Source organism: Ahaetulla prasina, chromosome 3, assembly GCF_028640845.1.
Source record: "Ahaetulla prasina isolate Xishuangbanna chromosome 3, ASM2864084v1, whole genome shotgun sequence".
Lineage (NCBI taxonomy): Eukaryota > Metazoa > Chordata > Lepidosauria > Squamata > Colubridae > Ahaetulla > Ahaetulla prasina.
Genome location: NC_080541.1, coordinates 227,915,083 through 228,057,394, shown reverse-complemented (window position 1 = coordinate 228,057,394; position 142,312 = coordinate 227,915,083). Strand labels below are relative to the sequence as shown.

The 142,312-nt window shown below is 47.2% G+C and overlaps 4 protein-coding genes across 9 annotated transcripts in view; 3 read left to right on the top strand and 1 right to left on the bottom strand.

Moving 5' to 3' along the window:
- Positions 1-22,520, top strand: part of RBCK1 (RANBP2-type and C3HC4-type zinc finger containing 1) — a 49,380-nt gene extending 26,860 nt beyond the window's left edge. For 4 of the 6 annotated variants that reach the window (XM_058174632.1, XM_058174631.1, XM_058174628.1 and 1 more), the window contains 7 exons: positions 5,729-5,902; positions 7,535-7,695; positions 10,907-11,018; positions 13,425-13,604; positions 15,390-15,488; positions 17,043-17,186; positions 19,733-19,983. In XM_058174632.1, coding sequence (XP_058030615.1) covers positions 5,729-5,902; positions 7,535-7,695; positions 10,907-11,018; positions 13,425-13,604; positions 15,390-15,488; positions 17,043-17,186; positions 19,733-19,813 — 951 coding nt within the window. In that variant the 3' untranslated portion in view covers positions 19,814-19,983. Of the gene's footprint in view, positions 1-5,728; positions 5,903-7,534; positions 7,696-10,906; positions 11,019-13,424; positions 13,605-15,389; positions 15,489-17,042; positions 17,187-19,732; positions 19,984-21,434 lie in introns of those variants that run through there. The other 2 variants (XM_058174630.1, XM_058174633.1) reach the window with 2 other exon arrangements.
- Positions 22,521-23,764: 1,244 nt separating this feature from the next.
- On the bottom strand, positions 23,765-54,859 carry TBC1D20 (TBC1 domain family member 20). Its single transcript, XM_058174637.1, has 8 exons — positions 54,678-54,859; positions 43,016-43,201; positions 39,000-39,080; positions 35,121-35,307; positions 32,418-32,519; positions 30,640-30,781; positions 29,129-29,313; positions 23,765-26,990 (listed from the first exon to the last, which is right to left on the bottom strand). Exons 1-8 carry the CDS (start codon positions 54,721-54,723, stop codon positions 26,732-26,734), a joined length of 1,188 nt encoding a protein of 395 aa, XP_058030620.1. The 5' UTR covers positions 54,724-54,859; the 3' UTR covers positions 23,765-26,731.
- A 6,416-nt stretch (positions 54,860-61,275) lies between these two features.
- On the top strand, positions 61,276-90,862 carry NSFL1C (NSFL1 cofactor). The gene is made up of 9 exons (XM_058174640.1): positions 61,276-61,412; positions 73,084-73,181; positions 75,160-75,234; positions 76,664-76,829; positions 78,188-78,280; positions 79,544-79,653; positions 79,850-79,987; positions 88,463-88,627; positions 89,925-90,862. Exons 1-9 carry the CDS (start codon positions 61,311-61,313, stop codon positions 90,085-90,087), a joined length of 1,110 nt encoding a protein of 369 aa, XP_058030623.1. The 5' UTR covers positions 61,276-61,310; the 3' UTR covers positions 90,088-90,862.
- A 13,508-nt stretch (positions 90,863-104,370) lies between these two features.
- Positions 104,371-129,462, top strand: FKBP1A (FKBP prolyl isomerase 1A). Its single transcript, XM_058174659.1, has 4 exons — positions 104,371-104,407; positions 125,642-125,754; positions 128,144-128,313; positions 129,323-129,462. Exons 2-3 carry the CDS (start codon positions 125,644-125,646, stop codon positions 128,270-128,272), a joined length of 240 nt encoding a protein of 79 aa, XP_058030642.1. The 5' UTR covers positions 104,371-104,407; positions 125,642-125,643; the 3' UTR covers positions 128,273-128,313; positions 129,323-129,462.
- Positions 129,463-142,312: the final 12,850 nt, after the last annotated feature.

The window sequence follows — 142,312 nt, the reverse complement described above, 5'->3', positions numbered from 1 at the left end:
AGCCTCCCCAACAACCTGTCCATGTCCTCGGGGGCGACAGGGTCAAACTAATCCCATAAAATGTCACCAAGACCACCCTCAGCCGTCTCACCCGTATCACGCAATCTTGGTCCAAACCATCCCGAAGCTGAGCGATTTTATCGTATAGATAACCGTTAAACTCCTCAGCACGTCCCTGCAGCGGGTCATCCGCTCCCCTGGTGTAGGAGGGAGCGGGTCACCCAAACAGGGCGGCTGGGCGGTTATCTGCCGATGCAATGAGGAGGCGTAGCTCGCCTCGCTTCCCTCAATGCCACTAGGTAAGCCCTAGTATAGGACTTCACTAGTGTCCGATCAGCTTCTGAGCGGCTGACCTCCAGGAACTCTCTAGGCGTCTTCTCCGGCGCTTCATCCTCTCAGCTCCTCGGAGAACCAAGGGCCGGTTGGGACCTGCGCGGGTCAGAGGCCGCAAAGGCACGACCGGTCTAAGGCCCCGCGGCCCGTTCCCAGGCCGCAACAAGTTCCTCAACCGAGCCGTGAGCCAGACTCTCAGGAAATGGCCCAAGCTCTGTCCGGAACCCCTCCGGGTCCATCAGGCACCTGGGACGGAACCAACGTGTCGGCTCCGTCTCCCTGCAGTGGTGAATGGCGGTCAGAAAGTCCAGGTGAAGAAGAGAGTGATCTGACCATGACAAAGGTTCAGTGACTATTTCCTTTAAGTCCAGATCTCTCAACCACTGACCAGAGACAAAAATCAGGTCCAGAGTGCCACCCCCAATGTGAGTAGGGCCATCAACTACTTGGGTCAGGTCCAAGGCCGTCATGGAAGCCATGAACTCCCGAGCTGCCGTCGATGACGAGCCGGACGATGGCAAGTTAAAGTCCCCCATGACTAAAAGTCTGGGGGTCTCAACTGCCACCCCGGCCAGCACCTCCAGGAGCTCGGGCAGGGCAGCTGTCACGCAGCAAGGAGCCAGGTACGTGATCAGCAAACCCATCTGGCACCTATGACCCATCTCACAAAGAGGGATTCGCACCCGGCAATCTGAGGTACAGTGGTCTCCCTCGGCTCTAGGCTCTCTCTAATCACAACCGCCACCCCCCCACCCCTACCCTGAATAGTTATCTTCTATTCTATTACATATTCTCTTTACATATGACCCCATCTCACAAAGAGGGATTCGCACCCGGCAATCTGAGGTACAGTGGTCTCCCTCGGCTCTAGGCTCTCTCTAATCACAACCGCCACCCCCCCACCCCTACCCTGAATAGTTATCTTCTATTCTATTACATATTCTCTTTTCTTATTTCTATTTCTCTTCTATTTCTCTTCTTTCTGTTTCTATTTCTCTTCTACTTCTCTTCTATTACATATTCTTTTTCTTCTTTCTATTTCTCTTCTTCTCTTCTCTTCTCTTCTCTTCTCTTCTCTTCTCTTCTCTTCTCTTCTCTTCTCTTCTCTTCTCTTCTCTTCTCTTCAGAATTTTAAACAATTATTTTCCCAGCCAAACCCCTAACGTCTCACGTAGTCCATGTAAACAAGTTCACTTTGTTATGGGAACCGATGTCCTTGAAAAGTTTTCAGGCTATCCCGTCTTCAGCGGAATCGTGGAGGCTTTGTTTCTCCATCTAACCCATTTTAAAGCAAAACCTCCCACCCCTTAGTCTAATGGCAAGTTGAAAGGAAGTGGCACGTGGCTCCCAAAGTTTCATGCTCCACGTGGCCTCTTTGACAACCTCTTTCGAACCAGTGGTCCTTTATGTCCAAGAAGTCTTCATGCCCATTTGCACTATTTAGGTGAGCCTGAGGGCACAGATAAATTTGGGGTTCTGAAAGTTGAAATTTGAATTTTGAAGCTTGATTTAAAGCTAACACTACCACCACCCCCGCAATCCAGATTTTAGGGTATTTCTGTAAGGGTCTGCTGGTTTTTTTTTAAATTTATTTACATTTATATCCCGCCCTTCTCCGAAGACTCAGGGCGACTTACAGTGTGTAAGGCAATAGTCTCATTCTATTTGTATATTTACAAAGTCAACTTATTGCCCCCCCAACAATCTGGGTCCTCATTTTACCTACCTTATAAAGGATGGAAGGCTGAGTCAACCTCGGGCCTGGTGGGACTAGAACCTGCAGTAATTGCAAGCAGCTGTGTTTTAATAACAGGCTATCTTACAGCCTGAGCCACACACCGTGGTTGAGCAGGGGGTTGGAGTAGATGGCCCCCATGGTCCCTTCCGACGCTGTTATTCTGTGATAAACCTCCAAGTGGCCTCAAGGGCTCTCAGAGAGAGCGCTAACAACCAGATGCAAGGAACATAAATCCTTCCATCCTCCACCGTTCAGTTAGAACTGAAGAAGCTCCTTGGATGAGAAGTAAAACGTCTTCAACCAAAACCTTGACCAAAACCTTAGTAGACCAGAGGAATGCTGTCGATATAATTTACTTGGACTTCAGTAAAGCATTTGATAAAGTAGACCATAACCTACTACTAGATAAAGTAGAAAAATGTGGGTTAGACAGCACCACCACCAGATGGATTCGTAACTGGCTGACCAACCGCACTCAACGTGTAGTCCTCAACGGAACTACATCCACATGGAGGGAAGTATGCAGTGGAGTACCCCAAGGCTCTGTTTTAGGCCCAATACTCTTCAACATCTTCATCAATGACTTGGACGAGGGGATAGATGGGGAACTCATCAAATTTGCAGATGACACCAAGCTGGCAGGAATAGCCAACACTCCAGAAGATAGGCTCAAGTTACAGAAAGATCTTGACAGACTTGAACATTGGGCACTATCTAACAAAATGAAATTCAACAGTGAAAAAGTAAGGTTCTACATTTAGGCCAAAAACAAAATGCACCAGTACCGTATATGTGGTACCTTGCTCAATAGTAGTACCTGTGAAAGGGATCTTGGAGTCCTAGTGGATAACCATTTAGATATGAGCCAGCAGTGTGCAGCAGCTGCTAAAAACGCCAACACAGTCCTGGGCTGCATAAACAGAGGATAGAATCAAGATCAAGTGAAGTGTTAGTGCCACTTTATAATGCCTTGGTAAGGCCACACTTGGAATATTGCATCCAGTTTTGGTCGCCACGATGTAAAAAAGATGTTGAGACTCTAGAAAGAGTGCAGAGAAGAGCAACAAAGATGATTAGGGGACTGGAGGCTAAAACATATGAAGAACGGTTGCAGGAACTGGGTATGTCTAGTTTAACGAAAAGAAGGACTAGGGGAGACATGATAGCAGTGTTCCAATATCTCAGGGGCTGCCACAAAGAAGAGGGAGTCGGGCTGTTCTCCAAAGCACCTGAGGGTAGAACAAGAAGCAATGGGTGGAAACTGATCAAAGAAAGAAGCAACTTAGAACTAAGGAGAAATTTCCTGACAGTTAGAACAATTAATCAGTGGAACGACTTGCCTGCAGAAGTTGTGAATGCTCCAACACTGGAAATTTTTAAGAAAATGTTGGATAACCATCTGACTGAGATGGTGTAGGGTTTCCTGCCTGGGCAGGGGTCCCTTCCAACTCTGTTGTTATGTTATGTTATGTTAATCAGTGGAACAACTTGCCTCTAGAAGTTGTGCATGTTCCATCACTGGAAGTTTTTAAGAAAAGACTGGGCAACCGTTTGTCTAAAATGACATACGTTTTCCTTTTTGAGCAGCAGGAGGTTCGACTAGACCAGGGGTGTCAAACTTGATTTCATTGAGGGACGCATCAGGGTTGTGTTTGACCTTGAGGGCCTGGGGTGGGCATGGCTAGGGTGGTTATGGCCAGCTTGATGTCACTCGTGTCGGGGGGTGCCTGTGGTGGCCTGAGTGCTCTGCCAGTGAAAATGGGCTCCCGAGTTCCGTTTTCGGCTGCCACGGTCTCCTGCAACTCTCTGCCGGCGAAAATGGAAAACTCCATTTTTGTTGGTGAGGCATCGCAAGCCGGTCCTTCGCTGTTTTCAGGGTGGCTCCATGGGCCAGATCTAAGCACCCCATGGCCGGATCTGGCCCGGTGGGCCTTGATACCCCTGGACTAGAGTGTTCTGTCTCCTTCCCCACTTCAGACCCACGAGCTGGCCTTCAGCCAGTGGATTCACGGCTCTTATCAGTCCTGGCAGAGAAATCGCAGCTGCCTGCCAAAGTTCAAACAAATGACTCACAGAGTAAGACTTTCAGCTCTTTTTGAAATGGTTCAGCTAAACTTTGCTTCCCGTGGAGTGCGAGCAGTCCCAAAGCTCCTTATATATCCTGTGGCGCCTTTTGATGGCGCCGTCTTTCTAATCTTCTGAAGCGCGGGTCAAGCCAGCTGGGTCTGAAGGCGTAGCCTGGGGAAGGGAGGAATCAGGGGATGACGGCCTCATTACGTCTTCCGACTGGTCTGGTTCTGGCTCCTGGAGCCGGGCCAAAGGAATCGGCGCTTCTGAGGTAAGCCTTACCGGCCCTTCCCCCTCACTCTCAGAGTCACTGTCGGGCATGGGGCCAGGTTTGGGGGCTGGAGTCACAACATAGAGCTTTTCCAAAGTCTCTTCCAACTGTTATTGAGGGGCCTCCCTCCACAATTTTTGGGTGCTCCAATGATGGAGGTTTTTAAGAAGAGACTGGACAGCCATTTTGTCAGGAATGCCATAGGAGAGTGATAGCTAACCTTTTTGCCATCGCGTGCCAAAAGCGGGGGAAGTGCAGGGGGGGTTGTGCGCATTTGCATGTCCACACCCATAATTCAATGCCCCCCCATGCCCCCCCTGCACATGAGCACGTGCCCCCCCCCGCACTCCCCCTGCTTTTTCACGCAATGTCAAAAAGTTTACCGGTTGGCCCAGAAGGCCCGTTTTTCGCCTTCCTCAGGCTCCAGAGCCTTTCTCGGAGCCTGGGGAGGGTGAAAATGGCCTCCCCCATCCCCCCCCTCCTGTAGCCCTCCGGAGGCCAGAAACGGCCTGTTTCCTAACTTCTAGTGGGCCTGGAAGGCCCGAAAATCAGCTGGCTGGTTGCACATGTGCGTGCTGGAGCTGAGCTAGGGCAACGCTTGCGTTGTGCCCACCTGTGGCCCATATGCCATAGGTTCACCATCATGTGCATAGGATCTCCTGCTCAAGCAGGGGGTTGGAGTAGAACAGGGGTCCCCAACCTGTGGGGCGTGACCTACTACCAGGCCGCAGCCTATTCGCAGTCAGGGCCTTTTGCATGGCAGGCTGGTGCCCGGGGGAGTCGTCAGCCCTACTCGCGCGAGGAACGGGTGTGTGCATAAGTATCCTCTCTTTCCCCACTCCCTCCCCCTGCTCTGGGCCCCCAACTCAGAAAGGGACTCTACTAGAAGACCTCCAAGGTCCCTTCCAACTCTTCCATTTTTGTTGGTGAGGCATCGCGAGCCGGTCCTTCGCTGTTTTCAGGGTGGCTCCATGGGCCAGATCTAAGCACCCCACAGGCCGGATCTGGCCCGGTGGGCCTTGATACCCCTGGACTAGAGTGTTCTGTTTCCTTCCCCACTTCAGACCCACGAGCTGGCCTTCAGCCAGTGGATTCACGGCTCTTATCAGTCCTGGCAGAGAAATCGCAGCTGCCTGCCAAAATTCAAACAAATGACTCACGTAGCAAGACTTTCAGCTCTTTTTGAAACGGATCAGCTAAACTTTGCTTCCCGTGGAGTGCGAGCAGTCCCAAAGCTCCTTATATATCCTGGGTTGCCATGTTGTCTCCTGCATGCCCCTCACTCCTTTGCTTCCCCACCTTCCCGGGTGGCTTCCTAGGTTGGTTGGGAGTGCCCGACTTGTACATTTATCAACAAGCCGTCTCGCCCCGGATGCGAAATGTGCTGCGCCGAGCGGCCCTTGAACTACGTCGTCCCGAAGGACTATAAGCTGGATGCGGAAGAGCAGGAATGGTTTCAGAGGGATTTGGAGGCCACCCGCCAGTACCAGCAGGTGAGGAGGGGTGGACCTGGCCAGTCACATCAGGGTGAAGGGAGCGGTTTGATCTGAAGACCCCCTAGTGGCACATAGTGGTCAGAAGGCAGCATGGCAGGCTGACTCTGCCCGCTGCCAGGGAGTTCGATCCTGGTTGCCTCGAGGTTGACTCAGCATTCCGTCCTTCCGAGGTCGGTAAAATGAGGACCCAGATTGTGGGGGGCAAGAGGCTGACTCTGTAAACTGCGAAGCAGTATATAAGTCTAAGTGCTATTGCTATTATCTATGTCTCACCTCTCTCTTTGTGTATCTCTGTGTCTCTCATGTTTCTCTCTCTCTCTCTTTCTCTCTTTCTCTCTCCCTCCCTCCCTCCCTTTCTCTCTCTTGGTCATTATCTATATACATCCATCCATCCATCCATCTACAGTATCTATCTATCTATCTATCTATCTATCTATCTATCTATCTATCTATCTATCTATCTATCTATCTATCTATCATTTCTCTCTCTCTCATATTTCTCTCTATCCCTCTCTCCCTCCCTCTCTCTCTCTCATCTAACTCTCTCTCTCCCTCTCATCTCTCTCTTCATCTCTCTCTCTCTCTCTCTCTCATCTGTCTATCTCTCATTCTGTCTCTCCATCTCTCTCTCTCTCATTTCTCTCTCTCTCTCTCATCTATCTAACTATCTCTCATTCTCTCTCTCTCTCATCTATCTATCTATCTATCTATCTATCTATCTATCTATCTATCTATCTATCTATCTATCTATCTATCTATCTATCTATCTATCTATCTATCGGAATGCAGTATTGCAGGCTAACTCTGCCCACTGCCAGCAGTTCAATCCTGACCGGCTTATGGTTGACTCAGCCTTCCATCCTTCCGAGGTCGGTAAAATGAGGACCTGGACGGTTGGGGGCAAGAAGCTGGCCCTATAAAGAGAACGCTATAAAGCACTATGAAGGGGTATACAGGTAGTCCTCGACTTACGACCATCATTGAGCCCAAAATTTCTGTTCTTAAGTAAGACATTTGCCCTATTTTACGACCTTTTTTGCCTCCCTTGTTAAGTGAGTCACTGCAGTTGATAAATTAATAACCCGGTTGGTAAGTGAATCTGGCTTCCCCCGTGGACTTGGCTTGTCAGACGATCCCAAAAGGGGGATCAATACGATTCCAGGATTCTGCAACCGTCATAAACGTGAGTCGGTTTCCAGGCATCTGACTTTTCATCAGGGGACCATGCTGCGATGGTCGTAAGTGTGAAAAACAGTCACAAGTCCCTTTTTTCAGTGCTGTTGTAACTTCGAACGGTCACTAAACTGAACTGTTGTAAGTGGAGGACTACCTTTACTGTGTGAACTCAGCCTGATCCTTATTGGCTGGAGGAGAGAATGGCCCAGGGCCTCTTCAGACTTCACAGGTCATCTAGGCCAAGGATCTCCAACTTTGGCAACGTGAAGCCCGGTGGATTTCAACTCCCAGAATGCCACAGCCAGCAAAGCTGGCTGTGGCATTCTGGGAGTTGAAGTCCACCGGGCTTCACGTTGCCAAGGTTAGAGACCCTGATCTAGGCCGTAAAATCCACACGTCTAAAAATCCACACAGGTAAGAAACCTTATGCTTCCCTTCTCTCTCTGGTCACAGGTGGAGGAAGAAGAGAAAGAGAGAAACTATTTGCAACTCCTGCAGTGGGACAACCAGAACTTGGTGGTTTCTGAGGAAGCCATTGAATGCCCCATCTGCTTGATGAACCTGGAACCTGGAGAAGGAGTCACCCTACGAGAATGTCTCCATTCCTTCTGCAAGTGAGCCTTGGTTCCAGAACGTGCTCAGGATTTGTTATCTGGTCATAAGGCAGAGGAAGGCACCTGGATGATCTCTCCACGATCTTAGGAGACATCTAAGATAGGTTTACATAACTGGTTATTCTAGTATGGGAACGGCTAGTTCCTACCTCTGCGATATCTCAGTGGTCTTAGGAGACATCTAAGATGGCTTTGTAGACTGGTCATCCTAGGATGGGAATTGCTACTTTGTACTTCGGTGATATCTTGGTGTGTCTTAGGAGACATCTAAGATGGTCTATATAACTGATCACTCTAGCGTGGGAATTGCTAGTTCCTATTTTGGTGATCTCTTGATGGTCTTAGGGGATATCAAAGATGGGTTTATATAGCTGGTCAACCTAGGATGGGAATTGCTAGTTCCTACTTCGGTGATAACTTGATGGTCTTAGGAGACATCTAAGATGGGTTTATATAACTGGTTTCCCTAGAATGGGAACAACTAGTTCTTACTTAGGTGATCTCTTGATGGTCTTAGGAGACATCTAAGATGAGTTTACATAACTGGTCTCCTTAGCATGAGAACTGATCTTTCCTACCTTGGTAATCTTTGATGGTCTTAGGAGTCATCTAAGATGCGTCTACATAACTGATCACTCTAGCGTGGGAATTGCTAATTCCTATTATGGTGACCTCTTGGTGGTCTTAGGAGACAGCTAAGATGGATTTATGTAACTGATTTTCCTAGTGTGGGAACTGGTAGTTCCTACCTTAGAGATTTCTTGATAGTCTTAGGAGACATCTAAAATGGGTTTACATAACTGATATCCCTAGCATGAGAACTGCTATTCCTTACCTCTGTGATATCTCAATAGTCTTAGGATACATCTAAGAATGTGTTTATATAACTGGTTATCCTGGTTTGAGAATTGCTAGTTCCTACCTTGGTGATCTTTCTAGTGGGTGACCTCTTGATGGTCTCAGGAGTCATCTAACACGAGTCAATGTAACTGGTCTCCTTAGCATGAGAACTACTAGTTCCTACCTTGGTGATCTTTCATGGTTTTAGGAGACATCTAAGATGGGTTTATGTAAATAGCATGGGAACTGCCAATTCCTATCTAAGTGATCTTTTGATAGTCTTAGGAGACATCTAAGATAGGTTTACATAACTGGTCTCCTTAGCATGAGTGATCTTGGTGATCTTTCATGGTTTTAGGAGACAGCTAAGATGGGTTTACGTAACTGATATCCCTAGCATGGGAACTGCTAGTTCCTATCTCTGTTTTTAAGTTTCTATTGAATGATACGTAAACTGGGAGATGCATTTGAAATGATCCAAGGACGCAGATCAAAAACTAAGAAAGAATCCAATGGATTGCCAAGTAAGGCAGGTCTTACGCAAGCACTGCGTGCTAGTAAAGTGGGGTATATTGTTGTGTTTTGTCCAATCTCACCTCAGCCGGGGTCTTCTTATCTGCTTCCGAACACGGAGGAATGTTCTAGTATGCCTCCCGGCCCCAGCCCTGGCTCCATGCCCAGACAGGCTGAAGAGGAAGAAATACCTCCAGCCCCCAGCTCTGGCTCCATGCCCAGGCAAACGGAGCAACTAGACCCCTCCCCCTCCTCCACAGCATGTGAGCCTGAGGAGGTCAATTTGTAACAGCTGCAGACTGGAGTGACCTCACGTCAGAAGACTTGATAGGCGGAGGCAACAGAAGGAAGGAGGGCAGGCCTGGATAAGGGCTGAGTCATGGAGCCACACCCATGGCCTATATAAAGGATCTGCTTTCTGGCATTCTCTGAGTCAGGCAAAGTCTAAACATATCTTGCTGAAGTCACTTTCTGGTCTCCTGCCTGCCCTGAGGACTTTGCTAGGACTTTGGCAGAGCTGCAGAGGCACGCCTGATTCGGATTTCCCTGACCCGGCCGTCAGCGGAGGAGTGGGACACGACATATATATTGGAAAGGCTGAAAGGTGAATTCTGGGGAGCCATAGTTCTTTTGAGGAGCACAGAATTGTGGGGGGATAAAGTTGAGACTCAAACCATAGGGACACCTCCATTCTGAAATTGAAATTAAGTTTAGAGCTCTCGGTGGCCAAGAGGTGGCCCAGTCTGGGGCCCTTGATGCTCTTTGAACTTTGGTTTTCTGGCAGATGTTGTTGTGGTCTCCCAGCAGCCTGAGGAGAACGCAGCGGAATCGGACAGTGGTGAGGCTGAGGAAGAACATGGGCCAGTCCTGGAGGCTGGGGAAGGCCCGGATGAGGGCTCTGCATCGGAGACTGAGGTGGGGCCAGGGCCATCGGGGAGTGATGTGCGGACTCCAGAGTCTCCAGAGACTGATAGTAGTGAGGCAGAGGAACAGGAGGAGCCTGTTCCTAATGCACGCATGAGAAGAGCTGCCAGAAGGCAAGAGCAGCTCAAGCAAAGAGGACGATTCGGGAGTAAGGCCAGGAGATGATTGGCTCCTCCCATAAGGCTTAAAAGATCAGCAACGGCTCTTGGGCTCTTTGCCGGAAAACAAGGTTGATAGACTTGCTCCTTGTCTTGCTGCATTCATTTCTTGTCGGCGTCGTCTGCTTTTGAACTTTTGCCAAGAAAGGCCTTTGGCAGTTTGCCTAATTAGACCAAGGTTGGTGATAGGACTGAAGACTTGTGAAGAATTTGCTTTGATTTAGTTTGGACGACGCTGAGAATGAGTTAATTCTCAGCTGTTCTAATAAAGTCTGTTTTTGAACGGATTGCGTCTAATACTACCTACTTGGGCCTGGGTCACAACAGACGTTTCATTACTGAATTAGGTAATATCAGTGCTGGAAGAGAGTGGGGTTTGCAGAGAGTGGAGGAGGAAGAGACAACTGTGGGCTCCTTGGTGCTCTCTGAGCTTGGTTGTTTTCTTGCAGACCTCTCATGACCCAGCTAGGTAACATAATTAGTAGTGGAAGGGAAGAGGAGGAGGAGGAGGGGGAGCAGACTATGGAGTCCTTGGTGCTCTCTGAATCGTCCGTTCCTTGTTTTCTTGTAGATGTCTCATTACCAACCTAGGTAACATCATCAAGGTCAGAGAGAACCAGGGACCCCACAGTTCAACGCTCGGCTTCGAATATTCTCTTCTATAAGTGTCCAAGTGTGCAGAGTTCTTTGTGGCCACATCAGAGTTCTGTGGAAGTTCTAGGAGTGGGAAAACGTGAGGATAATTGGTTCTGTGCTTCCTCCGTGCATATCTCCAGGGATTGCTTGAGGGGGACCATCCTGAACAGCCCAGAACCGGAGGTCAAGTGCCCCTACATTGATGAACACTACTCCTGTCCCTGGCCGCTGCTGGACCGCGAGATCAAAGCGGTGGGTATCAAGGTGGACCTCAAAACCGGTGTGTGATGACTCGGGGCGTGGCACAAAGGCAACAAAGCCAGAGAATAAGTATGAGTCCCTTTTTTTTTTTGTCACAACAGTATATACAATCATCAACATAAACAATAACCCATCATGAGAGAAAAAGAATATATAAGTAAAAGTATAAGTAAAAGTATGCATATAATACTATAATGAAGGGAACAATAGGACAGGAACGGTAGGCACGTTTGTGCGCTTATGCACGCCCCTTATGGTCCTCTTAGGAATGGGGTAAGGTCAATAGTAGAAAGTTTTTGGTTAAAGCTTTTGGGATTATGGGAAGAGACCACAGAGTCAGGTAAAGTATTCCAAGCACTGATGATTCTGTTGCAGAAGTCATATTTTCTGCAATCTAGATTAAAGCGGTTGACATTGAGTTTAAATCTATTAGTTGCTCTAGTATTATTGCAATTAAAGCTGAAGTAGTCTTTAACAGGAAGGATATTACAATAGAAGATTCTGTGTGTTAAACACAGATCTTGTCGGAGTCAGCGGAGTTCTGAGTTTTCTAATCCCAGGATTTCAACCCTGGTGGTATAAGGTATTGTTGTTTCCGGAGGAGCGAAGAACTCTTCTAGTAAAATATTTCTGGACGCGTTCGATAGTATTAATGTCAGAGATGTGGTATAGGTTCCAGACAGATGAGCTGTATTCAAGAATAGGTCTGGCAAATGTTTTGTATGCTCTGGTTAGTAGTGTAGAGTTTTTGGAAAAGAAGCTACGTAAAATTAGGTTTACAACTCTTAGAGCTTTTTTTGCTATGTAGTTGCAGTGGGCTTTGGCATTTAGGTCATTTGATATGAAAACTCCAAGGTCTTTGACAGGGAGGGGGTCGTCAGTAAGGTAATGTCCATCAAGCATTACCTTGATTACCTCCAGCTTTGCCCCATCCCACCCTAACTCTCTGGTCTGGAGAAAAACTCTCGCACAAACCTGTAACAGCCTTTGGCTGAAAATACTCCAGTCCAAGCGTTATAAGCAGAAAACTTCCAACTATACATCCAACAAGGCAGGATAAGGTAATTCATCCGGCAGGGCAAAAGCAAGATAAGGAGTTCCAGAAGTGAAGTAGTACGGCAGTCAATCAAAATCGGTTGGGAGGATGCCAGGAACTCAGATAAAGCAGTTAACATGAGATGAACTCAGTGTTTGTTCCCAACAACCGCCCCTCCCATTTGCCTCTCCTTTAAACTCCATCCCCAGGTGTGCCTTGTGAAGGGAATCGGGGCTCTTTCCTCCCTTGTAAGCCACGCAACCCACATTGCTCTCTTCTCCGTTCTTCCCTGCGTGCCCTAGGATGAGGAGAGCGTGGGCCTTGGTTTTCATCTGAACCCCCTCTCCCTTGTTCTACCTCTCCCCTGCGCTGCCCAGCCTGAATTTGCCCTTCCCCAGTTTCCTTCACAGCCAACAGAGCCACTCTCTCGCTCTCTGTCAGCTGTTCGTCTTCCTCCTCGAATTCAGACTCCGACGGGAGCATGACAGATTTTGAAAACAAAATTTGACCCTATCTGTCTGTCTGTCTGTCATCTGTCTGTCTGTCTGTCTGTCTGTCTGTCTATCTATCTATCTATCTATCTATCTATCTATCTATCTATCATCTCTATCTATCCTATCTCTATCGGGGTCCTCAATCCCTGATCCGTGGACTGGCACCGGGCCACGGCATGCCAGCAAGCAGTCCTGTTGTGGCCTGTTGGCCGCCGGCCCCTCCACCATCTGATTCAGATGAGGAGGCATGGGAGTTAGGGTCAGCATCAAGGCAACCTGAGAGCTCCCAGGGATAGAGACAGAGACAGAGGCGGAGCCTGGGCCATCCGTCAGCCCTCAAATGGAGAGTCAATAGCCCCCAGGACTGGAGGTGACTGATGAGGAAGAGGAGAAACAGCTGGGTCCAGTGCTTGACACGCAGAAGGCAGAGGAGAGGAGAGCAGTGGAAATCTATGGGCCGGTCCTTGGGACGGAAGAGCCACTGGTTCTAGCAAAGCCCCACCCGAGCTCTGGGGATAAAAGGCAGGGGGCGGAGATGAATAGATGTGGCAGACATCTATTCATCTCTCTGCCTGGTAGACTTGTTAGCCTGCGGTGAGAGAGAAACTTTTGGCCGGGGCTGCCGGAGCTCCTAATAAAGGAATCTTTGAGTTCGCTTCAGGGGGTTTGTCGTGTTTGGGGAGCTGCGTCAGAACAAGTCCACGTAACCGAGTGACGCCCCATCCATGGGATGCAGGCAGCATGCAAAACCATTCCCCTCCGGTCCGCGGAAAAACCTTTCTCCACAAAACCAGTCCCTGGTGCCCTAAAGGTTCGGGACCACTGCCCTAAAGACCGTCTCTAAAATCGTCTCCATTTTGTTCGTAGCTACTAACGGAGGAAGAATATCAGCACTTCCTGGACTTGGGGATGTCCATCGCTGAGAATCGCAGCCGGTCGAGTTTCCACTGCAAAACGACGGACTGCCGGGGTTGGTGTTTTTACGAAGACGATGTGAACGAGTTCTACTGCCCGGTGTGCCAGAAACCCAACTGCCTGCTGTGTCAGGTGAGAACATCTTTGGGGTGGGCACCACGCCAAACCTGCGTGGAAGGACCGTTCGAGGTAGAAAGGCTTTACACTTGGGCAAAGGAAAACCAAATGTAGAGGGACATACGAGGTAAAACCTGGCACAATAGTAGTAACATTTTTTTAAAAAATTTGCATTTATATCCCACCCTTCTCTGAAGACTCAGGGCGGCTTACACTATGTTAGCAATAGTCTTCATCCTATTTGTATATTATATACAAAGTCAACTTTTATTGCCCCCAACAATCTGGGTCCTCATTTTACCTACCTTATAAAGGATGGAAGGCTGAGTCAACCTTGGGCCTGGTGGGACTTGAACCTGCAGTAATTGCAAGCAGCTGCTGTTAATAACAGACTGTCTTACCAGTCTGAGCCACCAGAGGCTCAGTGAGTGGGATCTTGGAGTCCTAAGTGGACGATCAGTTAAATAGGAGCCAGCCGTGTGCAGCGGCAGCCAAAAAAGCCAATGCAATCCTAAACTGCATTAACAGAGGGATACAATCAAGATCAAGGGAGGTGCTAATACCACTCTATAAAGCCTTATTAAGACCACACCTAGAGTCCTGCATCCAGTTTTGGTCACCACACTCTAAAAAAGATGTTGAGACTCTATAAAAAGTGCAAAAAAGGGCAATTGCCCCTAAGATGATTAGGAGCAGTGGTGAAATTCAATTTTTTTTTTACTACCGGTTCTGTGGGCGTGGGCTTGGTGGGCGTGGCTTGGTGGCCAGGGCAGGGGAAGGCTACTACAAAATCTCCATTCCCACCCCACTCCAGGGGAAGGATACTGCAAAATCTCCATTCCCTCCCCACTCTGGGACCAGCCAGAGGTGGGATTTGCTGGTTCTCCAAACTACTCAAAATTTCTGCTACCGGTTTTCCAGAACCTGCTGGATTTTATCCCTGATTAGCTTGATTTAGCTGGAGGCTAAAACATATAAAGAACGGTTGATGGCACTGGATATGTCTAGTTTAATGAAAAGAAGGACTAGGGGAGACATGATAGCAGTCTTCCAATAATTGAGGGGCTGCCCCAAAGAAGAGGGAGTCAAACTATTCTCCAAAGCACCTGAAGACAGGACAAGAAGCAACGGATGGAAAGTAAATAAGAGAATATACAACCTAAAGAGCCGCCACTGCTAGCCCCACCCTAGCTTTGGGGATAAAAGGCAGGGGGCAGAGATGAACAAACGTAGCAGACAACTATTCATGTTGTTATTATTATTATTATTATTATTATTTATTAAATTTTTATACCGCCCTTCTCCCGAAGGACTCAGGGCGGTTTACAGCCATAATAAAAAACAATAGCAATATACACATAAAACCATAATTTAAAAAACTTATTATACAAATGGCCGAATTAAAACATTTAGAATAAAACCCCGAATTTTAAAATGTTAAAACATTACAACTAATTAAAATCCTATTAAAATCCTATGCCAGTCCTGCGCGAACAAACAAATAGGTCTTCAGCTCTCGGCAGAAAGTCCGAAGGTCCGGCAGTTGCCGAAGTCCAGGGGGAAGTTCGTTCCAAAGGGTGGGAGCCCCCACAGAGAAGGCCCTCCCCCTGGGGGCCGCCAGCCGACATTGCTTGTTAGCCTGCGTTGAGCGAGAAACTTTCTGCTGGGGCTGCTGGCGCGGCTAATAAAGGAATCTTTTGAGTTCCCTTCAGAGGGTTTGTCGTGTTTGGGGAGCTGGGTCAGAACACCGACCTTGGCTGGATGGTGGATCTTGGGTCCAAGCCATGTTTTCCTCCGCAGGCTATTCACGAAAACATGAACTGCAAGGAATACCAGGACGATCTGCAGATAAGAGCGCTGAACGACCGGGCTGCCCAACAGACTACGGAAGTGTTGCTGGTGAGAATGGCGGGGCACCGTTTGTTTACAAGAATAAGGAAGTTTATAGGGGTACCCAACTCATGGCAACCCTGGGTGGCTTAAGAAATAACACCCCCACCCCCCGGTAATAATTTTTTAAAAAAATTGAATTTATATCCCGCCCTTCTCCGAAGACTCAGGGCGGCTTACACTATGCCAAGCAATAGTCTTCATCCATTTGTATATTATATACAAAGTCAACTTATTGCCCCCAACAATCTGGGTCCTCATTTTACCTACCTTATAAAGGATGGAAGGCTGAGTCAACTTTGGGCCTGGTGGGACTTGAACCTGCAGTAATTGCAAGCAGCTGCTGTTAATAACAGACTGTCTTAGCAGTCTGAGCCACCAGAGGCCCAATGCCAAACTCCCGCTGGTGACGACAGTAAAACCAACCGCTTGATGGACATTGTATCCCCCTGGGGTTCCCGGAGCCACTGGCAAAAACCAGATCTTTGAGTGCCTTTTGAAAGAGCGTCGAGGTGGGGGGGGGGACTATTTTATTTCCGTAGGGATGATGTTTCACAGGGAGGGAGCCACCACAGAGAAGGCCATGCTTCTTGGTCCCACTAGATCAGGGCTCTCCAATCTTGGCAACTTTTAAGACCTGTGGACTTCAACTCCCAGAGTTCCTCAGCCAGGAAAGCTGGGAGTTGGTCCACAAGTCTTAAAGATGCCAAGTTTGGAGACCGCTGCACTAGATGGACCTCCTTAGAAGAGGGGGGACCTGTAACATTCCCTGCTTGCCTGCTCTGGTGGATTAGGTAGATATAAATGTGGACCCTAACCCTAAATCTAATGTAGAAAAAGGCCATTTCCTGCAGGATAAGCCTATTATCTGTCCATCATCTATCTATCTATCCATCCATCTATCTATCCATTCATCCATCATCTCTCTCTCTCTCTCTCTCTCTCTCTCTCTCTCTCTCTCTCTCTCTCTATATATATATATATATATATATATATATATATATATATATATATATATCCAACCATTATCTATCCATCCATCCATCCATCCATCTATCCACCTATCTAATCTCTATCGTCTATCTTTCCCTACATATATATTATCTCTCTCTCTCCTCTCTCACACATTTATTATATTTTATAAACAACTCAAGGCAGCAAATATACCGAATAGCCCTCCCTCCTCCTATTTTCCCCACAACAACCCTGTGGGGTGGGTTGGGCTGAGAGAGAGAGAGAGAGAGAGAGAGAGACTGGCCCAAAGTCACCCAGCTGGCTTTCATGCCTAAGGCAGGACTAGAACTCACCGTCTCCTGGTTTCTAGCCAGGTGCCTTAGCCACTAGACGAGAGGTCTTCGAACTTGGCCGCTTTAAGACTTGTGGACTTCAATTCCCAGAATTCCTGGGAGTTGAAGTCCACAAGTCTTAAAGCGGCCAAGTTTGAAGAGCTCTGCACTAGACCACACTAGCTGTCTATAAACCTTTTCCTCTCCCTCCTGGTGCCACTAGGAAGGGGCGAGCACAAGCTGTGGAGGTTGGTAACAGCTCTGCTCCCTTTTTCAGAAACTGGTGAAAAATGGGGAGGCCATGAACTGCCCCACCTGCAGGATCATCGTGCAGAAGAAGGATGGCTGCGACTGGATCCGGTGCACTGTTTGCCACACGGAGATTTGCTGGGTGACCAAAGGGCCACGCTGGGGACCAGGTGTATGTATTGCCGGAGGGTAGAAAGTGTGTGTGTGTGTAATTTTATTTATTTATTTATTTTTGTCTTTTAATGACCCCATAATCCCTTAATCTGGGCAACTGAATGGAGCTAATAAGAGTGTTTTTTAAATGGCCGGATGCCTTTCCTGTTGCCAGTGCGGAGTTTTGTTCAGCAGATATATTCTCAATGTGCCCAGAGAGAGAAATATCTGCCTCTACCTAGGATCAAACTCACAGCCGCCTGATTGTGAGGCGAGGGCGCCACCTCTAGGCCAGTGCATCACTGTGTGTGTGTGTGTGTGTGTGTGTGTGTGTGTAATTTTATGCATTCTACATATTGCAGAGGGTTGGATCATTAGATCAAGGTTTCCCAATCTCAACAATTTAAAGATGGGTGGACTTCAACTCCCAGAATCCCCCAGATAGCAAAGCTTGACAACTCTGGCAAATGGGGGGGGTGTCTTAAAATGGGGTGCGACTACTGTCTTGCTTAGCCAATAGAAATTGTGGGCTGAATTGTGGCCGTAACTTGAGGACTACCTATATAGTATTATATATATATATATATAGAGGACATGGACAGGTTGCTGGGTAGACTGAATGCCACCACATGTTTACTGGACCCGTGCCCCTCCTGGCTGGTGCTGGCCACTCAGGAGGTGACACGAGGCTGGCTCCAGGGGATTACGAGTGCTTCTTTGTTGGAGGGAGTCTTTCCGGCCGCCTTGAAAGAGGCGGTGGTGAGGCCCCTCCTCAAGAAGCCTTCCTTGGACCCGGCTGTTTTAGGTAATTATCGTCCAGTCTCCAACCTTGCCAGCGAAGGTTGTAGAAATATGGTGGCATATCAGTTTCCCCTTCACCTGGAGGAAACTGTCTATCTGGACCCGTTCAGTCCGGCTTCGGCCGGTTACAGCACTGAGGCGGCTTTGGTCGCGTTGGTGGATGATCTCTGGAGGGCCAGGGATAGGGGTTATTCCTCTGCCCTGGTCCTATTAGACCTCTCAGCGGCTTTCGATACCATCGACCATGGTATCCTGCTGCGCGGTTGGGGGATTGGGAGTGGGAGGCACCGTTTATCGGTGGTTCTCCTCCTATCTCTCCGACCGGTCGCAGACGGTGTTGACGGGGGGGCAGAGGTCGACCCCGCGGCGCCTCACTTGTGGGGTGCCGCAGGGGTCGATTCTCTCGCCCCTTTTGTTCAACATCTATATGAAGCCGCTGGGTGAGATCATCAGTGGCTTCGGTGTGAGGTACCAGCTGTACGCTGATGACACCCAGCTGTACTTTTCCACACCGGGCCACCCCAATGAAGCCATTGAAGTGCTGTCCCGGTGTCTGGAGGCCGTACGGGTCTGGATGGGGAGGAACAGGCTCAAGCTCACCTCCTCCAAGACGGAGTGGCTGTGGATGCCGGCATCCCGGTACAGTCAGCTGAGTCCGCGGCTGACTGTCGGGAGCGAGTCATTGGCCCCGATGGAGAGGGTGCGCAATTTGGGCGTTCTCCTGGATGAACGGCTGTCTTTTGAAGACCATTTGACGGCCGTCTCCAGGAGAGCTTTCCACCAGGTTCGCCTGGTGCGCCAGTGCGCCTTTCTGAACCGGGATGCCTTGTGCACAGTCACTCACGCCCTTGTGACGTCTCGTCTGGACTACTGCAATGCTCTCTACATGGGGCTCCCTTGAGGGGCATCCGGAGGCTACAGTTAGTCAGAATGCAGCTGCGCTGGTGATTGAGGGAGCCCTCGTGGCTCCCGAGTGACACCTATCCTGCGCCGGCTGCACTGGCTACCTGTGGCCTTCGGGTGCGCTTCAAGGTGTTGGTGAATGTCTTTAAAGCGCTCCATGGCATAGGGCGGGATATTTACGGGACCGCCTGCTGCTACCGAATACCTCTCACCGACCCGTGCGCTCTCACAGAGAGGGGCTCCTCAGGGTGCCGTCGGTAGCGACAGTGTCGTCTGGCGACGCCCAGGGGAAGGGCCTTCTCTGTGGGGGCTCCCGCCCTCTGGAACGAACTCCCCCCTGGACTTCGTCAACTTCCGGACCTCCGAACCTTTCGCCGCGAGCTTAAAACCTACTTATTCATCTGCGCTGGACTGGGTTAGTGTTTTAATGGGTTTTAATGGGTTTTTAGCTCCAAATTTTAATCCTGGCCAATCTTAATAAGTTTTTTAATTGTATTTTAATTTGTATTTATTGTATTGTATTTTTACCTGGCTGTGAACCGCCCTGAGTCCTTCGGGAGAAGGGCGGTATACAAATTTAAATAATAAATAAATAAATAAATAGTATTAAAAAAAATCAAGATGGAGAAAGCGGGACTCATATAATGACAGTGGCATTTGCTTAAGGACCATTGCAAAAAAGCCAAATATCGATGAAATTGGATACGGTTTTAACAGCCGCAACTTTACGATTGTAGTAACGGCCTCGGTTCCAGTCATAAGTCGAGGATTGCCTGCCTATCCATTTTTGAGGGGGGTGGGCGGCCTCGCCCTTGCCGGTTTTGCACCCCCTTTTCACGCTCTGTGCTTCTTTCCCTTCAGGGCTCGGGCGACATCAGCGGAGGCTGCCGTTGCAAAGTGAACGGGGTCTCCTGTCACCCGAATTGCCAGAACTGCCATTGATGGAGGAGATTCCTGAAAATCGGACTTTCCAGACAGACCCTTCGCCTGCAGAGGAAGGACGGAGTCCTGGACGACGGCCGGAGGGGACTTTGGGACAATTGCGCAGGTTTTCTGCTGCATGAGCAGTTCCTACCACGTCTGTCTTGGACAACTCGCCTCCGTCAACCGAGGCGATGGCAGCTCTCCTACGTCGGGGTTGGTTGAAGGGGGCATTTTTTCGTCCTCCACCCGTGTCGGTTGTGGCTAAAACTTGACCTGTTGGTTGGTTTTGCTCGAGATGTTCTGCTTCGTCTTTTTCCGTAGAAAGCGACGGCTGTTTTATTGTTCTCGCGTCCTTCTGCACACAAACACACACACATTAGTGGGTCCATCTTTCAAGCTCGGGTCTCCATTGACTTTACCGGAGGCGTTGCCACTCGTTGTGTTCGAACCAGACTTTTTGAGTTGTGGTTTTGATTTACAAAACGAGCCCACAATATTCTCCTTTTATCGGTATTACGGAGCGGGGCTGCTTGGCACGTCTTCCATTTTTACTTGCTTTTCTCAAAAGATGTTCCGACTTTTCGTGGCTTCTTTAGGTCACTTCTGTGATTTGAGGCCGAATCAGGATCAGATGGAGCTTCGTGGTTGAAGGTGGGTGGGGGTCAACTCTCCTGTATCCTCCCCCCGCCCTCCATAAATCTAGTTTCTGAAATTGATGGTAAAAATAGTACGGAATCTTTCCAGGAAATGTTGAAAAGCCTGCAGAACGGATCCTCAAGGCGATGGACGTCATGTTTTCCTGAGAAGGATTTTGTAGCATATGGAAGGCTAGGAATTAAACCGGTGAAATTGCTAAAAATCTCTCTCTCTATATATATATATATATCCAACCATTATCTATCCATCCATCTATCATCTATCATCTATCATCTATCATCTATCTATCCATCCATCCATCCATTCATCCACGCCTGCTGCTACCGAATACCTCTCACCGACCCGTGCGCTCTCACAGAGAGGGGCTCCTCAGGGTGCCGTCGGTAGCGACAGTGTCGTCTGGCGGCGCCCAGGGAAGGGCCTTCTCTGTGGGGGCTCCCGCCCTCTGGAACGAACTCCCCCCTGGACTTCGTCAACTTCCGGACCTCCGTACCTTTCGCCGCGAGCTTAAAACCTACTTATTCATCTGCGCTGGACTGGGTTAGTGTTTTAATGGGTTTTAATGGGTTTTAGCTCAAATTTTAATCCTGGCCAATTTAATAAGTTTTTAATTGTTTTTTAATTTGTATTTTTTGTATTGTATTTTTACCTGGCTGTGAACCGCCCTGAGTCCTTTGGGAGAAGGGCGGTATACAAATTTAAATAATAAATAAATAAATAAATAGTATTAAAAAAAATCAAGATGGAGAAAGCGGGACCCGTTTAATGACAGTGGCATTTGCTTAACGACCATTGCAAAAAAGCCAAATATCGATGAAATTGGATACGGTTTTAACAGCCGCAACTTTACGATTGTAGTAACAGCCTCGGTTCCAGTCATAAGTCGAGGATTGCCTGCCTATCCATTTTCGAGGGGGGTGGGCGGCCTCGTCCTTGCCGATTTTGCACCCCGTTTTCACGCTCTCTGCTTCTTTTCCTTCAGGGCTCGGGCGACATCAGTGGAGGCTGCCGTTGCAAAGTGAACGGGGTCTCCTGTCACCCGAATTGCCAGAACTGCCATTGATGGAGGAGATTCCTGAAAATCGGACTTTCCAGACAGACCCTTCGCCTGCAGAGGAAGGACGGAGTCCTGGACGACGGCCGGAGGGGACTTTGGGACAATTGCGCAGGTTTTCTGCTGCATGAGCAGTTCCTACCACGTCTGTCTTGGACAACTCGCCTCCGTCAACCGAGGCGGTGACGGGGCCAAGGAGCTCTCCTACGTCGGGGTTAGTTGAAGGGGGCATTTTTTCGTCCTCCACCCCTGTGTCGGTTGTGGCTAAAACTTGACCTGTTGGTTGGTTTTGCTCGAGATGTTCTGCTTCGTCTTTTTCCGTAGAAAGCGACGACTGTTTTATTGTTCTCGCGTCCTTCTGCACACAAACACACACACATTAGTGGGTCCATCTTTCAAGCTCGGATCTCCATTGACTTTACTGGAGGCGTTGCCACTCGTTGTGTTCGAACCAGACTTTTTGAGTTGTGGTTTTGATTTACAAAACGAGCCCACAATATTCTCCTTTTATCGGTATTACGGAGCGGGGCTGCTTGGCACGTCTTCCGTTTTTACTTGCTTTTCTCAAAAGATGTTCCGACTTTTCGTGGCTTCTTTAGGTCACTTCTGTGATTTGAGGCCGAATCAGGATCAGATGGAGCTTCATGGTTGAAGGTGGGTAGGGGTCAACTCTCCTGTATCCTCCCCCCGCCCTCCATAAATGTAGTTTCTGAAATTGATGGTAAAAATAGTACAGAATCTTTCCAGGAAATGTTGAAAAGCCTGCAGAACGGATCCTCAAGGCGATGGACGTCATGTTTTCCTGAGAAGGATTTTGTAGCATATGGAAGGCTAGGAATTAAACCGGTGAAATTGCTAAAAATCTCTCTCTCTCCATTTTTTAAAAATAATGCACCATTTTATGAATTTATTACTTGGAAATTGTATGAGGTGGTATCTGTGGAGATTCTCAGTCATCCAGATCATGGTTGTCCCAAAGGTGCTTTTTCAAGAGGCAACTGGACTTCCTTTGTTTTTCCTTGAAGACATTTCGCTTCTCATCCAAGCAGCTTCCTCAGTTCTGAAGAACTAAAGAACTGAAGAAGCTTCTTGGATGAGAAGCAAAACGCCTTCGAGGAAAAAGAAAGTTAAGAGTTGCCTCTTGAAAAAGCACCTTTGGGTATACCAGGGGGTGTCAAAATTATGGGGAGGCTGCAGTCAGACAGTTTTGAGAAGTCCGGAGAACCAGAGATAATCTACAGCAGCGTTTCCCAAACTTGACAACTTTTAAGATGTGTGGATTTCCAACTCCCAGAATTCCCCAGCCGGGCCCACAATTCTCCGTGCTGGCTAGGGAATTCTGGGAGTTGAAGTCATCCCCCCCAACTGGAAGTGGCCAAGATTGAGAAACTATGATTTAAAAGTGCTCCGTCGCAGCCTTTCCATTCTCACAACTATATAGTTGCCTTCACTTCCCTGAGATCATCCATGGCTCACTGTCTCACAACTGCACTGAAGCCCAGGCTGAGCTGCGCTGGACCAGTTTCAAGGATGCCTCGAGATGGAAGAATCTGCTTTGAAATTCGACAACTTGCCACAGCCGATTCATCGCAGCTATCTTACCATGGCCAATTTTTTGCGGGACAACTCGCCAAAGGATAGAATAGAATAACAGAGTTGGAAGGGACCTTGGAGGTCTTCTAATCTAGTCCAACCCCCTGCTCAGGCAGGAAATTCAGACAAATGGTTGTTCAATCTCTTCTTAAAAACGTAGACTGTGGAGCATTCGCAACTTCTGAAGGAAAGTTGTTCCACTGATTAATTGTTCTCACTGTCAGCAAACTCCTCCTTAATTCCAGGTTGCTTCTCTCCTTGATGAGTTTCCATCCGTCGCTTCTTGTCCTGCCTTCAGGTGCTTTGGAGAATAAGCTTGACTCCCTCTTCTTTGGGGCAGCCCCTGAGATATTGGAACACTATCATGTCTCCCCTAAATTCTTCTTTTCATTGTGCAGGATAACTGCCCGCACACCAATTCAACGATTCAATTATTAAAACTAATTTTTTTAATGATTTTAATCTTTTTGTTCACATTTCATTTTATCCCTTCCTTGGGCATCCTTCCTTTAATGATTCTATTCCACCATTTCTTCAATATTAGTGTAATCCTTCTCCTGCAGCCAGCTGGCCATGGTGAGTGTAGACCCACTCTGCTTAGCCCACGCAGAACAAGGAAAGAAAGAAAAGAAAACCAACCCCTTGATTTAAAGGGCTCTTGTATCCTCCTTGCAAATGGCATTAGTAAGTTAATACCGCATTTATTTCATGTACACAATTACAAGCCCTGTACAAATCTACAAGTTACGTACACGAGTATACAAAAGAACCACGCTGCCCAGGATGCACGACCGAAGAAGGGCTGTTGCAATCCACCTTTTTCTACGCTGAACTCAAAACCTCTGGGCTCCGTTACCTGTCTGCCCACGCAGAAGGGTGAAAGTTAAGGGTGCCAACAGGTGGGGGAAATGCTCTGGACCGGTGGGCACGTTAATTTTGTGGGCTTCCGGGGTCACCGCTGCTGCATTCGCAAGCCCGGGATTGTGCAAAAGGAGAAAGGTGGGGTCCATTGCTTCATTTATGAGAAGCAGTAAGGAAACTTCCCAGCATCAATGGGGACCCAGTAAATCTACCGGTGGAGCAGGCCCGTTTCTCAGCAATGGCTGTCCTTACTTCTCCCGACAGAAGTGCAAATAACCAGCGAAATCCCAGGCCAATTTTTCTAGACTGCAGTGCAAACTCCAAATTCTATTTATTCCCCCCAACTCCCCGCCCATTTGCTCCTTGATAATGCTCGTTTTCTATGGATAGGACTCTGGGAAAGGACTTGAGCCTGCACACAATCCTCTAAAAAGGTTGTTAGATTCTGCTGACCGACGCTGAGCCGAGGACCTCGCTTCGTGTTTATGAGGTCCCTAACGGGGCTTCCGTCAGTGCGCAGGCGTGTCCTATCGTCCCTGCCACATTCTGATTTTCTTTATCCAAATTTGTACTTTTTGCTGGACGAATAAAATAAATAAATAAGTGCTTGGGACGGTTCTTAGGAAATACGATGAAGCAGAACTTCTCTTTCGGATCGCTGCGCCTTTCCTGTGGTTAGACATCAAAAGTTTAGGGCTCAAATTTTTCTTCCGCTAAATGGGACAGATCCGAAGAAGCGGAAGAAAATAACTCTTTTAACAAAACAAGACATCAGAGAACCATCCCAAAAAATTGAGAGAGCACTTTCCTGCCTTAAGTTAATTCTCCATTAAAAGCCTGTTCTCTTTAGAAATTATTTTTGTAAAGTGCTTTTGTTTTTTTAAAAAAACAAGAATAAAACGAGGTCAGGGATTTCCCAGCCATTTTTGCGAACCTCCTTAGAGGCCACAACCTGGTTTTTCCTTTCCCATTCTGTCACTGCTGCTCGGATGGCGCCACCCCATGCCTGCTTCTTATGATATGACACTGGGCTTTCGATCCAAACGGTTGGCGGAAAGGTCTACCGATGCTCACCTCCGCCTTCGAGGGATGGGTTACAGTCCAAAATGCGTTATCAGAAAACACCCCCCCCCGGTCCGTCTGCCCTAGAAACAACTGAATGACTACTTCAACTTCAAGGCAAAACAGAGGCTGAAAGTCCAACCAGCTTCTTGGGTTAAAGTGGTCTTCGGAACCACACGCAAAGCACGATCCGAACCCCTTGGAGAAAAGGCACGGATCTTCTGGCACCAGCCCTGAGCTCGTTGGAAGAGAAGGTCCACAAGCACGTGTAGAGGACAACTCTCTGTGGGTGTCCTGCATCGCCTCTCCTCCAGAAGGACCCAGTCTCGGCACAGAGGAGAATTCAATGCAACTGTTTTTAAAGAAAAAAAACACAGAGGTGAAGTCTAGACCAGGGGTCTCCAACCTTGGCAAGTTTAAGACTTATGGACTTCAACTCCCAGAGTTCCTCAGCCAGCTTTGCTTCTGGGAGTTGAAGTCCACAAGTCTTAAACTTGCCAAGGTTGGAGACCCCTGGTCTAGATGCTTCCAGGAGGTGGCTCTTGACGTTTTCTGGAAGCTGTGGCTTCTGAAGAACATCTTGAGTTCAGCCGGAAGGATGCGGCAGGGCTCATCGGCTGTCTACCTCAATGCCCGGCTGCCCAGCCTTACTCTTGGATCGACGCAATGTTCAAAGTTGGCAAAGCGAGCAGTCCTTGGCTCGGGTTATCGAGAGGGCTGGGAAGCCTGGTTCTTGGGATCTTTCTGCTCGGTCGCTTCCAAGATAGCCAAGAACTCGTCCGCCAAAGGTAGCGAAGGTTGGGTAAGGACACTTGTGAGAGAGGCTTCTGTAGTGGGGGATTGTGGATTATTGATTAAGGGAACCTCCTTGTTGAGAATTCGTCATGCAGGGAAAGAAAAGTTTTCATTTTTCCGCGTATCGCCCTTCAAACAGGGTGATCTGGTTTGATTTATTTTTTTTTCCGGATGGCAACAGATCAAGTTTGAAAGTCCTAAAATGATCTATTCCAGGGGTCTCCAACCTTGGCAACTTTTAAGACTTGTGGACTTCAACTCCCACAGTTCTGGGAGTTGAAGTCCACAAGTCTTAAAGTTGCCAAGGTTGGAGACCCCTGATCTATTCGAAGGATGTCCGATCTCGGCAATTCTTAAGATTCGTGGAACTTTGACTCTCAGAATTCTTAAAACTTTTAAAACCAAGTCTTAAAAGTTGCCAAGTTGTTGATCTATTCTGTGAGTTTAACAAAATCTCTTTTCCTGCTGTTTTCTTCCCGGCTAACACGAAATACCGAAACGAGAACTAGCGAGAATCCAGTTCTGCCATTGGCAACCGCTGAGAAACTTATCTTCTTCCATTTTTGGTTAAAACCGGCAACCAGAATTGCTTGGAGAAGTTCTCAAGGTCTCCAAGCTGGGCAGCTCTGGAGCACCGAGGCTTCTCTGTTCATCTGGCGGCAGACGGAGGACAGAAGGGGTGTCTTCGTGGAGAAAAGTTGCCCCTTAGCTGGCCAGAAGAGCAAGCAGAAATTGAGACCACCCAGCTTGTAGAAGCCCAAGGCAACGGTTCCCTTCTCCATGGCCGAAGGTTGCTTTGCAGAAGGGAACGGATTCAGGGCTGCTGGACTCAAAACCCGTCTTGTCTTCCGCCGAGGTGGTTTTCAGCTCACGGAGCGGAAGATGAGCGAGGACATTCCTTCCGTCCTTCAGCCTTAGGGGAAGATCTGGAGTTCGAATTTGGGGGCCCATTCCAGGGCGCTCTTGACCACTGCCACGGCGGCCGCCCCCAGCGCCACCGTCAGGCCCATCACGGCCAGCTTGACGAAGCGGTTGGTCCTGGGTTTGGTCGCTAAGAGGGACTTGGCTCTCTCCTCCGCCCGGAGTTGTTCTCGGAAGCGCTGGCGGAGGATGGTGTCCGGCTGTTGTTGGGATGAAGCCAGCTCGAAGTCTTTGAAGGTGGAAACCGCCGTTCTGCAGAGGGATTGGGGGGGGGGGGTGAGAAGAAAAAAGAGGGGAGGGATGAGGGGTTGGGAAGGCTCCAAGGGGGGCATCTTTATTCTGGAAAAGCGGGGAATTCGGTCGGATTTCAGTTGTGAAATACAGCTAGTCCTCGACTTACAACCATTTGCTTAGTGAGCATTCAAAGTTACAACAGCACTGAAAAGGGTGCTCTTCCCCCCACTTTGCCTCCCCACTGCTTTCCTATTTACTTTGGTATTTTATAATATTTTATAACTCGATAAAAAATGTTAAACCTGAAAAAAGGGACTTAGTAGGACCATGTCTTTTTTTTATTTATTTTTTATTTGCATTTATATCCCGCCCTTCTCCGAAGACTCAGGGCGGCTTACACTATGTCAAGCAATAGTCTTCATCCATTTGTATATTATATACAAAGTCAACTTATTGCCCCCCCCCAACAATCTGGGTCCTCATTTTACCTACCTTATAAAGGATGGAAGGCTGAGTCAACCTTGGGCCTGGTGGGACTTGAACCTGCAGTAATTGCAAGCAGCTGTGTTAATAACAGACTGTCTTAGCAGTCTGAGCCACCAGAGGCCCTATGTCTTACGCATACGACCGTTGCAGCAGCCCTGTGATCACGGGATCAAAATTCGGATGCTTGGCCACTGATTCGTATTTATGACAGTTACAGTGACCCGGGGTGTGTGTGTGTGTGTGTGTGTCACGTGGTCCCCTTTTGTGGCCTTCCGACGAAGTCGATGGAGGAAGCCGGATTCTCTTACTAACGGGGTTGCTAACTTGACAACTGCGGTGATTCACTTAACAACGGTGGCAAGGAAGATACGTCGCAAATTGGAGCAGAACTCACTTAACAAATGTCCGACTTAGCAGCGGAAATTTTGGCTCCACTGTGATACGGGTGGACACAGATTCTTATAGTTAGTGATGAATGAAAAGAAAATTAATAAAATTGCTCCCAAGGAGAAATGGACATTGGTGATCATCTATTAATGATAAACTCTCTTTTTATATTTTTTTAATTTTTTGGAAGCCGCCTATACAGGTAGTCCTCGCCTTACAACAGTGGCCGTTTGAAGTTACCACGGCCCTGAAAAAAGTGACTGATGATCGGTTTTCACACTTACGACCGTTGTAGCATCCCCAGGGTCATGTGATTTATGCTCAGACGCTTGGCAACTGACTCGCATTTATGACCGTTGCAGTGTAAGATCCCCTTTTGCGACCTTCTGACCAGCAAAGTCAATGAGAAAAGCCGGATTCGCTTTAACAACCGTGTGGCTCATTTAACAACTGCAGTGATTCACTTAAGCATTGAGGCAAGAAAGGTTGCAGAAAGGGGCAAAACTCACTTAGCAACTGTGTTACTTAGCAATGGAAATGCTGGGCTCCACCGTGGTCGTAAGTCGAGGACTACCTGTGTTAAGGATTTTTTTTTTGCTTCTCCTCTTTTCTTCCGGCAGGAATTCTTTCTTTCTTTCCCTTTTTTTTGTTTTGTTTTTGAGCCTTACTGTTCCTGATCCTTCTAGAATGGCTCCTGTACAGAACCTTCTGGAACTGGATGGATTGCTTTGAATGTCAAGGCCCCTCCCTTTCTCTCTATGCCCTGTCCAAGGGCGAGTAATACAGGAACTGAATGCCACGAAGGTCTTGCCAGGGAAGGTGGCGTGGAGCTCAGTGGTGGGATTCAGACACTTCGGGCGAATCAGTTGTTAAGTTGCTAGCTGGCTCCGCCCCTTCCAGGAGTCCCCACGTTTTGGCTCCCAGGTAAGTGCAGGGAGGTCTGCTAGGCCCAAAACTGGTCATGGGGGGAGGGGGAGCGGAGCATTCCCTCCCATGACCCATTTTTGCTTTCAGGAGGCTGCAGGGAGGCCTACTAGGCCCAAAACGGGTCGCAAGGATGCGGGTAGGGGGTGGCGAAGCATTCCCACCACCCCGATTTTGCTCCCCGGCAGGTGGCAGGAGGCTGAGTGCAGCCTGTCACACCCCCCTGGCCACGCCCACCATGGCCACACCCACCTAGCCGGTCATTAGGGCAAGGAACGGGTTGTTAAGTTATTTGAATCCCACCACTGGTGGAGCCCGTCGGGCCAAAAACCCCCCCAGGGAAGGAGGCCCCTCCTGACCTCTCGGCTTGCTGCTGAGCGGCTTCCTGGGCGAGCTTCGAAGGCGGGAACTGAACGAAGAGGTCCCCAGCCCGACTGATGAGCATCTCGTAAGGGAGGTCCTGGGGGATCTGGGACAGCAGGTGGTGGACGGAAGCCATGTCGCAGTCACAGGCCAGAACCTCCGGGGCCCGATGGAGCACAATCTGCAAAGCGCGGGGGGGGGGGGGCGCGCAACAAAAAGAAGAACTCAGCTCGGCTGATCCCCCTTCCGGGTTTGTGATGATGAGGCGGCCAAAGGCTCACCCACCCCCGAAGCCTTTCCAAGTTAGATGGATTAGATGGAGGGTGGGGGGGGGGAATTGGACACCACCCCAACCAGTTGGAAGTGGTGTTTCTTATAAGGGAAAGGGAAAAAGAAGGGAAGGGAGGAAAGAGTAATGGAGAACAGGAGGGGAAGGAAGGAAACAGGAAAAAGGAAAAGGGTGAAAAAGGAAGGAGGGAAAGAGGGAGGGAATATGAAAAAGGAGAGGGAGAAAAGGGAATGAAGGAGGGAAACAGGAAAAAGGAGAGGGGGGAGGGAGAAAAGGGAGGGGGGAAGGAAAGAAGACGAGGGAGGGAGGAAACAAAGAAAAAGGGAGGAAAGGAAAAGAGGGAAGAAAGGGAGGAAAACCCAGGAAAAGGGGAGAAAAGGGAAGGAGGGAAAGGCGGAGGGGATTGAGTGGAAAGGGAAAGGATATCTTGAGGAAGGAGGGAAGGAAGGAGGGAGAGAAAGATAGGGAAAAGAAGAAAAAGGAGGGAGGACGGGAGGGTGGGAAGGAAGGAAAGTGGAGGAGTTGGAAAAAGAAGGGAAGGGAGTTCTTGATGAGAAGGAAGGAAGGAAAGAAAGAAAGGAGAGAAGGAAGGAGAGGAAGATATGGAAAAGGAAAAGGAGGAAGGGAGAGCGGGAAGGAAGGAAAGTGGAGGGAAAGAGAAGGGAAGGGAGATCTTGAGGGAGGAAGGCAAGAAAGAAAGGAGGGAAGGAAGGAGAGAAAGATAGGGAAAAGAAGGAAAAAGAGGGAGGGAGGGAGGGTGGGAAGAAAGGAAGGAAAGTGGAGGGGTTGGAAAGAGAAAGGAGGGGAGATCTTGATGAGGGAGGGAGGAAAGAAAGGAGAGAAGGAAGGAGAGAAAGATATGGAAAGAGAAGGGAAATCATAGATAGAATAGAATAGAATAGAATTTTTTATTGGCCAAGTGTGATTGGACACACAAGGAATTTGTCTTGGTGCATATGCTCTCAGTGTACATAAAAGAAAAGATACGTTCATCAAGGTACGACATTTACAACACAATTGATGATCAATATATCAATATCATGAATCAGATGATGATGTTGTTCTCCTTGGGGGGCTCCGAGGGGGCTCCTGCTTAGCTCCTCTGGGATCACAGGACCGGAGAGCAATATGGGTCCCCTTCAGAATGGCTCTCCTCCTCCTCCACCTTTCCCCATCCGTGCTTGGCCCACCCAGCATTCCCGGGGGGGAAACACCCACCACTGCCGCAAAGTAGATGGGCATCAGCGGGTGACAGGCGAGGAAGAAGTCGTATAACCGCACCACGTGCTTGAAGTCGGACAGGACGTGTCCAAACCAGGTGATCAGCCAGCTGAGGGCGAAGATGGTTCCCACCTCGGCTCTGTGCAAAAAAAAAAAAAAGAGGGAAAAATGTTTAATATGCAAACACATTAAATATAATATCTCTATCCACTCAGGAAACAGATCGGATTCTTTTCCTCTCTTGCAACGCAACAAATTCTTCTCTTTTAAGGGAAACATAAAGGGAGCCTAAACAGAAGGTCACCAGGTGGATCCCCAGCTTCTCCCCACCCCAATCTCCATCAGAATAGATCTGGAAGGGACCACGGAGGTCATCTAGTCCGGCCCCCTGCTCAAGTAGGACACCCTATACCATTTCAGACAAGGGACTATCCACTCTTTTCTTCAAAAAAGCGCAGACTTTCCATTGCTGAGCGAGGCAGCCCTTCAGTGAGTTATGCTCCATTTTGTGACCTTTCTGGCCACAGTTGTTAAGCAAATCACAGCAGTTAAGTGAATCACACCGTCGTTAAACGAATCTGGCTTTTCCCATTTGACTTTGCTTGTCAGAAGCCAGCTAGGAAGATTATAAATGGCGATCGTATGACAAGGAAGGGAGGGAGGGAGGTAAGGAAGGAAGGAAAGAAAGGAAGGCAGTCAGGAAAGAAAGAAATAAGGAAGAAAAGAAGAAAGAAAAAGAAAAGAAAGAGGAAAAGGAGTGAGGGAGGGAGGGAAGGAAGGAAAAGAAGGAAGGAAGAAAGAAAGAAAAAAAAGGAAGAAAAGGAAGGGAGGGGAGGAAATAAGGAAGGGAAGGGGAAGAGTGAGGGAGAAAGGAAGAAATAAGGAAGGGAAGAAAGAGGGAAGGGAGTGAGGGAAGGAGGGAAGTAAAGGAAGGAAGAAAGAAAGTAAGAAAAGAAGGAAGGAGGGAGGGAGGAAGGAAATAAGGAATGGAAGGGAAGAGGAGGAAGAAAGGGAGAAAGAAAGAAGAAAGGGAGAAAGAAAGAGGAAGGAGGAAGGAAGTAAAGGAAGGAAGGAAGAAAGAAAGAAAAGGGAGGGAGGGAGGGAGGGAAGGAAATATGGAAGGGAAGAGGAAGAGTGAGGAAGAAAGGAAGAAAGAAAGAAGGAAGGGAAGAAAGAGGGAAGGGAGTGAAGGGAGGGAAAGAAGGAAGGAAAGGAAGCAAGGAAAGGAGGAGGGAAGGAAGGAAGGTACATAGGTAGGTGGAGGGGGATGGAGACGGAAGGGAAGGGCTCCCAATGAAAATAGAATAGAATAGAATAGAATATTTTTATTTATAGACCGCCCTTCTCCCGAAGGACTCAGGGCGGTGTACAGCCAAGAATAAAATACAGAAAGAAAACAACAATACAAAACTAAAAACAACCCTTAAAAAACCTATTTGATATGGCTACTTATAGATAAAATATTACCCTCTAAAATTTACAAAAAAATTAAAACCCATAAAATCAATTTGATAATTTAAAATTTGAGCGAGTCCAGCAAGACGAAATAAGTAGGTTTTTAAATCATGTGTTACGATTCTGCAACTGTCTTAAATAACATACTAAGTTGCTGAGCACCCAAATTTTGATTTTTGTGAACATGCGGATGCTACAACAGTTGTGTGAATAAATCACTTTTTTCAGCGCTGTTCTAACTCTGACTAGTCACTAAGCAAAGGATTGCAAGATGAGGACTACCTGAACTTATAAAAAACAAACCCTAAAACTTAGAATACCTTTGCATGAAATCGTGGAGATCTGGATTCACTTGGTCTATGATGGGCATCAGATAATTTAAAATGTGTTTGGTGTTTTCCATGGTTGGGTCCATAAAATCCCTGCAACCAAGAAAGGATGAGCAAAAGTTGGAAAGGTGAAGCACGCGCACAGATAATACACCCACCACGAACATCCTGCAATATCACAGGAACAACACAATGGACGCAAATACGAGTGACGCAAACTGCCATCCGAGAAATATTCTTATTTTATTCTACCCCTCAAAGGATGTTTAGGAAAGGCGGAGGGTCGGCATTTTTGTCTCACGTCCTGGAGGGGAGGGAGGTGGAGCCATCATTTTGGGTGTGTTGTCCTGTTTTGGGTTTAAACATCAGACGTTTGTTCGTTTCGTTTGGGCAAGACGTGGGAAATAAAACACCCAAAAAGTGTAAAGCGTTTGGGTGTGTTATACGTAAAGTGCACCAGTAGGGAATGTTGTGTTACAATGAAAAAAAATATTACTCTTCTGGATTTTAAGTACAGCACAAGGAGTCCTCGCCTTACGACCACAAATGGAGCAGGGGCAGGTGTCAAAACCCGTTGCTACCGGTTCGCTTGTGGGCGCTCATGCGCGCAACACTTCTGCGCATGCACAGAAGCATCCGGGCAGGTGGGCAGAGCCACCCGCTGCCACCACTACCAGCTCGCTGGTGTCAGGGTTCCAAGGAACACCCCCAACGAAATAAGGCTCTGAGGATTGAGGTTCCTCAAAGTTCCAATTTATTAGAGATGTCATGTTGGCACAGCTGGGAAAACACGAAACGGAAAGCTTCCCAGTTTTCCACACCCAGATGACAGTTCACAGCCCTTCCCCACACCCACAAGTTCATCAAATTGTCCAATCAACACTTCACACTCAATTGGATACAATCTTTAGGCAGTCTACATCAGACGGAGGCAAAAGTCCTTGAATACGGAATGTTGTTATGACTAACTTTCTACGGCTCCAACAACAACCCCCTCCCAACTTCCCCAGCTAAAATATGTGGCAGTTAAGAAGCAAAAAAGAAAACTGTCTTCCAAAACCGAAAGCCGGATCAGGGGCGAACCGGTAGCAACCCACCACTGAAATGGAGCACACAATTTACATTGCTAAATGAGATATTCATTGAGTTTTGCCCCATTTTACGACCTTTCTTGCCGCAGAGTGAATCACGGCGGGTGATAAGTGAATCACCCGGTTGTTAAGTGAATCTGGCTTCCCCATTGACTTTAATGGTCAGAGGGTCGCAAAAGGGAATCACGTGGCCCTGGGATACTGCGACCGTCATAAATATGAAACCAGTTGCTAAACGTCTGGATTTTGATCACCTGATCTTGGGGATGCTGCAAAAGTTGGAACTGTGGAAGTCACTTTTTTCCGTGCCGTTGTAACTTCAGTCACTAAATGAATTGTTGTAAGTCGAGGACTACATGTATTCATGTTGACATCAGTGCAAGAGTTACCTCTAGACCAGAGGTCGGCAACCTTAAACACCCATAGAACTACAAAGGTCCTAATCGGAAGTCCCCTGCTCAATTCTGGAACTGACCGGAATTCCAGTTCCCCCATCATAGAGTCTCCTGCTAGTGCGTCATTCTTTTGCTTCTGCTGACCAGAAGTCCGGTTCTCCCACCATAGAGTCTCCTCTTAGCGCGGTGTCCTTTTTCCTCTACCAGTGTTAACCGAAAGCCCTATCAATTGTGGAGCCGACTGGAAAGCCCTGTTGTGACCTTGGCCCAAGTAGTTATTACCAGACACAAACAGTCCTAAACAGGCGTATTTTGTTAGAACAGCTGAGAATTACTTCATTCTCAGCTTAGTCCAAATTAAGTCCAGAACAAAGTCCTTCAGAAAAAGTCCTTTGGCCTTATCACAAACCTTTGTCTTCTTTGGCACCCTGCCAAAAGCTTCTCTTGGCAAAGCCCCACGAAGTTCAGAAACAAGAGATGCCGACTAGAAACAATTGTAGCAACATTGCTTTCCTACAAAGAGCCCAAGAGCCGTTGCTCGTCTTTTAAGCCTTATGGGAGGGGCCAATCATCTCCTGGCCTTACCCCTGAGTCGTCCCTTTTTGTTTTAGCTGGTCTTGCTTTCTGACAGCTCTTTGCATGCGTGCACTAGAAACAGACTCCTCCTGTTCCTCTGCCTCACTACTGTCCGCCTCTGGAGGCTCGAAAGTCCGCACATCGCTCCCAGACGGCCCTGGCCCCATCTCTGCCTCCGACGCAAGCCCTCGTCCGGGCCTTCCCCAGCCTCCAGGACTGACCCGTTGTCCTCCCCAGCCTCCTCACTGTCCAACTCCGCAGGCTGCTGGAAGACAACAGCAAGCCCACCCCTTGCCATAGTGTCTCTTCCTGGTGTGCTGTGCTTCCCCTCCTCCCAAAACAAAAGCTCCTGTCAACATTGTGGCACCAACCAGCAACAGGGAGCCACAGCAGAGGGAGGAAAGAGCCAAATACGTCTCCAGAGCCGCAGGTTGCCGACCCCTGCTCTAGACCCATAAACTGAACTACAGATATTTCAATAAATTAAAGCAGTATTTCTCAATATTGGCTGCTTGAAGGTGGGTGGACCTCAATCCCCAGAATTCCCCAGCCAGCCAGCCAGGAATTCTGGGAGTTGAAGTCCACCCATCTTCAAGCGGCCAAGGTTGAGAAACGCTGGGGAATTAAAATACCTGAGGTGATGGGTTGAGAGTTTTTCCACCAGGGTGGCGGCTAACCTCTCCCCCACCACGAGAAGGAAGGTGACCACAATGTCATGGTATCCCTGGTAATAATGGAGTTGTGTGTTGCGTTGCAGAACCTGCAGGATGCAGTCGATCAGCTCTTCCTGGAGACCCTCTCTCTGCTCATCGGGCATGTCTAGAAAGAAGGGAAGAGAGGAGGAGTGAACGAAGCGACGGCCGAAGAAACGATGGCTTACCTGAATCCTATTCTCACAAGGGACCGCATGTTGTGCCTCATCCTCCCCCCCTCTCCTCAGCCGGGCCCCTCCCCTCTACACCCGGGCCTGTTATCAGACTCCGAGTCTGATAATGAAGATGAACGGCCTGTCATGCCTCCAGCCCCCAGCCCTGGCCCCATGCCCAGACAGGATGTCAGGAGTGAACAGACAAACCTGATAAACCTCACTCCTACAGCATGTGAGCAGGAAGCCAGCCATGTGTTGGAATTACCGACAGCAGATCCAGCTGAAGACAATTCATAGTAGGAGGATCCTCGCTTCCGGAGATCTGAGAGGCGACGCCAGCAGAAGGAAGGGAGGGGCAGGCCTGGATAAATGCTGAGTCATGGAGCCACACCCCACAGCCTATATAAAGGACCTGCTTGTGGCATTCCAACCTTGAGTCAAGCAAAGTCTCGTCTAGTTTGCTGCTATCGGACTCTATCGCTGAAGTCACAACTTGGACTCCTGCCTGCCCTGATAAACCTCGAAGGAATTTGACAAGCTACAGAGGCTTCGTTGCCACGTTTGATACCGACTTCCTTGACCCGGTCGTCGGAGGGGGAGGGGGACACGACATCGCCAAGCTAGGATGGACAATCTCTAGGTAATTCTTGATTTACAACAGATTGTTTAGTGACCGTTCCAAGTTACAATGGCGCTGAAAAAAGGGACATAGGACAATCTTTTACACTTATGACCGTTTTAGCATCCCCGTAGTCATGTAATTTACATCTGGATGCTTGACAAGTGGCTCACATTTATGACGCTTGCAGTGCCCCTGGGGTCATGCGATCCCCTTTTGTGACCTTCTTATAAGCAACGTCAACAGGGAAGCTGGATTCGCTTAAGAACCGTGTTACTAACTTAAGAACTTCTGTGCTTCGCTTAGCAACGGTGGCAAGAAAGGCTGTAAAATGAGGCAAAATTCACTTGACAAACGTCTTGCTTTAACCACAGAAATCTGGGGCTCCACCGCGGTCGTAACTCGAGGGCCATCTGTATTATGGTTTATAATCAGGGTCCTAACTTTTTTTTCAGCTCCCACCCGGCACCTTGGGCTGCTAGATCGATTCCTGATCGAGCGAGAAACAAATGCAGGAACTTAGTTCTTTTCCTCTTGCAGGGGCTTTCCAAAAATCTCAGTCCAATCTGAAGCACCACACGTAGTCCTCGACTTACAACTGTTCATTTCGTGAAAGCTCAAAGCTACAACAGCAGCGAGAAATCTGACTTACGACCATCCGAGTTACAACCTTTGCAGCACCCCTAAGGTCACGTGATCCAAATTCAGACCCTTGGCAACTGCCTCATCTTTATGACGGTTGCAGCGTCCCGAGGGGTGTGTGTGTGTGTGTGTGTGTGTGTGTGTGTGTGTGTGTCACGTGATCCCTCTTTTGTGACCTCCTAACAAGCAAAGTCAATGGGGAAGACAGGTTCACTTAAAAACCAGCTGACTGACTTATGAAGTGCAGCGATTCACTTAACAGCTGTGGCAAGAAAGGTCGCAAAACGGAGCAAACCTCACTTAACAAAGGCCTCACTTAGCAACAGAAAAGTTGGGCTCAATGGTGGTCGTAAGTCGAGGGAGCTGTGGGAGTCAACAACCAAACGGCAGGGTAAGAACAATGATTTAAGAGCGGCGCAAGCATGTCGCAATGTGGAGCTCAAAGCAACCCAATACCCTGTTGGCTGAGAGGAAGCACCAGGAAGATCCACCGGGAAAAGGCTCTCTAAAGATCGACTTGTTCTGGGCCATTTGGGGTGTTGCTATAGCCACAGGATCGGGTTGAGCTGGGGAACGGAAGGATCCTGCACAGGGAGTTCTCGAGATAGAACGTAATTTGCCAAAACAACTAGACACAGAGATAGTTTTTCTCCCCCCTCTCCCCCCCCCGTGCCATCGCTCCGCTGAACACTTAATTCCCACAGCCCTGTCTTTGTTTGTCATCTTCTCATTTCTCCTGCTATCTTCTCCGATTGGTTTCTCGTGATTTATCACTTGTTGTTTATATCTTATGACTTATGATCTATGACCTATTAATTGCTGTTTATATGTACATTGAACTTCTGCACCAGAGGCAAATTCCTTGTGTGTCCAATCAACTTTGCCAATAAAGAAGGCCATCCCATTTCATTCCATTCCATATTTTCTATTCTATTTTCTTTTCTTTTTTAAAAATAATATTTATTAAATTTCCAAAAATTAAAATACACAATACAAAAAACAACAACACAATACACAAAAGCAAAAAATATAAACAAACAAAGACAGACGTATCGAAATTGCAATACTAGTAACAGCTTCTTCTACATGGGTATCTCTATCCTATTTAACCTCTATATACAGATTCTACTTCTAAATATCTCTATCTTAAACTTACATCCTTGCTTAAATTATCTTAAATTATCTATTCAGAATTCGATCTCATAGCAAAAATCTCCCTTAAGTTTTTTGTTTGGTCTCCAGCCAGGAATACCATCTATTCCATATTAGGTAAAGGTAAAGGTTCCCCTCGCACATACGTGCTAGTCGTTCCCGACTCTAGGGGGCGGTGCTCATCTCCGTTTCAAAGCCGAAGAGCCAGCGCTGTCCAAAGACGTCTCTGTGGTCATGTGGCTGGCATGACTCAACGCCAAAGGCGCACGGAACACTGTTACCTTAAGGTGGTCCCTATTTTTTCTACTTGCATTTTTACGTGCTTTCGAAACTGCTAGGTTGGCAGAAGCTGGGACTAGTAACGGGAGCTCACCCCGGTACACGGCAGCACTAGGATTCGAACCGTCGAACTGCCGACCTTTCAGTCAACAAGCTCAGCTGTCTTAACCCCTGAGCCACCATGTCCCCTAATATGTTAATAATTATAAGATATTATTATTAATATGTTAATAATATATAATAATAATAATAATATATTATATATAATATAATATATATTATATTATATATTATATACTATATATTATATTATATAATATTATATAATATAATATATAATATATAATATATAATATAATATAATATTATACATTATATATTATATATATATAATATATATATATATGTTTTCTGAGGTTTTCACGGGTGTTTGTATGTAGGTCTTTGGTTATTCGGGTTTTCTCCCGCGTAAAATTGGAAGTCTTGGCGACGTTTCGACGAAGTCTCATTCGTCATCTTCAGGCTTCAGCTTCGTGCTTCTGGGAGCAATGTGTAATTATAGCTGTTTCTTCCTTTTTAACTGCTAGTGGGGGTTTGAACTGATTGGGTGGAGCTTGGCTGTGCTCTGATTGGATGGGGTTTTTTTGTGTTCTGATTGGCTGGGGGTGTGTCCTGTTTGGGTGGGGGCTTGGTTGTGCTTAGATTAGTCTGAGTTGCAGGGGAATTTGAGCTGGTGAGCTGCAATGTGAAGAACGGCCATAAGTCCCTTTTTTCGGCACCGTTGTTAACTTCAGACAGTCACTAAATGAATCGTTGTAAGTCAAGGACCACCTGTAATCTATCCGCTTCCCTAGAGGAAGCTGCAGCAAATGAGTCTGTTTCAACCCAGATCGTTTTGCAGGACAGTCCGGGGTTTTCATGGTCAGAAAAAGGATCGACCGATCACCATACCTGGTGGGAAGCGTCGGAGGGATCGCCTAACATCCAACAGGACTTGCTGATAATCCTTGCTTGTTTCCCGAAGTTCTTCTCCTAAATGGAACAGCAAAGAATGTTATAGTTCATTGTAATTACAAAGAAAGTCAGGAAATTAAGAAAATAGGCTGTTAAACCGTGACGATTTTAAGCCAGACCTGCTTTGGGTTCTGACATCACTTAAAAAGATGGTTAAGGAGTTTCAGGCAGACGAGGAATCTCATTTTCCAACTAACCAACATTATAAAAAAAGTCCTCGACTTACAACAGTTCATTTAGTGATCGTTCAAAGTTACGACGTCAGTTGAAAAGGTGACTTATGACCGTTTTTCACACTTACGACCATTGCAGCATCCCCAGGGTCATGAGATCAATATTCAGACACTTGGCAACTGACTCATATTTATGACGGTTGCAGGATCCTGGGGTCACGTGGTCCTCTTTTGTGACCTTCTGACCAGCAAAGTCAATGGGGAAGCTGGATTCACTTAACAACTGAGTTGCTCACTTAACTGCAATGATTCACTTAACAGCAGTGGCCAGAATGGTCGTAAAATGGGGCAGAACTCACTTTAACAAATTTCTCACTTAGTAACATAAATGTTGGGCTCAACTGGGGCCGTAGGTTCAGGATCATCTGTAGTCCTCGACTTAGGACCACAACTGAGTCCAGAATTTATGTTGCTAAGTGAGATTTGTTAAGTGAATTTTGCCCCGTTCTACGACTTTTCTTGTCGCAGTTGTTAAGTGAACCATTGCCATTGTTAAGTTAGTATCCCGGCTGTTAAAGTGAATCAGGCTCCCCCTTCGACCTTGCTTCTCTGAAGGTCACAAAAGGAGTGTCAGGTGACTCTGGGACGCTGCGACCGTCATAAGTGCAAATTATGTGACCATGTGACCATGAGGATGCTGCAATGGTCGCAAGTGTGAAAAATGGCCCATAGGTCCATTGTTTTCAGCGCCGCTGTAACTTTAAATGGTCACTAAGTGAAGCGTTATAAGTCGAGGACTACCTGTACAGTAACCCCTTTCTCCCCCTACAATCTCTGTTTTCAGGCTGCACAGATGGCAATGACTACAGAGTCCAAGAGACCATGATAAATGGTTTAGCCATGTTGTATTTTACACCATGTAAAATAGGGTGTAAAATACACCATATTATTATTATATATAATTATATATTATATGTTTTCTGAGGTTTTCGCGGGTGTTTGTATGTAGGTCTTTGGTTATTCAGGTTTTCTCCCGCGTAAAATTGGAAGTGTCTTGGCGACGTTTCGACGAAGTCTCATTCGTCATCTTCAGGCTTCAGCTTCGTGCTTCTGGGAGCAATGTGTAATCGCAGCTGTTTCTTCTTTTTAACTGCTGGTGGGGGTTTGAACTGATTGGGTGGGAGTTGGCTGTGCTCTGATTGGATGGGGGGGTTTTTGTGCTCTGATTGGCTGGGGGTGTGTCCTGTTTGGGTGGGGGCTTGGTTGTGCTCAGATTAGTCTGAGTTGCAGGGGGATTTGAGCTGGTGAGCTGCACTGCTGTTGTTTGGCTTCATGTTCGTGGTCGTGCTACATCTTCATAGTGGGTGTCAGTCTGCTGCATGCATGGATTGGAGGGGTTTGAAATGGCTAATGATGCGGCTGCGGTCTGGCTTCTGGTCCTTGGTGGTGCTTCATGATCAGTGTGGGTTTGGGTCTGCTTTCTGGGTGGATGTGTGGTGATGACATCCTGTGTGGACCTCGTGAGTGTGGGTCTGGTGTCATTCCTCGTGTTAGGGACTCGTTTGTCAATAAGGGCGGGTTTCCAAATGGCTGGTAGGCGGGAGGTATCATCTCGTTTGTTCATGCTGTGTGGGCGTTTTTCTATCTCGATGGCTTCTCTGATTATTCTATTGTTAGCCATATTGTTAGCCATAGTATATTATATTAGCCATGTTGTATAAAAAAAATACAACATGGCTAAACCATTTATCATGGTCTCTTGGACTCTGTAGTCATTGCCATCTGTGCAGCCTAAACGCGATGAAAACTGTCACGAGAGAATTTGGATTTTAAAAATCCTTTAACATCCTAGCGATAGCCGGATTTGTCTTTCATAGCATAAACATGACTCCGGAGAGTCCAATTTAAAAAAAACAACAACAAACCAGCAACCAAAAGTTTGAACCGAAGAGAATCACTGTAGCTCAGGGTTGAATTGTAGGGTCCTTGGGGCCTGGTTGTTTTCTTGCAGACGTTTCATGACCAAACTAGATAATACCTTCAGGGTGAGAAGGGAGTGGGTGTTTTTACTGTTTCCTTTTAGACTAATGATTGGGTCTGTCAGTGTTGGTGGGGGTGTTCTTGGTGGTTCCTTGAACAAGTAGTTGTTTACAGTTAGCTTGTTTGTCTGAGTTGGCAGTTCCGTGAGTCTCTCACCCCACTCCCTTGTAGCACTGATGATGTAATCTAGTTGGGTAATGAAACGTCTACAAGAAAAATAACCAAGTTCAAGGAGCACCAAGGACCTCATCGTCCTCGCCATCCTCCTCCTCTTCCTCCCCCCGTCCCCAAGCCAGGGGTGGGCTGCTGGGGGTTCGCAGAGGTTCAGGAGAACCTCTAGCTAAGATTCTGTGCAGTTCGGAGTACCCCCAAATCCCACTCCTGGCTGGCCCCTCCCACCCTGCCCCGCCCTTCCCAGGTCCCCACGTGGCTCGTTTTGGATGCTGGTAAGTGCAGGCTTGTGGAGGGCGAAAAACAGGTCTTCTGGAAGTTCGGGAAAGCCGGAAACAGGCCTGTGTCAGGCCTGGAAACCATACTAGACTTTAGGGTTCCAGACGCTGCCACATTTTTCCCCTGAGGGGAAGAAGGGGGGTTGAGGGGTATGGTAACATTCTTCAAGCGGTCAAGGTCGGATGGTGTTCACATCTGCAGGGAGAGTGGCGAGAAGATATTCGAATGAACTGGGAGAACGTGGGACCATGTGACCACCAAAGGGGTCAGGGGGGTGGGACTCTTGGGGTTTGTATAAGTGGAGAAAAGAATCCGGAAGTTCAGTTTTGGAATTTCATTCATCGTGTGCCAGTTTCCTCATGCTAGTAAAGAACTCTGAAAGACAATGGCTTCTGAGGTTTTTTTATGCAGAAGAGGTTTTTCTGGAACCTTGACAGCCCGTTTCAGGCTTCTGGAGCCTGGGAGGGCCGTTTTTGCCCTCGCGGAGGCTTGAGGAACACCTCCGGAGCCTGTGGAGGGCAAAAATGCCCCCCCCCCCATGCCGTGGTACAGGAGGTTGACTAGGCCACGCCCACCCGGCAACCGGGCACAGAATCCCTTGCTAAAATTTTTGAAGCCCATCCCTGCGCCAAGCCCCATTCCCTTCAATCGGTATTGGTGTTACCTAGTTGGGTAATGAAATGCCTGGAAGAAACAGCCAAACTCATATAGAGAACCAAGGACTCCGCCGGCCCTCCTCTCCCCCCACCAAATCCCACTCCCATCGAGTACTGATGGTATTGCCCAATTGGTCATGAAACGTCTGCAAGAAAACAGCCAAGCTCAGAGAGCAGCAAGGATCCCACCGTCCTTGTCCTCTTCCCGCTCTCCATAAACCCCCCACTCCCTTCTAGCACTGATGACGCTACCTAGTTGGGTTACGAAACATCTGCAAGGAAACAGCCGGGCTCAGAGAACACCAAAGTCTCCACCATTCACCTGCTCCTTCTTCTTCTCCCTGCAAACCTCACTCCAACACTGATGATATTGCCTAGCTGGGTCATGAAACGTCTTTAAGAAAACAACCAAGATTAGAGAGCACCGAAGACTCCACAATTTCTCCTGCTCCTTCTTCTCTCTGCAAACCCCACTCCCTTGTAGCACTGATGATGTTCCCTAGCCAGGGAATAAAAGCTCAGAGAGCATCGGGGACGCCAAAATTAAGGGCTGGAATGTCCTGGGTGCAGAGGGGCTCGCACCCCACCCCTTTGCTCCAAGGCAGGGCAGGTGGTCAGAACCGGAGGGCTTCACCTGGCGGAGGCAGGAGGTCGTCTGTGTTCACGTTGAGCAGCCTGGGCCACACTTTGCAGCGAATCTCGTCCAGGAGAAGGCCTCCTTCGCTGATTGCCATGCGCCGGAGGGGAGCAATGTCCACCGGGTCATTGTTTAGAACTTGGTAGATCTCGGCTACCTTCCTCTTCTGCTTTGTCTCAGAGTCTGAAAGAGACAGAAAACCGACATCAGGCAAGGGCTGTTTCTCCCACCAACCAGGACTGGCATCAGCCAGTCTGGCCTAGTGGTTAAGGTTCCGGTCTAGAAACCAGGAGGTGGTGAGTTCTAGCCCCACCTTAGACACAGATGCCAGGTCGGGTGACTTTGGGTCAATCGCTAGGAGACAATGAGCTGTAGTCCTGTTTTAGGCATGAGAGCCAGCTGGGTGACTTTGGGCCAATCACCAGGAGAAGGTGAGTTCTAGTTCTGCTTTAGGGATGAAAGCTGGCTGGGTGACTTTGGCCCAATCACCAGGAGACAGTGAGTTCTTGCCCTCCTGTCTTAAGCATGAAAGCTGGCTTGGTGACTTTGAGTCAATCACCAGAAGGTGAGTTCTAGTTCTGCCTTAGGCATGAAAGCCAGCTAGGTGGCTTTGGATCAGTCTCTCTCTCTCTCTCTCTCTCTCTCTCTCAGCCCAACCCACCTCACAGGGTTGTTGTGGGGAAAATAGGAGGAGGAAGGACTATTAGTTATATTTCTGCCTAAATGGAGAGAGAGAGAGAGAGATAATATATACAGAGAGAAAGATTATAGATAGATAAATTGAGACAAAGAGAGAGAGAGAGATGATCGATAGATAGATATAGATAGATGGATGGATGGATGAATGGACGGACGAAGATAGATAGATAGATAGATAGATAGATAGATAGATAGATAGAGACAGACAGACAGACAGATAATTGAGAGAGATATGATAGAATTAAAGTTAAACAGACATGATAGAGATGATGATAGATAGATAGCATAATAATAAATAAACTCAGCATCAAAGCCCAAGAAAGGAAGTCCAAGAGACGTCAGTCTAGCCAGCTGACAAGGATTTTCAGAATGAAGTCACATCCTTGCTTCCTAACTTGAACACGAACTGACAAAACAAACATTCGCACTTCAGAAGATTTAAATTGAAAGATAAAGGAGCAAAGAAACATTGAGGAGTAAAAATTTTGCGTTTAGTAGAAATTTTGCATTTAAATCCCGACTGCCCTACATATCTGATCAAAGCCAGGGAAAAAAAGTTGCTAATCCTCATTTATTTCACAGGCATCATTATCAGCAGGAGAAGGAAGAAAGTAGGGGGGGGGGGGAATAACACAATCACCTCAATGAGTCCAGAACTAAGTAGCACAACCTGTTTGCGTTGAAAGACGTCTTTCATAACATCCCTATTGCCTAATTTGCATATCTAATGTGCAGCTTTAGAATTCATACTCAAATAATCTGATAGGGTTTAATTTGGTGGAGCTCTTGTCCTTTGGCTTGGATTTAATACATCCTACTGACCTAAATGATCTGAATCCTTGGTATTTACAAAAGGATTTTGGAATAGGTAACTGAACAGCCTGTGTGTGTGGCACATTTCACAAGTTCTAAATTTCACAAGCTTCGAAGAATAGAACGCGGAAATATATCAGGATATCTGACCCAAATATGTTTCAGAATTACATAGTAGGCTAAACAAAGGGAGGAGGGGAATGATCTAATTAAAATTGTAATAGGGCAAATACTGAGGCTGAAATGGTTGTATGAAGTTATATGAACTACATACAATACACTTTCCTTTTTTAAATGAATTATTTTCTATTTTATTGTGTTGAGTACCAAAATTCTAAGGAAAAAAAAGGTCACAGATATAAAAAGAGAAGGAACTTCAGAGATCATCTAGTCAAAACAAATCAATATTTATTACATAGATCGGCCTAATTAATTCTCGGCCCGATGCAGGACTCACTGTATCCTTAATAATCCAGCCTCTGTGTAACTAAGGTTTCTCAGTCTTGCCGATTTAAAAATGCATGGACTTCCACTCCCAGAATTCCCCAGCCAGCATGCTTTAAGGAACGTGGACTTCAACTCCCAGAATTCCCCAGCCAGCATGCTTTAAAGAACATGGACTTCCACTCCCAGAATTCCTCAGCCAGCATGCTTTAAAGAACATGGACTTCCACTCCCAGAATTCCCCAGCCAGCATGCTTTAAGGAGGGTGGACTTCCACTCCCAGAATTCCAATGCTGGCTGGGGAATTCTGAGTGGTGAAGCCCACCCCTCTTTAAGCTGCCAAGTTATAGAAGCACTGAATTTATAGGAAATTTCAGTCTATATTTTAATAGTGACAGCTTTCCTATAAATCCACAATGTTTTCTTAAAGTCCCTTCCATTTTTTCCCCCTTCTCACTCAAATTTTATTCCTTTTCACGAACAGTCCCACCAACTTCAAATGAATCATGCTGTTTCTTGCACAAATGCTCAAAAATTTCTTTAGGTATTATTTTAATATCTTGTAAAAGGGTTAGGATTAGGATAGTGTTTAGGGTTAGGGTTAGGCTGGGTTAGGGTTAAACAAATATTTTTGATAAGCCGCCATTTGCTACAAATCCGGGAGTACAGATAGTCCTTGACTTATGACTACAATTTAGCCACAAATTTTTGTTGCTACACGAGACAGTTACGAGAATTTTGCCCCATTTTACGGCCTTTCTGCCCGCGGTCTTTAAGTGAATCCCTGCATTTGTTAAAGTTAGTCACACTTGTTAAGTAAATCTGTCTTCCCCATTGACTTTGCTGGTCAGAAGGTCGCAAAAGGGGATCATGATGGGACCCCGGGTGGTCATAAGTATGAGTCAGTTGTCGAGTGCCTGAATTTGGAGAATCCCCTGAATTTGCAGAATCCCCTGACCCTGGGGATTCTGCAACGGTCGTTAAGTTATTTTATTTTATTTTAATTATTTGGCTGTGTAGAATAAGTTTTTTAATTGATATTTTATTCTGTATTTATATGTACTTTTTATTTGCCTGTGAACCACCCTGAGTCCCTAGGGATATAGGGCGGTATACAAATACGATAAATAAATAAATAAATAAATAAGTGAGAAAAACTGTCATAAGTCACTTTTTTCAGTGTGCTTATAACTTTTAACGGTCACTCAACGAATGGTGGAAGACTATCAGTAATGCCGAGACAGTGGGAGCAAACGGCCGGCCCAGATCCAAAAACTGATTTCGCCATATTTTGGTTTTCTTTTGTTTTGATTGACATTTTGCTTTGGACACATTCTTTTGCCTCCTCCGCTCTCTCCCAATTGAACAAAGCTTTTCTTGTCAACTGTCTGAACTGATTCTTTACATTTCGGCTTCTCCAATCTCAGCTGGAGAATTGAAGATTTATTTGCTTGGCTAGCAAAGCAAGGTAGGGAACGATGAGCTTCATTGCCCTTTTTATATATATATATGTGTGTGTGTGTGTGTGTGTGTGTGTGTAGGTCTTTGGTTATTCGGGTTTTCTCCCACGTAAAATTGGAAGTGTCTTGGCGACGTTTCGACGAAGTCTCATTCGTCATCTTCAGGCTTCAGCTTCGTGCTTCTGGGAGCAATGTGTGATCGCAGCTGTTTCTTCCTTTTAACTGCTAGTGGGGGTTTGAACTAATTGGGTGGGAGCTTGGCTGTGCTCTGATTGGATGGGGTTTTTTTTGTGCTCTGATTGGATGGGGGGGTGTTCTGTTTGGATGGGGGCTTGGTTGTGCTCAGATTAGTCTGAGTTGCAGGGGGATTTGAGCTGGTAAGCTGCATTGCTGTTGTTTGGCTTCGTGTTTGTGGTCGTGCTACATCTTCATAGTGGGTGTGGGTAAAGTGGATAGCACAAAAAAACCCTCATCTAATCAGAGCACAGCCAAGCTCCCACCCAATCAGTTCAAACCCCCACTAGCAGTTAAAAGGAAGAAACAGCTGCGATCACACATTGCTCCCAGAAGCACGAAGCTGAAGCCTGAAGATGACAAATGAGACTTCGTCGAAACGTCACCAAAACACTTCCAATTTTACGCAGGAGAAACCCCGAATAACCAAAGACCTACATACAAACACCTGCGAAAACCTCAGAATATATGTATGTATGTATGTATGTATGTATGTATGTATGTATGTATAAACCAGAACCAGATTTCCTCTATAGGTAGTCCTGGACTGATAACAGTTCATTTAGTGACCGTTCAAAGTTACAACAGCACTGAAAAATGGGGACTTATGACTGTTGCAGCATCCCTAGGGTCACGTGACCAAAATGGAAATATTTGGCAACTGACTCATATTTATGATGGATCCTGTGGTCATGTGATCCCCTTTTGCGACCCAGAGTCAATGGGGAAGCCACTTAACAACGGTAGGACTAACGTAAAAAACCGCAAGGACTCACAATAATATACCAACCGAAGACAATGTGATTAGAAAAGTTTTGGAATGTGCGGAAATGGATAAGCTTACGAAGGATATGCAAGAAAAAGAGGAAACAGAATATTACCTAGTAGGGGAGAAATAGTATAAGTGGTTGGAGGGAAAAGAAAAAAGACAAGGAAAGATTAAATAATGGTTGAAATAGGAGTAGAAATACAAGAACAAACAGGAGGAAACAGAAATTGTTGAAAGGAAATTGTGTACGCGTTTATGTCTATGTACATATGTAAATAAAATAATATTAGAAATATATGTATATAAGATACATTAGGATAAGGGAGAAAAAATATATAAGTATTGATTACCGACATGAAACTGTTGAAAAGAAAAAAGGGTTAATTTTTTTTTTTTAAAAAAACGTTTAATAAAAATATTAAAAAAAACCTTAACCGCTGTGGCACAAGGAAGGACTTAAAACAGGGCAAACCTCATTTAACTGTCGCACTTAGCAACAGGAATTTGGGGCTCAATAGCGGTTGTAAGTCAAGGACTATCTGTAGAACTAAGCCAGTTTTTCTGCAGAGAGAGCAATGGAAGGCAAGTTATTTTTGTCTCTAGCATCAAAGCAAAGAAGCTCTCCCCAAGGTCAAACACGGGCTGCCGTCAAAGCCTAGGCAATTAAAATAAAAGATAAATTGAGATACAAATAGAACGATGGGTAATTAAAAGCATTCAACCTTAAAAGAACGTATTTTAAAAGGAAGGAGAGGCTGGTGAGGGAACAGGATTCACCCAAGGAAGAGAGGCAGGCAAAAATATCGGCTGGTCATGTGAATGAAAGATGCGACAGGAGATATTATTTATTTATTGGATCGTTATCTCGCCTTTATAAGTCACTCAAAGTAGATAACACACCTAATGCAGGTAGTCCTCGACTTAACAACCACAACTGAGCCTCACATTTTTGCTGCTAAGGAAGACGTTTGTTAAAGTGAGTTTTGCTCCCTTTTATGACCTTTCTTGCTACAGCTGTTAAATGAATCACTGCAGTTGTTAAGTTAACAAGGTCATTAGGTGAATCTGCCTTCCGCATCGACTTTGCTTGTCAGAAGGCTGCAAAAGGGGATCACGTGACCCCAAGCCTCTGCGACTGTCATAAATGCGAGTCAGCTCCCAAGCGTCTTCATTTTGCTCACATGACTGTGGGGATGCTACAACGGTCGTAAGCGTGAGAAACAGTCATAAGTCGCTTTTTTCAGTGTCACTGTAACTTTGAACAGTCACTAAACGAACTGTTATAAGTCAAGGACTACGGTATCTTATGAAATAGAATGGAATTTTTTATTGGCCAAGCGTGATCGGACATACAAGGAATTTGTCTTGGTGTCTATGGTCTCAGTGTAGATAAGAAAAGATATTTTATTAATCTGTTTACCATTTTATTATTTTATTTATTATTTAAAACAATGAATTGTGACATTAATGTACAGGTGGAGCTCGGCCTACAAACACAATTGAGCCCAACGTTCTGGTTGCTAAGTGAGACATTTGTTAAGTGAATTCTACCCCGTTTTACAACTTTTCCGGCCACGGTTGTTATGTGAACCATTGCAGCCAGTAAGCTTCCCCATTGCTTGTCAGAAGGTCATAAAAAGGGGATCATATGACCCCCAGGACACTGGGACCTAAATTTTGATCATCATCATCATCATCATCATCATCATCATCATAATGATAATAATAATAATAATTATTATTTATTAATAATTATTAATAATTATTAATAATAATAATAATAATTATTATTTAATTTCTATACCGCCCTTCTCCCGAAGGACTCAGGGCGGTTTACAGCCAAGTAAAACACAGTAAGTACAATATACAATTAAAACCAATTTTAAAAAACCTATTCATTTTGGCCCATTAATTAAAATACACAGTAAAACCATAAAAAACCCCATTAAAATTAATAGTGGATTTCCATTTTATGCCAGTCCTGCACGGAAGAATAAGTACGTCTTCAGCTCGCGGGGAAAGGTCCGGAGGTCAGGAAGTTGTCGAAGTCCTGGGGGAAGCTCATTCCAGAGGGTAGGTGCCCCCACAGAGAAGGCTCTCCCCCTGGGGGTCACCAGCCGACACCAGCCCTATGGGAGCGCACAGGTCGATGGGAGGCAAACAGTGGCAGCAGGCGGTCCCATAAATACCCCGGTCCTAAGCCATGATCATGTGATCTCATGGAGATGTTACAAAGGTTGTTAAGTGTGGAAAACGGTCAGAAGCCATTTTTCAGTGCTGTTGTAACTTTGAACGGTCACTAAATGTTGTAAGTTGACGGCTGCCTGTATTTATTTATTTATTTATCACATTTAGAGGCTGCCCATCCCTCATATGTACTCCATTCTCCAATTTTTTTATTTTAACTTCACCACAAAAAACCGCAGCCAGTTGTTCCTCGGCCAAGAACTGTGGATGTAGTTACAGGTTGGTAATGCTCAACTCACAATCATTCATTTAACAACCGTTCTAAATTACCACAGCACTAGGGGAAAAAAAAGAAGTGATAACTTTTTAACTGGTCCTTGCACTTAAATACCCATCTCAGTACCCTACAGTCATGTGACCAAAATTCAGACAACTTGGCAACTGGATTTGTGGCAGATGCGCCATCTCAGGTAATGGGATGGATGGATTTGTGGCAGGTGCGCCATCCCAGGTAATGGGACTGCCTTTTGAGACCTTCCCGGCATGCTTCCGACAAACAAATGAACCGGAATTCACTTAATGACCACGTGATTTGCTTAACGACTTAACGGTGGATTTTTCTGAACGATCGTGCAATTCACTTAACAGCCCTGGCAAAAGGGTTGTAAAATTTGGCTGAGATTCATTTAACAGCCAGATTGCTTAGCAACAGTAATTCTGGTCCCAATTGTGTCCGTTAAGTTGAGAAATATATCTATTTTCTTGGCATATGAAGGAATCCGGGCCTTTTGAGAATCAACCCCATCCTCTGATGATTACATGGAATGAAATGGCTATTGAATGCACACAAACACCTGGAAATTTACTCTTTTATTCTATTTCCAGCTAAGGCTCAACATCTAAAAATGCAACTAGAGCAAAAACTCCTGCCAAAACTCCTGCCCATTTGCTGATTTCAGCGTATGCTGAGGAAGTGCTAATTGATTTGTACAATGGGGTGTTGGTCGCCTCACCTTCCTTTCCTGCTAAATCGCTGGAAGGTCTGAAGGGCAGAAAGGAAGCGCCCCTCCCTTGGCATTTATTTGCAAGAGGCAATGCGCTTTCTCTGCCCAAACGTTGCCTTTGGTGGAGAATTGTGGATTGGATTTCTCTCCCATTACTTCAGAGTAACTTCAGAGGATAATTGGAACTGAAGAAAAAACAATGGCTACCAACCCTGCCTTCCACTGGGGACCTGTATACTGCACGAATCAAGAAGAGGGCCGTGAAAATATTTACAGACTCCTCGCATCCTGGACATAAACTGTTTCAACTCCTACCCTCAAAACGACGCTATAGAGCACTGCACAGCAGAACAACTAGACACAAGAACAGTTTTTTCTCCGAAGGCCGTCACTCTGCTAAACAAATAATTCCCTCAACACTGTCAAACACTTTAATAAATCTGCACTACTATTAATGTTCTCATCATTCCCATCACCCATCTCCTTCCACTTATGACTGTATGACTGTAACCGTTGCTTGTATCCTTACAATTTATATTGATTGTTTTCTAGTATGATTTGATTACTTATTTGTATCCTATGACTATCATTAAGTGGCCTCTGGTGGCTCAGACTGCTAAGACAGTCTGTTACTAACACAGCTGCTTGCAATTACTGCAGGTTCAAGTCCCACCAGGCCCAAGGTTGACTCAGCCTTCCATCCTTTATAAGGTAGGTAAAATGAGGACCCAGATTGTTGGGGGCAATAAAAGTTGACTTTGTATAAAATATACAAATGGATGAAGGCTATTGCTTGACATAGTGTAAGCCGCCCTGAGTCTTCGGAGAAGGGCGGGATATAAATGCAAATAAAAAAAAGTGTTGTACCTTATGATTCTTGATGAAGGTATCTTTTCTTTTTATGTACACTGGGAGCGTATGCATCAAAGACAAATTTCTTGTGTGTCTAATCACACTAGGCCAATAAAGAATTATCTATCTATCTATCTATCTATCTATCTATCTATCTATCTATCTATCTATCTATCTATCTATCTATCCATCCATCCATCCATCCATCCATCCACCCATCTCTCTCTATCTACCCATCTCTCTCTTTCTCTCTCTCTCCATCTATCTATCTATCTATCTATCTATCTATCTATCTATCTATCTATCTATCTATCTATCTATCTATCCACCCATCTCTATCTATCTATCTATCTATCTATCTATCTATCTATCTATCTATCTATCTATCTATCCACCCATCTCTCTCCATCTACCTATCTACCTATCTACCTATCTACCTATCTACCTATCTATCTATCTATCTATCTATCTATCTATCTATCTATCTATCTATCTATCTATCTATCATCTATCCACCCATCTCTCTCTCTCTCTCTCTCCAACAAAAATAAATGGTACAATACATAAATACCTATGTAGAAGATTTAATAGGAAATTAGGTGAAATAGGAGTATTAGGTGTTTTTTCTAACACACACACAAACACACGCACAAACATCCATCCCTATCCATATATCTCTATGAGGGTGGAGGTTCGTTCTCCAAGCTTGTGGGTTGCTTTCCGAATGTTTTGCTATCAGGTTAGATAACATCTCTGTCTCTATTTCTACCAACCAACCTGTAATACCTGATTTACAACAGTTTGTTTAGTGACTGTTGGAGGTTACAGCAGCACTGAAAAAGTGACTTATGACCGTTTTTCACACTTACGACCATTGCAGCATCCCCAGGGGTCATGTGATCCAAATTCAGAAACTTGGCAACTGATTCATATTTATGACGTTGCAGTGTCCCAGGGTCACGTGATCCTCTTTTGCGACCTTCTGACAAGCAAAATTAACAGGGAATCCAGATTCACTTAACGACTGTGTTACTAATTGAACATCTGCAGTGATTCACTTAATGACTGTGGCAAGAAAAATCATAAAATGGGGCAAAACTCATTTAACAAAGTGAGTATTAGAAATTTGGGTTCAATTATTTGTCGTAAGTTGAGGAAACTGCCCCCCTAAACACACACACACACGTGTCTTTATGTATGTATAAAATACACAAAATCAATAAAACACAGAAAATCAATAAAAAGTGAAAAGAATAATCGCAATATGAAAATAAAAAAGTTTGCATAGTGGACGTGGCAGTACCAGGAGGCAGCAGAAAACAAAAGAACTGGAGAAAATCACCAAATATATATAAAATATAAGGTTGTGTGCATGGATATAATAATGTGTGCATGTGTATTGTTTGTGTGTGTGTCTATATTTATATATATATATAATATATATATATATATATATATATATATATAGATAGATAGATATATATATAGATCTTTGGTTATTCGGGTTTTCTCCAGCGTAAAATTGGAAGTGTCTTGGCGTGTCGATGAAGTCTCATTCGTCATCTTCAGGCTTCAGCTTTGTGCTCTGGGAGCTCCCAGAAGCACGAAGCTGAAGCCTGAAGATGACGAATGAGACTTCGTCGAAACGTCGCCAAGACACTTCCAATTTTACGCGGGAGAAAACCCGAATAACCAAAGATCTACATATATATATATATATATATATATAAAATCACATTACACAAAGAATTCAAGACTTACGACCAGAATGGAGTCCAAAATTTCTGCTGTTAAGTGAGCTTTGCCCACTTTACGACCTTTCTTGCTACCATTGTTAAAGTGAATCATTACAGTTGTTAAGTGAATGACATGATCGTTAAATGAATCTGCCTCCCCCACTGACTTTGCTGGTCAGAGGGTCGCAAAAGGGGATCACGTGACCCTGGGACACCGTCATAAATATGAGTCGGTTGCTAAACATCCAAATTGTGAAGTGTGAAAAACGGTCCTAAGTCACTTTTTTCCAGTGCCCTTGTAACATCTAACAGTCACTAAACGAACTGTTGTAAATTGAGGACTATCTGTGTGTGTTACTACATGTTGTAAGTTGAGGACGTGTGCATTATGTGTTGTAAGTTTATGACTACATGTTGTAAGTTGAGGACTACGTGTGTGTTACTACGTGTTGTAAGTTGAGGATGTGTGTTATGTGTTGTAAGTTGATGACTACGTGTTACTACGTGTTGTAAGTTGAGGAGGTGTGTTACTACGTGTTGTAAGGTGATGATGTGTGTTATGTGTTGTAAGTTGATGACTATGTGTTACTACGCATTGTAAGTTGATGTGTGTTACATGTTGTAAGTTGAGGACCACGTGTGTTACTACGTGTTGTAAGTTGAGGAAGTGTGTTATGTGTTGTAAGTTGATGACTATGTGTTACTACACATTGTAAGTTGATATGCCTTACTGCATGTTATAAGTTGAGGACTATGTGTGTTACTACGTGTTGTAAGTTGAGGATCTGTATGTTGTAAGTTGATGGCTATGTGTTACCACGTGCTGTAAGTTGATGACGTGTGTTACTACATGTAAGTTGAGGACTACGTGTGTTACATGTTGCAAGTTGAGGAGTTGCAAGTGTTACTATGTGTTGTAAGTTGACTATGTGTTATCACGTGTCGTAAGTTGACATGTGTGTTACTACGTGTTGTAAGTTGAGGACTACATGTGTGTGTGTTACATGTAAGTTGAGGACTCAATGTGTACACATGTGTCACCCCCTCACACATATGATTATTTCTTTCTTTACAAACAATTCAAGGCAGCCAAGATACTGGAAACTCCTTCCTCCTGTTTTCACCACAACCCTGTGAGGTGGGAAAGAACTGGAGCTTTTCCACAGGAGAGACGCTCGACCGGTTGAATTTCTGCCTGCCTGCCTGCCTGTCTTGGCCGGGGATAAAGGAGGGGCCAAACAAGTCCCTCATTGCCCGCCTCTCGGTGGCGCCGCCTTTCCTGATTGGCTGCCTCAGCCCGTCAGAGGAGAAGAGAGGCGGCGCCTTTGCACGGCCACGCCCCTTCCCCTTCCCCTCACAGCAGCATCAACTTTTACCTCAGAGGAGGAGAAGGCCTCGCGTCCTCCGAGATCGCCCACCGGCGGGCGGCCCTGCGCGGGCCCGACGGACCTGCTTACGTACCTCGCTCCGCGTTGTCATGCAGCCGTGGCGGCCTCGGCTGGGTCATGGTCTCCGGCCACCGCAGAGGCTCATCACGGCGGCCTGCCGGACTCCGCGTCTTCTTTTTCCCCCTGTCCACGCACACGGTTCCGCCTTCCGCCTACGTGGACGCCGCCTCCACCAATCGCCTGCGGGATGCGTTCGCGGAGGCGTAAACAGCCGGGCCTACCTTCCCGAGGCGCATGCGCCAGCCCGCCCATCTCCTGTGATTGATAAAAGTCGGGCGGAGAGGAGGACTCCCCTAGAGAGATAGAAAATAGTAGAGCGACGCGCAGCGCAAACTCCAGGGATGAAACAGCAAAATAAACCATAGAGATAGAAAGATAGACTCGTTTCTCTGCTTAAGTTTGGATCAGGTAGTCCTCGACTTATGACCACAATTGAGCCCATAATTTATGTTGCTAAGTCGTGAGTAATTTTTTAGGTGAGTTTTGCCCCATTTTACGACTTTTCTTGCCACATTTGCTAAGTGAATCACTGCAGTTGTTAAATTAGTAGTCACCCCGTTGTTAAGTGGTTTCTCCATGGACTTTGCTTGTCAGTAGGTCGCAAAAGTGGATTGCATGACCCCGGGACACTGTGACCGTCATAAGTATGAGTGCCGAGTGTGTGAATTTTGATCATGTGACCTTGGGGATGCTACAACGGTCGTAAGTGTGAAAAACGGTCCTAAGTCATTTTTTTTCAGTGCTGTTGTAACTTCAGATGGTCACTAAGAGAGGACTTCCTGTGGTTGTCCACTTACAACAATTCGTTCTAGTGACAGTTTGAAGTTGCAACGCACTGAAAAAAGTGACTTATGATTGTTTTTCACACTTACGACCGTTGCCACCTCCCCATGGTCACCTGGCCAAAAATTCAGACACATAACATACAATCTATGCTTTGCAACTGGTTCATATTTATGACGGTTGCAATGTCCCAGAGTGATCCCCTTTTGCGACCATCTGACAAACAAAGTCACCGGGGAAGCTCGATTCACTTAATGACCCATGTTACTAGCTTAAGAACTGCAGTGATTCACTTAACAACTCTGGCAAGAAAGGTCGTAAAACGGGGCAAAATTCATGTAATGCCTGACTCGCTTATCTAAAACCACAACCTTGCGGTCGTAAATCGAGAGGACCTGTACTAGAAATCGGACAATGTGGAAGGAGATGATTAGGGGACTGGAGGATAAAACATATGAAGAACGGTTGCAGGAACTGGGCATGTCTAGTTTCACCGCCCTGAGTCCTTCGGGAGATAGGGCGGTATATAAATTTGAATAAATAAATAAAATAAATAGTTTAACAAAAAGAAGGACTAGGGGAGACATGATAGCTGTGTTCCAATATCTCAGGGGCTGCCACAAGGAAGAGGGAGTCGGGCTGTTCTCCAAAGCACCTGAGGGTAGAACAAGAAGCAATGGGTGGAAACTGATCAAAGAAAGAAGCAACTTAGAACTAAGGAGAAATTTCCTGACAGTTAGAACAATTAATAAGTGGAACAACTTGCCTCCAGAAGTTGTGAATGCTCCAACACTGGAAATTTTTAAGAAAATGTTGGATAACCATCTGACTGAGATGGTGTAGGGTTTCCTGCCTGGGCAGGGGGTTGGACTAGAAGGCCTCCAAGGTCCCTTCCAACTCTGATGTTATGTTATGTTATGAGATTTACAGTATATGCTGCCTTTTTATTCAGAAAGGACATTCAAGGTAGCTTAAAATGAAAACGGTCCTTGTAAGTGAATGAATCTGCAAAACAGGAAGATGAAAACAAAGTATGCATTATATAATTATTGTTTATATTTCACTTTTCAGGAAGAAAATTCACTTCAAGCAACTTTCCAGCGATATATAAATAAGTCCAAATAAGAATAAACACTATTTTGAAACACAAAATTACCTTTTGTAAACTGGCTGAAGTCACTTATATGCAAACTGGGTGGTTAGATAAATTTGTATAATAAAGAAATAAGTAAAGATAAAATAAAGAAGAGGGCCATGAAAATATTTACAAACCCTTCGCATCCTGGACATAAACTGTTTCAACTCCTACTCTCAAAACGACGCTATAGAGCACTGCACACCAGAACAACTAGGCACAAGAACAGTTTTTTCCCGAAGGCCATCACAAATAACTCCCTCAACACTGTCAGACTATTTACTGAATCTGCACTATTATTAATTGTCTCATAGTTCCCATCACCAATCTCTTTCCACTTATGACCGTATGACTATAACTTTGTTGCTGGCAATCCTTACGATTTATATTGATATGTTGACCATCAATTGTGTTGTAAATGTTGTACCTTGATGAACGTATCTTTTCTTTTATGTACACTGAGAGCATATGCACCAAGACAAATTCCTTGTGTGTCCAATCACACTTGGCCAATAAAAATTCTATTCTATTCTATTCTATTCTATAAAATATTCCAAGATCCTTCTTTGAAGGGAAAGAGAGAGAGAGAAGAGAAGGGATGGCAGTGGTTGTGCGGTTCTCTTGAATAAATTGTTAGCCATAAACCATGGCAAGATTCTTAGCCAAGTGTGACCATTTGCAGGATAGGATCTGAAGTGGGAAGGCCGATTACTATTTTTTAATTTATGCGTAAGTAAAAGATAGGCCCCATTCAGCTAACAAGGTTAGAACAACCTTAGATAGGGAAGAAATCACTTTATATACGTATACATATTTTGGGTTTGGAATGTGTTCCTCATTTGGTGCTTTCTGAGCTTCGTGGTATTGTTTGCAGATGTTTCATGAGCCAACTAGGGTACATCAGTATAGAAAGGAGGGGGGGTTATGGGGAAGAGGGGGAGGAGGAGGAGATGGAGGGAGGGGGGAGGAGGAGAGGAACTGTGTGGTCCTTGATACTCTCTGAGCTTGTTCATATTCTTGCAGATGTTTCATGAGCCAGCTAGTTCAGGGGTCTCCAACCTTGGCAACTTTAAGATTTGTGGACTTCAACTCTCAGCAAAGCTGGCTGAGGAATTCCGGGAGGTGAAGTCCACAAGTCTTAAAGGGACCAAGGTTGGAGACCCCTGAACTAGGGTATATCAATGCAAGAAGAGAGTGGGGGCTGTGGTGAGGAGGAGGAGAGGAACTGTAGAGTTCTTGATGCTCTTTAGTTTGGTCATATTCTTGCAGATGTTTCATGAGCCAACTAGGTTACATCATCAGAGATATTGGGCAGTGGGGTTTGCTCTGAATTTGTTTTCTAATGGTTTGGCCTTTCAGTCTAGGTTCATAAAATGTCTGCAAGAAAACAAGCAAGCTCAGAGGAACACCCCTAACGAAATAAAGCTCTGAGGCTTGAGGTTCCTCAAAGTTCCAATTTATTAGAGATGTCATGTTGGCCCAGCTGGGAAAACCCGAAACTGAAAGCTTCCAGGTTTTTCACACCCAGTTGACAGTTCACAGCCCTGCCCCACACCCACAAGTTCATCACATTGTCCAATCAACTCTTCACGCTCAATTGGATATGTCAGACACTGGATGACCTTGAATACGGAATGTTGTTATGACTAACTTTCTACCGCTCCAACAACAACCCCCTCCCAACTTTCCCAGCTAAAATATGTGGCAAAGTTAAGAAGCAAAAAAGAAAATTGCCTTCCAAAACTGACACAGAGAGCACCAGGGAGCCCCCAGTCCTCCTCCTCCTCCTCTTCCCCCTCCCTTCTAACACTGATGATGTTCCCTAGTTGGGTCATGAAATGTTTGCAAGCTCTGAGACCACCAAGGACCCCACAGTCCTCCCCCCCCCATAAACCCTCCTCCCTTGTAGCACTGATGATGTTTCCTAGTCGGGTCACAAGCAAGCTCAGAGAATACCAAGGATCCCTCAATTCAACCCTGAGCTATAAATATTCTCCTTTATTGATCTCTGCTGTCTCTTTTTGGAATTTTTGCAGTCTATTTTTGGAGCAGTTTTATTCCCTGTAGGTTTGGAAGGCGGCATCTTGAGAAGGACTAAACTGTGCATCGTTGGTGCGGTGACCGAAAAAGGAGAATATTTATAGCTCAGGGATGAACTATTGGTGCTCTCTGAGCTTTGTTGTTTTCTTGCAGATGTTTCATTGCTCAACTAGGTAATATCATCCGTGTTAAAAGGGAGGGGAGAGGGTTCGTGGAGGAGAAGGAGAGAAGTCGAGGATGAAGAAGAGGAGGAGGAGGACTGTGGCTTCCTTTGTGCTCTCTGAGCTTGATTGTTTTCTTCCAAACATTTTGTTGTGTCCCACTCCTCCGCTGATGGCCGGGTCGGCAGACCCTTTATATAGGCCATGGGGTGTGGCTCCATGACTCAGCACTTATCCAGGCCTGCCCCTCCCTTCCTTTTGCTGACGCCGCCTATCAATTCTCCTGAAGGGAGGATCTCTCCAGGCTCCAGCTGTTGGCAATTCACATTCCTCAGGTTCACATGCTGTGGGGGAGGGGGAGGGGTCTAGTTGCTCTGTTTGCCTGGGCATGGAGCCAGGGCTGGGGGCTGGAGGCACGTCAGGCCCTTCGTCTTGTTTGGCCTGTCTGGGCATGGTGCCAGGGCTGGGGCCTGGAGGCATGCCAGGACATTCCTCAGCGTTCGGCAGGAGATAAGAGAGACCCGGCTGCGGGGAAAGCGAGCGAGACACAACACATTTCATGACCTGACTAAATCATAGGGAGTGGGGTTTGCAGAGAGGAGGAGGACGACTGTTGGGCCCTTGGTGCTCACTAAGTGTTCTGTCCCCCCTCGCCTCCATCCGAGCGATGGCTTAATTAGCTGGCACTATCAGCTCTGGCAGCAAACTGGCGAGCGTCTGCCAAGTGACTCTGTTATCTCCCTTGATGCCGATGAGTCAACAAACAGTACTTCAGCTCTAGTCAAGCAGTTGATTTGCCTGCTACGAAGAGGCACAGCAGCTCTTGCGGCCTTTATATCCCGTGGGGTGTGGCTCCATGACTCAGCACTTCCTAGGCCTGCCTATGAAACCTAGGGTCCAGCCAGGCCTGATTGCCATCAGCTGGGTCTGGAAGTGTGACCTGGGGGGGGGAAGAGTCAGGGGACAGAGGCCTCGTTATCTCCTCCACCTGGCCTGCCTCTGGCTCCTGGAGCTGAGTCAGGGAAGCCGGTGCTCCCGAGGTAAGTCCTGATGGCCCTTCCCCCTCACTTTCCAAGTCACTTTCTGGCAGGGGGCCCGGCTCGGGGGGGGGGGGCGCAGACACAACATTATGCTTGCAGCACTGATGATGTTACCTAGTTTAGTAGTGAAATGTCTGAAAGAAAATGATCAAGCTCAGAGAACATCTCCTCTTCCTCCCTGCAAACCCCACTCTAACATGGATGACCTTACCTAGTTGGGTCATGAAACACCTGTATGAAAACCACCAAGCTCAGAGAGCACCAAGGACCTCAGAGTGCTCCTCCTCCTCCTCAAACCACACTCCCTTTTAGCACTGATGACGTTAGCTAGTTGGGTCATGAAATGCCTGCAAGAAAACAATCATACTCAGAGAATACAAAGGACCCCTCAGTTATCATTGTCCTCTCCTCCTCCACCACCACCACTCCTCCTCCTCCTTCCTGCAAACCCCACTGCCTTCTAGCACTGATGATGTTCCCTAGTTGGGTCATGAAACATCTGCAAGAAAACAACCAAGCTCAGAGAGGATCAAGGGCACCCCAATCCTCCTCCTCCCCCTCCCCTCCACAAACTTCTCCGCATTCTCCTCCACTCTACAACCCACACTCCCTTCTAACACTGATGATGTTTCCTAGTTGGGTCACGAAACGTCTGCAAGGAAACCACCAAGCTCAGAGAGCACCAAGGACCCACAGTGCTCCTTCTCCACCACCTCCTCCTCCTCTTCTCTGCAAACCCAACTTCCTTCTAGCACTGATGTTGTTCCCTAGTTGAGTCATGAAACGTCTGCAAGAAAACCACCAAGTTCAGAGAGCTCCAAGGACCCCGAAGTCCTCCTCCTCCTCCTCCTCCTCCTCCTCCCCCTGCAAACCCCACTCCCTTCTAGCACTGACGATGTTCCCTAGTTGGGTAATGAAACGTCTGTAAGAAAACCACCAAGCTCAGAGAGCACCAAGGACCCACAGTGCTCCTCCTCCTCCTCTTCCTCCCCACTCCGTAGCACTGATGATGTTCCCTAGTTGGGTCATGAAACGTCTACAAGGAAACCACCAAGCTCAGAGAGCTCCAAGGACCCCACAGTCCTCCTCCCACTCCTCTTCCATTCCACCTTTTCTCTGCACACCCCACTCACATCTAGCACTGATGATGGTCCATAGAGGGGTCATGAAACGCCTGCAAGAACCCTCCCCCACCTCACAGGGCACCAGGGACCCCTCAGATACCAGAGATTAAGACGGTCAATGATCCAAGCGCACCAACGCATCTAACCCTCCGATCCCGCAATCCCCCCCCCCGCACTCATCCCAATCCCCAGGCCGGAACCCCCACGCGCGGCTTTGGTTTCGATTCGGAGGAGGCCGGATGTGACCCGTGGAAAGGGCTCCAGGGCCGGACGTGGCCTTCAAAGGCGGGCGGAAGCGGCGAGAGAGGCGCTTTGCGGGCGGCGAGGCGCGGCCGGAGCGCTTTGGCGGTTGCACCGGGCAAGATGGCGGACCGCGAAGAAGCGTTGAGGGAGTTCGTGGCCGTGACCGGGGCCGAGGAGGAGCGGGCGCGCTTTTTCCTGGAGTCGGCGGGCGGGGACCTGCAAGTAAGGCCGGCGGGAAGGAGAAAAGAGCTCCCGGGGTCTCCGTAGCTTCCCTGGGAAAAGCGGGGAGGCCGGGATCCCGCCTTCCTCTCCCCCTCCCCGGGCTCGGAAAGGGGTGGGGGGGGCCTTCCCCCTGAGGGGGGGGCTTTTCCACCCAGCTTCCCCCCCCTTCTTCACCCCCTCATCACTCCTTGTCAAGGAGGGTCTGGAAGGGGGTCTTCCCCGGGTCTCTCCCCCCTCTTGGACAAAGCCCCCCCTATTCTGCATTGAAATGAGGCGGGGGCTTGAATAAAGCCCCTTCCCCCATCCTTCCTTGTCAAGGGGGCCTGGAAGGGTCTTCCCGGTCTCTCCCCTCTTGGACAAAGCCCCTCCCATTCTGCATTGAAATGAGGCGGGGGCTTCACTGGAAACCCACCCACCCCATTATCCCTCCCTGTCAAGGGGGCCTGGAAGAGGTCTTCCCAGGTCTCTCCCCTCTTGGACAAAGCCCCCTTATTCTGCATTGGAATGAGGCGGGGGCTTGACTGAAGCCCCTTTTCTACCCCTTTCCCTCCCTCAAGGGGCTTGGAAGGGTCTTTCCCAGGTCTCTCCCACTCCCCTTCTTGGACAAAGCCCCCATTCTGCATTGAAATGAGGCGGGGGCTCACTGAAGCCCCCATTATCCCTCCCTGTCAAGGGGGCCTGGAAGGGTCTTTCCAGGTGTCTCCCCTCCCCTACTTGGATAAAGCCCCCTCCCATTCTGCATTGAAATGAGGCGGGGGGCTTCACTGGAAACCCACCCACCCCATTATCCCTCCCTGTCAAGGGGGGCCTGGAAGAGGGTCTTCCCCGGGTCTCTCCCCCCTCTTGGACAAAGCCCCCCCCTTATTCTGCATTGGAATGAGGCGGGGGGCTTGACTGGAAGCCCCCCCTTTTCTACCCCCTTTTCCCTCCCTCTCAAGGGGGGCTTGGAAGGGGGTCTTTCCCAGGTCTCTCCCCACTCCCCCTTCTTGGACAAAGCCCCCATTCTGCATTGAAATGAGGCGGGGGCTCACTGGAAGCCCCCCTATTATCCCTCCCTGTCAAGGGGGGCCTGGAAGGGGTCTTTCCTAGGTGTCTCCTCCCACTCTTGGACAAAGCCCCCCCCCTTATTCTGCATTGAAATGCAGCTCCCCCCCTTCTCTACCCATCACCCCTGCCTGTTAAGGGGGGTCCTGAAAGGGTCTGTTCCCTGGGCCATTGCCCCTCCCTTCTTGGACAAAGCCCCCTCCCTTATTCTGCATTGAAATTGGGGCAGGGGGGGGCTCCATTGGAAGGCCGCCTCCCTTCTCCACCCTATCAGCCTTGTCTGTCAAGGGGGGCCTGAAAGGAGGGCTTTCCTGGGCCAGTCTGCTGCCCTCTTGGAGAAAGCTCCCCTTCCCATTATTCATTGAAATGGGGTGGAGGGGGAGGGGGGCTTCACTGGGAGGGACCCTCCCCTCTCTTCTGGCGGGGGTGGGGTGGGGGTGATTCTAGGGGATGGTCAAGATTACAAAGGGAAGTGGGGAAGAAGTGGAAGAGTTTCCTCTTCTGCCCTATCTGTGCACAACCCAGCCTGTGGATGATGGGGTATGTAGTCCAGATTAGGTGACTGGGAGGGAGGGGGCTTTCTTCCCCCTCCCTCCCTGCAAAGTCAGCCTCCTTTGGGAACTTCATTTGCTAAGGAGCTGCCCAGGGTGTCCCCAAAACTGCAAGATGTGGGGGGGGGGGAATCCAGGCAGTCCTCGTGTAACGACCTACAATTGAACCCCAAATATCTGTTGCTAAACGGGACAGCCGTTCAATGTGTTTTGCCCCATTTCACGACTTTGTTAGCCACCGTTGTTAAACTGGCAACACGGTTGTTAAATGAATCCGGTTTCCCCATTGACTTGGCTGGTCCGAAGGTCGCAAAAGAAGATCATATGACCCTTGGTCACAGCAACGGTCGTAAGTATGAGTCGGTTGCCAGGCGTCCAGATTTTCATTACATGACCAGAAGGATGCTGCAACGGTTGTAAGGGTGAAAAATGGTTAGTTTTTCAATGCTGTTGTAACTTTGAATCAGGGGTCTCCAACCTTGGTCCCTTAGACTTCAACTCCCAGAGATCTCTGGGAGTTGAAGTCCACAAGTCTTAAAGGGACCAAGGTGGAGACCCCTGTTTTGAATGATCACTAAACAAATGGTTGTGAGTCAAGTACCACCTGTATATAAATTTATTTATTTATTTATTTATTTTATTAAATTTTTATACCGCCCTTCTCCCGAAGGACTCAGGGCGGTGTACAGCCAGAATAAAAACAAAATATATACAATTTAAAACAACATTTAAAAAGAGCAAATTTTAAAGGCTGATTATTAAAATTTAGATTTAAAAATTTAAAATAATTAAGAATACCCAATTAAAATTCAACACTAATTATGCCAGTCCCGCTTTAATAAATAAATATGTTTTGAGCTCACGACGGAAGGTCCGAAGATCAGGCACTTGACGCAGGCCAGGGGGAAGTTCGTTCCAGAGCGTCACTGCCCCCACAGAGAAGGCCCTACTCCTGGGGGCCGCCAGCCGACACTGTTTGGCAGACGGCACCCTGAGGAGACCCTCTCTGTGAGGGTCGGTGGGAGGCAAAGGGTAACAGCAGGCGGTCTCGTAAGTACCCGGGTCCTAAGCCATGGAGCGCTTTAAAGATACTTACCAAAATCTTGAAAATTGAACAATAAATACATTTAATAATAAATAAAGGGTTCAGGGAGGTGAGGAAAGGCCATACATACCCGTGCTCTACTGTTTTGTTACAATATGGGTCACCTCGATTCTAATAGTAGAGGTAGTCCTCAACTTATGACCACAACTGAGGCCCAAACTTCTGTTGCTAAGTGAGACAGTTAAGTGACTTTTGCCTTATTTTACAACGTGGCTTGCCACAGTGGTTGTGAATCACAGCAGTTGTTAAATGAGTAACACTGTTGTTAAGTGAATCTGGCTTCCCCATTGACTTTGCTTGTCAGAAGGTCGCAAAAGGGGATCACGTGACCCCGGGACACTGCAACCGTCGTGTGTGTGTGTGTGTGTTTGTGTGTGTTTGTGTGCGTGTGTCAGTTGCCAAGTGTCTGAATTGTAATCACGTGACCCTGGGGATGTTGCAACAAGTCACGCGAAAAATGGTCATAAGTCACTTTTTTCAAGGCCACTGCGACTGTATGGTCACTAAATGAGCGATTGTAAGTCGAGGACTACCTGTACAGGTTCGGTTCCAAAAGTTACTTCAATTTCCTCCCTCAAAAAAAAAGAGCCGATAGCAACCTCATTAGAAGGGATGGCAGGTGGCACACAAGCAAGTCATCCTGGCAGGTTTGGCATTGAAGAGAATTTGAGACGGAGGGAATCTGGCATCGGCGGGCACCAGATGCAACCCTTTGGATCCTCCTGGCATCGTTTGCAACGAGTTGTAATTTGGCAACAGGCCTTTCGGGAAGAACTGGTTTGGTTTCTCCTTGCTCTACTTTCAGGGAGTTGAAAATTGTTCCAGTTATCTCCGTGCCCACAGTGAGGGAGTCTTCCAGGCTAGCCGGTGGCATGCCACAGATTGTGAATTTCCAATGCAGGTAGTCCTCGACTTACAACAGTTCATTTAGTGACCGTTCAAAGTTACATCAGCACTGCAAAACGGGACTTCAAGACCGTTTTTCACAGTTCTGACCTTCGCAGCATAATCATGTGATCAAAATTCAGATGATTGGCAATGTGTCTGTATTTATGAGGGTTGTTTGCTGCGTCCCAAGGTCATGTGATCAACTTTTGCGACCTCCTGACGAGCAAAGTCCAGTGGGAAGCCAGACTTGCTTAACAACCGGGTTACTAATTTAAGAATTGCAGTGATTCACTTAACAACTGTGGCAAGAAAAGTTTTAAAACGGGGGCAAAACTCAGTTAACAGATGTCTCACTTAAGAACAGCGATTTGGGACTCAATCGTGGCCCTAAGTCGAGGACTCCCTGTATCAAGGTGATAGCCTGAAATATAATAAGTAAAATGATAAGAGTTTGTGAGGTTGTTTTTTTTTAACGTATGTGAATCTGATGTTCATTCCAGCAAAACTATTGTTTATTGCAATGCTCTCTACATGGGGCTGCCCTTGAGGTGCACCCGGAGGCTGCAGTTAGTCCAGAATGCGGCTGCGCGAGTAGTAACGGGAGCCACTCGTGGCTCCCACGTAACATCACTGCTGCGCAGTCTGCACTGGCTTCCTGTGGTCTTTCGGGTGCGCTTCAAGATTCTGGTTACCACCTTTAAAGCGCTCCATGGCTTAGGACCCGGGTACTTACGAGACCGCCTGCTGTTACCTTATGCCTCCCACCGACCCATACGCTCTCACAGAGAGGGGCTTCTCAGGGTGCCGTCCACCAAACAGTGTTGGCTGGCGGCCCCCAGGAGCAGGGCCTTCTCTGTTGGAGCTCCGACGCTCTGGAACGAACTTCCCCCTGGCTTACGCCAAGTGCCTGATCTTCGGACCTTTCGCCGTGAACTAAAAACATATTTATTTATTCAAGCGGGACTGGCATAATAGTTTTACTATTTTAAATTGGGTTTTTATTGTTTTAGGGTTTTAAATTTTTAAATTCTAATTACGGCCTTTTTGTAATTTGCTTTGTTTTAAATTCTGGTTTTAATTGTATATATATTGAGTTTTATCCTTGGCTGTACACCGCCCTGAGTCCTTCGGGAGAAGGGCGATATAAAAATCTAATAAATAAATAAATAAATAAATAAATAAATAAATAAATAAATAAATAAATAAATAAATAAACAAATAAATCATACATACATACATACATACATACATACATACATACATACATACATACTAGTGACTTATCCCTGACAGAGGCTCTGGTTCCTTTGCACTATTGGTTTAGCGACCGTTCAAAATTACAACAGCGTTGGAAAAAGTGTCTTATGTCCGTTTTTCACACTTATGACCGTTGCAGAGCCTCACGATCAGCAGATCAGTACTCGGACGCTTGGCAACCGGTTCATATTTATGATGGTTGCGCTGTCCTTTGATCATGTAAGGTGTTCTGTCCCCACCAACATAAGGGACATCCCTATTTGGGGGCCTTCTGACAAGGAAAATCGAAAGGGAAGCCAGATTTACTTAACAAACGTGTGACTATCTTAACCACTGCAGTGATTTGCTTAACGACTGTGGCGAAAAGAAGTGGTAAAATGGGGCCAGACTCATTTCCCATGTCTCCCTTAACAACAGAAATTTTGGGCTCAATTGTGGTCATAAGTCAGAGACTGCCTGTATTTGACATAGAAAAAATAATTCAACATAAAGTGCATCTAAGTGCCTATTACATTCTATGGGTTCTTAGTTGACCCAGTTTTCTGATTTCACCCAACATGCAGGCTGGTTTATAGTTATACATCCTGGTTAAACTCTAGTTTGCTAAACTGTGGCTCGGGTGTATTATGAAAAGGACTAGGGGTGACATGATAGCAGTGTTCCAATATCTCAGGGGTTGCCACAAAGAAGAATGAGTCAAACTATTCTCCAAAGCACCTGAGGGTAGAACAAGAAGCAATGGGTGGAAACTAATCAAGGAGAGAAGCAACTGGGCTGGGAAGTGGCTCACCAGGCTAATGCAGCCTGTTATTAAACACAGCTGCTTGCAATTACTGCAGGCTCGAGTCCCACCAGGCCCAAGGTTGACTCAGCCTTCCATCCTTTATAAGGTAGGTAAAATGAGGACCCAGATTGTTGGGGGGGCAATAAGTTGACTTTGTATATAAATATACAAATAGAATGAGACTATTGCCTTACACACTGTAAGCCACCCTGAGTCTTCAGAGAAGGTCGGGATATAAATTCAAATAATAATAATAAAAAAACAACAACTTAGAACTAAGGAGAAATTTCCTGACAGTTAGAACAATTAATCAGTGGAACGACTTGCCTGCAGAAGTTGTGAATGCTCCAACACTGGAAATTATTAAGAAAATGTTGGATAGCCATTTGTCTGAAATGGTGTAGGGTTTCCTGCCTGAGAAGGGGGTGGGACTAGAAGACCTCCAAGGTCCCTTCCAACTCTGTTATTCTATATTCTACTCTACTCTACATTCTCCAATCTCTATATCAATGATGGGTAACCTTTTCCAGGCTGAGTGCCCAAAGTGTGTGTGCACGTTCAGTGTGCACTGAACCCCCAAAATGCAGACACGCCTCATCCCCATGCATATGCACACACACACACCCCACCCGTGCCCCGCCCATGTACATGTGAAAACCCCCCCCCTGCTTGCGACCTGCACATGCATGACAGACCCAAAGACCAGCTAGCCAGAGGGAGCCACGTGCGCATGCGTGGCCATAGCTGGACTGGGGTGATGGCTTGTGTGCCATCAAAGAGGACGCTGCGTGCCACAGGTTTGCCATCACGATGCTATATTCTATCCCTATCCGTATTCTTCTTCTTTTTTTGGTAAAAAGTTTTTAATTTTTTATTTTTCTTATACACATATTATAAATGTACATTTTCTTATTCATACCTAATCATACATATTCTCTCTAAAGAAAGCACAGAAATAAAACTTTTAAATTACCTTTGGAGTTGCTCTTCTACTTTTTCTTTCGCTTTGTTTTACAACAAACCTTCTTCTCTTGTCCCTCCCTCCTTCTCCTTTCCTACCTTCCTCCTCCTCCTCTCCTTCCTCATACCTACTTCCCTTCCCTTTCCTCTCCCCCACTCCTCTTTCCCTCCTTTCTCAACTTCTCACCTTCTCTCCTACTCTTATCCCCTAACTTATCTTCCTCTCCTTCTCCTTCCTTCCATCCCTCTCTCTCCTTCACCTCCTCTATCTTACCTTCTATTCCTCTCTTCTTTCTTTCTTCCTGGTTGTATATTATTTCCCTTGTTTGGTATCCGAGCAACGCCAATCTTCTGATAATATATACTTTCTTTTCGATTTCTTTTTCTATTTTACCCAATCCATCATTTCATGATTGTATATTTATATCTATAATCTTCTCCTCTTCTTCCTATCCGTAGTCTATCCTTATTCTATTCTATCCTTATTCTGTCTCTACTCTATTCTGTCCCCATCCCTGCTTCAAAATATGTCACATTCAGCCATTAACCTTGTAGGCTGAAAAGAATGAGTCACCCAAAACAGGCTCCTGATAACCTTTGAAAGCAACTCTCTTTGTGTCTTTCCAAAGTGAACGGTTCAATACCTCTTTGGAGCTTGTGACCTTTTTGTTCCACAATAGATCTTTTATTTTTATTTTCTCTCCCTCCCTGTATCGAAGGGGGTGACCTCTGTCCGAGTGAAAAATGTGCAAATGAAAACAGTCCCACGCAGCCAGGACTGCCGGAAAAGAGCAAAATTATAGTCCTTCTGGAGAAATCCTTGCAACACTGCTGCTATTCCTTGACAGTTCGCAATCTTTCTAGCCACCGTTGTTAAGTGAATCACTGCAGTCGTTAAGCTGATCACATGGTTGTTAAGTGAACCCGGCGTCCCCCTCATGGACTTTGCTTGCCAAAATAAACCCTAGCATGATTTTTCAGGATGCTTGTAAGACAGGGGTGTCCAAAGTTTTTTGAGTGAGGGCCAGATACAGAAAAATAAGCAAAGGCCCGGGCCACCGGGGGGGGGGGACGCTAAAATTTTTTGTACCAGTTCTGTGGGCGTGGCTTATTTTGGGGTGTGGCTTGGTGGTCATGTGACTGGTGGGCGTGGCTAACTCCTCATGTGACTGAGTGGATGTGGCTATGGGCATAGAAACCTAAATACATAGAGACCTAAATACTGACAGCGGCTACCAGTAATCCTCGGCTTGCAACCACTCATTTAGCGACCAATACAACAGCACTGAAAAAAGTGACTTACCACCAGTCTTTGCATTTATGACCTTCGCAGCATCCCCAGTTACATCAAAAGTCAAGCTTTTGGCAACCAGCATGTATTTACTGGGGATTTTCCGCCGTCCGTCGCGAACTCTCTTCCCACTGAGGGAGACACAGCAGCCAATGGAGGGACTCCGGGGAGGCCCAGGCGAGGCCCGCACCGCTTCCTCGCAGCCACTCAGGTGTGCCACGCGGCTCCCACCCAGGCCAGAAAGGGACGGGGCTAACTAGGGGGCGAGAGTGGGCGGGCACCGGCCCCTCCTCCGAACGCCGAGTGGCGGCGCGGAGCGGAGCGGCAGGCGCGGCGGCCAATGGGAGCGGGCGAGCTCGGCCGCGTCACGGGCCGGCACACGGGCCCGCGGCTGAGGTAAAGCGGAGCGTGTGGCGGGGCGCGGCGCTGCTTCAGCGGCGCATGGAGGCGATGCCTTGCCGCGACCGGCGTGGTGGGCCCGGGCGGGGCAGAGGCCGGGATGCCGGCGGCGGCGGCGGGCCTCGGCAGCTGCGCCGCCGACCCGGCCGGGCAGCGGAGCCAGCCGGAGCCCGGACAGCAGCAGCAGCAGGGCCGACGGCAGCCGATGCTGCTGCACTGGCGGGAACGGCTGCTGTGCGGGCAACGGGGGCGCCGAGGAGGCCACGGCCACATCAGCGACGGCGACGCGTCACGACTGGCCGGGATCGGCGGCCCAGCTCAAACTCCTGCCCATGAGCGACCAGATCCGGGCTGCAGACCATCATCCGCGACAAGTAAGCGCCCCTGAGCGTGCAGAGCGCCGCGCCGGAGAGGATCCCGCGGGGCTGGGAAGCAGAGCGCCGCCCGCCTGGCTTCGGGGCTGCAGCCCGCGTGGGGACGATGGGCGTCGCCGCCCGCCCGCCTCTTCCTCTGTCTGGTGGGCCGGGCTGGAGCCATGGGCGTCCTGGGCGCCCCCTGCAGCCCAGTGGCGGAATGGCCGGCCCGCAGCCCCGGGTGGACGGGGATCGCCTCAGCGGAGCCACTCCGCATCTGCAACCGGGCGAGCGGCGGCTTCCTTGGGGGCCAGGACGGGGGCCGCACCCCACTGTCCACCGAGAATTTGCTGCGGGCCAATAAAAACTGACCCGCGGGCCACAGTTGGCCTGCGGGCCGTAGTTTGGACACCCCTGTTGTAAGATAAGCCCTACCCCCCAAAATAAGCCCCAGTTAAAAGATCGTCGGCCACAGGGACGCATTTAGTACCGAGTTTTCCCTAAAAATAAGACCTAGCCAGAAAATAAGCCCTGATGCATCTTTTGGAGCCAAAATTAATATAAGACCCGGTTTTATTTACGGGGATACACAGGTATAAAACAGTTGCCAAAGATCCGAATTTTGATCATGCGACCACGGGGATGCTACAGAGGTCATAAGTGTGAAAAAATGGTCACAAATCACTTTTTTCAGTGCCGTTGTAATTTTGAACGATCACAAAACGAACGGCTGTAGGTTGAAGACTACAGTATAGGCCAGGGGTCACCAAATTTTGAACCTCGGGGACCACTAAATTCATAATTTTAAATCCTGTGGACCACTAATAATATCTATCTACCTAATGACCGGCTGGGTGGGCGTGGCTAGATGGTCATGTGAGTGGGTGGCCGTGGCCAACTCGATGTCACTCATGTTGAGGGGTGCCTCGCTGGCCTCTCCTGACTCCTACCAGCCCCTTCTCGCCCCCCTACCCCATCCCGCCTGGGCTCCTTAGGGCCCCAACAGGAAGCAGTTGTTGGAGCTAAGCAGCCACCAGGAGAAAGAGTTGGCAAAACAGCTCAGTTCAAATTGCGTCTGGCCGAGGAGGAGGCTCAGCAGAAGCACCTCACTGAGGACTAGGAGCATAGGCTTTCCAAACAGAGGGAAGACTTGCGGGAGTGCAAGACCAGGTACCGGCGCCTGGAGGCTCAGAGGGCTGAGATGGTCAGCCAGTTCCAGGCCATGATGCAGTCCCACTGGAACGAGGCCCTCCGGCTCTTTGCCACCAGTGGTGTTTCCCTCCAGCCTTTGCCCAAAGCCCCACACCAGGAGGCCGAAGCAGACCCCAAGTCAGAAATTTTGCCCCCTTCCGACCCACACAAAAAGACCCCAAAGGGGGAGACTCTTTGCAGCAACACAAATGTTCATTGCACGTATCCGGCCCAGGGACCGTAGTTTGAGGACTCCTGATTTAGTGCAATATCCCTATGCTTATCATTAGAATAGAATAGAATAGAATAGAATAGAATAGAATAGAATAGAATAGAATAGAATAGAATAGAATAGAATAGAATTTTTATTGGCCAAGTGTGATTGGACACACAAGGAATTTGTCTTGGTGCATATGCTCTCAGTGTACATAAAAGAAAAGATACGTTCATCAAGGTACAACATTTACAACACAATTGATGATCAATATATCAATATAAATCATAAGGATTGCCAGCAACAAGTTATAGTCACACAGTCATAAGTGGAAAGAGATTGGCGATGGGAACTATGAAACGATTAATAGTAGTGCAGATTCAGTAAATAGTCTGACAGTGTTGAGGGAATTATTTGTTTAGCAGAGTGATGGCCTTCGGGAAAAAACTGTTCTTGTGTCTAGTTGTTCTGGTGTGCAGTGCTCTATAGCGTCGTTTTGAGGGTAGGAGTTGAAACAGTTTATGTCCAGGATGTGAGGGATCTGTAAATATTTTCACAGCCCTCTTTTTAACCTGGGATACTGCCACCATCATAAATATGAACCCATTTCCAAGACTCCACATTTTTTGATCACGTGACCATGAGGATGCTGGAACGGTCGTAAGTGTGAAAAACGGTCATGTCGCCTTTTCCCCCGGTGCCGATAGAACTTCGAATGGTCACTAAATGAACTGTTGTAAGTCAGGGACTACCTGTGGAAGATTCCACCTGCTAAAAGCCACACTTGGAATATTGCATTCAGTTTTGGTCGCCATGATGTAAAAAAGATGCTGAGACTCTAGAAAGAGTGCAGAGAAGAGCAATAAAGATGATTAGGGGACTGGAGGCTAAAACATATGAAGAACGATTGCAGGAACTGGGTATGTCTAGTTTAATGAAAAGAAGGATTAGGGGAGACACGATAGCAATGTTCCAATATCTCAGGGGCTGCCACAAAGAAGAGGGAGTCAAGCTATTCTCCAAAGCACCTGAGGGTAGAACAAGAAGCAATGGGTGGAAACTTATCAAGGAGAGAAGCAACCTAGAACTAAGGAGAAATTTCCTGACAGAACAATTAATCAGTGGAACAACTTGCCTGCAGAAGCTGTAAATGCTCCAACACTGGAAATTTTTAAGAAGATGTTGGATAGCCCTTTGTCTGAAATGGTGTAGGGTTTCCTGCCTGGGCAGGGGGTTGGACTAGAAGACCTCCAAGGTCCCTTCCAACTCTGATATTATTATTATTATTATTATTATTATTATTATTATTATTATTATTATTATTATTATTATTATTACTACTACTACTACTACTACTACTACTACTACTACTACTATTACTATTTTTACAGCCTTCTGCATTGGCATGTATATTCTGCTTTTATATGGCTAAAGGAGTGGTGTAAAAGGGAAGGCTTTGGTTTTATTAGTCATGATGTCTGCAACTGGTCCAATGAAAACTAGGGGCGACGTGATAGCGTTGTTCCAATATTTGAGGGGCTACCACAAAGAGCAGGGGGCTTGACTAGAAGACCTCCACGGCCCCTATTATTCCGTTAACGTGCTGTCGGATGGTGTCATTTCCTTTTTTTCAGATCGCCCTGGCTAGTTTCTACGAAGATGGCGGTGACGAAGACATCATGACCCTCCCACAGCCAACCTCTAGCTCCGTTACCAGAGGCACCGCAGCCAGGTGATGTAATCTCCCTGTTTTTGAGAGAATTAAATGTTAGAAAAAAACATTGGATTTGGATCTTGGAGAGCAGAGCAGAATCTGCCAGGGAGGTCTACCGTTCATAGCAATGGGATTTCCTAAACCAGGGCCTTCTGGGAAGATGGCGCTCAGTGAGGACGTGATTGTATGGGGAGTCCTTGACTTAGGACCATAGTCAAACCCAACATTTGCATTGCTGAGTTGTTAAATGAATTTTGCCCCATTTTACAATCTTTCTTGTCTCCGTTCTCAAGTGAATCACAGCGGTTGTTAAGTGAGTAACCTGGTTGTTAAGTGAATGGTGGCTTCCGGATTGATTTGGCTTTGTCAGAAGGTCACAAAAAGGGATTATGTGACCCTGGGACACTGCAACCGTCATAAATATGAGTCATTTGCCAAGCGTTCGAATTTTCAGCACGTGACCACGGGAATGCTGCAACGGTCATAAGAGTGAAAAAATGGTCATAAGTCCCCTTTTCCCCCCCCAGTGCCGTAACTAAACGAATGGTCACTAAATGATCTACCCGTATTTAAAACTACTCAAGGGAGTTATTTTTGTATTAACACACCAGAATCAGCCGCATATTATACAGTTTAATACTTCTTGCACGTAATTTTCGTGCATCATATTAGATGAGGTTTTTTATATAGAGAGAGACACAGTGGTTCAGGGACTAAGACACTTGTCGATCGAAAGGTCGGCAGCTCAGCGGTTCGAATCCCTAGTGCTGCCATGTAACGGGGTGAGCTCCCGTTCCTTGTCCCAGCTTCTGCCAACCTAGCAGTTTGAAAGCACGTAAAAAAATGCAAGTAGAAAAATAGGGACCACCTTTGGTGGGAAGGTAACAGCGTTCCGTGCGCTGTTTGACGTTGAGTCATGCCGGCCACATGACCACGGAGATGTCTTTGGACAGCGCTGGCTCTTCGGCTTTGAAACGGAGATGAGCACTGCCCCCTAGAGTCAGGAACGACTAGCATGTGTGTGCGAGGAAAACCTTTACCTTACCTTTACCTTATATCTATCTACCTATCATCCATCCATCTATCTATCTATCTATCTATCTATCTATCTATCTATCTATCTATCTATCTATCTATCTATCTATCTATCTATCTAATTACATTTATTTTCTATGTTGTATCTTAGCCCAGCACGTTATTTGCATTTCCTCAAGCCCCCATCTTTATTTGCAGGGGGCTCACTTTTGCAATCTATATAAACTCATGCTCAGCTGCATCAGTGCAATAAGGAAGGATAGCCAAACCAGCATTCTGGCTGGGGAATTCTGGGATTTGAACTCCACCCATCTTAAAACAAGCTGGCTGGGGAATTCTGGGCAATGAAGTCCAAACCAGCATCTCAAACCATGCTGGCTGGGGAATTTGGGGATTTGGAATCCACCCAACTTAAAGCCTAGAACCAACTTAAAGCCTGGGGAATTGTGGGACTTGAAGTCCAGCTGTCTTAAATCCTGCTGTCTGGAGAATTCTGGTAGTGGAATTCCACCTGTGTTAAAGTCTGCTGCCTCGGGAATTCTGGGAGTTGAACTCCGATCTTAAAGAATGCTGACTGGAGAATTCTGGGAGTTGAAGTCCACCCATCTTAAAACCTGCTGGTTGGGGAATTCTGGGAATTGAAGCCAACATTCTTAAAAGTTTGAAAAACCTTAATCTAACAGACTGAGCCAAACTTGAATGCAGAAGGTGCCATCAATGGATTTAGAGATGAAAATAATAACTTTTCTGGAATTCAATTGGCAGTCCGTTTTCCCTGTGACCCTGTGTAACCCCTTTGGTGGCTGTTGCAAGTCCACTTCCTGGTTTACAATTGCAACTTAAGTATTTTGCTGAGACCTTCTTCCTTCTAATCCTGGTCGGACCCTGAAAGATTCCAAGGAGAGAAACCACATCGGAGGACGTAGCAAACTCATTTTGTATTTGCTTTTTCTTCCTCCAGCGACCACAGGGTAACGTCGTTCCGTGACCTCGTTCACGCTCAGGAGGAGGAAGAGGAGGAGGAAGAAGGACAAAGGTTGGTTACTGGTCAGATGAAAGGAGGAACTGGGAAAGTCTGTGTGGGTTGTAAGCCGAGGACTACATATAAAAACAATCGAAGGACAGATGTGGCCCTGGCCTCTAAAATACCCAGGTCTTGTCATAACTGAAAATGCCCCCAAAAAACCCTGGGTCATATCAGATAAAAATAATCTTCCTTAATCCCATGATCAAAATAATACTCTCATTACCTCCTCTTAGCTATCTCAGCTATTTATTTGTTAATTTTAGTGTATGTATTGTTTTACCGTTTTAATCTTTCATAATATTATTTTATTGGATTGTTAGCCACCAAGAGTTGCATGCCAGTGCGATGGTTGGTAAATAAATTTAATAAATAAAATAAGATAACACAGCTGAAAAATCAGGTGGACACCAGTTTTATGGTGATTATTTTAGTTAGCTTCTGTGCCTTCCCATCCCTGCTTCGTAGTTGAAGTGAGCTGAAGTGAGTACAGATAACCCCTTGACTTACGACCACAACTGACCCCAAAATTTAAGTTGCTGAATGAGACAATTGTTAAGTGAGTTTAATCCATTTTACAATCTGTTGTTTTAAGTGAATCACTCTTGTTGTTAAATTAGTAACACGGTTGTGAAGTGAATTTGGCTTCCTCATCGACTTTGCTTGTCAGAAGGCTGTAAAAGGGGATCATAAAATAGATATTTATTACCAATTTTAATGGGTTTTTTAGGGTTTTATTGTTTAATTAATTGGGCCAAATTGAATAGGTTTTTTAAAATTGTTCTTAACTGTATATTGTATTTATTTATTGTTGTTTTAGTTGGCTGTAAACCGCCCTGAGTCCTTCGGGAGAAGGGCGGTATAGAAATTAAATAATAATAATAATAATAATAATAATAATAATAATAATAATAATAATCATCATCATCATCATCATCATCATCACATGAGCCCAAGCCTCTGCGACCGTCTTAAATACGAGACAGTTGCCAAGTGTCTGGATTTTTGATCACGTGACCCTGGCAATGCTGCAACAGTTGTTAAGTGTGTAAAACGGTCATAAGTCCCTTTTTCCAGCGGTGATGTAACCCCGAACGGTCACTAAATGAACTGTTATAATTAATTTTGTTTACCGATTAGCCCTTGGCCCGTATCAAAGTATGAACTGTTGTAAGTCGAGGACCGTCGGTACGTTTGCTTCATTTCTTAACGTTCTCATAAGTTCGCTTGTTCGTTTTTGATTTCTGAAGCCGTCTCGTCTCGGCAAACAACGCTGGGTGGCTCACAATTCGAACAATTCCAACTGTAAAAACATTTCAAAAACAAGAAAAGCAGTGAAAAGCCTTAAGAGCTGTTGTATCAGCAGTTGGGTTCGCTGGCAGAGAACCACGCTGTGCTTCTGAAGTTGGCCTCGGATGAGGACTTGCTCTCTTTCGTTCAGGTTTTATGCCGGTGGGTCAGAACGAAGCGGGCAACAGATTGTTGGGCCCCCGAGGAAGAAAAATTCGAACGAGCTGGTGGAAGATCTGTTCCGGGGGGCCAAAGAACACGGGGCTGTGGCTGTTGACAGGACAGCTAAGAGCCCCGGGGAAGGCAGCAGGCCAAAGGTGAGACCGAGCGTTTCGGTAGAGAGGCCTAATCCATACTTTTGAGGGGGCTTGGGTGAGTGGGCCCATTTGCTTTCAACTGGCCTTAAGGATACCCTCAAACAGACCTGTGCTTGGCACAGAGGGAGGGGATGTTTGGGGTCCTCGGTGCTTTCTGAGCTCGGTGGTTTTCTTGCAGACGTTTCATGACCCAACTAGATAACATCATCAGTGCTAGAGGGGAGTGGGGTTCATGGAGAAGGAGGAAGCGGGGAGAGGAGGACTGTGGAGTCTTTGGTACTCTCTGAGCTTGGTGGTTTTCTTGCAGACATTTCATAATCCAACTAGGTAACAACATCAGTGCTAGAAGAGAGAGGGGTTTGTTTTCTACCTATATACGGTGGTGGGGCTGTGGTGTCGTCGTCTCGTCCCCCGGTAATTCCTTGATTCAGTTATTGCTTTCTGCTTGATGGTTTGTCTGGTGTTAATCCATGCTTATCTGGCTTTCTCTTTCTTCGGAATCCTTGATGTTCTCTCAGCTTGGTTTTTTTCCTTGCAGACATTTTGTGACCTAGCTAGGTAACATCATCCATGCTAGAAGGGTGTGGGGTTTGCAGAGAAGGAGAAGGAGGGAGGAGAAGGAAGACTATGCTGTGATTGGCGATCTCTGAGTGTGGTTGTTTTCTTGAAAACATTTCTTTACCCAGCTGGGTAATCTCATCAGTGCTAGAAGGGGGTTGGCTTTGTGGAGGAGGAGGAGAACTGTTGGTGCTTTCTGAGCTCGGTTGCTTTCTTGCAGATGTTTGATGACCCAACTAAGTAACATCATCAGTGCTAGAAGGGAGTCTGATTCTGGAAGGAGGTGGGGAGAGGAGGAGCAGGAGAAGGAGGAGGAGGAGGAGGACTGTGGTATCCTTGGTGTCCTGAGATTGGCTGTTTTCTTGCCACATGTTTCATGACCCAGCTAGTGGGCTTGGCATGGCTAGCTGAAGAATTCTGGGAGTTGAAGTCCGCAAATCTTAAAGCCGCCACGTTTGGAGACCCCAGAGTTAGAGGAATAGGGAATAGCATTGGTCGCTGTAGTGTATTTAATCTATATTCTGTCTCCTGTGGATGCTGTTGGGATTTAAAAAAAACAAAAAACCTCAAGATAACTTCTAAGAAAGGTTTACAAAAATCCCTGGTATTTTGGAATTCGTGTTAAAAATAAAAATAAATCAGATAGAATGGAGGAACTTGAAAGGAAAGCTGATAATAGCTTTAAACAGCAGCCGGGCTTCATGGAGAAGAATTGGGCAAGCCCCCCCCTGCCCTTTCCTCCCCCCCCATCTGGCTGGTGACTTCTTGTTCATTCCTCCCCCCCCCAACCTTCCCGGCAGCCCTTTGCAGGAGGCGGGTATCGCTTGGGAGCCGCACCGGAGGAAGAGTCCGCTTACGTCGCGGGAGAATTGAGGCAGAACGCTGCCCAAGATGTGAGTATTTCAGGCATTGGATTGAATCTGTGGCAGCCGGAGGTTAGAGCTCGGAGGGTCCCAAACTTACCGTATGAAATCAAATATTTATCATGGTCCAAGACCAGCAGAGAGACCAAGCAAACATAGAAGCTGCTGGCAGGCTGTGGAATTTTTGATTTCTCCAAGGTAAGGCGGGGTTAGGAAGCTGTCAGTCACGGTTCAGTCCTGGGGAAAGTTTTTGGGATTTTGGAAAATTAGAAAGGTCTAGATTAGTACAAGAAGGCTGCAGCTATTCAATTGAACAAAGAGGTCTCCCTTCCTTCCTTCCTTCCTTCCTTCCTTCCTTCCTTCCTTCCTTCCTTCCTTCCTTCCTTCCTTCCTCCCTCCCTCCCTTCCTTCCTTCCCTGCCTTCTTTCCTTCCTTCCTTCCTTCCGTCCTTCCTTCCTTCCTTCCTTTCTCTCTCTTTCCTTCCCTCCCTCCCTCCCTTCCTCTCTCTCCCCCACCATCCGTCACTTAGAGTGACTTGGGTTGCTATATAAATGTTCTCAATCAAGCAATGCCGTATTGCAGGCTAATTCTACCAACTGCCAGGAGTTCGATCCTGAGTGGCTCAAGGCTGACTCAGCCTTTCATCCTTCTGAAGTCGGTAAAATGAGGACCCAGATCGTTGGGGGGCCAGAGGCTGACTCTGTAAACTACTTAGAGAGGACTGTAAAGCACCATGAAACAGTATATAAGTCTAAGTTTTTTATTTTATTTTATTTTGCATTTATATCCCGCCCTTCTCCGAAGACTCAGGGCGGCTTACACTATGTTAGCAATAGTCTTCATTCTATTTGTATATTTATATACAAAGTCAACTTATTGCCCCCAACAATCTGGGTCCTCATTTTACCTACCTTATAAAGGATGGAAGGCTGAGTCAACCTTGGGCCTGGTGGGACTAGAACCTGCAGTAATTGCAGGCAGCTGCTGTTAATAACAGACTGCATTAGCAGTCTGAGCCACAGAGTCCTTCCTTCCTTCCTTCCTTCCTTCCTGTGGTGGTGCAATGGCTAAAATGCAGTATTGCAGGCTAATTCTGCCGACTGCCAGGAGTTCGATTCCTACCTCAAGGTTGACTCAGCCTTCCATCCTTCTAAGGTCAATAAAACGAGGACCCAGATTGTTGGGACCAAGAGGCCGACTCTGTAAACTGCTCGGAGAGGGCTGTAAACGGCACTGTGAGGCGGTATATAAGTCTAAGCGCTATCGCTAACCCATCGATCTTGCCTTTCCTAGGTCCACGTAGTCCTGAAGCTGTGGAAAAGCGGATTTAGCTTAGACAGTGGCGAGCTGAGGAGCTACCAAGATCCCTCCAACTCTCAGTTCCTGGAGTCCATCCGTCGGGGGTAATACTTCCACCCTGGGGAAGATTCAAACCCACAGCTGGCACTCGCCAGCTGCTCAAATCTGACCTTCCTGGGGCTCCGTTTGTCCTGAAAATAGGAACGGGGCGAGTCCCAGGCCACATCTTCCTTCCTTCAGGGAAGGGCAGTGAGTGAACTTCTCCTGAGAGCGACTTTCCTTCCTTTCCTTCCTTCTTAGAGAAGTGCCCGCCGAGCTCCGTCGGTTGGCACGTGGCGGGCAGGTCAACCTGGATCTAGAGGATCACCGCGATGAAGATTTCATGAAGGCCAGGGGGACCTTCAAGGCATTCACCGGAGAAGGCCAGAAGCTAGGCAGGTAAGTAAGCGGGTTATTTATGTATTTATTTATTAAGTTTTGTCATAAAAATATTCCAATAAAAAGAAACAGGGAACAGCAACACAATAAGCAATTCTTTCTTTAAGATTCAGAGGTTTATTTCATGAGCAATTTGGAACATGTACAGCCAACATAACACAACTTACAACAATAACCCATTGCAATGAGGTTCACTGACATAGCTGAGTTTAGCAAGGACCAGTGACCCTGAACTCATCCCAAGTCATTCTTTTTATACTTTTCTGCACTCAATTCACAATTTACTTCCTTGTCTTTCTTACTGACTGACGGTCTCCGCATACACCCGTGTACGTCTCAGAAGCTCTGTCCATCGGCTACTTTCAGTTCCCTGTTTATCACAATCTGTTCCGATTCCAGATATGTTTCAAAACTACATCCTTTGCAAAATCCCATTTCACAGCAACCGCTCAGCAGGATTGCAAATAATTCTGATACACTTTGAAATCTGTCCGTCTAAAACTTTGGTTTATGTCGCTTTTTAGGGCCTGCTATCCTCCTGAGACCTGTGGACTCGGGTAGTCCAATGGGCTATTTGTCCGTTTCTCACAGTTTATATCCAAACAACTCCCCCCCCCCACTTCTCGCTATATCAAGCAACTTTAGGCAGCTTGTAATTTATTTTATTTTATTTTATTATTTAAATTTTTATACCGCCCTTCTCCCGAAGGACTCAGGGCGGCTTACACTATGTTAGCAATAGTCTTCATTCTATTTGTATATTTATATACAAAGTCAACTTATTGCCCCCAACAATCTGGGTCCTCATTTTACCTACCTTATAAAGGATGGAAGGCTGAGTCAACCTTGGGCCTGGTGGGACTAGAACCTGCAGTAATTGCAGGCAGCTGCTGTTAATAACAGACTGCATTAGCAGTCTGAGCCACCAGAGTCCTTCCTTCCTTCCTTCCTTCCTTCCTTCCTTCCTTCCTTCCTTCCTTCCTTCCTTCCTTCCTTCCTTCCTTCCTGTGGTGGTGCAATGGCTAAAATGCACTATTGCAGGCTAATTCTGCCGACTGCCAGGAGTTCGATTCCTACCTCAAGGTTGACTCAGCCTTCCATCCTTCCGAGGTCAATAAAACGAGGACCCAGATTGTTGGGGCCAAGAGGCCGACTCTGTAAACTGCTCGGAGAGGGCTGTAAACGACACTGTGAGGCGGTATATAAGTCTAAGCGCTATTGCTAATCCATCGATCTTGCTTTTCCTAGGTCCACGTAGTCCTGAAGCTGTGGAAAAGCGGATTTAGCTTAGACAGTGGCGAGCTGAGGAGCTACCAAGATCCCTCCAACTCTCAGTTCCTGGAGTCCATCCGTCGGGGGTAATACTTCCATCCTGGGGAAGATTCAAACCCACAGCTGGCACTCGCCAGCTGCTCAAATCTGACCTTCCTGGGTCTCCGTTTGTCCTGAAAATAGGAACGGGGCGAGTCCCAGGCCACATCTTCCTTCCTTCAGGGAAGGGCGGTGAGTGAACTCCTCCTGAGAGCGACTTTCCTTCCTTTCCTTCCTTCTTAGAGAAGTGCCCGCCGAGCTCCGTCGGTTGGCACGTGGCGGGCAGGTCAACCTGGATCTAGAGGATCACCGCGACGAAGATTTCATGAAGGCCAGGGGGACCTTCAAGGCATTCACCGGAGAAGGCCAGAAGCTAGGCAGGTAAGTAAGCGGGTTATTTATATTTATTTATTTATTAAGTTTTGTCGTAAAAATATTCCAATAAAAAGAAACAGGGAACAGCAACACAATAAGCAATTCTTTCTTTAAGATTCAGAGGTTTATTTCATGAGCAATTTGGAACATGTACAGCCAACGTAACACAACTTACAACAATAACCCATTGCAATGAGGTTCACTGACATAGCTGAGTCTAGCAAGGAACTAGCTATGGCCAGTGGCCCTGAACTCATCCCAAGACATTCTTTTTATACCTTTCTGCACTCAATTCACAATTTACTTCCTTGTCTTTCTTACTGACTGACGGTCTCCGCATACACCCGTGTACATCTCAGAACCTCTATCCATCGGCTGCTTTCAGTTCCCTGTTTATCACAATCTGTTCCGATTCCAGATATGTTTCAAAACTACGTCCTTTGCAAAATCCCATTTCACAGCAACCGCTCAGCAGGATTGCAAATAATTCTGATAACACTTTGAAATCTGTCCGTCTAAAACTTTGGTTTATGTAGCTTTTTAGGGCCTGCTATCCTTCTGAGACCTGTGGACTCGGGTAGTCCAATGGGCTATTTGTCTGTTTCTCACAGTTTATATCCAAACAATCCCCCCCCCCCTTCTCGCTATATCAAGCAACTTTAGGCAGCTTGTAATTTATTTATTTATTTATTAATTAAATTTTTATACCGCCCTTCTCCCGAAGGACTCAGAATGTCCTAAATGTCCTAAAGGAAGATAATTCTCCACTTAACAACTGTTCATTTACTGAACGTGCGAAGTTACAAGAGCACTGAACAAAGTGACTTACGGCTGCTTTTTCACACTTACGACCGTGGTTGCATGTTGTGACCTAGGCCCAAGTAGTTATTACCAGACTTAATCAGTCCTAAGCAAACATATTTTATTAGAACAGATGAGAATTACTTCATTCTCATCTTAGTCCAAATTAATTTCAAAACAAAGTCCTTCAGCCTTATCACAAAGCTTTGTCTTTTTTGGCAGCCTGCCAAAGGCTTTTCTTTTAGAATAGAATAGAATTTTTATTGGCCAAGTGTGATTGGACACACAAGGAATTTGTCTTGGTGCATATGCTCTCAGTGTACATAAAAGAAAAGATACCTTCATCAAGGTACAACATTTACAACACAAATGATGGTCAATATATCAATATAAATCATAAGGATTGCCAGCAACAAGTTATAGTCATACAGTCATAAATGGAAAGAGATTGGTGATGGGAACTATGGGAAGATTAATAGTAGTGCAGATTCAGTAAATAGTCTGACAGTGTTGATGGAATTATTTGTTTAGCAGAGTGATGGCCTTCGGGAAAAAACTGTTCTTGTGTCTAGTTGTTCTGGTGTGCAGTGCTCTATAGCGTCGTTTTGAGGGATGCTGACTAGAAACCAATGTAGCCAACGTTGCTTTCCTATAAAGAGCCCAAGAGTCGTTGCTGGTCTTTTAAGCCTTATGGGAGGGGCCAATCATCTCCTGGCCTTACTCCCGAGTCGTCCCTTTTGCTTTAGCTGCTCTTGTCTTCTGGCAGCTCTTCTCATGCGTGCACTAAGAACAAGCGTCTCCTGTTCCTCTGCCTCATTACTGTCCACTTCTGGAGGCTCCGGAGTCCGCACTTCACTCCCCGCTGGCCCTGGCCCCATCTCTGCCTCCAACGCAGAGCCCTTGTCCGGGCCTTCCCCTGACTCCAGGACTGGCCCATCGTCCTCCACAGCCTCCTCACTGTGTCGTGTCCCACTCCCACTCCGACAAACAAGTCAAGGAAGTCTGTAACAAACTTGGCAATGAAGCCTCTGCAGCTTGCCAAGTTCCTTCGAGGTTTATCAGGGCAGGCAGGAGTCAAAGTTGTGACTTCAGCGATAGGATCCGGTATCAGCAAACTAGATGAGACTTTGCTTGACTCAAGGTTGTAATGCCAAAAGCAGGTCCTTTATATAGGCTGTGGGGTGTGGCTCCATGACTCAGCATTTATCCAGGCCTGCCCCTCCCTTCCTTCTGCTGGTGTCGCCTCTCAGATCTCCAGAAGCGAGGGTCCTCCCAATCTGAATTGTCTTCAGCTGAATCTGCTGTCAGCTTCTGGGAAAGGGAGGGGTCAGAGGGAGTAGGGGCAAGTAATTCCAGCACCTGGCTGGCTTCCTGCTCTGAAGGCTGAGCCAAAGGAACACACGCTGTATGAGTGAGGTTTATGGGGCTTGTCCTCCCACTCCTGGAATCCTCTCCGGGCATGGGGCCAGGGCCGGGGGCTGGAGGCATGACAGGCCATTCATCTTCATTATCAGACTCGGAGTCTGATAACAGGCCCTGGAGACGGGAGGGGCCGGCTGAGGAGAGGAGGGTGGACGAGTCACAACACACTGTTCAACTCTGCTGCCAGCTCCACAGGCTGCTGGTGGACCACAACACTGTGATCAGATGCTCGGCAACTGGTTCATACTTAATGACCGTTGCTGTGTCCCGGGGTCATGTGACCCTCCCTTGCGATTTTCTGATGGAACGGCTCCTGGTTGAACGGCTTAGCTCAGTCACAAATCAGCAAAGGAGGCGTTTTATGACGTTTTGTGGCATGTCGTAAACTGCTTTATGATAGTATGTCATAAAACGTTTTATAACGTTGGCTAGATTTCAATTCCACGGGTTTTTGGGATGCCTTCTGTAAGTTGGTCCATTCGTGGTGCCTCGGTTTAAAAGGTTTTCCCCTAGCAAGCTTTGCCCAGTTCAAAGCTACAGGGATCAGAGCCCCCCCGTAGTATACAGGTAGTCCTTAACTTACAACCATTCGCCTTAGTAGCAATAGCAATAGCCCTTAGACTTATATACCGCTTCACACTGCTATACAGCCCTCTCTAAGCAGTATTACAGAGTCAGCTTATTGCCCCCAACAATCTGGGTCCTGGAACTGCTTAGTGACGGTTCCAAAGTTAACTAACGGCAGTGAAAAAAGTGACATATGACCGCTTTTCACTCTAAGGCCCGTTGTAGGGTCATACTGGCAAGTGGTTCGTATTTACGACCATGATAGCATTGTCCCCGGGGTGTGTGTGTGTGTCATGTGATCACCTTTTGCATGTTTGGTCTAGTGGTTAAGGTAACCAGGAGACAGTGAGCTCTAGTTAATAATAATAATAATTTATTTATTTATTTTATTTATTTATTATCAAACTTATATACCGCACCATCTCCCGTAGGACTCAGGGCGGTTCACAGGCATATTAAAACAATATAATAAATAAGCATTTAAAACCCAATTAAAACTAAATATTAACTTAGCCTGATCACTAAAACCGTAAAAACCGGTAAAACCCCATTTAAAACCCACAATTAAAATATTTAAAATTTAAAATCAGGCCAGTCCAGCCATATGAAATAAATAAGTTTTAAGTTCATGCGAAAGGTCCTAAGGTCAGGTAGTTGTCGAAGCCGGGAAGCTAGTTCCACAGGGTAGGAGCCCCCACAGAGAAGGCCCTTCCTGGGGTCGCCAACCGACATTGCTTGGCTGACGGCACCCTGAGGAGCCCCTCCTGTGGGAACGCACCGGACGCTGGGAGATAGAGGCCGGCAGTAGGCGGTCCCGTAAGTTAGTTAGTCCCGCTTGAGGCATGAAAGCCGGCTGGGTGACTTTGGGCCAATCCCCAGGAGACTGGGAGTTCTAGTCCCGCCTTAGGCATGAAAGCCGGCTGGGTGACTTTGGACTGCCTCTCAGCCCAACCCACCTCACAGGGTTGTTGTAGGGAAAATAGGAGGAAGGTCCGTTGGACATAATAATAATAATAATAATAATAATAATAATAATAATAATAATAATAATAATAATAATAATAATAATAATAATAATGTTTTAATTTGTATACCGCCCTTCTCCCGAAGGACTCAGGGCGGTGAACAGGCCAATAAAATACAAACAGAAACATATACCATAATTAAAACAACCCTTAAAAATCTGATTCGATATGCCAGAGAATTTAAAATACCATTACACCCCATAAAAATGACAGTAATTTAAAACCCACAATTAAAATATTTAAAATTTAAAATCAGGCCAGTCCAGCCATATGAAATAAATAAGTTTTAAGTTCGCGGCGAAAGGTCCTAAGGTCAGGTAGTTGTCGAAGCCCGGGGGGAAGCTCGTTCCACAGGGTAGGAGCCCCCACAGAGAAGGCCCTCCCCCTGGGGGCTGCCAGTCGACATTGTTTGGCTGACGGCACCCTGAGGAGCCCCTCCCTGTGGGAACGCACCGGACGCTGGGAGATAGAGGCCGGCAGTAGGCGGTCCCGTAAGTTAGTTAGTCCCACCTTGGGCAGAACAGCCAGCTGGGTGACTTTGGGCCAATCCCCAGGAGACTGGGAGTTCTAGTCCCGCCTTAGGCATGAAAGCCGGCTGGGTGACTTTGGACTGCCTCTCAGCCCAACCCACCTCACAGGGTTGTTGTAGGGAAAATAGGAGGAGGAAGGTCCGTTGGACATAATAATAATAATAATAATAATAATAATAATAATAATAATAATAATAATAATAATAATAATAATAATAATAATAATTTAATTTGTATACCGCCCTTCTCCCGAAGGACTCAGGGCGGTTTACAGCCAAGTAAAAACAGCAATCAATAACAATACAGATAAAACAATAACTAAAAAACTTATTCAAATTTGGCCCCAATTTAAAATACATTTAAAAAAACCATGAAACCCAATTAAAAATTAAAAACCCAATAATAACGTCTAAAATTTCTATGCCAGTCCTGCGCGGAAAAATAGGTACGTCTTCAGCTCGCGGCGGAAGGTCCGAAGGTCCGGCAGTTGTCGGAGTCCAGGGGGAAGTTCGTTCCATAGGGTAGGAGCCCCCACAGAGAAGGCCCTTCCCTGGGTGTCGCCAGGCAGCACTGCCTAGCTGACGGCACCCTGAGGAGTCCCTCTCTGTGAGAGCGCACGGGTCGGTGAGAGGTATTCGGTAGCAGTAGGCGGTCCCGTAAGTAGCCCGGCCCTATGCCATGGGCGCTTTAAAGATGGTTACCAAAACCTTGAAGCGCACCCGAAGGCCACAGGTAGCCAGTGCAGTCTGCGCAGGATAGGTGTCACATGGGAGCCACGAGGGCTCCTCTATCACCCGCGCAGCCGCATTCTGAACCAACTGAAGCCTCCGGATGCCCCTCAAGGGAGCCCCATGTAGAGAGCATTGCAGTAATCCAGGCGAGGCGTCACGAGGCGTGGTGACCGTGCATAAGGCATCCCGGTCTAGAAAGGGGCGCAACTGGCGCACCAGGCGAACCTGGTAGAAAGCTCTCCTGGAGACGGCCGTCAAATGGTCTTCAAAAGACAGCCGTTCATCCAGGAGACCGCCCAAGTTGCGCACCCTCTCCATCGGGGCCAATGACTCGCCCCCAACAGTCAGCCGTGGACTCAGCTGACTGTACCGGGATGCCGGCATCCACAGCCACTCTGTCTTGGAGGGATTGAGCTTGAGCCTGTTTCTCCCCATCCAGACCCGTACGGCCTCCAAACACCGGGACAGCACTTTGATAGCTTCGTTGGGGTGGCCCGGTGTGGAAAAGTACAGCTGGGTGTCATCAGCGTACAGCTGGTACTTCACACCGAAGCCACTGATGATCTCACCCAGCGGCTTCATATAGATGTTGAACAGAAGGGGCAAGAGAATCGACCCCTGCGGCACCCCACAAGTGAGGCGCCTCGGGGCCGACCTCTGCCCCCCTGTCAACACCGTCTGCGACCGATCGGAGAGATAGGAGGAGAACCACCGATAAACGGTGCCCCCCACTCCCAATCCCTCCAACCGGCGCAGCAGGATATCATGGTCGATGGTATCAAAAGCCGCTGAGAGGTCTAATAGGACCAGGGCAGAGGAACAACCCCTATCCCTGGCCCTCCAGAGATCATCCACCAACGCGACCAAAGCCGTCTCAGTGCTGTAGCCGGGCCGGAAACCGGACTGGAACGGGTCTAGATAGACAGTTTCATCCAGGTGTAGGGGAAACTGATATGCCACCATACTCTCTACAACTTTTGCCGCGAAGTGAAGGACATAATAATAATAATAATAATAATAATAATAATAATAATAATAATAATAATAATAATAATAATAATAATAATAATAATAATAATAATTTAATTTGTATACCACCCTTCTCCCGAAGGACTCAGGGCGGTTTACAGCCAAGTAAAAACAGCAATCAATAACAATACAAATAAAACAATAACTAAAAAACTTATTCAAATTTGGCCCCAATTTAAAATACATTTAAAAAACCATGAAACCCAATTAAAAATTAAAAACCCAATAATAATGTCTAAAATTTCTATGCCAGTCCTGCGCGGAAAAATAGGTACGTCTTCAGCTCGCGGCGGAAGGTCCGAAGGTCAGGGAGTTGTCGGAGTCCAGGGGGAAGTTCGTTCCATAGGGTAGGAGCCCCCACAGAGAAGGCCCTTCCCCTGGGGGTCGCCAGCCGACATTGCTTGGCTGACGGCACGCTAAGGAGTCCCTCTCTGTGAGAGCGAGGGAGTTATTTGTAAAAATAATGAAAGAAATACCAACGAATAAGTCATAAAAATAGTTATTTTGTCCTTGCAATCCATCAGTGGAGCGTTAATTCACCCGTGGCCGTTTCGTGACATCCTAGCTCAGCCAGAGAGCTTGGCAGTTTCCCATGGACCTTTTCTGCAAAGGACTCAAAAGTCTTTTTTTTTTTGGCCAATCCGACTTGCCCTCAAACTGCTGTTTTCTCTGCTTTGGCCCTAGCACCGTCCCCCAAGTGATGGGCACCAGCTCGCCCTCCCAGCAGGCGGAAAACGAAGCCAAGGCCCGTTCCCTGATCACCATTGACGAGACAGAGCCCACCACCAACATCCAGATCCGGCTTGCAGACGGTGGGCGTCTCGTACAGAAATTCAACCACAGTCACAGGTAATGGCGGAAGGGGGTGGGGGGAAGGAGGATGTGAGGAGGGGGGGGGCAAAGGAGGAGCGGTTGGACCAGCCAAAGCCTGTAGTTCAGGGGTGAAATGTAAAATTTGTTTCTACCCGGTTCTGTGGGCGTGACTTGGTCGGGGTGGGTAATGGGACTGGGTGGGCATGGCCAACTTTTTTTTTTTACTTTTAAAAGCATTTTTTCTACAACTTTCTTCGGCCGGAGAGGTTGTAGAAAGAAATGCTTTTAAAAGGCTTGATGATCAGGCAACTCAGCTGGGATCGCCAGACGAGCCTTTTAAAAGCATTTTTTTTACAACCTCTTCGGCCAGAGAAGTTGTAGAAAGAAATGCTTTTAAACGGTTCTGACAATCCCAGCTGAGTCTTGCGATCATCAGAGGCATTTTTTTTTTACTTTTAAAAGCATTTTTTCTACAACTTCTTCAGCCGGAGAGGTTGTAGAAAGAAATGCTTTTAAAAGGCTTGATGATCAGGCAACTCAGCTGGGATCGCCAGACGAGCCTTTTAAAAGCATTTTTTTTACAACCTCTTCTACTGGAGAGGTTGTAGAAAAAAATGTTTTTAAACAGTTCTGACGATCCCAGCTGAGCCTTGCGATCATCAGAGGCATTTTTTTTTTACTTTTAAAAGCATTTTTTTCGGCGGAAGAAAACATGCTTTTAAAAGTAAAAAAACCCCAACCTCTAATGATTGTGCGGCTCAGCTGGGCATGGGCATGGGGAGGGGGCAGGGATTTTTGCTACTGGTTCTCCGAACCACCCACCACCTTTGCTACCGGATTGGGTGATCCGGTCTGAACCGGGAGCATTTCACCTCTGCTATAGTTGATGCTGGATATGAACTTCCGGCAGTTTTAACAGTTCGTTTAGGCATGAAAGCTGGTTGGTTGACTTTGGGCCAATCACCTGGAGAAAGTGAGTTCTAGTCCTGCCTTAGGCATGAAAGCCAACTGGGTGACTGAGCTAATCCCCAGGAGACGCTGAGTTCTAGTTCCCCCTTAGGCATGAAAGCCAGCTAGGTGACATTGGGCCAATCCCCAGGAGACGGTGAGTTCTAGTCCCACTTTAGACACGAAAGTCAGCTGGGCGACTTTGAACCAGTCGACTTCTCTCACCCAACCTACCTCACAGGGTTGTTGTTCTAGGAAAAAAAATAGGAAGGACTATCAGGCACGTTTGCGACCTTTTTTGTAAAACAGAATAAAAGAGGGGGGGGGCTACTCAAAAACATTCCGAAAAGCCATCCAACCATGGTGCCCCCTTTCCTCCGGACAGGATCCGCGACATCCGGCTGTTCATCGTGGACGCCCGGCCGGCTATGGCCGCCACGGGCTTCGTCCTCATGACCACTTTCCCCAACAAGGAGCTCTCGGACGAGGACCAAACTCTGAAGGACGCCAACCTCCTGAACGCCGTCATCGTCCAGCGGTTCGTATAAGGGATAACCAGCCCATCCCACCTGCCGGTCCACATCGCCTGCCTCTCTCTCTCTCTCTCTCTCTCTCTTTGCGGCGTTCACCGCCCCCACCGCACAAGGTGGCCACCAGGCGATCAAAGCCAGTTTCCCCCGGCTCTGCGGATTGGCCCGTTGGGGGTTGCGTTTCCCGTATATTCGGGTTTTCTTTTCCTTTTTTTTTTAATTTCTATATATATATATTTTTTTTCTCCTGTGCTGATCCATGGACTTTTACGAAAGAAACGAAGTACCAAACCGAGACTGGATTGTAGGTTGTTGTTTTTCTTTTTCTTTTTGTTCCCCGGTGTGCCTGCCGGAGCCTGTGCCGGTTAACGGAGGCAGCAGCCTTTTTTTGGAAGTGGGCGCGCGTGAAAGGGAGGTCCCGGAGTCTGTTCCTGGGTCCTGTTTTGGAGTAGGCGGCCCCCCTCATCCTTCCTCCTCTTTCGGTGTATTAAATAAAGTGAACCCCATAAAAGGAACCTCTTATCTTTTTTCCTATCGTCAACCAAATCCTGTTTTTCAATCTGGTCAACTTTTAAGACGGGTGGACTTCAACTCCCAGAATTCCCCAGCCAGCTATGCTATGCTATGCTATGCTATACTATGCTGGCTGGGGAATTCTAGGAGTTGAAATCCACCCATCTTAAAAGTTGCCGAGATTGACAAACATTGCCGTTACATCGATTGTCAAATTCTTCCCCTTCTTAAACAGGCTAAATTCTTCCTCCCTCCTTCCTTTGGACACTCTTTTTTTTTTTGAAGAAAACCTCCTTCACCCCAAAAGTTTTGGGGCACGATACCAACGATGCCAGGCAGGGGCTCCGTGGTTGAAATTTTGCATGTCGGCTCAACATGCGAAAGAATCTTTTTATCAATTGTCCAGCGGGGCCTTTGACCTTCAGGTCTGGGTTCTTTGGGTTCGTTCTTTCGTTGTGTGTGGGGGGGCTGTAAGGAAGTTCACAGAAGAGGGGGAGTAGGGTGGGCTGTCTGTCTACCCGGAACCTGCCTGTTTTGAGAATTGGACGCAGTCCCCCTACTGCCTTTTGGATCCCCTGTCTTCAAAAAATCCCCAGAAAGCAATTCCTCCCCCCCACAAATAGTTTTCCTTGTTTGCAGTTCCCCCCCTCCTTAGTCTGATCTCTCCCCTCTGTCCTGTGGGGTCACGTTGGGGAGGAAAATCATCCCTTCGTGCTTTCAAACCAGGGATATCTCACGCAGCCAGGTTTCTCCCCCCCCACTTACTGTATCTCAAAGACATCACTGGATGGTTCAGAAAAGGATGTTATTGTTCCCCCCCCCCACCGCCTTTGTCTCAGCTAACGGAGTCCACACCGCCTGCCCATGGCGAAATTCTGTAAATTATTGTAATGTGTGCATTAAAAACAAACAAAACAAAACTGACCTTAGGACAAACCGTCTCTGCCCTCTTTTTCTAACCCGAAATGGAGCCACAGGGCATCGGAGCTGGTTTTGGGCAGAGGGAGGGGGAAAAAATTTTTTTTGGGGTGGGGTGGGGAAACCTTTTTCCAAAACTTGACTTGGCGTATGAGAACAATAGCGCTGGGAACATTAAATTTTACGCTTTTCAGAAGGGTGGGTTGGTTGGTAGCAATAATTCAAGTGGAAATGTAGTGACCCAAGGAATTAAGGGGGTTGGGGTTGTTGTTGTTTTTTTGTTTTTTTTTAGCCTGAAGGCACATTAATCCAGGGGTCTCCAACCTTGTCAACTTTAAGACTTGTGGACTTCAATTCCCAGAATTCCTCAGCCAGCAACGCTGGCTGAGGAATTCTGGGAGTTGAAGTCCACAAGTCTTAAAGTTGACAAGGTTGAAGACCCCTGCGTAAATCCATTTCATGAATCCATTTTCTATATTGTCCCAATCGGACTCTAGTCCTTGACCTGCAACCATTCATTTAGTGACCAAAGTTAACAATGGCACTGAAAAAAGTGATTTAACGACCAGTTTTCAGTCTCACAACCCTTGTAGCATCCACAGGGTCACATGATCAAAATTCGGACGCTCGGCAACGAATGCCAGCGTTCCGAGTAACGCACCCACCGAAAGCAGAACTCGAAGGCCAGTAGATTCCCCCAAAGAACATGTTTATTGGATACATCATGTCGGCACAGCTAGTGAAAACCAACTCTAAAGTTTCCCGCCGTTTTAGCCTAGTTAAAAGAGCAAACGTTTCCCTCCTCAAATGTCACAGGTCACATTGTCCAATGAAATGGTTTGGCAATTCCTTGGGTCACTCCCTCCTCCTCCTCCTCCCAACTGCCACCTGTTGGGGCGACCTTGGTTCCCATGAGAGAGTTTATTTGTTTTGTCTTATTAGTGAGCTATCCACCCCTCTCCCTTCCCAGAGTTCGTGGCAACTATGAGGCTGCACAAAATGGCTCCAGCCAAGTTCGCTTCAGAGTTGACAGTGAATTTATGATGGGTGCGGTGTCCCGGGATCATGTGATTCCCTTTTTACAACCTTCTGACAAGCAAAGTCAATGCGGAATACAGGTTCACTTAACAACCGTGTCCCTAACTTAACCACTGAAGCGACTTGCTTAAGAACTGTGGCAAGAACGGCGCGAGACTCACCGAAGAACAGTCTTGCTTAGCAACAGAGCAGAGATTTCGGGCTCGGCTGTGGTCGCAAGTCAAAGACTCCCTGTATAGAGTTTTCTCAATCTCGACAACTTTACGATGGGTGGGCTTCAACTCCCAGAATTCTCCAGGTACTTCGCAATTGGTCAGAGTTACAACGGACCTCTCCGACGGTACTTAGGACCCGATTCCCATGTTCGATGGCAACATGGCTGGCTGGGGAATTCTGGGAGTTGAAGTTCACCCCTCTTTAAGTGGCCAGGGTTGAGAAACACTGCAGTAGAGCCAGATGCTGGATAGGTACCAGCATGGTAATGTCCACCCAGCTTTGCTGAGTGTGAAATCCATCCAGCCAACGTCTAATCCCACAAGATTCCTGTAAAGTGGAGTTGAGGGAATCTAGATTTAAACTTGGATTTAATCGTTCCTGAATACGGCAACACCATAGTGGGGGGAAAAAGCCAGTCATTTTTAAAGACAATATTTGTTGATGGCCTTTTTTCTCTTCGCAAAGGGATTAACCACAGGTAAGCTTCGTTTTAAGGTGCCACCGGCATTTTGCCTAGGAGAAGGTTAAGTCCGTTTTGTATTTCTGCTAGAATAGGGAAAAGTGATGATAAGTTTGGATCAAAGAAAACCGTGTGTGTTTTCACATCCCTTTAAGCCAAATTAAAGAGGCCAGTCCTTAATTTAGCACAGAGGTCTCAAAACTGGACAACTTTTAAGATTTGTGGAAGCTGAAGTCCACAAGCCTTCAGATTCTGGGAATTAAAATCCACAGACCTTCAAATTCTGAGAATTAAAGTCCACAAGCTTTTAAATTCTGAGAATTAAAGTCCACAAGCCTTCAAATTCTGAGAATTAAAGTCCACAAGCCTTTAAATTCTAGGAATTGAAGTCCACAAGCCTTCTAATTCTGGGAATTCAAATCCACAAATCTTCAAATTCTGGGAATTGAAGTCCACAAGTTTTCACAACTTCTCAGCCTGGATGGCTGGGGAATTCGGGGAGATGAAGTCCACAAGCCTTTGGAGACCTCTGATCAGGCGGAATTTGACCTGGTTGAGAAGATGCCTCTGGGTCAAAGAAGGATTTGCTACCGTTGTTTGTTAAGGTGGTTTTGGATGGTTTTTTGAATTCAGCACCCAAAGAGCGCCCCTTGTGGGTTCTGCACGCTTCACCTGGCACCCACAACTCTCAATAGCCACTCCGCAGTGGTTCAATTAATTGGTCGCTGGAATACTCCCAATGCTGCATTCCTGAGTTAGGAGTTTCTTTGCCAGTTCCTCCGCAGGCGTGCAGAGTGCCTGGGGGCACCTGGCTGCTAAAATTCCACGGTGCCTGGTTTGCACCTTTGAAAGCAACACAATGGGAGCAGATGCGACTCCCGAAGGAATCCCGACCTGCATTCCGGCAAAACCTGGTTCCTTGTATTATATAAAAATACAGGTAAGTATCCTCGAATTACGGCCACAATTGAGACCAGAATTTCCGCTGCTAAGCAAGGCGGTTTATTAATTTTGCAATCTTTTATTGTCCACTGCTAAGCAAAACACCGTTGTCGTTAACCCAGTACTGCGGTCATTAAGTGAATTTGGCTTTCCCGTTGAGTTTGCTGGTCGGAAGGTCGCAAAAAGGGGATCACGTGACCCTGGGACACTGCAGCTGTCATAAGTACATGCCAGTTGCCAAGCGTCTAAAATTTTGATCACATAGGGATGCTGCAATGGTCATTAAATGTGGAAAACGGTCATGAGTCAACTTTTTTTCAGCGCTGCTCGAAGTCACTAAATGAACGGTTTTAAATCGAGGGCGACACGTGAAAAGCTAAGCACCACCCTCTACTTCAAATGCAGGTAGTCCTCGACTTACGATGGACAATTGAGCCCAAGATGTCTGCTGTTAAGTGAGACATTTGCTAAGTTGAGTTTTTCTGCATTTTATGACCTTTCTTCCCACAGTTGTTAAGTGAATCACTGCAGCTACGTGCAGTGATTAACAACCTTGTTAATCACTGTGAACAAGGTTGTTAAGTGAATCGGGCGAGTCGGGCTTTCCCCCCCCCCATGGACTTTGCCAGTCAGGTCACAAAAGGGAATCAGGTGATCCCGGGACACTGCAACGGTCATAAATACGAACCAGTTGCCAAGCGTCTGAATTTTGATCACGTGACCATGTTACAAAGGATGCAACTGGAAAAAACGCTCCCAAGTCACATTTTTCAGTACCGTCATAACTTTGAACAGTCATTAAATAAACCGTTGTAAGTGAAGGACTATTTGTAGATTTCTGCCAGAAAAGGGATTTTTTTAAAAAAGAAAAAGAATTCTAAAAAAATATAGCAGTCTCTTTGGAAATGCCTAGCAAAAGACGGCCTCTGTGGAAGCCCAGAATAACAAGAGAGTTGGAAGGAACCTAATTGTTGTGCAAATCACACAATTTAACACAATTTTATCTCAGGTACAGAGTGCTGCGAATGGGATGCGTTGCATGATTGACGCTATTTGTGCGACGATGTTCTAAACCTCTCTTGAGGGTCTCGTGGCTTCAGCTCGTTTGGTTCAGGTGGAGGATGAACATATGGGAGAAACCCAGAAAATGGAGTTTATTTCATTTATGTTCCCCCTTTGTTGTATTTATATTTATAAGCAACACGAGGTGGCAAACCTATTCAATTACCCCACCTTCTACTATTTTCCCAACAACAACCTAGCGAGGTAGGTTGGGCTGAGTCTCCAAATCAGCTTTCATCCCTAAGGCGGGACTAGAACTCGCCATTTCCTAGTGATTGGCCCAGTCTCCCAATTGGTTTTCATGCCTAAGGCGGGACTAGAACTCACCATCTTCTAGTGATTGGCCCAAAGTCTCCAACTGGCTTTCATGCCTAAGGCGGGACTAGAACTCACTGTCTCGTAGTGATTAGCCCAAAGTCACCCAACCAACTTTCATGCTAGGGCGGGACTAAAACTCACTGTCTCCTGGTGATTGGCCTGAAGTCACCCAGCCAGCTTTTGTGTTAGGCCAGACTAGAACTCCTAGTGATTGGCCCAAAGTCACCCAGCCAGCTTTCGTGCTAGGGCGGGACTAGAACTCACTGTCTCCTGGTGATTGGCCCAGTCACCCAGCCAGCTTTCATGCCTAAGGCGGGACTAGAACTCACTGTCTCGTAGTGATTAGCCCAGTCACCCAACCAACTTTCATGCTAGGGCGGGACTAAAACTCACTGTCTCCTGGTGATTGGCCTGAAGTCACCCAGCCAGCTTTTGTGTTAGGCCAGACTAGAACTCACTGTCTCCTGGTGATTGGCCCAAAGTCACCCAGCCAGCTTTCGTGCTAGGGCGGGACTAGAACTCGCCGTCTCCTAGTAATTGGCCCAGAGTCATTCAGCCAGCTTTCGTGCCTAAGGCAGAACTAGAACTCACCTTCTCCTATAGCTCGATGTCCTAAACAGTAGGTCAAACTGGTTGTAGTTGGGTTATCTAGTTGGGTCATGAAATGTCTGCAAGGAAACAAACTTAAGAGCACCAGGAACCGCACAGAAATATATAAAATAGTTATTTACCACTTTTCCCGAAAGCTATATTTGCTCCCCCCGCCAATGCATTATTGGTTTGTAGCATCCCCATGGTCACATGATCAAAATTTGGATGCTTGGGAACTGGCATGTACTTTTGACTGTTGCATTGTCCTGGGAGCTGGGATGGGAAGGGGGTGGGGGTGGTCACGTGACCACCACTGGAAACCTTCCCAGCCTTCCCTTTCAAACAAGCAGGGTCAATGGAGGAAGCCAGATTCGCTTAGTGACGGTGTTATTCATTTCACCCTAGTGATTCGCTTAACAACGGTGGGAAAAAAAAATAAATCACAAACGGGACAAAACTCTTTTCACCGTCTCGCTCAGCAACCGAACGTTTAGGCACCATCATTGTGGTCATATGTCAAGGACTACCTGTAGTCTTTTTGACAACAGGTCCCCGGGCACAAATGCCGCCACGAGCTCCTGTGTAGAAGGGAGATAAATCTTTAAAAACACGAGTTGTCTTGTTTTTCTAATGCGTGGAAGGAAAAAAAAAAGACTCGCTGACCCCGGATTTTCTGCCCTCGCCCCATCATCCTTCTGCTGCAGCGTTTTCTGCTCTAAATATTTAATTTTTTCCCCCTCCTCTTTGCAAAAGGAGGACGGGTGGCACCGTTCCTGTTTTTCCCCCTGCGCCATCTTAAGCAGGAGCCCTCTCTGGCGTTCCAACCAGGATCAAATCCCCATCTGGCTGTCAGCACGTGAGGAGGAGGAGGAGTGGGGGGGGGTGTTTGCCATCTCGGCAGCTCAGCCCAGTTGCCGTGTCCCACTCCTCCTCTGACGGCCGGGTCGGGGAAGTCCGTATCAAATGTGCCTCTGCAGCTCTGCCAAAGTCCTATCAGAGTCCTCAGGGCAGGCAGGAATCCAAGGTGTGACTTCAGCAATCCAGATGAGACTTTGCCTGACTCAGAGAATGCCAGAAAGCAGATCCTTTATATAGGCCATGGGGTGTGGCTCCATGACTCAGCACTTATCCAGGCCTGCCCCTCCCTTCCTTTTGCTGACGTCGCCTCTCCATTCTCCGGAAGCGGGGATCTATCCATTGCATCGTTTCGTCTCCAGCTGTTGGTAATCCCAGCTCGTGGCTGGCTTCAGGCGCACATGCTATCGGAGGGAGGTTTGTTTGTTCGGTTTGTCCGGGCATGGTGCCAGGGCTGGAGGCATGCCAGGACATTCTTCAGCACTATCAGCGTCCGGCAGGAGATAAGAGGGGCCCGGGGGGGGGGGTGAGCGAGGCACAACACCAGTCCTGTTTCTAGCACCCCACACACCTGGTATCTTCTTTTTGCCAACAGCCATCTGTCCATTCCAGCTTGCCACTTGTCTTCACCACTCCACTTTCAAGACCGAGGAAAAATTGTCAGCTTTACCAACTCTTCGACTCTTGGTGGTTTTGGTAATCTTTTTGAGTGACAGATGTGTTTCTCTTGGCAATTTTGCCTTTTCAGAACAGGAATTTCTTTCTGTCCTGTTCCTATCCAAAACAGGATAGAATAGAAACGTAACAGAGCTGGAAGGGACCTTGGAGGTCTTCTAGTCCAGGGGTCTCCAACCTTGACAACTTTAAGACTTGTGGACTTCAACTCCCAGAGCTGGCTGAGGAGCTCTGGGTGTTGAAGTCCACAAGTCTTAAAGGGACCAAGGTTGGAGACCCCTGCCTTATACCATTTCAGACAAACATCTGTCCAATCTCTTCTTAAAAACTTCCCGTGTTGGGACATTCACAACTTCTGGTGGCAAGCAGTTCCACTGGTTAATTGTTCAGACTGTCAGGAAATTTCTCCTTAATTCTAAGCTGCTTCTCTCCTTGATAAGTTTCTACCCATGGCTTCTTGTCCTGCCTTCAGGGGCTTTGGAGAATAATTTGACCCTCCTCTTCTTTTGGGGCAGCCCCTCAAACATTGGAAGACTGCTACTACGTCACCCCTGATCTAGTCCCGCCTTAGGCATGAAAAACCGGCTGGGAGACTTTGCTCCAATCACCAGGAGACTGGGAGTTCTAGTCCCGCCTTATACATGATGGCTGGCTGGGTGACTTTGGACCAATCACCAGGAGACTGGGAGTTCTAGTTTTGCCTTAGGCATGAAAGCCGGCTGGGAGACTTTGCTCCAATCACCAGGAGACTGGGAGTTCTAGTCCCGCCTTATACATGATGGCTGGCTGGGTGACTTTGGACCAATCACCAGGAGACTGGGACTTCTAGTCCTGCCTTAGGCATGAAAGCCGGCTGGGAGACTTTGCTCCAATCACCAGGAGACTGGGAGTTCTAGTCCCGCCTTATACATGATGGCTGGCTGGGTGACTTTGGACCAATCACCAGGAGACTGGGAGTTCCAGTTCCGCCTTAAGGCATGATAATTGATCCTCTGGGCCAATTCCTCCCTCTTAGCCCAGCCCACCTCACAGGGTTGTTGTGAGATAAAAACAGTAATCGTAGCGGATATGTTCGCTGGCTTGAATTATTTGTAAAAATAATAAAAGGCGGGCTATAAATAAAATAGGTAAACAGATATCATCAGTGCCAGAAAGGAATGGGGCTTGAGGAATGTAGGAGGAGATGGAGGGGATTGGGGGGGGGGTCCTTGGTGCTCTCTGAGCTTGGTGGTTTTCTTGCAGACGTTTCATGACCCTACTGGGTAACATTATCAATGCTAGAATGGAGTGGGGTTTGGGAGGGGAAGAGGAGGACTGTGGGATCCTTGGTGCTCTGAGCTTGGTGGTTTTCTTGTAGACGTTTCATCACCATACTAGGGAACACCATCAGTGCAGGTTTTTTTTAGTACGTGGCAACTTCGGCCTTTAAGCCAGGGGTCTCCAACTTTGGCCACTTTAAGACTTGTGGACTTCAACTCCCAGAGTTCCTCAGCCAGCTTTGCTGGGAGTTGAAGTCCACAAGTCTTAAAGGGACCAAGGTTGGAGACCCCTGCCTTATACCATTTCAGACAAACATCTGTCCAATCTCTTCTTAAAAACTTCCCGTGTTGGGACATTCACAACTTCTGGTGGCAAGCAGTTCCACTGGTTAATTGTTCAGACTGTCAGGAAATTTCTCCTTAATTCTAAGCTGCTTCTCTCCTTGATAAGTTTCTACCCATGGCTTCTTGTCCTGCCTTCAGGGGCTTTGGAGAATAATTTGACCCTCCTCTTCTTTTGGGGCAGCCCCTCAAACATTGGAAGACTGCTACTACGTCACCCCTGATCTAGTCCCGCCTTAGGCATGAAAAACCGGCTGGGAGACTTTGCTCCAATCACCAGGAGACTGGGAGTTCTAGTCCCGCCTTATACATGATGGCTGGCTGGGTGACTTTGGACCAATCACCAGGAGACTGGGAGTTCTAGTTTTGCCTTAGGCATGAAAGCCGGCTGGGAGACTTTGCTCCAATCACCAGGAGACTGGGAGTTCTAGTCCCGCCTTATACATGATGGCTGGCTGGGTGACTTTGGACCAATCACCAGGAGACTGGGACTTCTAGTCCTGCCTTAGGCATGAAAGCCGGCTGGGAGACTTTGCTCCAATCACCAGGAGACTGGGAGTTCTAGTCCGCCTTATACATGATGGCTGGCTGGGTGACTTTGGACCAATCACCAGGAGACTGGGAGTTCCAGTTCCGCCTTAAGGCATGATAATTGATCCTCTGGGCCAATTCCTCCCTCTTAGCCCAGCCCACCTCACAGGGTTGTTGTGAGATAAAAACAGTAATCGTAGCGGATATGTTCGCTGGCTTGAATTATTTGTAAAAATAATAAAAGGCGGGCTATAAATAAAATAGGTAAACAGATATCATCAGTGCCAGAAAGGAATGGGGCTTGAGGAATGTAGGAGGAGATGGAGGGGATTGGGGGGGGGGGTCCTTGGTGCTCTCTGAGCTTGGTGGTTTTCTTGCAGACGTTTCATGACCCTACTGGGTAACATTATCAATGCTAGAATGGAGTGGGGTTTGGGAGGGGAAGAGGAGGACTGTGGGATCCTTGGTGCTCTGAGCTTGGTGGTTTTCTTGTAGACGTTTCATCACCATACTAGGGAACACCATCAGTGCAGGTTTTTTTTAGTACGTGGCAACTTCGGTCTTTAAGCCAGGGGTCTCCAACCTTGGCCACTTTAAGACTTGTGGACTTCAACTCCCAGAGTTCTGGGAGTTGAAGTCCACAAGTCTTAAAGTGACCAAGGTTGGAGACCCCCTGCTTTAAGCAACCGGTCCTCAAGGACTACCTGTATTCCCCGCAGCGGAAAACATCTTTACGCCGCAGCTCAATTCGAAACCCTACAGATCCTTTTTTTGCCAACCACAATTCTTCTCGAGCAGAAGCTGAAAACCCAGTGGCTCTTCTTTTCTGAAGCTCCAGGCAATTGCGGGCACTCGCAGCGTTGGGTGTCACAGGTCATAGTGCCACTTGTGGTAGGAGTGTGTGTGTGTGTATATATACACTGCTCAAAAAAATAAAGGAAACACCTACCCAAAACAATGTACTGTATTTAATAAGACTATTTCATTCCTTCAGATCTAGGATGTCTTAACAGTACTTTTGTGTTCCCTTTATTTGTTATTTTATTTATTTATTATTTATTTTAGATCTGAAGGGATGAAATATTCTTATTAAATACAGTACATTGTGTTGGGTAAGTTCCCTTTATTTTTTTGAGCAGTATATTCCCCTCTCACCTGCCTTGGAAAAGACCCAGAAAGTCAGCCAGGGCTGCTGTTCCCGTCTGAACAATTATGTGCCTTTGTAAAGAACAGTTTGTATTCTCCCCCCCACCCCTGCCAGTACAATTCAAGGCCAGAATCCCGCAGCAAAAGTGTGGGCTGCGTACAACGTGTGCCTTTTACTCACAACACCACCTGCTTTTATTTCCAGTTTCCCAGGAAAAAGAAAAAAAAAAGGTCTTTGGATGGCCAGAGATAAATAATAAAAAGATAAAACGGTGGTTGGTTCCTTCTGTGCCACAAACCTCACAATGGATGTAATTGGTATTCAGGTACTGGTGTAACTTATACGCTGCTGCTCGGCGTGGGCTTGAAGTAGAGAGAGAGAGAGAGGGTCACGCTGGCCTTTTCACGTTTTGCAGCTTCAAAGATATTTATCGGCTTCTGTTTCTTCCTGCCGGGAGCTCTGGGATTGTGCGATTCCCGCTGATGAGGGGGAAAATAAAAAAATAAGAGGTTTTAATTTTATTCTCTGCCTATGTGCTGCTTTTTTTTCTACCCCGAGGAGGATGTGTCATATCTATAGATCTTTTAGGATAGGGTTTTTTCCCCCCTCAATCTTGGCCACTTGGAGATGAGGGGGACGGGACTTCAATTCCCAGAATTCCCCAGACCCCAAGCGCGTGTGCCATGCGAACCAGTGGTAAAACTGGTTAGAACCCACCACTGGTTTGCACTCTTCTGCGGCCGTGTGATCAACATGTGTGATCTTTCTAGCCATCTTCCGACAAGCGAAGAACGGTTGCAGGAACTGGGTATGTCTAGTTTAATGAAAAGAAGGACTAGGGGAGACATGATAGCAGTGTTCCAATAACTCAGGGGTTGCCCCAAAGAAGAAGTCAAGCTATTCTCCAAAGCCCCTGGGGGTAGAACAAGAAGCAAAGGGTGGAAACTAATCAAGGAGAGAAGCAACTTAGAACTAAGGAGAAATTTTCTGACAGAACAATTAATAAGTGGAACAACTTGCCTGCAGAAGCTGTGAATGCTCCAACACTGGAAATTTTAAAGAAAATGTTGGATAGCCATTTGTCTGAAATGGTGTAGGGTTTCTTTCCTCCTCCTCTCTGCAAACCCCACTCCCTTCTAGCACTGATGATGTTCCCTAGTTGGGTCACGAAACGTCTGCAAGAAAACCACCAAGTTCAGAGAGGTCCAAGGACCCCCAAAGTCATCGTCCTACTTTCTGCAAAGCCTCATCCCTTCAGGTCCACAGTCGTCCTCTTCCCCATCTTCCCTTTCTCTTCCTCCACTCCACTCCACAAACCCCACCCCCTTTCTACCATAACACTGATGATGTTGCCTGGTTGGGTCCTGAAACGTCTGCAAGAAAACCGCCAAGCTCAGAGATCACCAAGGACCCAACAGTCCTCCTCCTCTTCCTCCCTCTCTTCCTCCTCCTCCTCCTCTTCACCTCATTCCCTTCTAGCACTGATGATCTTGCCTGGTTGGGTCCTGAAACGTCTGCAAGAAAACCACCAAGCTCAGAGAGCACTAAGGACCCCATAGTCCCCCTCTCCTCCTCCATGCCTTCTCCTCCTCCTCCTCCTCCATTCTGCAAACCCCACTCCCTTCTACCATAGCACTGATGACCTTGCCTGGTTGGGTCATGAAACGTCTGCAAGAAAACCAGCAAGCTCAGAGATCACCAAGGACTCAACAGTCGTCCTCCTCTTCCTCCCTCTCTTCCTCCTCCTCCTCCTCTTCACCTCATTCCCTTCTAGCACTGATGATCTTGCCTGGTTGGGTCCTGAAACGTCTGCAAGAAAACCACCAAGCTCAGAGATCACCAAGGACCCCCCCAATCCCCTCCATCTCCTCCTACATTCCTCAAGCCCCATTCCTTTCTGGCACTGATGACTAAGGACCCCATAGTCCCCCTCTCCTCCTCCATGCCTTCTCCTCCTCCTCCTCCATTCTGCAAACCCCTCTCCCTTCCAGCACTGATGATGTTCCCTAGTTGGGTCCTGAAACTGTCTGCAAGAAAACCACCCAGCTCAGAGAGCATCAAAGACCCAACAGTCCTCCTCCTCTTCCTCCTCTCTCCTCCTCCTCCTCCTCCTCCTCCTTCTCCTTCTCCTCCTCCTAGCACTGATGATGTTCCCTGGTTGGGTCCTGAAACATTTGCAAGAAAACCACCAAGCTCAGAGAGCATCAAAGACCCTGCAGTCTTCCTCCTTCTCGGCTCCTTCTCCTCCTCCTCCTCCTCCTCCCTTCTAGCACTGATGATGTTCCCTAGTTGGGTCCTGAAACTGTCTGCAAGAAAACCACCCAGCTCAGAGAGCATCAAAGACCCTGCAGTCTTCCTCCTTCTCGTCTCCTTCTCCTTCTCCTCCTCCTCCTCCTCCTCCCTTCTAGCACTGATGATGTTCCCTAGTTGGGTCCTGAAACTGTCTGCAAGAAAACCACCCAGCTCAGAGAGCATCAAAGACCCTGCAGTCTTCCTCCTCCTCCTCCTCCTCTTCTTCTCCTCCTCCCTTCTAGCACTGATGATGTCGCCTGGTTGGGTCCTGAAACGCCTGCAAGAAAAACAACCCAGATCAAGGACCCTTTCAAGCGCAACCTCGAGCTATACATAGATCGCCCTTTTCACTGGCAATCTTGCAATTCTGCAGCAACCAGGTTGCCAAAAAAAAAAAAGAGAGAGCGATCGAGCCCCAACCACACGGGGGCGCTGAGCGCCTCTCCGCGCGCGTGGCCCCTAGCGGCCGCTGAGGGTACCGCAGCCAAACGATCCGGGAAAGGGTTCTACGAATTGGGGGACGGGGGGGACGTTTTGGCCTCTTCCCGCGGTCGGAGCACACAGCCCGCCGGCTTCGAAAGACCCGGGCGCGGATGATGGGACACAGAACCCTCCCCTCCACCCGCCCAAACCCGACGAGGCCTTAGTATTTTTTCTGTGAGGCGGCCAAAATGGCGGCGGCACCGCCTTCCTTGGCTCCGCCCCCCAAGGCGGCCACTCGCCCGCTCGCTCGCGCATGGCCTGCTGGGACGCGGGGTGGGGCGGAGAGGCGGGCCCGGGCGTGGAAGGGACCCCATTGCGCAGGCGCGACTCCGCCCACCTTCCCCTCCCCCGTCGTCGTCCTCCTCCTCCTCCTGACTCCTGTTGGTGCCGCTCGCCGGCCGCGCCTCAGCTCGCCTCGTCCTCGCGGTGCGGATTTTCGACGCCGGGACGCGAGATGGGCGTCCGCATGGAGACCATCGCCCCCGGGGACGGTGAGCCTCCCCCCTCCCCCTCACACCTTTCCCTTCCCCTTCCTCTCCCCGAGGCCGTTCGCGGGGTGGGGAGGTCGTGGGTTGTGAGGGGGCTGCCCCTCCCCCCTCCTCTGTCCCCCCCCCTTGACGGGACTCTCTTCTTCCCCCCCCCCCGCAGGGGGGACCTTCCCGGAGCGCGGCCAGACCTGCGTGGTGCACTACACGGGTGAGTGGGGAGGGGAGGGTGTGTGGGTGGGGCTGGGGAGGAAAGGGGTCTCTCAAAGGAGGTGGGGAGCCTTGAAAGGTGCCCTCCCCTCCTCACCCCCTTCAGGGGCTTCCTTCAAGGGGAGCCCTGCCCTCCCTTCCCCGCCCTTGGTGTTCTTGGATGAGGGGTGGGGTGGGGTCCCCTTCCTATCATCCCCAGCCGGTGGCCCTGAGGAGCCTGGGAAGGGGGCAGCTGTACTGTGGGGGCGCTCCTGCTTGGGAGTTGCCCCCACCCACCCTCCACATTCCTGCCCCCCAACATAGGCTCTGAGAAAGACACAATCTTGTCCTCCCCCTCCAACATCTCCTGGCATCTTCCATTTCCTCCTCTCTCTCTGTCTCTCTCACACACACACACACTCAGGCACAGAGAAAGACACAATCTTCCCCCGTTACACATACACACTTTCCTAGAGTGCGTGTGCATGCGCGCACACACACACTCACACTCATACACACAGAAATGCACAATCTTGCCTCCCCCCAACATTACACATACACTTTCTTGGCAGACACACACTCACGCACAGAGAAAGGCACAATCTTGCCCCCCCCCCCAGCGTTACACATACACACTTTCCTGGAACGCGCACACACTCATACACAGACATAGAGAAATGCACAATCTTGCCTCCCCCCAACATTACAACATGCACACAACTCCTGGCATCTTCCCTTTCCTATCCCCTCTCCTCCCTCCCTCCCTCCCTCCCTCACACACACTCCCACACACAGAGAAATACACAATCTTGCCCCCCAACATTACACACACCCTCCTGGCATCTTCCATTTTCTACCCTCCATCTTTCTCTCTCTCTCTCTCTCTCTCTCTGTGTGTGTGTGCGTATGTGTGTATATATATATATACATATATATATACACACACATACACACATACACCTATATATACCTCAGAAAACACACACACACACAGATACTCTTGGCATCTTCACACATGCTCCTGACATTTTGTCCCCCTCCCCCATTCTTTTGGCACACTTTCCTGGTATTTTGTCCCGGTTTCTTGGCCCCCAACAACACTCATGTGCACACTCCTGGCACCTTCACACGCATGCGGTCTCGCACACACATATACACACACGCACACTCTTCTGGCATTTTGTTTCCCCTCTCTGCCCCTGGCATCTTCTCACCCCCCCCTCCCCAACACACACATACTGCTGGTATTTCCCACCCACCCCCAGCTTCTGGCACCTGGCCCCAAAACACGCACACACATGCATACACACACACATACACACACACACCCTTGGCACCTGCACTCTTCTGATCAGAGTGGCACTCCTGGACCTTGGCCACGCTGGCAGCCTCCCATTCACCCCCTTCCTCTCCCGCCAGGTGCGGCGCCTGGGTGTCCCTGCTCTGCCCTCTCTTCCACGCCCCCACGGCTGCCTTTGGCTGGCATGGGAGGAACGCTCCCCTTGCCCCCTCCCCGAGATACCCCAACCCTGAGCCTCCCACCTTTCCTTAATAATGAATTTCCCTTCCTGCCACTCATAATGGGCACTGTGCCCCTCCCTCCCTTGTGACTCTCTTAATGGCGCTTCCCCCTCCAGCCTGCCCTGTTTTCTTGTACCCTGTTCCGTGTTGTGTGGATTTGTGTTTTCCATTGGCAGTCTTGCTCTTCAGTGCTCTTGGGGGTGTGTGTGTGACTGGAATGTGTCCTCCGAGAGGGGAAAAAAATGCACATTCCTGATCCAAAACGTTGTGCTTTTAAGAGCTCCTTGATTGGTACTTCAATCTCAGCCTGAGAAAAAATCGTGACTTTCTCAGCTAAGCAGTAGCAAAGTTGTAGTGGTTGCATTTTTCCGCCCCCCCCCCCCCCATGCTTTTTTATCCCTCTTTTCCTCAATTTTATTTTTATTTGCATCCCGCCTTGATGAGTGCAAAATGCAGCTTCTTACTTGACAGCCCGTGTTGCTTAGTAATTCGTTCCTGCAAGTTTTTTTAAGCGCTGCTTCGGTAAGACGCTCTCTGCTTATTATAATACCTCATCTGTAAGTTGCCTGATCCATTTTCGCGAGGCGGAGCAATTCGGGAGGAATTGCACCCTTGAAAATGGTTGTGCCCAGCAATCGGTGGATTCGTTTATGTGCAAGATATTATTCTGATCCGTTGGTCTTTAGAAAAAAAACCCCTCTTTGCAAAGGATCTCTCTTCTCTGAATCTTATTTTTGCTCCTTTAATTTATTTTTATTTATTAAACCTACATGCTGCCCTTCTTCGCTGTCCAGAGTGAGTAAAAATTGTTGGTTAAAAGGCACCCATTGCTATAGCAACCTTGAAACCGAGTATGGTTAGGAAGTTATCATCCTGACACAGAAAATTAGACACTATCAAGGCTTGGATTTCATTCTGGGAAGCTTTTTATCTGTAAAATAAACAGTAGAAGAGGAATTTTTCCATTGCCTTGTTTATCTGCCTGTTTTCTTCGGATGATCTCTCTGATTTCCACGGAGGCTTCGAATGTGCCGAAAAGCACATTTTTCCATGTTACTTTCTTTGGCAGGTAATTTCACTTGGTTGTTTTCAAAGCTGGGTGGGACTGACAGTTAATAGATCAAGATGAAGAGTTCTTGCTGGCTTCATAGTCTTCCTCACCGTAGGAATTTCCTTAGGAATAGAATAGAGTTGGAAGGGACCTTGGAGGTCTTCTAGTCCAAGCAGGAGACCCTATACCAGGGGTCAGCAACCTGCGGCTCTGGAGCCGCCTGTGGCTCTTTTACCCCTCTGCTGTAGCTCCCTGTCACTCAAAATATGCGTCACAACCGCCAATGTGCGACACCCGCTGGCACACGATTTATTGAGCTTTTCAACCCCCGATAGTCCAACCATGGATAAATCCAAGAAAAGAAAAGTTTCAGAAGAAAACAGAAGGTTTAATTCAACTACATATGCTAGTTTCGTGGCCGCTCAAGAAATAGTCAGGCACGGGGAAGGGTTTTGTGGCTCCCGGTGTTTTCTTTTCTGTGGGTCCAAATGGCTCTTTGAGTGTTTAAGGTTGCAGTCCCCTGCCCTATCCCATGTCAGATAAATTATTGTCCAATCTCTTCTGGAAAACCTCCCGTAATAGAGCACCCACAACTTCTGGATGGACGCTGTTCCACTGGTTAATTTTTGTCTCAGTTCCAAGTTGCTTCTCTCCTTGATTAGTTTCCATCCCTTGCTTCTTGTCCTGCCCTCAGGTGCTTTGGAGAATAGCTTGACTCCCTCTTCTTAAGGGCAGCCCCTCAAATACTGGAAGACTGCTATCATCTCCCCCCTGGTCCTTCTTTTCATTAAACTAGACCCATTTTCTTCATATGTTTGAGTCTCCAGTCTTTAAGGGGTCCAACCTCCCTCCAAGGGTTGAAGTTTAATTGGACTTTCGGGATACCTTATTATCTGGGAGGGCGGGGAAGAATTTGTTTGGCATTGCTTCTTCATCTTGACCCTTCCGTGAAGCTACCTCACCTATTGGAAGATTGCATGCACGATACATAAGGAGTCAGAAGATGGGGGATTTTGGAACAGCCTGAAAAATTCGAAGCCATAAAACACAGATTTGGGTATTCTCTTTGGGTTTTCTTGCATTTTTTTTTTGTGTTGGCCCCACACAGCTTCATTGGTTGACTGAGTCTGGATGGAATCTAGAAAGGAACCTCACATATGTCAATATTCAAATGGTTATCAATGGCTTAGAACAGGGGTCTCCAACCTTGGCAGCTTTAAGCCTGGCTGACTTCAACTCCCAGGAATTCCCCAGCCAGCTTTGCTGGCTGGGGAATTCTGGGAGTTGAAGTCTGCCAGGCTTAAAGCTGTCAAGGTTGGAGACCCCTGGCCTAAAAGACCTAAATGCCTTAGGATTTTCTGATTCTACTTTGAAAGTTGGATATGGAGTCTTGAGCTTCTGAATTCGTGGTTGGGGCTGTAGGGTGCCTAACCACGCACCACCAACAAACTAAACCTGGCATTTCTTGGCAGTGAGAACCAGCGGAACAGCTTGCCACCAGAAGTTGTGAATGCTCCAACACTGTAAGTTTTTAAGAAGGGATTAGACAGCCATTTGTCTAAAATGGTGTAGGGGGTTGGACTAGGAGGCCTCTAAGGTTCCTTCCAACCCTTGTTATTCTATTCCATATTTTGAACTTCTTGCAGGGAGGAAATATTTTCTTCCATTCTCAAGACAGCCCTTCTGGGTTGGACTTGGACGATTGAGGAAACATCAGCCGGGGCTCAAAGATTGAACATATCTGGGGCATTCTGGGAGTTGAAGTCCACAGGTCTTAAAGGGGCCAAGGTTGAAATAGACTGTTTGTATGACATTGTTCAAAGGAAGAATCTGTCAACAGAGGTAATCTTCAACTTACGGCCGCACTAAAACCCAAAATTTCTCTTGTTAAGCAAGATGGTCGTTAATTGAATCTTGTTCCATTTTATGATTTAATTTGTTGTTAAGTAAATCACTGCAGTTGTTAAGATAGCAACATGGTTGTTAAATGAATCTTCCCCACTCACTTGGCTGGTCAGACGGTCGCAAAAGGGATCACGTGACCCCGGGACACTGCAACTGTCATAAGTACCGCCAGTTGCCAAGCATCTGAATTTTGATCACGTGACCATGGAGATGGTACAAAGGTCGTAAGCGTGAAAACGGTCCTAAGTCACTTTTTTCAGTACCGTTGTAACTAGAATGGTCATTATGTGAACCATCATAAGTTCAAGGACTACCTGTAGTGCTTTTTATATATCTCTTTTTTAATGTCAGGTGCGATGGCCTAGCCAGACTTTTTTCTTCATTAATTATTTTTTAAAAATTCTGACGCAATAGTTTAATTGCCTGTTCAATTTTGTGACTGTGCTTAGAGCCCGTATGGAGAGCTGCAGCAAAACGGAGAGAGCCAGCTCTTGTCTTGCTGGATCTCCACCCACGAGAAGCTAGCTGGAAAGCAGGCTGAAAAAAAAAAAAGAAAAGCAACAAGGAACAGCAGAGACAGCTTGAATAGAATAGAATAACAGAGTTGGAAGGGACCTTGGAGGTCTTCTAATCTAGTCCAAACCCCTGCTCAGGCGGGGAACCCTACACCACTTCACACAAATGGTTGTCCAACCTCTTCTTAAATACTTCCACTGTTGGAGCATTCACAACTTCTTGAGGCAAGTTGTTCCACTGATTAATTGTTCTCACTGTCAGATAATTTCTCCTTAGTTCTAAGTTGCTTCTCTCCTTGATGAGTTTCCACCCGTCGCTTCTTGTTCTACCCTCAGGTGCTTTGGAGAATAGTTTGACTCCCTCTTCTTTGTGGGAACCCCTGAGATATTGGAAGACTCCTATCGTGTCTCCCCTAGTCCTTCTTTTCATTAAACTAGACCTACCCAGTTCCTGCGACCAATTCTTCGTATGTTTTAGCCTCCAGTCCCCTAATCATCTTTGTTGCTCTTCTCTGCACTCTTTCTAGAGTCTCCACATCTTTTTTACATCGTGGCAACCAAAACTGGATGCAGTATTCCAAGTGTGGCCTTACCAAGGCTTTATAAAGTGGCATTAACACTCCACGTGATCTTGATTCTATGCTGGGTCAGGACTTTTTTAAAAAAAAATTTATTTACATTTATATCCCGCCCTTCTCCGAAGACTCAGGGCGGCTTACAATGTATAAGGCAATAGTCTCATTCTATTTGTATATTTACAAAGTCAACTTATTGCCCCCCCAACAATCTGGGTCCTCATTTTACCTACCTTATAAAGGATGGAAGGCTGAGTCAACCTTGGGCCGGGCTTGAACCTGCAGTAATTGCAGGCTACTGTGTTCTAATAACAGGCTTCTTAACAGCCTGAGCTATTACGACTTGAAATTTTCCTGGAGGCTTCACACCTCACACCTGGAGGTGTGAAGCTAATTCAGGAAGAAGAACCCAGGGATTGTGCGAGCCAGGTTGTCTGATGGGGGTGAGATGATCACCGGAGGACATCAGGCCGAGGGACGTTGAACCTAACTAGCTTGGCCCAGTCTATCCTCACACACTAAGGAAGAACTTGGAGATATGGTCCAGGTTGAGGGAAGTTGACCCTACCATATATTGGTCCAGTCTGGAACCCACATCCCTAGTTCTGTGGAAATGTTAGATGCAGGATGGTTGCCATAGGTCAGGGGTCTCCAACCTTTTGTCACTTTAAGACTTTGTGGACTACAACTCCCAGAATTCCCCATGCTTAAAGTGGCCAAGGTTGGAGACCCCCAGCTAGAGATGGAAAAAATGCCAAGAGGAGACTTCTGGGTCTTCCTCTACTTGGGTATTGTAACTTGATGCTGCCAAATTTTATTCATTAAATTTGCTTGCTGTCCATCTCGCCATAAGGCAACTCTGGGCAGCTTACAGGGTTAAAAGCAATAAAACTATACAAATATATCCCTGTCTCTTTTTCCTCTCTCCGTATCATCTATCAGAATGCAGCACTGTAGGCTAACTCACTGCGGGCTAACTATATCCAATTTACATCATCTATCTCTCTACTATCTGTCTATCCAATCAATCAATCATCTCTACTCTTTTATCTATCTGTCTGTATCTGTATCTATAATCTATCATGCATCCTTCTCTCTCTCTCTGTCTCTCTCTCTGTCTGTATCTATTATCTATCATCCATCCATATCTCTCTATCTGCCTATATCTATTATCTGTTATCTATTATCTATCATCCATCTCTCTCTCTCTCTATCTATCTATTACCTATCATCCATCCATATCTATCTGCCTATATCTGTATCTATTATCTATCATCCATCTCTCTCTCTCTCTCTCTCTCTCCTGTCTATCATCTATCTAATCTCTACCCTCCCTCCCTTTCTCTCTCTGTCATCTATCTACACTAAAAATATAAATCATGGTTAAAATTACGGTAAAAAGATGGGGAAGGAGGGGACATGATATGCAGTGGGGGGTGGGGGGGGAGATGGGACCTGCTTTTGGCCCACCCACCCCCTCCAGTGAGAAATTTCCCCCATTGAGGTCCAAAGCCTTCTGGCAGAGCCAGGTTTTGTTCAAAAAGGCAGACTGGGGGTACATTGATTTTTTTTTTGGGATGGTGGGGCACCTGAATGTCCCCTAATGCAGGGGTCCCCAACCTCGTCAACTTTAAGCCTGGAGGACTTCAACTCCCAGAATACCCCAGCCAGCAAAGCTAATGAATGGCCTTCAGCCCTCCCACTCTCTGTCCATGAATGGGAAACACATCAGTTTCTTCTCCCAAGAGAACGGATTCAGACCCTCCCCGAAAACAGTAGCTCCCCCCAGCTCCTCTTTGCTTCTCTCCACCCCCCCCTTCGCCTCCTCCCCCCCCCCGTGCCCCGCCCACCGGCCTCTCCATCTGCTTCGCTTTCCTTCCCTGCTGCCATTGGGTGGGGAAAGGAAATGAGCAAGCTGCTTCTGGGCTGACAGGAAGGGCAGAGGGGAGGGGGACTGGCAGAGGATCAAGTGTGGGGAGGGGGAGAGAGAGAGAGAGAGAGAAAAGACGGTCAGATGCTGCCTTCTCCAGTCCAGTGACCTTTGAACCTCTTTAGTTTTGCTTCTGCGTGTCGTTTCCCCCCCCCCCCAAAACAGCTCGGCTCGGATACTTCAGGTGGGGCAGCAAGAGATATGCCTTCGAAGGTTGGCCTGAGCAAACGGGAGACCAAAGGGGAGGAAATTTGGGGAGAAAAACATGGCAGAGAGCCAGCTTGGCCTATTGGCTAAGGCGCCAGGTTAGAAACCAGGAGGCTGGGAGTTCTAGTCACACCTCTTAGGCATGAAAAGCAGTTGGGCCAATCCCCAGGGGACAGTGTGATCTAATCCCGCCTTGGGCACGAAAGTCAGCTGGATGACTTTGGGGCAATCCCCAGGAGACAGGGAGTTCTAGTTCCGCCTTGGGCACGAAAGCCAGCTGGGTGACTTTGAGCCAATCCCCAGGAGACGGAGTTCTAGTTCCTCCTTGGGCACGAAAGCCAGCTGGGTGACTTTGGGCCGATCCCCAGGAGACTGGGAGTTCTAGTTCCGCCTTGGGCACGAAAGCCAGCTGGGTGACGTTGGGCCCATCCCCAGGAGACTGGGAGTTCTAGTTCTGCCTTGGGCACGAAAGCCAGCTGGGTGACTTTGGGCCGATCCCCAGGAGACTGGGAGTTCTAGTTCTGCCTTGGGCACGAAAGCCAGCTGGGTGACTTTGGGCCGATCCCCAGGAGACTGGGAGTTCTAGTTCTGCCTTGGGCACGAAAGCCAGCTGGGTGACGTTGGGCCAATCCCTCGCCGTCAGCCCAACCCACCTCGCAGGGTTGCTGTTGTGGGGGAAAAGGAGGAAAGGTGTATCCGATATGTCTGCCACCTTGAGTTATTTGTAACAAATAATAATAATAATAAATGTGGAATATAAATAGATACCCTAGGCCAGGGGTGTCCAAACTTGGTCCCTTTAAGACTTTTGGACTTCAACTCCCAGAGTCCCTCAGCGTTGAAGTCCAAAAGTCTTAAAGGGACCAAGTTTGGACACCCCTGCCCTAGGCCCTTCTAGTGGGGACGGGGGGAAGAACACGCGGTGAGCATACCTCCTTCAAAGTATGAAATGCTTGGAATCGTTTTGTTCAGGGCATCCTGAAATGCACCAGCCTCATCAGTACTGGAAGAGAGAGAGAGATAGAGAGAGGGGCTTGCAGAGAGAGGGAAGAGAGGTGGGGAGAAGGATTGGGGGGGGGGTCTTTGATGCTCTCTGAGCTTTGTTGTTTCCTTGGAGACGTTTCATCACCCATACAGGCAACACCATCAGCGTTAGAAGGGTGTGAGGTTTGGGAGGAGGATTCGGATTATGGGGTCTCTGGTGGTCTCTGAGCTTGGCTGTTTTCTAGCAGACATTTCATTACCCAATTAGGCAACCTCATCAGTTCCAGAAAAAGGGAGTGTGGAGTAATGGAGGTGGAGAAGAAAAAGAGGAGAGGAGGCAAAGAGAAGGGGGAGGGAGGAGGAGGAGGACTGTGGGATCTTCGGTGCTCTCTGTTTTCTTGGAGACTTTTCATGACCCGACTAGGGAACGTCATCAGTGCTAGAAGGAAGGGTGTTTTGTTTTGTTTTTTGCTCTCTGTTTATAGACTTCGTGGCTTTCTGGAAGGCTGAAAAATTGGGGGCTTGCTAGATCCCAGAGGGAGTGCTACCCTCCTGGGTTGGGGGCTATGATGGACAGCCCACCTTCCCCAAGTCCTGCCAGAGGGCAGCGTTGAAGAGCAAGAACTTGGAGCATTCTCCCCGCCCCCCCCAGTCTTGGGGGTGGGGTCCAGCACATAACCCTCTGGTCCCCCATTCATCTTCCCCAGCGCCCCATTCTTGAGGTCCTTATTATCTGGTAGCCCTTACCTTGCACCCATTCGTTTAGCGACCGTTGAAAGTTACAACAGCACTGAAGAAAGTGACCGGTTTTTCATACTTAACGGCCGTTGCAGCGTTCCCCCATGGCCACGTGACTTTAAGACTTGTGGACTCCAACTCCCAGAATTCCTCAGCCAGCAAAGCTGGGAGTTGGAGTCCACAAGTCTTAAAGTTGACACGGTTGGAGACCCCTGATCTAATTTACATTCAGATGCTTGGCAACTGGCTCACATTTATGATGGTGGCAGCCGTCCCTGGGGTAGTCACGTGACCCCCCCCTTTGGCGACCTTCGGGCGAGCCGAGTCAACGGGGACCCACTTAACGACGGCGGCAAGAGAGGTCCTAAAATGGGCAACAAAACAAACCGAGCAACAGAAATTTTGGGCTCAATTGCAGCTGGAGGGTGGTATGTGGCTTGTGGGTGGGGGGGGGGAGGTTTGCCAACTAGCAGTGTAGCAGGCAGGGTGGGCTTGGGACAAGACCGGAGGGGGGGCTTTATTTATACCCCGAATCTAACTTTCTGAAGCTGTTTGCATCTCTACCAGGGCTCGTGGCTCAGTCCGGCCGCCCAAACGAAAGCTAAAACCATGTCAAGTTACCAAGAGGACAAAGCCTGAGTCACTGTGCGTGGGCAAAACACTCCTGCGTCAGTTCATCTTCTCTGGATTAAATTGGTTAACAGGGTAACGGAGTCGGAAGGGACCTTGGAGGTCTTCTAGTCCAACCCCCTGCTCAAGCAGGAGACCCTATACCGGTGATGGCGAACGTTTTCGGCACCGAGTGCTGAAACTGGAACGTACAAGTAAGCATGCCGGAGCCCAGAAACCCAAAGACGAGCTGGCCGGGGCGCATGTACCCTATACATTTCGGACAAATGGCTGTCCGGTTTCTTCTTAAAAACCTCAACTTCTGGAGGCAAGCTGTTCCACTGGTTAATTGTTCTCACCGTCAGGAAATTTCTCCTTGATTCCAGGTTACTTCTCTCCTTGGTTAGTATCCCTACCCGTTGCTGCTTGTCCTCCCTTCAGGGCCTTTGGAGAACAGAACAGAGTTGGAAGGGACCTTGGAGGTCTTCTAGTCCCAACTAGAATAGAATAGAATAGAATAATTTCTATATCGCCCTTCTATCGAAGGACTCAGGGCGGCTTGCAGCCAGGTGAAACACGATAAAACATACACCTCCTGTTGAGGCAGGAAACTCTATTCCATTTCAGACAAATGGTTGTCCAATCTCGTCTTAGAAACTTGCAGTGTTGGAGCATTTACAACTTCTGGTGGCAAGCAGTTCCACTGATTAATTGTTCCCCCTGCCAGGAAATTTTCCCTTAATTCTAGGTTGCTTCTCTCCTTGGTTAGTTTCAATTCGTTGCTTCTTGTCCTGCCTTCAGGTGTGTTGGAATCCTTTTTAGAAGACATGTCACTTTTAGAAGAAAAAGGAAAATAGCTTCATCACCCAAATATAAATAGCCATTATAATGTCAACCTACAAGAAATTTCCTAATGGGTGAGACCAATCAACCAATGGAATGGCTTGTTTTCAGAAGTTGTGGGTGCTCCATTCCTGGAGGTTTTTAAGAAGAGATTGGACAGTCATTTGTCTGAAATAGTATAGGGATCTCCTGCTCGAGCAGGGGGCTGGACTAGAAGACCTTTAAGGTCCCTTCCAAGTTTATTATTCTATGGAGAATAGCTTGACTCCCTCTTCTTTGTGGCAGCCCCTGAGATATTGGAAGACTACTATCACGTCTCCCCTACTCCTTCTGTTCATTAAACTAAGGTAAAGGTTCCCCTCGCACATAGGTGCTAGTTGTTCCCGACTCTAGGGGGCGGTGCTCATGTCTGTTTCAAAGCGTTGTCCGAAGACGTCTCCATGGTCATGTGACCGGCATGACTCAACGCCAAAGACGCACGGAATGCTGTTCCCTTCCCATCAAAGGCGCTCCCTGTTTTTCTACTTGCATTTTTTACCTGCTTTCGAACTGCTAGGTTGGCAGAAGCTGGGACAAGTCACGGGAGCTCAAGTTCAGCATCTTAGCCCCTGAGCCACCCGTCCCACTTTCATGAAACTAAAGGTAAAGGTTCCCCTCGCACATACGTGTTAGTCGTTCCCGACTCTAGGGGGCGCTGCTCATCTCCGTTTCAAAGCCAAAGAGCCAGCGCTGCCCGAAGACGTCTCCGTGGTCATGTGGCCGGCATGACTCAACGCCAAAGGCGCATGGAACGCTGTTACCTTCCCACCAAAGGTGGCCCCTATTTTTTCTACTTGCATTTTTACGTGCTTTTGAAACTGCTAGGTTGGCAGAAGCAGGGACATGTCACGGGAGCTCACCCCGTTACACGGCAGCACCAGGGATTCGAACCGCCGAGCTGCCGACCTTTCGATCGACAAGCTCAACGTCCTAGCCCCTGAGCCCTTTTCATGAAACTAGACCTACCCAATTCCTGCAACCGTTCTTCCTATGTTTCAGCCTCCGGTCCCCCTAATCCGACGGTTGATCATCATTCTGGATCCTGGTTCTTTCCATTGGGTTCGCAAGGATTGTGTGTAGGTGTCCTAACTGAGGTTCTGCGCATTCCCTCCCCATGCCCAGTGGCGAGCGTGGTTCTGCAGTGCCAACGTGGGCGTGAGAGATTTGGATGACGAGGAACCGTGGGCTGACTAATTCTTTTTACCAGCGCTTTTTAAAAGAGAGTTGGAAGCAGAAATGTTGATGAACGGCAGTAATTTAGGTTTTTAATTTTTTTTTCTTTTTTGTTCAAGAGGAGAAGGAAAAAAAAACACCTTCCAGGCATGGCAATTAAGTCCTGTCCTTCTCCCAGATCTTTAAAAGCAGCTTTTTTTTTTTTTTGTGGGACGTAAAGCCTTAAGTGGGTTGCTGGAGAACAGCCAAAAAGAACGCCTTCCTCATCATATCCCTGCCAGGCAGGGGGCTCCAACCTTGGCCACTTTAAGCCTGGCGGACTTCAACTCCCAGAATTCCCCAGACAGCAAAGAATTCTGGGAGTTGAAATCCGCCAGGCTTAAAAGTGGCCAAGGTTGGAGACCCCTGCCTGGCAGCATTGGTCTTTCAAGCTTTACCACATCTTCTTTTGCCCCGGTCTTCCAACAGAAATGAATTCTGGCAGTCCTCGACTTATGACGACCATACGTTTAGTGACCGCTCGAAAGGTACAACGGCATTGGAAAAAAAATGACTTGGGACCATTTTTCACACTTAACGACCGTTGCAGCGTCCCTGCAGTCACGTGATCAAAATTCGGACGCTTGGCAGCATGACTCGCATTTACGACGGCCCGCAGTGTCCCGGGGTTTTGCATGATCCCCCTTTTGCGACCTTCCGATGCGCAAAGCCAACGTGTGGCAAAGCCCAATTCACTTTAACGACCGTATTACTAACTTAAAACAGCGGCAGTGATTCGCTTTAAGAACCGTGGCGAGAAAGGAGATAAAACGCTCCCTTAACGACATGCCTTGCTTAGCGGTGGAAGTGCTGGCTTCAATTGTGGCCGTAAGTCGAGGTCTACCTATTTTGAATTTTGTATCTGTTGCCAGAATTTGCCAGATTAAAGTGGAATAGAAGCCCTGTTAACAGTAAAGGAGAATATTGATAGTCTGGGTTGAAACCACACTATAAAAAAGATGTTGAGACTCTAGAGCAGGGGTCTCCAACCTTGGTCCCTTTAAGACTTGTGGACTTCAACTCCCAGAGTCCCTCAGCCAGCAAAGCTGGCTGAGGAACTCTGGGAGTTGAAGTCCACAAGTCTTAAAGGGACCAAGATTGGAGACTCCTGCTCTAGAAGGAGTGCAGAGAAGAACAACCAAGATGATTAGGTGACTGGAGGCTAAAACATACAATGAACGGCTGCAGGAATTGGGTAGGTCTTAGTTTAATGAAGAGAAGAACCAGGGGAGACATGAGAGCAGTGTTCCAATATCTCAGGGGCTGCCCCAGAGAGGAGGGGGTCAAGCTATTTTCCAAGGCACCTGAAGGCCAGACAAGGAATAATGGATGGAAACTGATTAAGGAGAGATTCAACCTGGAAATAAGGAGAAATTTTCTGACAGTGAGAACCATCCACAAGTGGAACAGAAGTTGCCTTCGGAAGTTGTGGGAGCTTCATCACTGGAGGCTTTCAAGATGAGACTGGGCTGCCATCTGTCAGAAATGGTGTAGGGTCTCCTGCTTGGGTGGGGGGGTGGTCTAGATGACCTACTAGGTCCCTTCCAACTCTGTTAAACTGAAATGAGAGCTCCTCCAGATTGTTCCACGGACCTCTCAATCTCTGTTAAATGCATCAACTGTGAGAAAAACAAGGTGACATTTAGATGACAATATTCAAAAAGTTTGTAGAGAGAATGAATTTCTTTCTGGGTTGGGTGTTTTTGGGAGGGTCTTGACTAGTATTGGCCAAAATTGCGGAAACCTTTTGGGAAAAGTGTATTTTCTAAAACTAGCTAATAACACCATTATTATTTTTTTTTGCAGTAGTACCGTAAAATTATATTAATGGAAAGATAGTTTAATCAAGGATGTAATGCAATCACTTTTATGAAGGATTTACTATTAGAATAGCAGTTACAGTATAAAGAAGAAAAACGAAACACGTAGAAAAAAACGAGATATACAAAAATGATCACCATGTCAGTTAATAGATGGGTAACCTTTAGCATGAATTACGGCCTTACAACGTCTTCCCATGGAGTGAACCAAGTCTTTGAGTTCTGCAGCTGTTATAATGTGAAACCAAGATTGAATGATTGCTTTTATTAACTGGGTTTTATTGCTGTGTCGCTTCCGACTAACCAGTTTCTTTAGTCGGCTCCATAGATTTTCAATTGGGTTATTAGGTCTGGACTATTCCCAGGCCATTCCAGCAGCGGAAGAGGTTTATCTTGAAACTCCAAAAAAAAAAAAAAAAGTGGTGTTATTAACCATCAAACCTCAAAACCTCACAGGGCCTCTGGTGGCTCAGACTGCTAAGACAGTCTTATTAACACAGCTGCCTGCAATTACTGCAGGTTCTAGTCCCACCAGGCCCAAGGTTGACTCAGCTTTCCATCCTTTATAAGGTAGGTAAAATGAGGACCCAGATTGTTGGGGGCAATAAGTTGACTTTGTATATAATATACAAATGGATGAAGACTATTGCTTAACATAGTGTAAGCCGCCCTGAGTCTTCGGAGAAGGGTGGGATATAAATGCAAAATAAAAAAAAAATACACTTTTCCCAAAAGGTTTCCACAATTTTGGCCACTACTATAGGTAGTGAGGAAATCTTGGAATAGTCTGAGAAAAATAGTAGATACAGGCCAAGTTCAGGTATTTTTGGCTGTTTTGTGACTCAGCGGTTGGAAGATGTCACCAAATGTAGAACAAGGATAAGATTTCTGCTCCCCCCCCCCAATAAAGGATCTAATAGTCCTCAATTTACATCAGTTCATTTAGTGACCATCCGAAGTTACAACGGTACTTTGTAAGCGACTTACAACCATTTTATACACTTATGATCGTTGGCGGCTTCCCCATGGTCACCTGGTCAAAATTCAAAACTTGGCGACATATTTATGATGGTTGCAGTGTCCGGTGGGGGAGGGGTCCCCTTCTGACCAGCAAAGTCAGCGGGGAAATCCAGATTCGCTTAAAAAAAAACAAACATGTTCCTCATTTAACGACTAAAGCGATTCGCTTAGCAACTGCAGCAAGGAAGATCGTAAAATGGGGGCAAAACCCACTGAACGACGGTCTCGCTTAGCCGGCCTAAATTTTGGGAGTTCCGTTGCGGTTGTAAGGACGACCTATATGGATTTATCATTCCTTTACGTTTTGCATTTATGTCTAAATTCGTGAGACAATTGAGCGTTGTTTAGTAAGAAGAACGTGGCATAAAATTCGTGCTCGGTCCAATCGACTGATGCAGGGGTCTCCAACCTTGGCTACTTTAAGACTTGTGGACTTCAACTCCCAGAATCCCTCAGCCAGCAAAGCTGGCTGAGGAATTCTGGGAGTTGGTCCACAAGTCATAAAGTAGCCAAGGTTGGAGACCCCTGGGCAGATGAATTATTCCTTGCCGAAATTAGGCGAGGATTTGTCCCAATCTTTCCCTTAGATTTGCTGGTCTGGAAGCTGGGAGACCCCCTGGTTTTTTGATGAGCACCCCCTCCTCTGCAAATCCCGAACTGCTTTTGAGTGCCAGGCTTCCCATAACAAACCTAACCTTATTTTTTGATGAAATTAATGGGTGAAGAGGAGGAGAACTAACGGGCTGGATTGGGTTCTTCAGCCCTGACCAGTGCAGGCTGGGGGATTGGCAACTGCGTGTCCCAGGGGCCCTGATCCTGGCAAGGACCCTGGCATTTCCACAGGCCTTATCTTTATGCTGATGACTTCCAGCTGAAGGACTCTCTACCAAGGTCAAAGGGGAAAAACTTTTTGGGAGGCACCGATAGAAGAGAATATTTGTAGCTCAAGGCTGAGCTTGTGGGGGTCCTTGGTGCTGCTTCTGAGATGAATGATGAACATCATCAGTGCTAGAAGGGAGCCGGGTTTGCAGATTGGGGAAGGAGAAGGAGAGGAGAAAAGGAGGAAGAAGAGAGGAAAGGAGAAGGGGAGGAGAAAAGGAGGAGGAAGAGAGGAAAGGAGAAGGGGAGGAGAAAAGGAGGAGGAAGAGAGGAAAGGAGAAGGGAAACAGAAAAGGAGGAGGAAGAGAGAGGAAAGGAGAAGGGGAGGAGAAAAGGAGGAAGAGAGGAAAGGAGAAGGAGGAGAAAAGGAGGAGGAAGAGGAAAGGAGAAGGGGAGGAGGAAGAGGAAAGGAGAAGGGGAGGAGGAAGAGAGGAAAGGAGAAGGAGGGGAGAAAAGAGAGGAAAGGAGAAGGGGAGGAGAAAAGGAGGAAGAGAGGAAGGAGAAGGAGGGGGGAAAAGGAGGAGGAAGAGAGGAAAGGAGAAGGGGAGGAGAAAAGGAGGAGGAAGAGAGGAAAGGACAAGAGGGGAAGAAGAACAATTGTGGGGTCCTTTGTGTTCTCTGAATGTGGTTGTTTTCATAACCCAACTAGGTAATACCTTCAGTGCTAGAAGGGAGTGGAGTTTGCAGTTTGTAGAAGGAGAAGTGGAGAAGAGGAAGGGAGAAGAAGAAGAGGAGGAGGGAAAGAGAGGAGGAGAACTGTGGGGTCCTTTTGTGTTCTCTGAAAGAAACAAGAAACAAGAAAACAACCAGGCTCAGAGAGTACCAAGGATCCCACAGGCCTCCTCCTCCTCCTCCTCCTCCTCCTCCTCCTCCTCCTCCTCCTCTAAACCCCCTGCCTTCTAGCACTAATGATGTTACCTAGTTCGGTAATGAAAGGTCTGCAAGCAAATAGCTAAACTCAGAGGGCACCAAGAACCCCACAGTCATCATCTTCTTCTTCCTCCTCCTCCTCCTCCTCCTTCTCCTCCTCCTCCTCCTCCTCCTCCCCCTCCTCCTCCTCCTCCTCCTCCTCCTCCTCCTCCTCCTCCTCCTCCTCAGTCCCCACTCCCTTCTAGCACTAACAATATTACTTAGTTTGGTAATGAAAGCAACGGATGGAAATTCATCAAGGAGAGAAGCAACCTAGAACTAAGGAGAAATTTCCTGACCGTGAGAACAATTAACCAGTGGAACAAAGTTGCGAATGCTCCAACACTGGAAGTTCTTAAGAAGATGTTGGACCACCATTTGTCTGAAGTGGTGTAGGGTTTCCTGCCTGAGCAGGGGGTTGGACTAGAAGACCTCCAAGGTCCCTTCCGACTCTTGTTATTCATTCCTGGTGGCACGCGGCCTTCGGAGGAGGCTGGTGGGCATCTGGCCAAGCAGGGCAGAGTGAATGAGCAATGCCGGCCCGCCCGCCCGCCTGCCTGTCTTGGGAGAAAAAAAACCCCCTAATTCTTCATTCAGCTTCCAACTTGCTCTCACACGCACACAACCGTTGCCCCCGGGATACAGGTCCCATTTGTGGGGCTGTTGCGTCTTGCTTTGCAACTCGCCCTGCCTTTTGTGCGATCGGATTGCTCTTGAAGGGTTTGCCGAACTGCCACCCAGTCGTGGGAAGCCCGTTTGACAGATCAAATCCCATCCAGCGGCCGAGAATGAAGTAAATCTGGCCCTGTGCAATTAAACAGGCATCAGGTTTAGCTGTCAGACGATGGACTCAAATCCGGAGCAGCCTAAAAATGAAATAGATGCTGCCGGCGGCTGATATACCACCCTCCCATCTCTGGATACGGTTTCTTGTTTTTTTGGTGTGTGTGTTTTTTTTTAAAGTTTGAAACAAAGCCAGCCTTTTGCAGAGGTGCTTGGCACAAAAGGATTTGGGAATAGAGATTTTACTTAAAAGGTGAGCCAGCTGTGTGTGCCGCAGCTTGTCCAAAAAGCCAACACAGTCCTAAGCTGCATTTGCCTAGGGATGGAATCAAGATCATGCGAAGTGTTAGTATGGCTTTATACTGCCTTGGTAAGACCATAATTGGAATACTGCATCCAGTTTTTTGGGTCTCCATGATACAAAAAAAAAGATGTTGAGATTTTAGAAAAGTGCAAAGAAGAGCAGCAAAGACGATTAGGGGGCTGGAGGCTCAAATGTACGGAGAACAGTTGCAGGAATTGGGTTTGTCTAGTTTGATGCAAAGAAGGACAGGATAGCAGCCTTCCAATATTTGAGGGGCTGCCCCAAAGAAAAGGGGGCCAATCTGTTCTCCAAAGCCCCTGAAGGCGGGACAAGAAGCAACGGATGGAAACTAATCCAGGAGAGAAGCAACTTAGAAGTAAGGAGGAATTTCCTGACGATCAGAACAATTAACCAGTGGAACAAGTTGCCTCCAGAAGTTGTGAGTGCTGCCTCACTGGGGTTTTTTAAGAAGAGATTGAACAGCCACTTGTCTGACACGGTATAGGGTCTCCTGCTCCAGCAGGGGGTTGGAATAGATTAGGGTCCCTTCAACCTTATTCTTTTAAGTGTTATGAATGGATTTCCTTTCATCATTCAGAGACTATGTTTTACAAAGCGCTTCAAATATTCGTGTGTGTGTGTCACACGATCCCCTTTTGCGTCCTCCTGTCAAGCCGAGTCAACGGGGGGGGGGGAGCCAGATTCACTTAACAACCTTGTTACTGAGATAACAGCATAAAATGGGGGCAATGCTCGCTTAACAACTGCCTTGGTTAGCAGCGGAAATTTTGGCTCCAGTTGTGGCCATGGGTCGAGAACTACTTGTATTGATGCTTTCATTTTAATATAAGCCTCACTGCAAGATGGGTGACAAACAGATTTAATAAACAGATTTAATAAACAAAGCACGTGTACTGGGCTTTCTTGTGTAGCCAAACCACAGAAATATCTTGCTGGACATAAAACAATTCTGTTGCAGTTTCTCTTCCTCCTTCTTCTTGTTCCACATATCTGAGAATTAGGACAATGGGAAGGATTAATTTAGATACGGGGGCCTTCCCAGAAATTTAAGACATTCCCCCAGAGGCTTAATGACCTGAAATAGAACGTAGAACATGAAATACAGGTCGTCCTCGACTTATGACCACAACGGAGCCCAGAATTTAGGTTGCTAAGTGTGACCCCTTTTCACACTGTTCACACGATCAAGATTCAGACACTTGGCAACCAGGGTGGATAAAAATCAATGATTTTTAAAAATAAATAAATTAAAAAACCAGGATTTTTAAAATTTAAATTGGATATTTTTTTATTTAAATCGGATTTGTTTTATTTTTATCAAATTAATTTCCATAAAATGCTTTTGGAGTAAAAAAAAATCTATCTAGTTTTTTATTTAAGATACATTTAGTTTATTCATTTAGTTTATTCAGCATGAAATGGAGCTTAGTTACGTAGCACGAGGAGGCTGTATATTCTGCAATATTTACATTTTTCGTAAACTCATTCAGTGAATCCAAGCTCTGCAAGCTAAACAGGAAACCTTCGTTTTGTTTGCAAATAATAATATTAAAGGTTCTAACTGCCAGCAAGAAGGAGTCCTTACATTGAAAGAGCGCCTGCCATTTCAGATCCATCCTGGCAGCGGCTGTTAGTGGGCATCCACTCACCTGCTGCCTGCCACGTCCCTCACCTTGTGGTCTCCCTGCCACGTCACCAGCATTAAAGTGACTGGGACAATCCGTGAGTCAACAGCGGGTCAGAGGAGCAGCTGCTGCGGGACAGAGATGGTGGTTGCTCTTTAAAAATTACGATTTAAATCAAGTTGATTTCTTTTTTAAAATTTTTTTAATCGTTTTAATGTGATACACAATCTGACAAGCACACAACATATATAAATTTCCTATTTCTAAACAGCGTTTCTTAGTGGTCTTCTTTCGCTTTTATACCTTTCCCCCCCAAATCACATTTGTTATTTTATTTTCTTTCTTATCCCCTTTTCTTTATTTACATTAAATTATCTAATACTAATAGCTTTACTTTTCTAGATTCTTATATATTTATTATTTACATATTATACATTTCTAATACATTCTGTGCATTCTAATTTCTCCCCTTTATTTTTTCCCCTTTATTTCTACACTCAAGCCATTCACACCGCCCTGAGTCCTTCGGGAGAAGGGCGGTATAAAAATCTAAATAATAAATAAATAAATAAAATACCATTTATTCCAGATTATATAATAGTCTGTCTCTTCTTTTTCTTTAAGTTCTTTTCTTAACTTTTTTTTGTTAAATCGAGTTGATTTCAGTCAAGTCTTTGTCTCTCTGTTCACAATCTTCCCACTCATCTTCCAACAACCACCAACTCAAGGAGAAAGACTGGATTCACCTAATGACCGCATGATTCGCTTAGCAACGGCAACGATCGGCTTGGCAATGGCAGCAAATAAAAATTGGGCACGACTTGCTTAGCAACTTTGCCTTGCTTAGCGATGGAAATTCTGGTCCGGTTGTGGCCATAAGGCGAGGACTTCTGGTCTGTGTGGCTGAATTTTGCTTGGGGAAATCCTCTGTTGAAGTTCCAGAACAATTAACCAGTGGAACTACTTGCCTCTTGAAGTTGATGGTCTGGAGGTCTTTAAGAAGAGATTGGGCCGCTATTTGTCTGACATGGTATAGGGCAGTGATGGCTAAACTTTCTGCCATGGGGGGTGGGGTGCATTTCCCCCCCTTGCGCCTGTCATGTGACGGCCCGGTAGGCCCGTTTTTCTCTCTCACCTGGCTCCAGAGCCTCTCTATAAGTCTGGGGAGGGCAAAAACAGCGTTCCCCAACCCCCCAGAGGCCAGAAACTGCTTGTTTGCCAATTTCCGGTTGGACAGGAAGTGACTTTTTTCGCTGTCCCCAGCATCCAGAGACTCCTAGAGAGGCTCTGGAGCCAGGTGAGAGAGAAAAACAGCCCTTCCCCACCACTCCCCAGGCCCTCCAGAGACAGGAAACAGCCTGTTTCCCTACTTCTGATGGGCCCAGAAGGCCTGAAAATCAGCTGAGCTCAAGTGCCCACTGATATGGCTACGCATGCCATCACAGGTATAGGGTCTCCTGCTTAAGCAGGGGGTTGGACTAGAAGACCTCCAAGGTCCCTTCCAACTCTTCTGTTATTCTGTAAGGGTCTCCTGCTTGAGCAGGGGGCTGGACTAGAGGACCTCCAAGATCCCTTCCAACTCTTCTGTTATCCTGTCTCTGTATGACGCTACAGCTTGAATGTCCTCGTCCTAAACCCAAGTCCTGGTCTTCCCCTGTCTCTGAATTCTACCCCAGCTCCCCTCCTTCGTGCAGCTCCTGACAGCTTCCTCTCGTTGCTCGAAGGAAGACAAAAAAAAAAAAGCTTTATTTTGCTCCTCCCCGCAGGCATGTTGGAAGACGGGAAGAAGTTTGACTCGTCTCGCGACAGGGGCAAGCCGTTCAAATTCGTGATGGGCAAACAGGAAGTCATCCGCGGCTGGGAAGAAGGGGTCGCCCAGGTAGGATGGTAGCGTTGGAGGCCGGGAGAAGTGGCTGATCTTGCTGTCCATCCATCCATCCATCCATCCATCCAAGTTTGGAGGCAAGAGACAATCGGGGTCCAGGGTGATGTGTTTCTCCACCTTGGGAGAGGATGTGTGGACTTCAACTCCCAGAATTCCCCAGCCAGAATGGAGGGGACTTGGAAGGGGTATGTCGTGTCCCACTCCTCCTCTGACGGCCGGGTCTGGGAAGTCTGTATCAAGCGTGGCCACGAAGCCTCTGCAGCTTTGCCAAATTCCTGTCAGAGTTCTCAGGGCAGGCAGGAATCCAAGGTGTGACTTCAGCAACCAGATGAGACTTTGCCTGATTCAAGGAATGCCAAAAAGCAGATCCTTTATATAGGCCATGGGGTGTGGCTCCATGACTCAGCACTTATCCAGGCCTGCCCCTCCCTTCCTTTTGCTGACGTCGCCTCTCCATTCTCCGGAAGCGGGGATCTGTCCACTGTGTCTTTTCGTCCTCAGCTGCTGGCAATTCTAGCTCATGGCTGGCTTCGTGCTCACACGCTGTAGGGAGGTTTGTTTGCTCAGTCTGTCCGGGCATGGTGCCAGGGCTGGGGGCTGGAGGCATGCCAGGCCATTCTTCTTCACTATCAGTCTCTGGCTCAGATAGCAGGAGATGGGAGGGGCCCGGCTGAGGAGAGGACACAACAGGGTAGCTATTTGTGGGTGGCCAGTGGCCAGCAGAGCTGGCAGCAGATTTGGACAATGAGGAGGTTGGAGAAGAACGTGGGCCAGTCCTGGAGTCTGGGGAAGGCTTGGACAAGGGCTCTGCGTCGGAGGCAGAGAGGGGGTCAAGGCCATCTGGGAGTTCTTTGCCGCCTCCGGAGTCAGACATGAGCGAGGCAGAAGAACAATGTCAGCCTGTTTCCTGTGTGCGCATGCGCAGAGCTGCCAGACGACAGGAACAATTAAGAAAACAGGGTCGACTTGGAAGTAAGGCTTGGAGATGGTTGGCCCCTCCTATGAGACATAAAAGAGGAGCGAGCTTTTGCAGGAAGCAGTTAGTTTATCTGGTTTGTAAAAGCTCTGGAAAAGCTCAGTTTGACTCTGTGCCAAGTTTGGCCTTGCCCTGCCTGTGGCAATGAGTTCTCTGGCAGCATTCCAAGGGAGATAAGGTGGGTGTTTGAGAAGCCTTCCGGACTGGGAATGACAATAACTCACAACCGTTTGAAATAAAAGAAGTTTGCCGGGACCAAGTTTGTGCTGTTTACTTTCTGAGGAAGCCTAGGTCAGAACTGATTCGCCAGGACATGGTGCCTCCGGGGTTCCCACAAACAAACAAGCGGCTGGCAGAAGCCGGTCTCCCCATCTCTTCATTTTTTGTTTGACCAAAGGTGTATTTCAATGGGTGTGTCTACCTTGGCATCTAGGATTCTGTGGGCTCCTTGATGCTCTCTGAGTGTTGTGTCTCGACTGCTTTCACCGCAGCCGGGGCCTTCTTATCTGCTTCCGAACGCTGAGGAATGTCCTAGTATGCCTCCCGGCCCCAGCCCTGGCTCCATGCCCAGACAGGCTGAGGAGGAGGAAGTACCTCCAGCCCCCAGCTCTGGCTCCATGCCCAGGCAAACGGAGCAACTAGACTCCTCCCCCTCCCCCACAGCATGTGAGCCTGAGGAAGGTCAATTGCCAACAGCTGCAGACTGGAGTGACCCTCGCTTCAGAAGAATTGATAGGCGGAGGCAACAGAAGGAAGGGAGGGGCAGGCCAGGATAAGTGCTGAGTCATGGAGCCACACCCCATGGCCTATATAAAGGACCTGCTTTCTGGCATTCTCTGAGTCAGGCAAAGTCTAAACATATCTTGCTGAAGTCACTTTCTGGTCTCCTGCCTGCCTTGAGAACTTTGCTAGGACTTTGGCAGAGCTGCAGAGGCACGCCTGATTCGGATTTCCCTGACCCGGCCGTCAGCGGAGGAGTGGGACACGACATCGAGCTGGGTTCTTTTTTGGGGACATTTCATGACCCAACTAGGTAACTTCATCAGTGATGGAAGGCGATCACAAGCCTAATGAAGGAATCGTGGATAACTCTCCCACCGATACCGACAGGGCAAGCACCACTTGTATATAAACAGAGAGCAAACCCTCTCTCCCTTCTGGCGCTGATGACGTTACCCAGGTGGGTCTTGAAACGTCTCCAAGAAAACAAACAGGCTCAAATAAACTGGCTGGAGAGGGAATTCTGGGAGTTGAAGTCCACACATCCACAATTGAGAAACACCAATTCTGGGTTTCTCTCATCCTCCTACCAACATGAGATCTCTTGGTGCTTGGGCTCCGCGGTCTTCATTTGAACCCAGAGCAGCTTCTCGCCCTCTTAACTTCTCGCTCCTCTTTGTTTTCCAGATGAGTGTCGGCCAGAGAGCCAAGATGATAATCTCTCCAGATTATGCTTACGGGGCGACCGGTCACCCTGGTATCATCCCACCAAACGCCACCCTAATTTTTGACGTGGAGCTTCTAAAGATGGAATGACCCGAGAGAGGCCTCCGTCCTCCCCATTTCCCTGCTCTGGGGTAAACGATCATCTGGCAGGAGTCCGAATTGGGCATTGGGAGGGGGAGGGGCGCTGATTGGGGGAAGAGGGCCCTTTTGGCAGGGGGCGTTGGGGGTCTGTCGACTTGTCAGAGCAATGTGAAGTTGTTAGACTGTGAATTTTGAAGCTCAGGGTTGTCTGGTGCTCTCTGAGCTGGGTTGTTTCGTTGCCGACCTTTCATGACCCAACTAGGGAACATCATCAGTGCTAGAAGAGGATGGGGTTTGCAGAGAGGAGGATGAGGAGGGGAGAAAGAGGAGGAGTGAAGGAGGGCCTCTGGTGGCTCAGACTGCTAAGACAGTCTGTTATTAACACAGCTGCTTGCAATTACTGCAGGTTCAAGTCCCACCAGGCCCAAGGTTGACTCAGCCTTCCATCCTTTATAAGGTAGGTAAAATGAGGACCCAGATTGTTGGGGGCAATAAAAGTTGATTTTGTATATAAATATACAAATGGAGGAAGACTATTGCTAACATAGTGTAAGCCGCCCTGAGTCTTCGGAGAAGGGCGGGATATAAATGCAAATAAATAAATAAAAAGGAGGAGGAGAGGAGTGGGGGAGGAGGACAATGACTAGCATCCTTGGTGCTCTCTGAGCTTGGTGGTTTTTCTTGCAGACGTTTCATGACCCGACTAGATAACGTCATCAGTGCTAGAAGAGAGTGCGGTTTGCTCTCTATTTATATACAAGTAGTTTTGCCCTGTCAGTATCCGCGGGAGGGCTCTTGCTGTTTCCTTGATTAGTCTTTTGCTCGCCTTCTGGCGCTGATGACGTTACCTAGCTGGGTCGCGAAACGTCTGCGAGAAAAACCACCCAGCTCAAGAGAGCATTAAATCACAACGTTACACACACACACACACCCGTTGTGACGCACCTTTTCGTCGAAACACCGGAGATGGGAAAGCCGGGCTCTGTCAACCCTCCCAAGCCCCCCCCACCTCTCCCGGAGGGGCAGCTGCCAACTGACCCCCTTCTTTTGTCTCGACAGATTCGGCACACGGAGAAATTCCCAGAGACCTTCGCTTTGAGATGAACGCACACCAATTTGTATGGAGCTTTCCCGGCTACCCGCCACACTCTTCGGTGTCGCCCTCCGCCCCGATTTGAATGTTTCTGAGCCGCACGGTTCCTCCGCTTCCTCGTTTTCCTCCTCCTCACCGTTTTTTTTTTATTATTATTTTTGAACCCCATGCAAAAAAACAAAACAAAACACGGCCCCTTTAAGACGGGTGGACTTCGACTCCCAGAATTCTTCGGCTGAGGAATTCTGGGAGTCAAGTCCGCCTGCCTTAAAGGGGCCGTGTTTGTGGACCTCCCTGCTCTGTGCTATAAACCTCAGCTTTTTTTTTTTTTTTTTTTTTTTTTTTGTGGGGGTGGGTGGGTTGTGGGTTGGGATGGAGGGAGGGAGGGGGGACAATCATGTCCTTTAATCTTATTATTTGAGGGTTTTGGGGGGGGGGCTGTACGCTTGAGTTGTGTACAATTGAGGCGTTCCAGTCCAGGGGTCTCCAACCTTGGCAATGTTAAGGCTTGTGGACTTCAACTCCCAGAATTCCTCAGCCAGCTTTGCTGGCTGAGAGATTCTGGGAGTTGAAGTCCACAAGCCTTAACGTTGCCAAGGTTGGAGACCCCTGAGCTAGTTGGTATCTCCTTGCATCCCCTTCTATCCATTTGCTGCTGGAAGCCCCTGGCAAAACTGTTGGAGGGGCTTGAGAGCGGGAAATCCTTCTCCCCATCGGCCCTAGTCGACACCCGAGGGTCTCCCTGTCCTCCCCCACATTCTCCCTCTCCCCCTCCTTTTCCCAAAATCATTTCCGTTCAACGGGGAAAGACCGTTTTCTCGCTGCGAGAACAGATCCGTGGCTTTTAAACGCTTATTTCCCCCTCCCCCCCCCATAGATTTCCCGACGATGCAGTCCCGACGATGAGCGAAACTCAAGTCCTGCTGTTTGCCGTAAAGTGAGGAGGAAGGGGGGGGGAGAAAATATCCCGCCTTTCCCCATCCCAGCCACCCACCCACCCACCCCAAAATGCCCGTAAGTTCTCTATGGAAAACTGATGCTGGTCGTCTGCAGCTCTTGCACCCCCACTTTACACCCCTTTCCATGTGCCATCCTTCTTTCGGCGGTCCCCACCCCTCCTCCAGCCCTCCCCTTTCCCCTCCCACCCCTCCCCTCCGTCGTGAGTTTTGGTAAGAGAATCGCCACTGCCCTCTTCTCCCTACGTCCACAATCCTCCTCTTCTTTCTCATCATCATGTGAACGTATAGAGTTTTATTACTGCAATAAAAATGCTTTATGCTGGCTTTTCTCAAACCTCTTGCCACCCCCAAGTGGTTGTCTTTTGATTATTATTATTATTATAGTCCTCGACATACGACCGGAATCGATTCCGAAATTTCCGCGTAGCTAAGCGAGACGTTGGATAAGGGAGCTTCGCCTCCGTTTTACGACCTAACATAACATAACATAACATAACATAACAACAGAGTTGGAAGGGACCTTGGAGGCCTTCTAGTCCAACCCTCTGCCCAGGCAGGAAACCCTACACCATCTCAGTCAGATGGTTATCCAACATTTTGTTAAAAATTTCCAGTGTTGGAGCATTCACAACTTCTGCGGGCAAGTTGTTCCACTTATTGATTGTTCTAACTGTCAGGAAATTTCTCCTTAGTTCTAAGTTGCTTCTTTCTTTGATCAGTTTCCACCCATTGCTTCTTTTTCTACCCTCAGGTGCTTTGGAGAACAGCCTGACTCCCTCTTCTTTGTGGCAGCCCCTGAGATATTGGAACACTGCTATCATGTCTCCCCTAGTCTTTCTTTTTGTTAAACTAGACATACCCAGTTCCTGCAACCGTTCTTCATATGTTTTAGCCTCCAGTCCCCAAATCATCTTGGTTGCTCTTCTCTGCACTCTTTCTAGAGTCTCAACATCTTTTTGGCGACCAAAACTGGATGCAATATTCCAAGTGTGGCCTTACCAAGGCATTATAAAGTGGCACTAACACTTCACGTGATCTTGATTCTATCCCTCTGTTTATGCAGCCCAGAACTGTGTTGGCTTTTTTAACAGCTGCTGCACACGGCTGGCTCATATCTAAATGGTTGTCCACTAGGACTCCAAGATCCCTCTCACAGGTACTACTATTGAGCAAGGTACCACATATACGGTACTGGTGCATTTTGTTTTTTTGGCCTAAATGTAGAACCTTACTTTTTTCACTGTTGAATTTCATTTTGTTAGATAGCGCCCAATGTTCAAGTCTGTCAAGATCTTTCTGTAACTTGAGCCTATCTTCTGGAGTGTTGGCTATTCCTGCCAGCTTGGTGTCATCTGCAAATTTGATGAGTTCCCCATAACCTCTTTTGGGCCACTGTCGTGAGGCCGTTGCTGAGTGAGCCAGGCGGCGGTGAAGCGCATCAGGCTTCCCCGTTGGCTTGGCTTGCTTATCCCGAAGGTCGCAAAAGGGGATCGCGTGACACCCCCCCCCCCCGGGACACAGCGACGGTCATAAATAGGAGCCAGCGTGCGAATTTTGATCACGTGACCACGGGGACACTGCAGCGGTCGTAAGTGTGAAAGACGGTCATCAGTCATTTTTTTTTTCCTGTTGTAACTTTGAACAGACGCAGCACCGTTTTTTCCAGCACCGTTGTAACTTTGAACGGACACTAAATGAATGGCTGTAAGTCAAGTTGTGGGTGTTCCGTCACGGGAGGCTTTCAAAAAGAGTCTGGACAGCTGTTTGTCTGAAAATTTGAGCAGTTCGGAGAACCGAACAAATACCACCTCTGGCTGGCCCCAGATTGGGGTGGGAATGGGGATTTGGCAATATCCTTCCCCCAGGAGTGGGGTGGGAATGGAGATTTGGCAGTATCCTTCCCCTGCCACGCCCACCAAGCCATGCCCACAGAACCCGTAGTAAAAAAAATTGGATTTCGCCACTGGTGAACAGGCTCCTGGCTCAGCCACACCGGCCAGGGGGCTACGAGAGGAGATGTGGGGAGGAAAACAGTCGCCCGAAGGGAGGGGATGGGGGGGGAGAGACATAGAGGCCGGAGAGAGGGCGGGGGGAGAGGGAAAAATCTTGATTGCAGAAAATACGACTTCAGTAACAGAGTTGTTAACGCCTGGAATGCACTACCTGGCTCTGTGGTCTCTTTCCAAAATCCCCAAAGCTTTAACCAAAAACTGTCTACTATTGACCTCACCCCATTCCTAAGAGGTCTGCATAAGAGAATAGAATAGAATAGAATAGAATTTTTATTGGCCAAGTGTGATTGGACACACAAGGAATTTGTCTTGGTGCATATGCTCTCAGTGTACATAAAAGAAAAGATACCTTCATCAAGGTACAACATTTACAACACAAATGATGGTCAATATATCAATATAATCATAAGGATTGCCAGCAACAAAGTTACAGTCATACAGTCCTAAGTGGAAAGAGATTGGTGATGGGAGCGATGAGAAGATTAATAGTAGTGCAGATTCAGTAAATAGTTTGACAGTGTTGAGGGAATTATTTGTTTAGCAGAGTGATGGCCTTCGGGGAAAATGCCTACCGTTCCTGTCCTAATGTTTCCTTTCATTATATCCAATTAATATAGTTATTACATACTCATGCTTATATATATGCTTATATATTATTATATAGTTACTTTCATGCTTATGCTTATATATACTGTTGTGACAAAATAAATAAATAAACAAAATAAAATAAAGATAGAGAGAGGGACAGAGACAGAGATACAAAAAGGGGAGAGAGAATAGTTTTGTGGCTGGGTAGACGTGGCTAGGGGGGGGTCATGTGACTGGGTGGGAGTAAGTGACATTGAGTTGGCCACGCCTACCCAGGTTTTGTGGCTCCATGTGTTTTGTTTTTTCCTGCAGGAAAGGGGTCCAAGTGGCTCTTGAGTGTTTAAGGTTGGAGACCCCTGGACTAGAAGACCTCCAAGGTCCCTCCCCACTCTGGCATCCTCTTATTCACTAATGCTCTTCACACACGTACTTCAGGCTCCGACACCGGGGGCACAGAAGGTTCTTCCTTCCATCTTCCTTCCTTCCTTTCTTTCTTCCTTCCCTCCTTTCTTTCTTTTTCTTCCTGCTTGTCTGCCTCCTTTCTTTTTCTTTCTTTCTTTCCTTCTCTCCCTCTTGTCCTGCCTTTCTCCCTTCCTTTTCTTTCTCTTTCCCCTCTCTCTCCTCCCTCCCTCTCCCTCATCAATACCACCCTCCAACCTTTTTTTCTTTTTCTTCCTTCCTTCCTTTCTCCCCTCCCTCCCATCTCTCCTTCCTCCTTCCTTCCCTCCCTTCCTCTCATCAATACCACCCTCCTGCCTTCCTTCCTTCCTTTCCTTCTTTCCTTCCTTCCTTCCCTCCCTCCCATCTCTCCTTCCTCCTTTCCTCCCTCCCCCTCTCATCAATACCTTCTTTCTTTCTTTCTTTCTTTCTTTCTTTCTTTCTTTCTTTCTTTCTTTCTTTCTTTCTTTCTTTCTTTCTTTCTTTCTCCCTCCCCTCCCTCCCTCCCAGCCATATTCCATGTTCTAAGGACCACCTGTATTTCCATTCGAGTTGGGGCCTCCTCCCCTTTTATCGCAAAACTCCCCCTCCCCCCCCCTCTTCCTACGCAGTCCTTCCTTCCAGCTGCTCTTCTTGCAAATTAAAATTCCCGGAAAAAGCTGCTTGTTTACCAAGGCTGGCCTTGCTTCTGCTAGAGAGAGGTCAGCCATTATCTCGGGCTGTTTGGAGCTGGCTTGTCCCCAAAGGACATCCCTGGGAAGCCCCCCCCCCTCACTCCCTACCCTGACACCCATCTTCCTTGCACGTTGCCTGGATCACTGCCGTATTAGAATAGAATAGAATAGAATTTTTTATTGGCCAAGTGTGATTGGACACACAAGGAATTTGTCTTGGTGCAGATGCTCTCAGTGTACATAAAAGAAAAGATACCTTCATCAAGGTACGACACTTACAACACAATTGATGGTCAATATATCAATATAAATCATAAGGATTGCCAGCAACAAGTTATAGTCATACAGTCATAAGTGGAAAGAGATTGGTGATGGGAACTATGAAACGATTAATTGTAGTGCAGATTCAGTAAATAGTCTGAATTTAAGCAGAGCAACGCAGATGGCAGAATCCAACCTATTGCAAGGGGAAGCCACAGCTATTTGCATTTTATTTTGATTTTATTTTGCTTTTTTTCCCAAGATGTCAGTCCTGGTGTAATGAAGAGAAGGACCAGGGGTGACAGGATAGTAACCTTCCAGGATTTGAGGGGCTGCCACAAAGGGGAGGGGGCCCGCCTATTCTCCAAAGCACCTGAAGGCAGGACAAGAAACAACAGATGGAAACTAACCAAGGAGAGAAGCAACCTGGAATTGAGGAGAAATTTCCTAACCGTGAGGACAATGAACCAGTGGAACAGCTTGTCACAAGAAATTATGGGTGTTCCACCATGGGAAGTTTTAAAGAAGAAACTGGACAGTCATTTGTCTGAAATAGTATAGGGTGTCCTGCTTGAGGCAGGGGGGGTGGGCTAGAAGACCTCCAAGGTCCCTTCCAACTCTTTAATTCTGTGAAGAATGCCCGGAGCCTCCTTAGAAAATAGAAACGCTGGTCTGAAGATCCCCAGTGCTGGGGAATGTTCCCACAGATCCAGATAATGAGAAGGAGGAGGGAGGTGGGAAGGGAGAAGTTCAGGAGAGGGTCTTCCAGATATGGGGTCCTTTGATGCTCTCTGAGCTGGGTGGTTTTCTTGCAGATGTTTCATTACCAAACTAGGTAACTATCGGTAGCAGTGATGATGTTACCCAGTTGGAACAACCAAGCTCAGAAAGCACCAAGGACCCCACAGTCCTCCTCCCCCCCCCACTCCTTTGCAGCACTGATGATGTTACTTAGTTTGGTAATGAAACGTCTGCAAGAAAACCACCAAGCTCAGAGAGCGCCAAGGACCCCACAGCAGCCCCCTTCCTTCCTTCCTTCCTTCCTTCCTTCCTTCCTTCCTTCCTTCCTTCCTTCCTTCCTTCCTTCCTTCCTTCCTTCCCTCCTCCTCCTTCCTTCCTTCCCTCCTCCTCCTCCCTCCTCCTTCCTTCCTTCCTTCCTTCCTTCCTTCCCTCATCCTCCTCAAGCAGCCCCTTCCTTCCTTCCTTCCTTCCTTCCTTCCTTCCTTCCTTCCTCCCTCCCTCCCTCCCTCCCTCCCTCCCTCCCTCCCTCCTTCCTTCCTTCCTTCCTTCCTTCCTTCCCCTCATCCTCCTCACTCCTTTCCAGCACTGATGATGTTACTTAGTTAACCAAGCTCAGAAAGCACCAAGGACCCCACAGCAGCCCCCTTCCTTCCTTCCTTCCTTCCTTCCTTCCTTCCTTCCTTCCTTCCTTCCTTCCTTCCTTCCTTCCTTCCTTCCTTCCTTCCTTCCTTCCTTCCTTCCTTCCTTCCTTCCTTCCCCTCATCCTCCTCACTTCTTTCCAGCACTGATGATGTTACTTAGTTTGGCAATGAAACGTCTGCAAGAAAACCACCAAGCTCAGAAAGCACCAAGGACCCCACAGCAGCCCCCTTCCTTCCTTCCTTCCTTCCTTCCTTCCTTCCTTCCTTCCTTCCTTCCTTCCTTCCTTCCTTCCTTCCTTCCTTCCTTCCTTCCTTCCTTCCTTCCTTCCTTCCTTCCCCTCATCCTCCTCACTTCTTTCCAGCACTGATGATGTTACTTAGTTTGGCAATGAAACGTCTGCAAAAAAACCACCCAGCTCAAAGGACCCCTCAGCTCAACTCCTGAGCTATAATTATCTCTCTCTTTTTGGTCTTCAAGATGCTCTTGGATTTACAAGCCCGTGGGGTTGCCTGCGAGACCCTGCTGATCCGGCTCTTAATCTTCCTGGCCATGGGCATTATCTAGCCACTTCCATCTTGTCCTTCACATTGAGGGCATCTGAGAGGGGTCTCAGGGCTTTGAGCTTGGCTATATAATTTACCTGGACTTCAGCAAAGCATTTGATAAAGTAGACCATAACCTACTACTAGATAAAGTAGAAAAATGTGGGTTAGACAGCAGCACCACCAGATGGATTCGTAACTGGCTGACCAACCGCACTCAACGTGTAGTCCTCAACGGAACTACATCCACATGGAGGGAAGTATGCAGTGGAGTACCCCAAGGCTCTGTTTTAGGCCCAGTACTCTTCAACATCTTCATCAATGACTTGGACGAGGGGATAGATGGGGAACTCATCAAATTTGCAGATGACACCAAGCTGGCAGGAATAGCCAACACTCCAGAAGATAGGCTCAAGTTACAGAAAGATCTTGACAGACTTGAACATTGGGCACTATCTAACAAAATGAAATTCAACAGTGAAAAAAGTAAGGTTCTACATTTAGGCCAAAAACCAAAACCAAAATGCACAGGTACCGTATATGTGGTACCTTGCTCAATAGTAGTACCTGTGAGAGGGATCTTGGAGTCCTAGTGGACAACCATTTAGATATGAGCCAGCAGTGTGCAGCAGCTGTTAAAAAAGCCAACACAGTTCTGGGCTGCATAAACAGAGGGATAGAATCAAGATCACGTGAAGTGTTAATACCACTTTATAATGCCTTGGTAAGGCCACACTTGGAATATTGCATCCAGTTTTGGTCGCCACGATGTAAAAAAGATGTTGAGACTCTAGAAAGAGTGCAGAGAAGAGCAACAAAGATGATTAGGGGACTGGAGGCTAAAACATATGAAGAACGGTTGCAGGAACTGGGTATGTCTAGTTTAATGAAAAGAAGGACTAGGGGAGACATGATAGCAGTGTTCCAATATCTCAGGGGTTGCCACAAAGAAGAGGGAGTCAAGCTATTCTCCAAAGCACCTGAGGGTAGAACAAGAAGCAATGGGTGGAAACTAATCAAGGAAAGAAGCAACTTAGAACTAAGGAGAAATTTCCTGACAGTTAGAACAATTAATATGTGGAACAACTTGCCTGCAGAAGTTATGAATGCTCCAACACTGGAAATTTTTAAGAAAATGTTGGATAGCCATTTAGATATGAGCCAGCAGTGTGCAGCAGCTGTTAAAAAGCCAACACAGTTCTGGGCTGCATAAACAGAGGATAGAATCAAGATCACGTGAAGTGTTAATAGCACTTTATAATAACGCCTTGGTAAGGCCACACTTGGAATATTGGACTCAGTTTTGGTCGCCACGATGTAAAAAGGATATTGAGACTCTAGAAAGAGTGGAAAGAAGAGCAACAAAGATGATTAGGGACTGGAGGCTAAAACATATGAAGAACGGTTGCAGGAACTGGGTATGTCAGTTTAATGAAAAGAAGGACTAGGGGAGACATGATAGCAGTGTTCCAATATCTCAGAGGCTGCCACGAAGAAGAGGGAGTCAAGCTATTCTCCAAAGCACCTGAGGGTAGAACAAGAAGCAACAGATGGAAACTAATCAAGGAGAGAATCAACCTAGAACTAAGGAGAAATTTCCTGACAGTTAGAACAATAAATGGAACAACTTGCTTCCAGAAGTTGTGAATGCTCCAATACTGGAAGTTTTTAAGTAGAATAGAATAGAATTCTTTATTGGCCAAGTGTGATTGGACACACAAGGCATTTGTCTTTGGTGCATATGCTGTCAGTGTACATAAAAGAAAAGATACATTAATCAAGGTACGACATTTATAACACAATTGATGGTCAATATATCGATATAAATCATAAGGATTGCCAGCAACAAAGTTACAGTCATACAGTCATAAGTGGAAAGAGATTGGTGATGGGAACGATGAGAGGATTAATAGTAGTGCAGATTCAGTAAATAGTCTGACAGTGTTGAGGGAATTTTTTTAATCATTAAAAAAACCCAAAATATAAAGGATGGCCCCAGCAACCGAGTAGAAGACGAAATACATTTTTTTACACTGAAAATCTTTTGCAGCATCCCCCACGATTAAAATTCAGAGGCTTGGCAACTGGCATGTACTTATGGCGGTTGCAGTATGTGTTGCAGTGAGTGAGAGAGAGAGAGAGAGAGAGATGTGATCCCCTTTTGGCGACCGGAAGCCCGGTTCACTTAACAGCCACGTTATACTCACTTGAACAACTGCAGGGGTTCACTTAGCAACGGTGGCAAGGAAGGTCGTAAAACAAGGCAAAACTCACACAGCACCTGTTTCCCTTTAAGGATGGAAATTTTGGGCTCTGTCGTGGCTGCAATTCGAGGACCATCTGTAGCATTCTCGTAATATTGCAATGATATTCCTATTACATGTAGACCTCGATTTATGACCGTAACGGACCCCAGAATTACGGTCATAAATTGTGTCGGTTGTTACCATGTGACCACGCCCGATTTTTTTTTAAAAAAGTTTTTTTTTTGTGGTGGTCATTAAGCAACTCCGGCAGTTGTTAAGTGAATATGGCCGTCATTAAGTGACTGCGTTGTACAGGGAGTCCTTTACTCCATTGTACTTTAGTCCTCGACTTACGACCACGTTTTCTCCTCTCCTAGTCTCCTCCTTAATGCAGCAGATTTTGAGAAATAGAAGCCGTCCTTCTCTTGACAACGGTGGCAAGAAAAGTGGTAGAATGGGGCAGAACTCGGTTAACAAGTGTTTCACTTAGCAACATAAATTGTGGTCGTAAGTCGAGGATAAGCTGTAAAACATCCCAGAGAGATGCTAGTCCATCTAGTCCCAGGAGGAAATTTTTCCTAATGTTCCAACAGATTTTTCTTCCTGTGACTTAAATCTTCATTTTTTTGCGCTTACAACACCGTGTGACTCCCCTTCGCAGTTACAAGGGGTGGGTATCAATAACAGCAGGTACTTCCAGTGGCCAGCAGGTGGTGGTGTTGAGAGAGCCTGTCTGGGTTCACACAACCCTGGAAGATTCGATTTTTCTGCATTCTCACAACAGCCTAAACCCGAGTTTCTCAGCTTCGGCAAGTTTAAGACCTGTGGCTTTCAGCTCCCAGAATCCTTCAGCCAACATGCTGGGAGTTGAAATCCACCCCTCTGAAAACATGCTGACTAGGGAGTTCTGGGAATTGAAGTCCACCCCCTGTTAAAAGACACCAACTAAAAAATTCTGTGAGTTGAAGTGCATCCATCTTAAAGTCTGCTGGCTGGGGAATTCTGGGAGTTGAAGTCCACCCTTTTTAAAGCAGGCCAGCTGGGGAATTCTGGGAGTTGAAGTCCATCTTAAAGCATGCCAGCTGGGGAATTCTGGGAGTTGAAGTCCAGCTTTTTTAAAGCATGCCAGCTGGGGAATTCTGGGAGTTGAAGTCCAGCTTTTTTAAAGCAGGCCGGCTGGGGAATTCTGGGAGTTGAAGTCCATCTTAAAGCATGCCAGCTGGGGAATTCTGGGAGTTGAAGTCCAGCTTTTTTAAAGCAGGCCGGCTGGAGAATTCTGGGAGTTGAAGTCCAGCTTTTTTAAAGCAGGCCGGCTGGGGAATTCTGGGAGTTGAAGTCCACCCTTTTAAAAGCAGGCCGGCTGGAGAATTCTGGGAGTTGAAGTCCAGCTTTTTTAAAGCATGCCAGCTGGGGAATTCTGGGAGTTGAAGTCCATCTTAAAGCATGCCAGCTGGGGAATTCTGGGAGTTGAAGTCCAGCTTTTTTAAAGCAGGCCGGCTGGAGAATTCTGGGAGTTGAAGTCCACGCTTGTTAAAAGCGGCCCAGCTTGAAAAACCACACCTTGGGCTGCCTTTCCAAAAGTGGAAAGTGGACTTTCTGAATGAGAAGCAAAACGTTTTCAAGGAAAACAAAGACTTGAGAAAGTCCATTTGCCTCTTGGAAAAGCACATTTGCCGCAACCACGGCCTGGATGACTGAGAATCTCCATAAGCCCCTGATGGCGAACCTATGGCACGCGGAGCCATCTCTCGGGGCACGTGAGCCATTGCCTTAGGTCACCTCCAAGGTGCATGTGTGTGCGCGCTGGCCAACTGATTTTCGGCTGGCCAAGACCATGCCGCCCGTCCCCTCCCAGGAGTATCCACGCAGCCCGTTTTGGATGCCAGCTAAGTCCAGGGCTTGCGCAGAGGCTCTGGGAGGGTGAAAAACGGGACTCCCAGAAATCCGGAAACGGCTCGTTTCCACCCTCTGGAGGGCCAGGAGAGGTCGTTTTCGCCCTCCCCAGGCCTCCAGGAAAGCTTCTGGAGCCTCGGGAGGGCAAACAACGGGCCTAATAGAAGTCTAGGAATGGGCTGTTTCCGGCCTCCAGAGGCTTCAGGGAGGCCTGCTAGGCCCAAAACGGGGACTCTGGGAGTTGAAGTCCACAAGTCTTAAAGGGACCAAGGTTGGAGACCCCTGCTCTATAGGGCCAGGAGAACATGGAAAAGGAAAAGGCAGTTTTGCTTCTACACGCTCAGAAAGTGGCCCATTTATGCCGGCCTGAAATATCGCAACCTGCCTGCCTGCCTGCCTCACCCTGGCCCTCTTCCAGACACGGGATCGTTATCTGCTGTTTTGCACGCATAACGTGTTTAACCAGAGAAGTGAAAAAAAAGCCAAGATCCACATCTCAACGCAACGTTAATACTTCAGGATCTGGGGTGGCACGGATCTGTTTCGTCTCACTCAATTATGCCAGTCCAGAAAACGGAGCTAAAACGATTCCCTGGATCACTGAGTCGTCCGTCGCATGCAAATACACAGGTGTGCAAAATAATAATAATAATAACAGAGTTGGAAGGGACCTTGGAGGTCTTCTAGTCCAACCCCCTGCCCAGGCAGGAAACCCTACAACATTTCAGACAAATGGCTATCCAACATTTTCTTCCTTTGGTCTCCTAGATAAAACTGCAAGCAAGATAAACTTTTGATTTGATTAATTTGACTCCCATTTTTCTTCTCTTCCTCCTTTTCTGCTGAAGATGAGCTCTCCAACGGCTCTCCTTTCAAAGCTTGCTATACGTCCTTGACTTACGACCACCACCGAGCACCAGATTTTTGTTGTTAAGCGAGACAGTCATTAAGTGAGTTTTGCCCCATTTTACGACCATTCTTGCCACAGTTGACAGTTGTCAAGTGAATTGTTAAGTTAGTAACACGGTCACTAAGTGAATCAGGCTTCCCCGTTCACTTTGCTTGTCAGAAAGTCGCGAAAGCGGATCACGTGACCCCCCCCCCGGGACACTGCGACCGTCATAAATAGGAGCCAGTTGCCTAGCATCTGAATTGTGATCACGTGACCTTGGGGATGCTGCAACAGCCATCATTTTTTTTTTTTTAATTAAAAAAGTTTTACAACAATTAAATTTTTCCCCCTCCCCCCCTCCCTCCTAAACCCCCCTCCCCCCCCCGGACTTCCCGGAGCAAACACAAGGTATAGTTCCTTAAACAAAACAGTCATACATTAAATTTTTAAAATCTAACACAATTATAATCTTTCTCTCTCACATAACCTGACTTCTTCCATTAAAGTCAAAAATAACATCCTTCATTCAAAAGCAATCCGAAATTTCTTAATCTGATATCTATTTTGAATATAGTCAATCCAGTTCTTCCATTCATTTAAATAATTTTCTTGAGTACTGTCTTTCAAGAAGGCTGAGATTTTAGCCATCTCAGCCAAATTGGAAACTTTCAATATCCATTCTTCTATTGTGGGTAATTCTTTTTTCTTCCAATATTGTCCAATCAACAGTCGTGCTGCTGTTATTAAGTTCAAAATCAACTTAGTCTCAATCACTGTACAGTCCGTTGTTATTCCCAAAAGGAAAAATTGCGGTAGGAACTTTATCTTCTTCTTCAGAACATTCTGCATAATCCACCAGATTCTTATCCAGAAAGACTTAATTTTCTTACAAGTCCACCATACATGAAAATATGTAGCATCATCACAATTACATCTCCAACATTTCGCTTGCATATCTGGATACATACATGATAATTTCTTAGGATCTAAATGCCATCTATAAATGCAACAGCCATCATTAAATGAATGGTTATAAGTCAAGGACTACCAGTATACATTTTTTCCAAC

Excerpts from the sequence above, each read along its gene's own strand:
- TBC1D20 (XM_058174637.1), bottom strand. The coding sequence starts at position 54,723 with ATGACCCAGCCGAGGCCGCCACGGCTGCATGACAACGCGGAGCGAG. Across the intron at positions 43,202-54,677 it reads GCATGACAACGCGGAGCGAG|ACTCTGAGACAAAGCAGAAG; the intron begins GTACGTAAGCAG and ends TGTCTCTTTCAG. Across the intron at positions 39,081-43,015 it reads CGACCTCCTGCCTCCGCCAG|GAGAAGAACTTCGGGAAACA; the intron begins GTGAAGCCCTCC and ends TGTTCCATTTAG.
- NSFL1C (XM_058174640.1), top strand. The coding sequence starts at position 61,311 with ATGGCGGACCGCGAAGAAGCGTTGAGGGAGTTCGTGGCCGTGACCGGG. Across the intron at positions 61,413-73,083 it reads CGGCGGGCGGGGACCTGCAA|ATCGCCCTGGCTAGTTTCTA; the intron begins GTAAGGCCGGCG and ends CCTTTTTTTCAG. Across the intron at positions 79,654-79,849 it reads CTGGAGTCCATCCGTCGGGG|AGAAGTGCCCGCCGAGCTCC; the intron begins GTAATACTTCCA and ends CTTCCTTCTTAG.
- FKBP1A (XM_058174659.1), top strand. The coding sequence starts at position 125,644 with ATGTTGGAAGACGGGAAGAAGTTTGACTCGTCTCGCGACAGGGGCAAG. Across the intron at positions 125,755-128,143 it reads GGGAAGAAGGGGTCGCCCAG|ATGAGTGTCGGCCAGAGAGC; the intron begins GTAGGATGGTAG and ends TTTGTTTTCCAG.